The sequence below is a fragment of the Anopheles arabiensis genome, chromosome 2 (genome assembly GCF_016920715.1).
Source record: "Anopheles arabiensis isolate DONGOLA chromosome 2, AaraD3, whole genome shotgun sequence".
Lineage (NCBI taxonomy): Eukaryota > Metazoa > Arthropoda > Insecta > Diptera > Culicidae > Anopheles > Anopheles arabiensis.
The window spans coordinates 52,330,810-52,452,705 of NC_053517.1; the positions used below are offsets into that span (position 1 = coordinate 52,330,810).

Here is a 121,896-nt window from a genome sequence, read left to right on the forward strand (position 1 = left end):
CTAATGGGTACAGGCAGGCCTTGACCGACAGCGGTTGTTGTGCCAAAGAAGAAGAAGAATCATATACACCTATACATCGACACAAGATGTACATACACAACCAACACACACAAATAATTCAAAAATATAAACCAGGCTTTTCGTGAAATAAACATAGATTGAATTAGACAGTACATGAGACTACACGTCTTTATTCATGAGCTGGGAGTGTCTCCCTACCCAAGGTAACGCCTGTTAGCTCCAACGATTCCAGTAATGGAAATTTCCAAGATTGCCTAGACGATCACAAGTCTGAAGAGAGAAGTCAAATTATGAAAATAATATATATTACACTATGTTGAAAAATAAACCTTTCCTTCGTACTGTTTCATCTCTACCGACCAAAATCACGGCCATCTTTCCACAAAACCAGAAAGCACTCTGCAGTTTCGTGCCTAAATCATACGAGAACCCATCCAGCAATCAACGTTGAATGTCAGCTTAATGCTTCTTATCGCAACAACGAGTGGAAATAAAACACTGCAATTGCTCCAGCATGCTAAACTTCAGAAGATTTTGTTGAAATTGTGTTACATTTCTTTCATGTCGTCAAGATCCATTTCCCTCCAGAGAAAAAAAACATTCCTCATACAATAGAACCACACATAAAGACTTCAATTTACTACTCCAAAATAACAGCAAAGCAGCCACCCTCACAGAATGCGAATCCTTTTGGCAAAAAGGACAGATTTTCCGACCTTACTTTACCGTTTGACTGCAGAGAGAAGGGCAGGAAATGCTTGGTGTGATGTACTTTTATTTTAGCTTGTCTTAGTAAACCACACAGAGCACAGTGTTTTCGTCCATAAACGGGTCCTTGTCATTAATCATTTGGCATGGTTTTAGCTTGTCCTGCGAGTTTCGCTCATTTATCATCGACTTGTTGTATGTAGTCGGTTTAGGATGGGCGGATAAACGGATACTTTTTTGTTGTTGTTGCTTCTCGCTCCTCATTAAGAGTACTAATCTCCATTAAAACACACTCACTCGCACGAAAGAGCCGGTGAGCTTTAGTGTTGTAAGTGAACGTTGTTATGAAGCGTGTTTGAATGTGCCATATGACTGCTTCATCTATCGGTTATGCGAAATCGAACATGTTCTTTCTTATACCAGCTTTACCACAAACTTGCAGATTTTTTACTGCTTTCACAATAATCACTTATATGGTTATTCTTGGCTCTCTCCAATCCATTGTTACGCTTCGACCTATCGATCATGAATAATTCAACACACAAATTTGTAACGCCCACAACCATCATTCCATCGGATAAAAATCAACAAACGCTTGATCCTTCTACGAACACGAGCTAAAAATGTTTACCCTTCGGATTCTTCGCCCTGTGCTAATCATGTTTCTTTGTGTAAACAGCTTCCCAACCTTATTTGAGAACACGATTCCTCTTCATAACCATGGGACGAGATGACTTCACAAAAGAAAAAAGAAAAAAAAACAAGTTTACCACGAAGGAAACTTTACTATGACTACTAATAAGACGTTACTTAGAATTTTACACAGTATGTACAAAATCAGTCAGTGGTAAGATAAGCACACACACACTTGAAAACACGTGTAAGCTTTAACGTTATGTATGAAATTGTTTTTATTGGTCAATTATTTGCTGCAAATTGATACATAAATAATGAATTTTTAATTATATTGCAAGAATCTTGTACCAGTTTTTCAACTTTTTTCAACTCAATTTCCAAATAAGCTAATCTACTCTACGAAACGTTTAAATTAGATAACTGCCGCTGTCTTTGTTTCTGCCAATTATATATGCAGTATTTAAAACAGATAAACGGTGGAAGCAAAGTACCATCGAAATGGGATGCATTTTTGATTTTCATATCGATATTTTATATATTCAATTTGTGTCTAAAGTTCTACAAGTTTTTTAACAAGTAAGTCTTTGATGCAAATTTGTGGTTTGTACTGTTATCCAAGTTTTAGCCACCGCAGTAAACCCTCCAACACCAAGCCCCTAAGGTCATTAGGCCACGGCAAATTCTCCGTGGCTAATTCCACGAAGGCTCTCTCATGGGGATGTTTTAACTTGTTGTTTTGTTTACACACCGTGCTGTCCGCCAGTATGAGCAAATCAGGCCATGTAACCGCATAACTATGTGTGAGTATACTCATTGAGGATAGGATATATAATTAGTTTATGATTGTAAAATGTGGTCTTTTCCAAACGTTGGTATTTTTTTTCATAATAACCAATTCTTAGGATCGAATACTACTTATAAATCGTATAAAATACCTTCTTTTCTTTATCGTAGCGACCTACGTGATAGCACTGCACATTTAAAAAGCCATATTTTTACGTTTTGTTCATGAACCTGAAAAGGATTTTTCCCTTGCAACATAAATTATTTTTGAATGAATCATTATCTTTCAATGATTTTATAAGCAAATCTCCTATTTCGAATGGCGAAAAATAGCCTTTGTTGTTTTTTTTTTCATTTTGACAATCTTTCGTATAACGACGTTAGGTGTTTTTGTAAGCATATGTGTTGTTCCCTATACACAATATTTGTTTTAGCTTGATGCCATGAACTTTTTCATCTTTAGATTGAGCGGTTATGGCATCTTAAAATATTGCCGTGTAATTTATTCACTTTTTTATTTATTTGTTTAATTTACTTTATTATTCTTGACCTTTGCTATATTTATCGTAAATATCAGACTAATGTAACAACGTCTTCGAAAGTTTTGAAAAAAATGTTGATGCTAATTACAGATTTCTGCGCAAATATGATTTTTAATGGTAAGTTATCTGTCCCTTTAGACACCTTTGTTTAATTAGGTGCTTTCAATCGTGATAAGGGTAAAGTTAGTTGCTTTTTTGTGTTTTTATACGAGTAAAACATAGTACTACTGTAAAACAATAACACAATCTTTCGTGTATATTTCCACTAGGTGGTCTGCTACTCAGGAATTGAAAAATGATTTGCGCTTCATCTCACCTAACTTCCGACTATTTAGAAATAAAGTTCATTATTCATTTAAGGAAGCTAGAGTTAAGTTCAACGTACCTGCTTGTACTTTCGTATAGGCTATTGAAAGTTTACCAAACTAGACGTGCATATAAAGTTATGACTGCGCTGGCTATCACATTCAATGCACACTATCGGCCTCAGCCCCATTTTTCGATAGAAAAAAAAGATAGTCGCTCTAGCTAATCTGTCAGTATAACTATTTCTTTCATACCGTTACAAAAAAGTCGATTCCCGTCGAGTTCAGTGTTTAATGTAGACAAACCATTTTTTAAATAGTTAATAAATGATTTTTCATCAACCAAAACATTTAAAAAGAACCATAACTATTTTAATTTGCTTTTACATTACGTTTTTAAAAACCACAGCCTTGCTTTAAAGCATTTTTCGAATATTCGATAATTACGCGTTGCGGATTTTTTCCCATACAAATCGGAACAATCGAAATAGTTCACTTTGCCCTTGAGTGTCATGGAATACCAGTTTTGATGACTCTTTTGACTGGAACTATTAATTTTACCCAGTATGTCTTGCTGTGATACTATTTGTTATTTATTTTATGCTGATGTTACAATGCACCGTGATGCTTTCTGTTATTTATTGCTACCTTAGATATCTGAGATGGTTTATAAGATCAGCGATAAGGATGCATTGATGGCCAATCACTTAAACAAAAGAACAAATTTAAATTGAAAAATTTAATAACTTTCGTAATATCCGCACATGATATTTAATGTCAGGTATTCAATCTCTAGAACATCTTAAAATCCTAACACATAATATTGAATATCCAGATCTGTTGTCAAGATAAAGTATAAATACTCACTAGGACACTAAGAAGCTATGAACGCTTAAATAATGGACAGGATTGTACCAAAACAATACTCGTTCAATTTAGAAAAAAATCACGTAATAAATCCTTTTTTTTTTTGGTAAACTGGGTTTTTAATGGCGCAATAGCTAATGAGGTCTTTTAAGAAATCAGCCAGCTGTTTTCTATGAAGTTTAATATTTGGCAGCTGAATTCATCTCAACACTCCATACAAACACCCCCCACATGCAAAATTACACGAAAATTATTGATATTTTGGCTGGAAATCACGAGATTGCACTTACGCGGAAATCGAGATACGCGATATTTTGGGGCCGTTTACGGTCCCCTTTAACCGTGTATCTTGGGGACCGCCTGTGTGTTCATCCTAGATTATTTCACCCGGAAAAATATTTAAACAAATGCCAATTCGTTGCAGGTTTGATCAGGTTAGCTCATGAAGGATTGATTTTTTTTCACTGATGAACCGACTTGACACTTCGAACAAAATGAGCTTCAAAAGTTGTCTCCTTATTTTGAATGAAAATACGTTAAACACTATCGCCATCTCTATAATGATTCGCTTACTATTTTGAAACTAGCACTGCTGGACCTTCTTTCTGTTTCCTCCTCAAATTCCAACGTGCAATGTTTTATCCACTTCTCACCTCTTTTGTTGTTATTTGAAAACCTATAAAAATATTTTTCGACGTGTTTTGTCCAAAAATCTTGCCCTACACTTCCTTTTCAATTTGTTTTTGGAAAAGTTGTTTACATCTAACAAGCCGGGAACAGAGCTCATTTTGATAGCAGCGATCGCCTCAATAGCAAATGACAGTGCTTTCGTGTGAGACACTTTTGCAACTCAAATGTCACCTCGGTTTCTCGGTGCTTTCGTTCCCATTAGCTGCACACTCCGCTAATTTCTAAAACCTGCCACAGACTAGATCAGTGTCACAATCGGAAAACATTTGAAAGTATATATGCTTGTATATTTCATTGTTTCTCTTAAGGTTTATGGCATGTTTAACTTATATTCTAAGTACTTAAATAAGCCTAGGCCAAGAATTGTGTAACAATATCAAGAAAGGAGAAAAATGAGAAGGAAAGAAGCGGAAAAGAGTCAAGAAATGGGGGACAAACAAGATCGGAAAGAGCACGGGGCCATGTCGTATAGTCAGTCCTTTCTACGGGAGACGGTTCATACGAGGCTTGAACTCATCATGAGCATGGTGCAGAGCTGCGCGAGTTGACATTACTTGTAACTAATCAGTATACCCATGGCAGAATAGCCAACCATGGAAGGCTCGGAACATAAGGGGCTTGAACCCACGATGGGCATGTTATTGGGTTGTGCAGCATCCCGACGACGAGCGACCCGAAACCGCCATGCAATACGTAGAATGTGGGAACCCAGTGGGGTGGTCTCCACTACCAATTCCAGCCGGGGATGGAAGCCGTCTCCAACGACGTTGTACACGTGGTGGCGCTTACACATGCTGCGTCAATGGCGAGCGCAGCGATAGGCCGGCACATAACCCTCTTTTCCACCCTGCAGACAGCGACATGGTTACGATGCACCATTCGCCGACGGAGCTGGTGCCGCATCACCTGCATAGCAGCAAACTCGACATAGAGAAGCGAGCGCCAGGCGGGGCTCTCCTAGCATTCACCATCGAGTGAGAGGCTGGGGAGCACAATGATGCGATGTTCCATTCCATTGATGTGCATTGATAATCATATTTTTATTATTATTATTTGCACCCACGCAACTAACTCCACTATCAAACAACATAAAATCTGTATCGATCTGGCAAACAGCTCCATTGGTAAATCGATTAATCTACGACAACTAGAACATTGACCAAATCCGGATTCGTCAAACGTCGTCATGTGAGAATGTGAGGGAAGAGTAAGGAGGAGAGAGAATATCGGCATTTTGGAACCACCTATATATTTTATGGTCATTGTTCTAGACCAGGGGTCTCCAAACTAGCCCTCAAGAGCTTATAATGCGGCCCACGATGACTTTGCCAGAGTTAAAATAAATATTACGTTATTTTGACTTTTTCAAATAAAATTGTAGTTTTTACTTTTCTTAGACAAAAATCAAGCTTTAGTAACACGAAGCTGTACAAGTATAGCTAGTATTTTGTTATAAAAACGAGATTTGAACGTTCACTCATCAGTTAAAGGTAGCGTCAAATGGCCCTCAACATGGTTAGTTTTTAAGCAATGCAGCCCGCGAGCTGAAAAGTTTGGAGGCCCCTGTTCTAGACAAAAAACATGAGCAAGAACTCCAGAAAATATGCAATAATTATGGTATTTTTCGTTTTAATTTTTTTCGCTTTACAACATTTTCTTAACTGCGACGACCACCCGACGACGGGTGAACGTTCACGCGACGTACACACGACGTCGTTTGAAATTGTCGGTTGGGTTGTCGGTTGGGTAGTCGTTGTAGCGCCATCTGTTTATTAATAGTCGAACCACTTAAAGGCACAGTGGGCGACTACTAGTACAACATCATTTAATATTAAAAATATCATAATCATTTTAGCATAATATCATTATTTTTCTTTTTTTAATATTATTTATGTAAAACGCATGAAAATTACTTACTTATGAAACTTACTTTACCTGCTCGTAATTTAAGAAGCTATAGTCTACTAAGACTTGACCAAACTAGACAAGAATGAACCTTTGACTGCGATGGCTATCAGATTTAATGCACACTATGACTCTTTTGACTGGAATTCCCTGTGTTAACCTGTATTTCTTTTTGTGATACTCTTTGTTATTTATTTTGTGCTGATGGTACATTGTACCGTGATGCTTTATGTTATTTATTGCTACCCTAGGATACTTAGATAGTTTATAAAATCAGTGATAAGGCCAATAATGGCCAATCACTTAACCCATACAAATAAACAATAAACAATCATAATAACTTACTTACTTCACATAACACAGTATTCGATACAGCAAAGAAGCATATTTTCTGCCTTCAACTTTAATATCACAACACTTTTGATAAACATCATTCCAATAATAACTATCGTAAGAAGACAAACCGCGCGACCGATGTACAATTTAGAATCGGCTTATCGGTTTTCAAATTACACAATTTTAATAACTATTTCTATGCATCTTCTTCTTCTTATATTTGGCGTAACATCCTACGCGGACATGCCGGCCTATGAAGGCTTTCGAGACTTTATTAATTACCATGCAGCCGGATAGTCAATCCTTGCTACGGGGGACGGTCCATTCTAGGCTTGAACCCTTGACGGGCATATTATTGAGTAGTTCGAGTTGACGATTGTACCACGGGACCGCCCCTTTATTCTATTTATCTTATTACCTTCCAAATGTTAAAACGATGTTTCATTTGTATTCTTTGCCAATCAAAAATTAAAAATTTTAAATACAGTTGTTGGAAAACTATACTGTTTCATAGGTTGTGTTAGGTACGTTTTATTTAGTCTCCTTGTTTTGAACTTCAGAGAGATAATTATGTTGGAATTTTTAACATATTTTTTACCCAAAATATTGCAAGAAATATTTAGTGCAAGAGTAATTTCTTCTCAGTTCTGAGAATATATGTTGCATCAAACACCTCTCATATACATTATACTCTTATGAGTTTATATCATTGAAGCATGTGTCTTGGCATGTTTTATGCCATATGTTTATTTGTTGATTTGCATGTTTTGCTTTATAAAAATCCAGCTAACAACAGATAGTAGCAAACAATGAGACAATTCAATCAATCACAAGCACTTCCGGTTGTTTATTCATGTTGTTTGTTTCTCCACAATTCCGATGCTCAACGATACCAGCGCCCCATTTTCATGCAAACCATGTCCCTGACCATTACCATCTTTGCTTCACGGACATATACACTAAGACCTTGATCTAGCGAACTCTGCTCGTGCTGTCAACTAAAGCGATAGAAAGAGTGCTGTAAAAAATACATTATCGAACGTGTTAACATGTTTAGGAAATTGTCGCTTTTCATGCGGAACTCATAAGCAATGATCGAATAATTTTTGAAAGTTTGCACGAAACAAGAAATCACATGGATTGTGCTAGTCCGTTTTATTTCGTGTTCTTTGCGTCATTCAATTTAATTTTAGTAACAATTAAGGCTTATAAACAAACAAAAATCCGTAAAATTAAACATTCTCCTCGATTATCCATTTACAACCAAAAAAAACCGTTCATCCTTCACCGACTCTCAAACCGGTCGGCAGACCCATCGAGTACTCGCCCATCGCAATATTCATAAACCTCCTTATAAACCTCACTGGGTGACAATCTGGCGCCTTGTTGCGAGACCTTTAAGGAAGCGCCCCCTTTTCATCCCTCGCGCAACATAGTTCCGCGAATCGTCAACACTGACAGCGTCGGAGGTCATGTCAGCTGCAAGCAAAGAAACGCATGGCCCCTTCCATCGCGGCAGGTACGATTCATTGCCTTTTAGGGCATTACGAATGACGGTGAGTTTTTTATTTTATTTTTGTGTTTTCTGCACGAAGGCTTACTGCCCTATCCTACGGCGCCCTGGTAATTGCGACCTAAAACCGACTCAATCGGATACACGAGAGAAGCCTTCATCTCCAGCTCGCTGCTTTAGCTTACTAGCCAACCGTCGGTGGTTTATTCCCAAGCGATGAATCCATTAGCACACGGTGCCAAATGAAACACGATTGCGCTTATGGAATAGCCTTTTTTGGCAGAAAATCAGACACATGCACATGTATCCGAATTTTTATGACCGACCAAACAGCCAGTGACGCAGGGCGACCGAGGTTGCGATCGAGATTAGAGACGATCGGCGCCCCCATTCCGCCATATGGATGATCATCGTCTGAAAAACAGGCCCTGAAGGAAGGGGTGAAATTGTGGCTGGTGCTAGAATGATCGGGCAAGCACAAAACTCAACATCGTCTGTAAACAAAATTTCCCGAACGCTTTCCCATCGGCGGCAAGGAACGTTTAAACGAGAGGACGGTAAACAAATGTACCTTCCACTATTGTAAGGGAAAGCGTACCGGTTTGCTGGTGTTGGTGGAATGAGCATTAAAATGAAAAGTTATCCTTGTTGCGCAGACGCCAATCCCTGCGCATGTCTTTCAGCTCAGCGCGTTATGAATAACGCTCAGTATCTAAAACACAGTGAGACATGGTGAATCACACACTGTGTCAAATTAAAATAACAAGTAAGAAAATTTATACAACTTAACTATTTATTAGTTTCAATGAAAACAAGTATTTTTTTTCATAATCTAACATAGATTATAGTTTTTTTATGTAGATTATATATTTAGGAAACATTTTTTCCTAAATGATGCAATTAAATAAACCTGTGGATTCAACTCAAATGGGACCGTCTAGATGGCGTTTTCATGATGCTATTGGAAAATGCAAAAGTAAATGTGAACTCAGAAAATTTAAATTATTATTATTTACACATATTTTTTTTTTATAAAACTCTTTTCCGCTCTCTCTTATGTGCATTTTTTGTAGACCGCGACTTTTTTGAAAAATTGTAAATGTTTTTATAGTGCATTAATATAATAAAATAACAAACTATATATAATTGACCTCAATAAACCGTATGATTGTGCTAAAATGCGTTAAACGAGAAATACTTTCAAAAATATCAATGCGTAATACTTATTATACCATCACAATAAAAAAAGGAAAAAATACTCATGGGAAAACTAAAACTTTGCCGAATTGTCTAATTTGTTCGAGACTGATCAAAACACAAATTTTGACCAAACCGAACTACGATCACTGTGCGAACGTACAACCCAAGACCGCTTACTAGCCGGCAGGGAAGAAACGTTACAGGTACTATCCACCACCGATGCAGCAGATCGTAGTTAACGTTGTCGGTTCGATCGGTAAGCACGCGCTCAAGATCTTTAGTACAATACCGTGCAGAACGGTCATTTTTCAATGCGCAGCGCATCGTTTCTTCTACCCAGGTGGACTAATCGTAATAGTGCGCTAATCGTAGCAGAACAAATCCAAAAACAATTAATGGGCGTAATCCGTGTGAAAGTAAAGTGATTTGAAGGATAATATTGTGTATGGGAAAATGATACCCGTAGTGCGTGTGTGATGTGATTCGATGGCGCACCGGAAATACACAGCACACCTGAAAACGTGCATCGCATCAAGAGACAGATGACGCAAGTGTTATGAAAGCAGAGAAAATTTACGAAACGAACAATCCACAGCCTAACAAAAAGGGTTACCTTATCACTCCCAGAGTTCATTAGAACCAAACATTTTCCATTTACCGTACGAACACGGTGTCGTCGCCAAAACCCCACATCCAACTGGTCAGTTACAAGGCCGAGCTGAGGCCGGGCATACGACAACGTGAATCACAGCGTGCAGTGTGAAAATCGTTTTTCCACGCAGCTAGCGATCGCGAAGATCTCAGTTTCTATTCGCGTCCTACCATACGCGTACGCGTTGCCCTGCTTCAAATTTCCGCACGGGAAAATGTCGGTGGAAAACGGCGGTGAAACAGAGTATTCAACACAAGTGCAACTGCCACACGCACACATGCCTGCTCGTTCGTTAAAATGTCTGTGTACGATCGCTCCGTAAACCGTCCCTGCTCGAGTTTGTTTGTTTTCCCGTTCTGCCATTTGCGTGAGCGTGAGCACCACTGTCAAGCGCACATCTACGACAATCTGAGCACGGAAAACAAGGGCAAAAATGGGAGATGTTTAGGTGAAACTGGGAGAACTGTTCATCTTCTGAACACTACGGCATTGTGCAGGAGAGAAGAAGGAAGCCGAGGTGCTTACTGGTCGACAGCTGAGGGCAGAGGCAGAATCCAAGACACTAGACTCTGACAGACGTTAGTTCGCCCATCGTTCGGCAGGGAAGGTTGATCCAATTTGGCACCCGAAAAACGCTTAGCATTGACATATTTTCTGGCATTCGACGCCCGTTAGCAGGCAGCTGCCGTTTGGCAACGGTACGTTCCCACCACCGATTGGCCAGTAATAAACTAGCGAACAAGTTATGATCGATGAAACGAAGCATGGAGGGAAAATTTAAATCCTTGGAGCAATATCGCTACCAGTCAAATGAATCATTTAGATCGTGAAAGAACACTGTCTTATAAATAGCTCAACAGTGTACTTTAATGATTTTTAAAGTTTTACAATTGTAATATGCAATTGAATGATGCGCAAAAGCATTATACTAATTTGAAGAAGCTGCAGTGTCATTAAAAGTCAAGCCGGAAATAAACAGTCTCCCATGTGCAACAGACACCCAGGCACTTCTTCCGAATGTCCCACAACATGGCGAAAAAAAAATCCTAACAGCTATATAAACAATGTCTACCGAGGCAGCGAAAGCTAACGACCGCCAGTGACACTTGTGAACGAATTAAAGTGAGAAAAAGAAAAGGGAAAAACAAAAACACTTCGAACGTATTTGTTCTGGCTGCACAACAACCGTTTGCCGAAAATAGAAGCGCTTCCGTAGGCCGTGCAATGCACCTTTTCTTGCCATCGGATGCAGTTTGCACTGTGGCTCACCTGTTTCATGGTGTGATGGCGCAGTCGTCAGTCGAACGGCACAGCTGTGTCTGCGGATGTGTTGATGTGATTGTATCTACTCTATTGATCTGTTACAAGGGAGGGTTCATCGTTAATCAAACTTTTAATTTATATCAGATTGAAGTGGTTTGGGTTGCATAAATTATATTTAATAAATTGTTTTTCTTATGATTCATTCACCATTTTGGGAAGTGCATATCCGTTTTTCACCGGCGCGAGATCAACCAGTAGGAAGTAGTAGCAGAAGCAGTGCGGATGAGTTGAGTGGTTGAGTTATTTTTAAACCTTGCGCCGTCACAGACATTGGACCATCGTGTCTCACCCCTGCACTTTCGCTGGCGGTAATGGAAATGGGAGTGTAGTGTCGATCGTAGTCGGCTGCCGGTTTTGTGTTACAGTGAATCGCGTCCACTTTCATTCACCTGACTTAGGGGAGTGTGTAGTGCGTAGCTTGTTGTGGTGCTAGCAGAAGCAGATAGGAAGAACAAAAAGTGTCTTCAAGTGTGCTACATTTGTGATACTTACGGCACACAGTGCTCTACGCGCTCAATTAAGGAAACGATCTGGTAAATGACTTGACGATTGTTTGACGAGCAGCTGAAGATCAGTGCACAGTGTTATCCAGAACACTTCACCGCCTAACGCAGAACCACTCCCTCAGCACGGTACAAAGGAAAGGTTGTAAATTATCCTTCTGCAACCTTTCATCCTCCTTCCTTCCCCTGAAACTTTTCACATCCACTTCCTGGTGCTCCTTGTTGGTGATGTGCGTAATCAAAATGTGCTATGTGTACGTGTGAGAGCGTTTCTAACAGCATCAAACAGTTTCGCGAACCGTTTCACTGACTAAATATACCGACTCCGGTCTTCTAGGGCGGTTATTAACACGGTAGCGAGTACGGGAATGTTCCGGAACAGATCAAGCTACACAGACACATTCGCGTGGGTGCAGGAAAAACCAGAGACTATACTACTATGTAACAGGTCGTGCTAAAACCTTTCCTTGTGTTAAACGTCTATGTACCATTTCTACGCGGCAGACCCAATAATGGATGTGTGAAACAAAACGTGACATGTGTGCCATGTGTAGTATCTGTATGTCGTTTCGTTTATCTTCCTCAGGTTGATTGCTGTTTATTTTTATCCAACCGTGTGATTAATTGTGAATAGAGCGCATCCTGCAGAGACTTTCATGTAAACAAAAGAATAACACGACTATTTTCGGGTTCTGCATCATACGCCTCCCTTCTACCACCGTGAAAACACGTGCCAGCAAACGACCTTGCTGTGGCGTGACTCATACAAAACAACAGTGTAATTAGTGTAATGTTTAGTGTAGAGCACAGAGTCTAGCGAGTGCACGCAGCAGGACGTGAAAGTAAACCACTGACCCACCACATATAACACTCTTTGGGGGAGACACCCACAACGCACATCTCATCACACAGCAGCTAGCTACAGCAGTGAAGCGATCCTCAGAGCAGAGTAGAACGTGGAATACTATCACCATCACCACTACCCGACTTCCCTCTACTACAGTCACTCTACACCACTCCGATTAGCGGCAAACGTACCATTTACTCCGATAAAATGGATATTCAAGTACAGGTATTTTCCGATATTCCTCTCCCCCCTCCCCTCCCCTGTTGTTAGTGAAAGGCTTCGCTTGGGTAATACACTACTTGGTTTTCCTAAAAAGGAGGCAAGGGCACAGACGCATACTTATGAACATGGTATTAATTTTCACATATTACTATTTCGGTACAGTGTGTTCAATTCACATAAATCATAAAGTCTCGAAAGAGAGAATGTTCAATTTACATGGTGATGAATATTTTATGCACAAACAATAAGTTATCATTACTTTTTGCTGTGCGTTTAAATCATAGCAGAATATACATACAAAGCATAGAATAATTAGCTAATAATTGCACACTTAAGGGAACAGTGAATGTCACATATACATGTGCAATGTCTAAGATGAATAAAATCAAATTTTGCATGATATGTGTGGTATAATTTCTGTTTAATAAATAGTATTTATATTATATTTTATGCTGAAACAATGGATAAGGAAATAAGGATGAATACAATGACGGAAATTCTATTTTGAAAATCCTTAATCCAATTATTGCACTTTATTGGACGCTGTTACATAATATTTTAATCAAAATATACCATTTAAATGGTAAACCTTATGTTATGTTGCACAATTCATAACGGTTATCCTTCCGACTTCCATTACAAATCCATTCGTTTGGATGACATTCGGTCACAATATCGTCATTAGTATTTTAAAATTCGAAAAAGTATTAACAAAATAAATCAATAGAATATGAAGCAATGTTCATCTACGTTTTATAAATAATTGAAATTACGGTACAGTACAACATAGTGTACAATAATTGGTTGGTGTGCTACACTAGGCAAATTGTCTCATCTGTATTAAGGAAAAGATCTTCTGAATCGTTCATATTTTATCTTCCACAATCTAATTACTGCAAATTGCCAACCTAAATAGAAACAGTTTGTTTAGATATCACATCATGCTTGTTTGATAGCGAATTCAAGCTATGACATCCTTAAAATGTACATATAATACATCAAAGCTGAAAACACGAAATACGATTAAACTAATGTGCCACAGCATTGGAGAAATTGTAAGTAATCCATTAGTTTTGCCATACTAAATTACGTTGATTGTTTACCCGGAACTCATCTGTTTCCGGATGGCTTTCATCAAGCAGAAAACACAAACAGTAGGGTTGCCTATTCACTCAGGAAATCATCGAAATTTCGCTGCCTAACATATGCAAATTTTGCACCACTATCTGCTTCCCTGCCGGGTGTATATTCTTTCTTCAATCTTTGCCGATCTAAACATATTTGCAGGATGTGAATCAGCTGCTCGTAGTATGTTATACAGAACCAAAACACGCTTCTGCGAACCACTGTCTGTTCGCTTTCCGTTGAACCATGATCGTCGTGAGTAATGCGCGAAATGTTTAGTCGGAAAAATATTGACCACCATCTGCGTTCTGGTTGATGGTAGCGGAAAGAGCATCTTCAATTTGAAAACGCGTTTAGCTTTGAAAACCATCCTATATGACCTGACAGCAAAGGACAGGCGTAGGTGTTCGAAAGAATAACAGGTTGTACTGTTTCTCGGACAAACAACAAGCCTGTTGCACATCATACGATCATATGAAGTAAATACGACGATTGAAGTTTGCCATTTTCAGTTGAAGTTTCAGTTTCAGTTTGTTTGGTTGAACACTCTTTCTCGTAACGTTTATGACGCCGCAATCCTAGGCCCTGATTAATCGTTTTTATTAATTCAGATTATATAGATAGATAGATTTTAAATTTTAGAACTAAATCTTTCTAAAATTTAAAATCTATCAAAAATCTAAAATCTATTTAAAATCATAAAATAAGCCAATGTTGAACTATTCGATCACAAATATTTTTTTAGTTTAGTATCTATAAACTTATTAATTTACTACAAAACACTCAGAAAAAAAATTATGGTTCAAATATTCTAAATTCTATTTCTAGATTTCTCAAAATTCTATCAAAATGGATTGGTTTAAAATCTTAATCAATTTTTCTGAACATCATTGTGGAGGAACAAGATTTCGCATTTTTTAATAGATGATTTTTTAAATATTCAGTAGCTCATTTTGGATGCTGTTGGTTCGCTCATTGAGGTATAGTTTTCATAAAGGTTCCCAAAAATTACTCCACGAAATACATGGTTAGAGTACGTATGATAAGTGCTGTATTTGGCTTTAAATTATGTCTTCTCCTTCTTCTAATCTGGCGCAATGCCTACCTGTACCACTAGGGAGCTCGGCTATAAGTGACTTATTGAAAACCCATAGCAGAATGATCAATCCTATGTATGGCAGGCGTGGTCCATACTTGGATTGAACAAACGATATGCATGTTGTTAAGTCGTGCGGTTTTATAACTGTACCGCTGGACCTGTTCATATTAAACACATCACATTAAATTACTTCAAAGCCATAATATTACATGATGAAATATCAAATATAAAGAAAATTATACTTCAGAGCTAAATGATTAAATCAATATGGGTCCTTTTATAAAACTAAATAGTAAAAAAAATCGAAAATCATATCTGATAGCTCCCGAACAAGTCGCGTAACGATATAGAAATTACTTTCTCATAGGAGTCAAAAAATGTTTAATCGCTTTGTTTACGACTCGCAGCAACAATATCATATACAATTTTTGACCAGATTTACTTTTATTTCCACACTGTGTCTAGCAGGTGGTGATTACAACACAGTGGTTTCATTATGGTCATGATTGTCCATGCTTACTCTAATTTAAATTAATCTAATTTCTGTTTAAAATCTTTTTTTCTTTCGGCTATGTTGTATCGGCACTAGCCTGTGGTTGAAAAATACACAAACAAATTGTTGATAATTTGATAGAAATATAAAAGAATATATAAATATTTAACAAAGAGTGTAATGAAAAGGCAATACGAAATTGTACGACCACGATCGAGTGTATCACCTACTAAAGCATTTCTACACTTAACACAGTGGAAACAAATGTAGGACATAAAATCGTTCAAATAAATTTACAGCGATCAATAATTTGGAAGTTAAGTCAATTTGTGTTTGAATTGTATAGATCTAGTCGAATAAAAAAAAAGATCCATCTGATGAATAGTCATAGCTGGCATGGCTCATATCATTTTTTGTAAATCAATTCATGTACAGGTTGCTATCAATATTATGCATGATAATTATTGTTCAAAATATGATGCATAACTTGTGCAACAATCAATTGCTGTACGTTATACATAATAACCAGTTCCGCTTATGGAAGAATCCATTACTACGAAAATGAGCCCATGACGTGCATGTGTTAGCATGTGCAGCTGTTCCTCAGGACTGTCCTCAAGTCTACATAAAAAAAAATTGATGCAAACTCTGCAATAAACAGAATTTATTCTGTTTTTATGATGGTTATAAATGTCGCGTTATTGCTTTTGCAATGGTCATGGTAATTTGAAATGAGATTTTTACAGAAAATATTGAATTATTAAAATAAAATATTTCTACAAATGCGATCAATTTATTCACATACTGAGAGGCTGTTAACTATGTAGTTAACATGTAAAACTTTGTATTTTAACAAATGAACTTGTGTGAAAACAGCCCAATTTCGAACTTTGTTTCCATTTGATTAGTAAATGTTTACAGAGATTAGGTCTTAAGTAGTAGCATCATGTTAAGTCGAGTAAATTTGATTTTTTAACCCACCAACAGTACGACCATTGCCCATTGTGTGACGCTATCTTGCAGCCTGCTGGCAGGCTCTGCCATGCTCTCTTTGCTCTCTCTTCTTCATTCAAAACGAACCGCGCAGCGCGAATCGACGCACTTGCCTAGACGTACGCCCGCATTCCGAGCCCGCGAGCGTTTCTTTCTGTGTTTGTGCTTTGTGCGTTTGTGGCTCAATCTTGGTCATTGTTGTCCAATCAATATTGCTCGATTGGGTAGTGATTGCTACTAGTGCTGTTCGTCTCTCGCTGGTGCGTTTGTGTGTGGTGTGTGGTGGTGGGGAAGAGTATCTCTAGCAGTGCGCAGAAGTAGGCGAATCGCTTCTTTTATCTGCCACCGAAAACAATAACAACCCGCGTGGCGACAGCTGTCTAAAAGGTAAACAACCACACACCACTTGCCGGTTCACCAAGGAATCTAGCAGTGGCACAGAGACATGTTTAGCCATCATCATCAAGCCCTCAGCAAAAGTACATACAGATTTTGTCAGTACAAACAGCAACACTGCCAATGAAAATGTGCACAAATGTGAGATAAAATAACACCGCAGTGTTTGCCGGTAGTGCAATAGAAGAACGTGACGATTGCCGTGACGAGAGCACAAGGGGGGTGAATTTATTTCAGTGATGTGCAACAGTACGCGTATGTGGCTCTGGATGGTGTAGCAGCACGGTTGGATCTCGCGCATAGGAAGTTTAATGCCACGGAATGGGATCGATGTAAAAAGGTTCGAGAAAGTGAAAGATAAAGAACTGGCCGCGTGTGGTTCGGTTCTGTTCTCTCTTTTTCTCGCGGTGCTCCGCGGGCTTACCGTGTGTGGTGGGCTCACATACACTGGCAGCGCCCAGACCGGTCACAGTTGGTTCTGTCCGGTCTTGGATTCTGTTTTCATCCGCTGAGAGAGAGCCGGATGATCTCAAAAGGCTGATGGGGAGGACAATAAAAATGTATATTCCCTCACACGTACGCACCCCTAGAATGAAGCGGTAAAGAAAAGGTGCCCGGAATCTGTGTGAGCTTTGGGAAGAAGACCGATGGGCTTACAGAGTTTGTGTGTGTGTCTGTGAGGGTGAAAGAAGGCGTACCACATTCGACATTGTGTATTCGCTTCTGCCACGGTGGCTTCAGCACAGAACGGGCAGTTGCTGTGGTTTCGGGGTGGTGGTTTAATTAGCGTTTTTGTGCTCTAGCCTAACGCCAAATTGTGGGGCTAGATCACAACTCTAGCTCTCTCACCATTCGGGCTCACGGTGATCGGTGTTTTTGCTTCGACGCCAATTTTTCGTTGTTTAAATGCGGAACCACACCACCACCCGACCGGGCTTGGCCTTATGCCTCCCTTTAAAGCGTCAGGAATTCTGGAACCAAATAAATTATACTCAAAATACCATGGGAACACTTCCCATGAAAGTCGACGACAGACAAAGAGCAGCATACACAGAACAAAGACAGCAGTTGAGCCTCAAGAGCTCGTGAAGTGATTGGTCTTTTTTGTTTATCGCAAAAATATGCATCGCTTCAATGAATTCAACACAAATACAAATACTTCCAACCACTCAAACCCCACCAGTAAGAGGGCAGTCGTTTAAACGGTGCAAAAGTTGAGACGATAAACCCCAATCAAACTGATAGCACGCCCAGTACCCCCACCCCTCACCCAACAAAAAAAAAACAATTATTTATAAATAGGCCCATATAGGCCCGATTATTCATTGGAGGTGGCTTTACTGATCGTTACAATAAACTCGAAAAAAGTCCAAATGAAAACGTGGATCTCTTCGTCCTTTGACTCATTAATTTCTATGAATATTTTGTGTGAATCAACATGCATTCGTGGGCTGATTTTGAATGGATTTAGTGAATCAACATACTCTGCCGTATAGTCCCCATACCTGTGTGAACCTCTTGCACCTGTGTTGAGTCATTCGCTTGAACTCGTCATTGATGTATTCCTTGAATCCGCCAACCTGGACGTATGCGAGATATAAAAAGAATCTCTTTTTGCATGAGTAATTTAAGTACTTATATCATAATTTTGTGTCATGATTGAGGAATTCAGGCTTTCGAGGTATTACATACTTTTTTATTATATAGGAACCGCTTTCCCTGCACAGTTTATTACCCTAAAAGAGACTCGAACAATATTCACAAACTGTTTATCTACATTGCAATAACCTGGCTTACCCAAAAGCTTGCCTAAAAGCAGACTATAAATTACTATCCCCTTCGCGTACGACTCGAACAACCGACGCCGTCCAACATACAGGATCATATAAAAACACCGCCCATGCACATCCTTACATGTCCCCCCCAACCCCTTTAATACCTATATGTATTGTATGCATTTATGTTCCCCGCAGTGCAGCTTTTCTTCTCTTTTCTCTTTTGCCTCAACATACGAACCAGAGCTGTAATAGTTATGTTTCTGTTTCACTCTTACCTTCTCTTTTCACTGCTCGGCGATTGTTGTTATCATGTTGCGACGTTGCGACTTGCTGGCTGATATATTTGGCTACGTTCCAAAAAAAAAACATTGGCCGCCGGACAGGGCGCCCCGCAGTACTACCAGGAACTGCAGCAGCAGCAGCAGCCCCGCGACTACGACGACCCGGACGCGGACGAAGAGGCGGAGATGGAGGCGGAGCGAGATTTGGCCGAGGACGCGCAGTGGAAGCGAATACAGCAAAACACGTTCACGCGCTGGGCCAATGAGCACCTGAAGATCATCAACCAGACAATTGCCAATCTCGAGAGCGATCTCTCCGACGGGCTGAGGCTGATCGCGCTCATCGAGGTCCTGTCACAGAAGCGCATGAGCAAACACAACAAGCGACCAACCTTCCGCAGCCAGAAGCTGGAGAATGTGTCCGTCGCGCTCAAGTTCCTCGAAGTTGAGGGTATCAAAATTGTCAACATCGGTAAGTACCAGTCGAAAGGAATTAATTTCAAATTGTTACCAATGTAAAGAGTTGTCAAACATCACACGTTGCGAATTATTTAGTCCCACTTTTGTTAATAAGTACTCCCACTACATCGTTTACAAACACATGTATTCGCTTCATCTTCCCAGCGTTTAAAAATTTGAGGATGAAAATTTGTTCATTTTACAATTGACCAAAGCTTCACTGCCACTCGCATACATACGAGCAGCTGCTATGGGGCAGAGAAGCACACCAAAGCTTTACCAAACATTGCAATAAAACGAACCCCACTCGACATTGTTATGCTCGATGCGTCTGTTTTTTCGGGTGCGTGTTGTTTCATTTTTGACGAGCCAGTAGTTGTGGCCACTCAATTTGGATGAAACTGGCCACGAAGGGAAGCATCGCTTCATTTTGCAAACTGTGCCTGCAGTCGGTCTAACCTGTTTGTGCGCATCTTCCACGTGCCTTCGCCACTCTCCCGAACTTGGACTGAAATTTCATTATTGAGTGGTCGGATCGGTCCGGTCGAACGAAACCAAACGATTCTGCCGTAAAGATGGCAGCGTGAGAATGCGAAGATGAGATAACGAAGAACAAAATAAGCTTGGCATAAAGAAGAACGTCATCCCGAAGTGGCCATGCGACATACAATGCCATGCAAACGGGTGATTTCTCTCGCTTTGCCATTATGAAGGCGAGTAGGAAGTTACCATGGCAAGGCTAAGTAAGGGTGATCCCAAAGGCTTCGTTTCGAGGCAACACACTATATAGCAGTGGCAGAGCACAGCGATTCACCCAAGTTGGTGCTACAAACAAGTTGTTTTTTTTTTTCGTTGGCACGCAACCCCAACATCCGTCAGGGGCATGGCAGTTTAGCGAAACGACAAAAAAATGAACGAGGAACGGAATGGCAATTCACAAGTTTTTGGAAACAGCGATAGAGAGGAAGCGTTTTGCAAGCTTTTCTTTCCGTCAGTGTTTTTATGGCGTTTTGTGTTCTTTTGCCCGTTCGTCCCAAACTCTGGATACCTCTTTGTTAGCTGTGTGTGCACTTTGCGTAGTTTATTTTTAAAGCACGCGAGCACACGACGCTGCGTCAAACGTTTTTCGTTAACGTTAGACTTCAACGATTCGGCGACAACGAACTTAGTGTGTGTAGTAGTAGGTACGGGCTGAATGTGCACTCTCTCGCATTCGGAATGCAATATGTGGTGCGATACGCCGTACGATATGGTGCAATATGTACGGGAAGGAGAGCAAGCGCACAGCAGCAAGTAAGCAAGCGATCGTTTTGGCTTTAGCGTTTATGGAATTGTCTTACCAAAACCACACACGCGCGACTTGTGGCGAAGATGGCGTGACGGTGGCAAGTTGTTTTACAAATCGCTCGGTTAATTAGTTGTGCGTTTTATCGCTTCACTAGGTGCCGAATCGAGCGCAACTAAGCACTTTGCGGACACTCACATATACGGTGATTGCGGCCGACTTTGGAACAGTGGCGTCGTAAATATGTCCTCCCGCGTTACCAACGCATCCGTCCGTCCCGGGTCACACCTGAGCAGAGAAAGCCCCGCAACGCAAGATGCGGCACGGAATTCAATCAAAGCTGAAGAATAACAATAACCTCCCTGTCGAAGAAGAAGAAGAGCGAAATATTTGCACACCTTTGACAACCGGTTGTTCGGCTCATTGACTGACACTGGATCTGCCTGCGTATCTGTGGCTTCGTTGCAATTAGGGAAAAGTCGGTCGAATGCTTCCAACTTGTTGGAATGCAATTCATCGTCATATTCAACCCAGTCTCAAATGGCAAGTCTGGCTGTATCTGTCAGAGATGAGTCAAAAGTTGATCTTTGCTGATAGTGGTGTAAATGTAGTTTGTCGCAGAAATACAACCCGTTTCAGTGGGCCGGGGGTTTAGTTATTTCTAATTTACGATCCACCTTTTAACAACGTCCCATATATTACCGGTTGTTTAGTTTAGGTTTTACTAGTCCTTGAAAAGTTTTGTTCACTTCACTCGATTATCTACTAGGGGTAGGAGTCATGGCAATTCATGAAGGAGCTGTTTCGAATCATTTAATATGTAAATGATGACGCTTCTACTTCATGGAACTCTTTGTGTTCATTTTATACCCGTGCTACTTTCGTGCCTTTCCTTTCAGTTGTATTTTTTAAACTACTATTTGTCCTCAACCAACAAGTCTGCAATTATTTATTTAACGTTATTTCCTTTGGGTCATATATCAACAGTATCTTATCAGTCACCGATCGTCAGTGAACACTACTCGCAAATCACACCCCAAATAATCAATAGCTAGACTTGCATGTAACTCCACGCCGATCACCACAAAGATTATTATTTATTTGAACAGCTGCTTTTTTGTTGCCATTGCCGGGTGCGGCGGCGTCTGATGCATTCTGCACACAAAAATGCACTTTTACTGTCCTTCACCGACCGCCACCCAGTGCAAGTGCTTAGACTCGCTGGGTGTGGAGACACGTTTCGATCGTGTTATTTATTTGCCAGACAGTGACATACACACTCAGATTGGTTCAGCATACATACAAGCTTTTAAAAAAGATTAACGAACTCCTCGAGCATGTCGGGGGCTGTGTGTGACCGAATTTGACCGACACCGTGTTACAGTCGGCAGTAACGCATGCAAACATTCACACTCAACTGCGATAATGCGAGACGTCGCGATTCGCTCGGACGAAACAGACATTAGGTCACTTAGCGTACTTTTTAGCGCGGTGGGTCATCAGAACAGTTGTTGCGGTTGATGGCGTCACGCGTTGGCATTTAATCGAATGCAGCAAATGAAACGCGCTGTGGCTTCGTCTGCATGACGTAATCGAGTTCCAATCTAGGGGCAGGATGTGATCATGGTGGTTTTTGTTTTTAACTTTTTACACTTTTGCCCCATTTTGCATCCAAACACAGCCATAAACACATGCTGAGTGATTTGCACAAACCCCAAGCAAACCAATGATGAGTATGTGTGTTCGAAAATTATTGATTGACAATCAATCATTATCAACCTCGAGCCTGAAGTAAACCCGCACGAAATTGATCGATTGATTCATTCCCTCGAAATGCGAGTAGAGTAAAAATTGCTCTGCATGAGTGCAACAGTTTTGGTTTTATTTTTGAGGACTTGTCGATGACATTGCTCAGCAACTACTCAGCAACAATGTTACAGGCCAACACCCGTTCCATTCCCGAGCGGCGCGCATATCGAAAAATAAAACTCGGTCGCCCAACTTTCCTAGATTTGGTTCAAAAACTGTCATGAAAACCGGCAACAGCCCCATTCGTCGGTGGGCATATGCGTGAAATTTATGCGCAACATTCTCCGATGCTACGGCCCGCCTCTACCCTCATCATCGTCTCAACTACCTTGCACTTATTTCCATTGAATTGATCTCACCCAAACAAACGAGAAATGACGGGAAACCCGACCGAAACGTGCCGGGGTGCTGAATATAATATGGACAACCTAACCCAATAAAATAAAGCTTCTTTGCTTTTTTGGGATTCTCGCGCGCGCACCCGATCGACAACGGCAACCATCGTTTTGTGTTGGCCTTGCCGCTTATGGTCTAGTCGCCAGCGCCAACGCGGGAGTGGGATCGGTGTATGTATATACATTTCGTTCATATTTGGATGCAGACACGATCGACGATCGAGGCGAAACCCATGCGCTGAAACAGGTTCTTAGCTAGAGCATCGCGCGAGCGGGACGAGGTGATGAATGCCGGCATGTGACGCTTACTACTGCGGTATGCTTCGGTTCTTCAAGCTCTGCTCGTGGCACTTGAGAGGCTGTTGCTTCTATCTTGTGCTTAGCACGAGCCGGCGCTCAGCCACACTTGATCTTGAACCGTTTGCCGGCGCCCGATGACGCAATCAGTGAGATTTTCCCCCAGCTCTGATCACGTACGAACGACGTGCCTGAAATCTGATGCGCCAGAAATATGGGGGAGCCCGACGAAGACGACGACGCGATAAATGCAGGAAACTTACGTGGCAAATTTGCATCCTTTTTGCAACATTGAAGATGAGCCGGTAAAGTGGGCAAGCAACATCAGCACCACCCGTGTATCGCGGGAAGCACGCCAGCCGAAGCGAAACACTCCTATGGCGATGGCGTAAGTGTGTGAAAGCATACCATCGGAGAGCGGTGCAGCAGACCGTAAACGTACATCCCGGACACGTCCAATCATGGATGTCCGATGAAGGATGAGGGGTTTTCGGTGTGAGCCTCTGAATAACATTCACTGAACAACTCTTTTAAGCTTCCCTCTTGTGATGAGTTCACACCCGTTAGCTCTAGCAGCTCTAACTGATTGTTCTGCTGGTGTGGGAATGTCTTATCAAATTTATTTACGATGTATTCTATTGCCTCGACAAAATAGAGAATATTGCGTAACATGCATTTTGTAATTTCCCAGCCCAAAGAATAACATTATTTTGTAGAACTTTTATTTTAACTGACGTCTTTTCTAGACTTTAGTGGATTGATTTGGGATCCCGTGGTAAAGGTGTTCAATGCACGGTTCATGAGAAACATGTTTTCACCATATGGGTTGTAAAATTAACTATTTTGTTATCGGTTGATCTATGGATATAAAAAGATCCAATTTGGCTTCGAGTTTGCAGCCCATAGGGTGCAAACCAGCAGTGCAATTATGTTTCAATTTTTCGATAATTTAATTATAATGTAATGTTTTGATAATGAATTTAAAATATTGAAACTCGCCGTTCCAAAAACGCACACAAATGTAACTCGTTCAGAGGCTTCTCCACCCCAAACCGAGCCCATCTCGATCACTTTCCCTTTCGATCGCACCAACCACAACGACCACGGTGTGTTGGAGTAGGCTTACTGTGCGATTACGATTGTTTATGGGGCTATGTGGCTTCAAATGGGCCAGAGTGTAAGTATGCAAGTAAAAAACAGGCGGACTGTGGTAGCCCCATGATCATGTTGCTGGATACGCACATACGCATAATAACCAGTGCATGGCAAGCGGAACGTATTGTGGGTAGTTTTGGTTTTTTTGTTTTTTTACATTGCATTATTCGCCCTTCTGTTGCTACTGACAACGTCCAGTTTGTCTACCAGTGGCCATAGCAGGCGCAAGAAACAACCCTGACTTGATGACTCAAATGCTAAATATAGGCAAAGCAAGCTTCCAAGGAAATTCGGTGCCTTTTATGCTCTCTGCCTCTGTGTCCATCCGCGTGCGTGTATTCGTGTGCCCAGTGTGCTTCTACATCACGTGCCCTCGTAGGCTGATTCCAGTTTGCTCCCTTCCACCACGTCCGTAAACACCCCATAAGAGGAGTTGGGCTTTTTTTCTGCTGGGGAGCCTCTCGCCAACAGCCACATTACCCATGATTGCATTCGGCAGAACGGCGATACAGAAGAGTAAGCCAAACCGCTCAGGCTGTCTGTGGAATTCGCGATGAAGTTTGCAGCTGCCGATACGAGAGGATGATGTGTGCGTTTATGCACGTACGGGTAGACTGTTTTAAGTTTAGCGATTGCCATTGCCAGCCGGCCCAGCATCGACTGCAAGAGTAGGCGCCGTTTTGAGCGCCCGTTTTGTGAATCTCGTAATAGGGAAAAAACGGAATAGGGAAAAAATATATGCGATATGCGAAAAATATATGCCCAGACAACAGAGTTGGGGAAGTATGGGTTGGTTCGACACTGTGGGTAAGATCAACACCTTGCTGTTTTAGTATTTATAGAACATTTTGAAGAAAAACAATTAGAACATATTAATTATACTAACTGTTTCGCATATTTGAGTCACATTTCCCTTATCAGAAATCTGTCAATTGTCCAAAAACAACAAAATAAACACAATTGTTTTTTCTTGCTGACAGCCGATGTAAATTTTTAATTCTGGGACTTAAGGAATTGTGGCGTTTTTTTCAACAAAATTATAGTTTTCGTGTTAATAGTATTGTTTTATAAACACTATTGATTAGTTCTGTATCAAAGTGCGTAATTTTTATATTAAACTATATAGTACAAAATGTCACCAAAACTTGTGTGGCCAATGGGGGTAAAATCGACACACTTTGTAGTAGTGTAATGCTTATTTGTAGCATGTTAACTTATTTTTTATATCGTAATTTGAAAGTGCCTATATTTACTACAAATGTCCCGTAATTATGTACGACGGTAATGATCAAGCTGAGAAAATACTCAATTAAAAATACCTTAAAAGATTTAAAACTCGCGATGTCAACAAACCAAGGAGTTTATAATTTTGAAATTTAGCTATCATTCTCTCATAGAACGTTTGTCACACTCGGACTCAAAATATGTACTTACTATATGGTTTAAGCCTATTAAAATTAATATTGTTATGGCTTCGACCGTATGTTAGGCTTACTTTAGGCCGGTTTAGGCTTAACTGAAGAAAAAATAGTCGGTATGGAATCACATTGACCGATGTTCGACTTTTGGCTTTCGAGTTGCCAGATAAAAATATAATTAAATACCCTATCGACTTTATTAAAAAAAAGAAGATTGCTGGAAGATACTGGCAACAAGGTTTTTTTTTAAAGGTATCTTAACCATTCGTTCCGTAAACCAGATCCTATCTCCGCAGCTTCTACTATATGGATCCCATGCTATTTGTAACGATTTTTTTGTTCTTGCTTGAAGTTGAAATGAAGTTATTTCTTTCGCATATTTCAATACTGTTTTGTGTTAATTTTTCTAAAAATTGGTACGAAATACTTTGTTGAACTTCAATGAAATACCACCGTCAAACTGGCCATCTGAGTTTGTTATTTTAAAAGTTATGACCAATGTGTCGAAATCATCCAACAAGGTGTCGATTTTACCCCATCATGGTGTCAGTCTCTATCAAGACTGCAGTCTTGATTAGTAGTGGGAGCTCGGAATCGGACCTACCCGATTCCGATTCCGTGTTCGGATTCAATTCCGGAGCCGATTCCTATGCTGGAATCGATTCCGATTCCGGAGTCGATTCCGGAGCCGATTCCGGAGCCGATTTCGGAACCGATTCCGGAGCTGATTCCGGAGTTGATTCCGGAGCCGATTCCGGAGCCGATTCCGGAGCCAATTCCGAAGAAGATTCTGGAGCCGATTTCGGAGCCGATTCCGGAGCCGACTCCGGAGTTGGCTCCGGAGCTGATTCCGGTGTTGACTCCGGAGCGAAATTATTCCGGGAATCTCCATGAGAATGGATCTTTTACAAGTAAATTTGGATTTTTGCGGTTATCAAAACGTAGTATGATTGGACCCAAACGCCTTTTTTTATGGCGATGCCGAAACTGACTCCGTTTGTTGGCCGATTCAAATTTATGAGCCATTTCCGATTCGAGAGCCGACTTCGATTTCGGAGTCGATTTCGCAGTCGATTCCGGAACCGATTCCGATTCCGGAGCCGATTCCGATTCCGGAGCCGATTCCAGAGTCGATTCCGCAACCAATTCCTATTCCTGAACCGATTCCGGAGTCGATTCCGATTCCGAAGCCGATTCCGGAATCGATTCCGGAAACTGATTCCGGACCTACTATCCGGAATCGATTCCAGAAAACTGCGGAGCTAGCCGGAATCGATTCCGACAAAAACTTCATTTTTCCCATCACTAGTCTTGATGCAACAAAAACACACTTTTTATTTTTATCAAAATGTTATAAAAATTAATCCAGGAAGCGTAGTTTTTCGTAAGATGGTACATAATGAATCAAACAAGCTTTTTCGATGTCTATTAGTGAGTTTACATTGGCAAAAGTATTGAAATCGGGGGAAAACCTTAAGGTGTCGAAACTACCCCCAGTTCCCTTAGATGCTGAAAAGATAAGTTTGCGAGTTTGGGAAAGTGGCTGATCATAAAAACCATTCTGTAGTATCATTATAAGTAAACCTTCATCCTTTTAACAACTGAAATCTACAGTGGCTCACTAAAATTAAGGTACAGCTGTATATGATCTGTACTATAAGATAACTTTTACTGTCCGTAAATTAGTTTATCCCAAAACCTTGTCCCTTTTGCGACAGTTGTGTTGGCATTACCTTTGTTAATTGATTAGTGATTCAATCAATTAAAATAAGACTTTTAAGCATGTTGAAGCCATTTTCTAGGCCAAGTATAATGTTGGAATAAAATAGGATGTTAAATGGTTTGACTGGCTGACTTAAACCTGAAAGGTGACACATTCGTAGATGTAATCATATATTGTATCTTATAGAGGTTGTTCTATTGTATGACTTCAAATTCTGGGGTTTTTGTAAATTTTATCTTAAATATAACATACAAAGTATGATAACATTACATTTTCAATCAAATGGTTATCAATACAAGATTATCAATCAAATGGTTCAACATCAATTAGAAAACCATCAATTAGATTAGAATACCATCTGTCAATTAGAATAGAGTGTACCATTATTCACTGTATGCTTTCGACTCACAACATAGTACAAAAAAGTATATAAATGATTTAACATTGGCTGTTTTCTAATGTATAAAAAATAAATTTTATAATTTCGTTTATACTTTCCATTCATGCTCCTTGCAGATTCTTCCGACATTGTAGACTGTAAGCTGAAGCTTATTATGGGTCTGATTTGGACGTTGATTTTGCACTATTCCATCTCGTTGCCGATGTGGGAGGGCGACGAGAATGGCGACAACCTGGCCAACGGCAACGGGGCCTCGCCGAAGCAACGGCTGATGAACTGGATACACCGGCTGGTGCCGGATCTCCCCATCAACAACTTCACCTCGGACTGGACCAACGGTAAAGCGGTCGGAGCTTTGGTGGATGCCGTTGCCCCTGGTCTCTGCCCGGACTGGCCAATGTGGGACCCGAAGGACGCGGTACAGAATGCGGCCGAAGCCATGGGTTTGGCAGATGACTGGTTGAACGTTCGCCAGCTGATACGACCGGAGGAGATGGTGAATCCCAATATTGACGAACAGTCCATGATGACCTATTTGTCCCAGTATCCGAACGCGAAGTTGAAGCCAGGAGCTCCGCTACGTCCCCGCACTAACCATAGCAGGTGAGTCGCGCTAAAGTAACAATGCCAAATCAGGTAAAGATCGACTGAAAAAGGATCTGAACCAAGGGTAGGGGATCCAAATAGTTGATCACCCTAGAACAAATATCGTAGATATCATGTTGCTCTCGCATCCGTCCCACCCTTTGCTCATTTGGAATGGATTTTGGATAACTACTACCGTGATTAGTTGCATCTTTGTACTTCCCATTATTTCATTTTCATTTCCATTTTTACGTAAATTGGTAGCCGTAGATTTATTAATACAATCCCACACCATCAATCAAAGACTTGCCAATACACACACACATTCTTCCACCTTAAATGCACAACCAGTTCGTTCGATTGCGGTTCTACGATCACAGCTGTGTGGTATCTATCTTTCTGTATCTTTTCTTCTTTTCTTTTTTTTCTTTTTACCCTTCTTTTGCTCGACATTGACCTTACAATTCCGATGTATGCACACTTACCCTTTTACATTGCAGTGTTCCACCGCCGCGGTAAGTTGCTGCTGCAAAGGAAATGTACCAACTAGCGACTAGCGATTATAATTTGTTGATTTCAAGCAATGTTACCATTTGTTTTACGCTGCCCGTTTACCCACGTTGCTATAGATTCTTATGTATACTGTCGCGTCTGCTCACGATCTGCTCTCTCAGAACTCACGATTTCGGACAACAGTAACGATTAAAATATGGAAAAAGCAAATTTGTTCCCTTCAAAAGACGACCAAAACGCACACCTGCAACATAGCGCCTGAATTAACCCATCAGATAGTGTGCTAATGTTGTGTTTTGTTATTTCTATAACGGTTGATTTTCTTGCTGAATAGCTGCCATACATTTAAACAATAATATTTCTACATGCTTTAGTGTTTCTAGGTCTTAGATGGCATCTTTTAGAACTCTCTTTGCTTGAATGGGAAACGTGGAAGAAACACGACTTAACGTGAATAGGAAAAGTTTTGGAAAAGAGTTTGGAATTGGAGGTCAGAAATTCAAAAGAAAATGCATCAAAAAAGCAACGAAAGTTGTCTACATTTACATGGTTTTCTTCTTTGTTTCTCCTTTACTGGCTATATGTGTGATCCTTTACGTGCTGGCTATTTGTGTGAATATGTTTTGCGTGAATGTGTGATGTTCCTGTAAATAGTTAAAGCTTTAATAGCAAACTGATTTACCTCATGACATGTGTGCAACCGGCATCCTCAAAGTGATTGGATAAGAATTAAAAAAAAGTAATTTTAGCCGTCATATCATACCGCCTTACTTATTTGCATTTTGTGCGTTCCCTTTATCATCCGTCCAACAGGGTGCGCGCTTATGGGCCAGGAATCGAACCGACCGGTCCGACAGTCGGAGCTCCAGCTAATTTTACCGTCGAAACGTTCTCCGCTGGAAAGGGCAACGTCGATGTAGCTGTACACAATCCCAACGGTAACCCGGAAAAGGTGGACTGCCGCTTTAACAACGATAAAAACCTGACCTACTCCGTTTCGTACATTCCGAAACTGGAGGGACCGCACAAGGTGTACGTAAAGTTCAACGGCCGCGATATCCCCAAGAGTCCCTACGAGGTGCAGGTAGAAAGCCAAGCCGGTGATGCATCCAAGGTGACGGCGACTGGTCCAGGCCTGCTTCCGGATGGCGTTGTAGTCGGCAAGCAAACGTATTTCGACATCACAACGAAGGACGCCGGCAAGGGTACACCCGAGGTGATCATTCTCGATCCAGCAAACCACAAGACATCGGTAGCAGCCAAGCTGCGTCAGGTCGGCACGGACCAATGGCGATGCGAGTACACGGCCAAGCAGGTGGGACTGCACTCAGTGAACGTGTTCTTCTGCGGCCAACAGATCCGGGGAAGTCCTTACGGGGTGCGCGTCGCCCCTGTGTGTGATCCGCGAAAGGTCCGTGCAAGCGGACGGGGTCTACAGCCCGTCGGTGTGCGGGTAAACGACGACGATGTCACGTTCCGCATCTTTACCGAGGGCGCTGGCGAAGGCATCCCAGAGGTGAAGATTTTTGGCCCGGGAGGGGTGGTACCGGAGCACAGCATTCGCAAGCTCGATGCTACCACGTACGAGGCACAATACATTCCACTGAAGGAGGGTCGCTACAAGATCCTGGTACTGTACGGTAGCCAGGAAATCCCAAAGTCCCCGTTCGAGGTGACGGTGGGGCCACAGAAACACACCTCAATTGTGGCGTACGGCCCAGGGCTGAAGTCCGGCATGGTCGGTCAGCCGGCCTGTTTTGTTGTTGAGACGAATGGGGAAACTGGCAACCTGGGATTCAGCATTGCCGGACCCTCGCAGGCCGAAATCGAGTGTCACGACAATGGGGACGGGTCAGCACTAGTCAAATATCATCCGACCGCGCCTGGCGAGTACGCCGTGCACATACTATGCGATAACGAGGACATTCCGAAGAGCCCTCACATCGCCCAGGTGCTCCCGAAGGCGGACGATTTCCATCCGGAGCTGGTGAAGGTGAGCGGCCCGGGTGTGGAGAAGAATGGAGGCGTGATCGTGGGTAAACCAACGGAATTCACCGTGGACGCGACGCGAGCCGGTTCGGCACCGCTGGAGGTGAAAATTAACGACGTTTTCTCCAACACCATTGCGCACAAGATCGCCCAAACTGAGAGCGGTATGAAGAAGATCACCTACACCGCCCCCTCGGCCGAACCGGTCACGGTAGAGGTGAACTACGGTGGCGTTGCCGTGCCCCAGTCACCCTTCCGTGTGAACGTTTCCACTCCACTGGACGCGTCGAAGGTGCAGTTCTTCGGGCCTTGGTTGGAGCCCGGCGTCAAGCCGAACGCGGCCACTCACTTCAACGTGGATGCCAGGTAACGGAAGTCACACTTACGGTACGAGCGAGAAGTCCAACCATTAACTTTTATGTCTCTCTTTTTATGTTGTTGCGCTGATTGAATTCGAAAGGGCTGCCGGTAATGGACTGCTGGAGGTGAATCTGGTGCACGAGGAATCGAAGCAGAAGGTACCGGTACGCATCATCGACAACAACGATAATACGTACGCGGTGGAGGTAATTCCACCGCTACCCGGCACCTACTCGACCAACCTGCTGTACGGCGGGCTGAAGGTACCGATGTCACCGAAAGTCACCGTCGCACCACCGGTCGATGTGTCAAAGATAAAGGTGGATGGGCTGGAGCCGAGTAAGTATTGTCCGGTGGAGTTTCGCACTCATGTTCACATGAGCATTTCCATCTCGATTCGATCTGTTAGCTGCACCGCTGAACAGCCTGCAACAGTTCCGCGTCATCACAAATGGCATCGGCAAGGCAGATCTGGCCGTCACTATCACAAGCCCTTCGGGGAATCGGGTGAAAGCGCACGTCATACCGACTGCGGAAGGTTTTCTGGTGAACTTTACCCCGACCCAGCTGGGCGAATACCTGCTAAGTGTGAGTTTCGGTGGCACTCCTATTACTCCGCAACCGTTCCGATTGCAATGCCTGGTGGGGTCCGATTCGCGCAAGGTTCAGGCCAGCGGGCCAGGGCTGGTGCGGGGAATCATTAACCGGCCGGCCGAGTTCATGATTGACACGCGCGGTGCTGGCCAGGGTGGGCTGGGCGTAACGGTCGAAGGTCCCTGCGAAGCGGCAATCAACTGCCGCGATAACGGCGATGGAACGTGCAACGTGGCCTATCTGCCGACGGAGATCGGCGACTACACGATAAACATCACGTTCAACGATGACCATATCGCCGGTTCGCCATACCAGGCTATCATTGTGCCGGAACCGAACCTCAACAAGATACGCGTCTCTGGAATGGGCATACAGCCACACGGTATTGTGTGCATGTAGTGGGTTTTCTGTGTTTTGCTGGCTTTTTTTTTTTATTCAGCTAATCCCGAATCGCATCATTAGGACGAAATTCGTTTTGCTCCCTTTGCATCACAAGTTGTTTTGATTTCTTTAGCTTAATTTGTTGCATTTTTGTTCGCATGTTTTGCAGTGTTTTGTAGCGTACACATAGTTGATACTACGCATGTACTAAATAAGCTATAAATGCATACTTTTAGGTGTGGTGATGAACGCTCCCACGGATTTCCTCGTCGATATGAGCAAGGTTGGCAATGACGTAGACAGGTCCAAGCTATCGTGCAACATCTTCGACCCGAGGGGTAACGAAATACCCAGCAAGCTGGTGCCAAGTGATTCCGCCGATGACGTGTTCCGCATCATGTACACACCTTTCGAGGCCGGGCGGCACACGATCGATCTGCTGTACGATAACGTGCCCGTGCCAGGATCACCGTTCGTTGTGAATGTAAAATCTGGTTGCGATCCGAGCCGATGCCGCGCGTACGGCCCAGGCCTGGAAAGTGCAATGACCGATAAGATGGCCACATTTACGGTCGAAACACGTGGTGCCGGTGCTGGCGGCCTATCGCTAGCGATCGAAGGGCCATCCGAGGCCAAAATGAGCTGCACCGACAATCGGGACGGCTCCTGCGACGTGGAGTACATGCCCACCGAACCGGGCGAGTACGACGTTACGATTCGCTATGCAGACAAGCACATCCCTGGGTCACCATTCAGAGTCGTCGTAAACGAATCGACGCGCCCGGAGAAGGTAAAGGTGTACGGACCGGGCATAGAGCATGGCCAGGTATACGACGGACTGCCGGCACAGTTCTTTATCGATTGCAGTGGAGCCGGTCCGGGCAAGATCGCGGTAAAGCTGAGCTCATCGGAAGGCAAACCGATCGCAACGCAAGTGCAGGATAAGGGCGATGGTGTGTACGGTGTCACGTACGTTCCACCCAAGGAGGGTTCTGTAATCACGGCGAACGTTTGTTTTGCGGACCAGGACGTCAGCTGCAGTCCGTTCGTAATGACCGTTGCTCCAGCGCCGAACGACGTCCCGGTGAAAGTGTATGGTGATGCGACGACAAAAAAAGCTCTGCCCGCGTCTTTACCGGCCAAGTTCCAGATCGATGCGCCGAAAACCAAAGCCAAAGAGGACATCAACGTCAGTATCAAGGGCCCGGACGGGAAACCTCTGGTACCGAAAATGGAACAGGAAGCGGACGGAACCTACGGTGTTTCGTTCGTGCCGGATGAGTGCGGCCCATACAATGTCAGTATTAAGTGCGGTGGAAAGGACGTACTTGGTTCGCCCTTCTTATTGCAAGCCATCCCTACTGGAGAGGTGAGTTGGTGTGTTGCAAAAGGCAGCCCATTTCGTCAGCATACAAAAAAAAAACAATTTGTTAGAACAATTTCCAAACGTGTTATTCATGTTTATTTACGCAGGCTGACAAGTGCAAAATGGTTCAAGCCGTCCCAGTCAACCAAGAGTACGGGAAGAAGAATCACTTTGCCGTTGATGCCCGGGAAGCGGGAACTGGTGCAGTGACGTGCAAGATTGTTTCTCACTCTGAGGCGAGGTTAGTATAGCTTGTGTTAAGAAATGAAGGAAAAACGAACAACAATAGCAATATTTACGATCTTCACATCCATTGCTTTCTGTCAACAGTGACGTGGACATTGATATTATCGAGAAAGACGGGTTCTTTGATATTTTCTATGTGCTCAAGGACCCCGGAGACTACGATCTGGATATCAAGTTTGGCGGTCAAAACATCCCGAACGGAACGTTCACAATCAAGGTATATTAACCCATTCTTTATTTACTATATTCCTTTTTCTCATATCCCTGCGTCTCTTTGTTCAAGGCATCTGCCGTAGTCACAACGTTTAAAGTGATTGCTAGTCACATTGTTTGAAACGTGACTAACTGGATTAGAATGAGTGATTTGATGTTTATTGTTGAGTGATTTTTAGTCGTGTGATTGTTATTATTGTTTGGATCTGGTTTTTTCATCTCTCAAGCAGGGTGAAATCAATAATGCAATTGCTGTTGATGCTGCTTTTGAGATCTCTATTGTTTAGGTAAGAGGATCGTCTATCTGACAACATTACCTCACAGCAACCGTTCACATGTGGTTTTGAAATTCAATTTTTCGTGGTTATTTATGAAACAGAAAAGTGTGCAGAGTGTGCAGGATAAGGGAATCATACTGTTTTTTCATGATATGCTCATGAACAATCTTTGTTGTGGGAGCTTTACTCGCGGCTCGTTATGAGAACACAGTATTCTTTGTGTGTTGAAGGTATCCAATCAAAAACAAGCGTATGGCTGTCATATGCATTTAACATCATGTATAAACAAAACAATATATATATCTTCCGGATTAATGGAACCTATTAATACACAAAAATACGATAACTCGTTCGGCTGTTTGTTACATTGTGAAATAAGCGGTGGTAATAAATAAACAAAATTCAAAAACTAAACTTAAGTGAGACACATGATGCAAACACTTACACACTTTTGCTTATTGTTGACAGCGTTTGTGCTACAGATCGTCTACACTTGTTCAAAACTGAACTGGAAAGAAATCATTCATTACGGCATAATGCCTAGATTTTGCTTGCCAATGCCACCGCTGCCATTTAACGAGTTGCATGCAGTTTTGGAACGCTTTTCAAATTGACTTCTAAACAAAAAACGAATTGCCAATGCTTTTTCACAAACCTTTCTCATTCGTGAGGTAGTAACGCATGTGCAAATGAAACATTCCGTTTCCTAGCTATTTAACATTCCATCTCACATGAGACGAAACGAATCATCTGTAGTTTTGAGCGAATCTTCTTCCCTTTCGTAAAATTTCGCTTTCTCCCAGCACAACACTGCCACTGCGATTACCAACGCCATGTGACACTCGCTTTCGTCAAGCATCACACGCTACTCACCGTTCATCCTTTGCCCCGATCCTTTGCGTCGCAATACTAACAATTTGTCCCACCGTTGGCTGGGCCTTCCGTCGGCTCGGTCGGTCGGTGATTCGCGTGCGTCAAGAAGAAATATCTTCTGAATGGAAATAAATCATGAAATGTATAATTTTTTATACATACCCACCTCCACATCATCATCATGCGCCACCCACTCTCGAGCACTCTGCTCCGTTGCACGGGAAGCACCAGTTGGTGTGCCATTCTTCTACAAATTCGCTCCGCTCCATCCACATCAGCATGTTAGCATGATTCCCTAAATACGGAGGGTTCAAAAATAGCATTTCTCTCGCGTGGAAATTTTGCCCATCTCTTGCAACCTGTAAGCAGCCGACATGCCGCACCGTGGTAGATGACCGACAAGTGGCAAGTGTCTCTTTTCATTCATGTTGCATCTGCTTGGGAGCGAAGATTATCAGACATGTGAATAAGTTGTAAATGAATAATTTTCTATTCTAATACCACTATACGCACCATTCAAATGTGCATTTCTTCTTCAAGAAGCACACACAGCTAGCTCACACTTATTCATACAATAGATAATGTCAAACGCTGAACTGGCAACGTGATGTGTTTGTTTGTTTATTTACTCTTCTGTCCAAACCGTGTGAGGGTTGCAATTTATTCAGCCTGTCCAACCAAACGGAAAAGTTCAACTTAAATCCATCTAAATGGTTTCTCTCATGGTAAAAATGAAGTTGATACACCCTCACACACTCACACACACAATCCCGCATTATGAAGTGGTGATCAACAGTTCACCATCCTATACACTGGCTGATTGGTTCACACTCGAACGCACGCACCTTTGCACGAACGCTTTTCTGTTTCATAAATGACTTTGAACTCTCCCTGCTCAACCACGCGTGTGCCATTATGTTGCTGCCCTAACGCTGCCCGAATGAAGCTGCACAGAATATAATGTTTTGGCTAATCATGTAAGAATGCTGCAACGCTAACCGCTAAGCATTATCTAGTTGCAAGCGGCTTAAGCAAACATGCGCCGCCGTGTTATTCTAGAAAGAAACATGATCAGCGCCGATCATTTGAATTAATCTTCTGTGTTTACTGGTGCAAGTTGTTTGCATCCCTTCGGGTAAGCGTCACGGGCAGGTAGGTTTTTCTCTGTTTTTGATTGAGAAAATTTATTGGGAAGCTAAATTTACGCATCATTCACCATTATATTGGTCTAACCTAAAAAAAACAAACAAACAAAAACACTTCGATGAAAGTAGATTACAAGTTAGTGTTACTATTATTAGTTGAATTTTAGTTTTAAAAAATGACAATATCGTAATTAAATCGGCTATACTACCCAGCCTCTACGAAAGTTCCTTAATAGGAACGTTCAAAGTGCTTAAAACTAGCTCAGAACGTTATAATGTAACCAATTCGTGCGTGAAGAAAAAATGAGCTGATAAATTGATGTGAGAGCTGTCAGTACTAAAGCCGTAAATCTTTAAGGCAGTTATTTTAATGCATTCATTGGACCTGCTGTCGACGAAACGACAGGCTCTTAAAGTGAACAATTAACCTGACAATATGGGTTTACCAAGGGTCTTCCTTTACGGTGAAAGGACCCTCGCATGTTGTACAACATAATTTGAGGCAAAAGTTAATGATTACTTCCCAGATGGTCAGGTGGAGGTGGTGCCTCTCGGTTTGGTGCATACGGTGAGAGCGATCGTAACGCTAGTCTGTGAACATATGCAAGTATTGCGACAATTAGTGCAGAGTGCCTGTTTGTCGGTGGCGTGCTGCCACTAGACGGGAACGAAAATGCGCCAACTATGCTTCGCCTCGCGTAATTAATGTGCTGGCTGGGCGTACACTTCCTAGAGACGATGGTACGCAAAATAGTGTATGGAACGCTTTTAGTTAAGATGTCGGTGTGTCAAAAGCAACAGTTCTTGAGCATCATTCGTAGTGGTTGGATGTTTTATAGATACACGCTTACCACTCGCCTTCTACTTAAGGGTAGAAATTTGTTGCCAGCTCTAATCTCCCATTTTGTCCACATCAGTTTACCCAGATCGGCCAAGAGATCTGAGCGATAATGTTAATCGTCCTGTTCAAGGCTATAGACAAGCACTTACAGTTTAATAATTAGTACGCCTCTTCGGCTTTGTTGGATTGTTTGATCACTACATTTCTTTATCATTTTTCTGTGTTTGAATGTGAGCGCTGAATTTGTTGTTATAGTTTCATTTATTTATTTAGTTTTTAATCATTCATTCATTCATTTATTTAGTTATTTTTTATTTATTTATTTATTTATTTATTTATTTATTTATTTATTTATTTGCGTGAATTCAATTGAGCTTGAATATTTGATCACAACATTTCTATGCCATTTTTCTGTACTTGAATGTGAATCATGAATTTGTTGTTATAGTTTTAACTGTTTTTTCATTTATTATATATTTATTTATTTATTTATAAAAACTGTATTCTCATAAATTTTGACACAAAATCATTTACAAAATGTGTAACTAAATACCAGAAAATAGGAAAATGTTTATATCCTAAACCAAAAAAGTAAATGGTCAATTCTCATTACTTATCATTTCTCTCGTTATATATAGCAAGCAATAAAAGCGGGAGACTTTTTTTTTTGCACGAATATTTTTTTTATTCAGGAGGAATTTTGCACAAATATATTATATCTAAATATACCAAAAGTAACCCGTTATGCGAGCCAATCTCGCATAAAGTGATACAATAAAACTGCATTTTAGATACATTTTTAATACGAGGTTGTAATGAAAAGAAAAGTGGAAAAATCTCCAAGAGCAAAAGAGATTTTTTTTATATGTGCCACTCGCTCAAAGGTAGAAATTTTAATGTGACGAACAAGTCACTGGAACGTATTTGATTTAAGTAAAGTTACGCACAACAAATTAGATTGTGGGAGCTATGACGGCAGTTCAATTCCGGAAATGATGTGTTCTTTCTTTGGTCATATAAGTTGATCGCTGAAAGCAGCTCAAGAGAGTCAATGTGGGCAGATCGGATGTCAATGATCAGATTCAGCAGAATGGAAATGAAAGCTCTTTCCAGGTATAACTACAACAAGAAGCATGATCCATTACGATCGAGCAATGGAAGATGTAGTAGTATTTCTACTATCCTCTTGAAGTTGCTTGATTACCAAAATAACACAACAAATAAAGTAGTTTTCTTTCATATGCTGCCAACTGTTTTCGTACGCATTGAAATATCGTAAAATAGCACTGGAAACAGAACAAATTTATTTTGTATCCTCCCTTTCCACACAATAAAAAAAAAACATGCGCCTCCATCGACAAATGCAACCGTTACGGTCGACAAAAATCAACAATTGTTTATTGATTTTACTGTATGCGCAGAGAGCCTGACAAAACAATGTTGAATTTTGAATGCAGAGCTCGTTTTATAGTTGCTACTCGATCATGCACAAAACACATACGTGTTTATTTTAGTAGTGGCAAAAGCAGTGGAATTGCATCATTTGCACCAACCTACGTATTATTGCAGTTTCACCATCGTGTTCGGCCTGTACTATGTGTTTTGTATAAAATGTGTTGCTTAATGCATTGATAAGCACCAAAAAGTACGCTTTTATAATGGTTCGTACAATTGTTGAACAAAATCATGCATTGCTGCTTGCTCGTACAAATTCACTCTTTGGCAAAATTACAGTTTATTCGTTAAAAGACTACATGGTATTAGTTCCTTTCGAGCTTCCCTTGAATATTCAGCTCAAGGTCTCGCATACCAGCAACATCGTTTTGTACATTTTGATTGGATTTTGTGTCTCCCCTTACAATCTTACAATTTGGATGACCTAGTAATGTGGGTGACCAACCACGCAAAAACACACATATCCGCACACATACCGATTGCAATCATACGTTTTTTCCGAATGTCTGCTCAAAGTGATGCCGTCGGCCAACACTATGCTAGAGTATTGCCAGTGAGATCTTTCAACTAAGTGCTTTAGATGTACGGCAAAAAATACAGCTCGATATCCATCTTAATGAATTTGTGTCACCATAAAGCAGACTCCTACACACTTACACAACCACACGGTATACATGTCCACTATCCCGTGACGATCTCCAATTGCCTGATCGGTACGGGGCACGCGCTCTCCGGCGGTGGTAGACATATGTCTCGTATGCGGGGGTTTTATACGATGGGCGTTAAGAGTACGGTTTGTGGTGGTTGGTAGGGAAAACGCGTGGAAAAGGTGTCCGTCCCTCTGCTGAGCCGGAACCCGAACGAATCCGAACCTTCCGAAGTGTGCACCAAACGCGAACGATCGTGTGCGTCGGGCTTCGGGCGAGGTGTTTATTTTTCCACCCTCCGAATGGTCACGATCGCTGCGACCGCTCGAGGCAACTATTTCGACCGCATGTATATTTCCCCGCCAGCGGCAGCCCGAAAAGAGATTTTGCCTTGGCCCATCGAACTCCCCCACCCGCTCCCTCAGCCCCTCCTGCCAAACAATAGCGATCTACATCGTCCAGCAGAGCAAGAGCGGCTTGTTGTTGTTGGCGAAGATACGCCGCTGCGATCAAGAGCTAAAACATCGCCCGCACTTCTGTTTGGACGTTTCAGAGGAAAAGTCACACAGCCAGTTTGTGGTTAGCAAAGTAGTAGCGCGTTAGTTCTTATCGTTAATTACAACGTATTTGTGCTTGTGTCTGTGTGTATTGAAGTACATTGGTGTGCTCTAAGAAGTCGCGGTACGTGCGAAAATAATCCCAGATATTAGGTGAAAGGTGAATAGTTTTCCCCCAATCAGGTGATCGTGCGATTAATTATTTAAACCGAACATTAGTCTTACGTGGTGTATTTAGCTTTTTTAATCAGAGGATTTATTGTACGTTACATAAACATTCAAAACGTAATATTTGTCCAAACTTTTGCTTTATTTTAATGGCGTAATGGTGTTTTTTTTTGCAAAAGCGATAAAAAATTTCAACATATTACGACGACCTGCCCAGCCGAGCGGGAAGATACTTGTACGATGACTAAAAACAAACATTCCTTCTGGTTTGCATCGTGTTTGCGTGCAACCAAAAGTCCACCGAATAAAATACATAGCAGCTGTTGTTAGTCTCTCGACTCTGGTGACCGGTTTGTGCTACCTAAGCGTGGCCGGCCCTTCCAGCAAGTGAGTGGAGTGAACGTGAACATCATCACGGTCCAATTTAGCCGGTCGCGGTCACGTTAAGAGTCCTCTGGCTTAAGATGGCGATGAAAAACGAACCGTTGCGAATGGACATTTCTTTTCCGCTCAAACGAGCCGAATGGATTGAAGTATTTTCAGGGACCGTAAAACCGCACTGTTCTTACGAAATGTTTACGCCTTGACATGTCAAAAACTTGTAGCAGTAGGTAGGGAGCAGCAGGACAAGCGGTATTTTGGATTCGAATGGAATTCCAGATTATTCCAAACCATGACGAATCGTTCAAGTTTGTCTTTCATGATGTAAACGCAATTGTAACATAGTATTGGTTTTTTTAAATCATTTTTGCACGAAAGGAATGTAGTAGTGTAAAATGTCTTAAGTTGAGCATTGCCAAAATCAGAAAAAATATGTATGATATTCTTCGTACTTTTATTCTCCTCGCTACGCGTTGTACAATGATGATCTAAAAAAATATAGGACCACCTTGACTTTGAACGTAATCTGAATGTTTAAGACGGTGGTTGGCCGATATGTGATTTGATTTTGAGCGTAATTTTCTTAGTCACCGCAGAACGTAGTCATAAATAATTGTTGCAGGTTTGATATTTCCTTATTGTAGCTTGATAATACCGCTAATATCTCAACACGGTTTAGCAACATTCAAGCAGGTTCACATCTCCATACGGATTCAGTTTTATATACACACTCTAGACATGTTTAAGCCGGTCTCGTGATACAGTCGTCAACTCGTACGACTTAACAACATGCCCGTCATGGGTTCATGCTCCGAATGGACCGTGCTCCCATATGTAGGACTGACTAGACTGCTATAGGGGGGTTATCCAAAAAGTCACTGAAAGCCAACCCCACAAGTGGTACAGGCAGGCCTTGACCGACAACGGTTGTTGAGCTAAAAGAAGAAGAAGAAGAAGACATATGCCACAAGCTGGAAACTAGGCACTAAGCTGAACTAGGTGCAACCTATGAAATCTGAAGAAATCTAATAATTAAATTACTTTTTCCTGTAATATCAAGAACAAGAAATAAAAGACGTATGTAATGGTCTGCTAGACTTACGTATCAGATCGATATGCCATAGCATTGCTTCCATACTATACATAGCTTCATATGTTTCAATCTACCCTTTCGCTTGATACTTCTTCATGCTTATCCTATACGTTTCATTTAACGTGGCCAATATGCTGCGCCAAGGATAATGCCCTGAAAGCGAAATCTTCAACAGTCGATTAGACTCACAAATCCACAATGAGGAATGACTGAAAAAGTTGTCGGCAATTTGTTCTGCGCTTTCACCACTGTTACAATGTTCTCTGCCGCCTCTGCAGTCTTCGTCAATACAAACCCAAACCCACCGGTGTATTACGAAACGATGCAGCATGTCTAATCCGGCTCTACGAATAATTAATCGCAAGTCGGCACGGTATGCTTGCTTAATTGCTTGTGTTTCGCTTTGCAGCACTCCCCCCGGGCGCCCCGCTTTACCAATTGTCCCATTCTTTGCCTGTCAACCGTCGAACGGCGTAAATGAGCTATCGCTGAACCGGTGCCATTTTGTTGCTCATTCTGTTGCCCGCTGCAAGTCCGGCCGATGAAAAAAAGATTGCTGAATGAAAAATAAGAACACTCATGCTGCCGGTCTGTTGCTGCTTCTGCTGCTAGACTGTCGACGGTAGAGCACAGTGTATCTTTACGGGTATACTAGTATATTCTACGGTAGAGCGCAGCTGCAGGGAATTGTGATCGGACCGTCAGCGTTGATTATATCCTCACGCCACGCTCACACACAGGTGGCACCATTTGGTTGCGGCCAGCACATTTTGCGCATTTTGCCTGGGTGTCAATGGGCGAAGAAAATTCTGGCATGCCGATCATATGTCCTTGCAAACTGTTCGCGAGCTCGTGAAGGTATCTCAAGCATGATGTTTACGGAATGATAACTGGCTGCTGGTTGATTGAATGCGCTTGGACTTTGTTGTTTAGATGATTCGTCGTTTTCATTAATTCATATTTTCGACAGCAGGGCCAACAAACGAAGTTCGCTCGGATTGTGTCTTAATTGTAGTTTTATTTCTGGTCCCAACAATATTGAAGCTGATATTTTGATCGGTTCTAACATCACAAGAAAAACATCCATCTTTACGGATTTCGTTGCATTACGAAACTTAAGCAAAGACAAAACAACCTCCCTTAAACTAATATCAAGTATCGCGGTTTCATCAAGGAAAAATCGTCTAGCTGCGTCTTCTGAAACCGACCCTGCTACATTCAAAAGGACTCTTCCCTCACCTCGCATCGCTTCGCGTGGAGGCGTTTGGAAGCAACTGACATTAATTTTATATGCCACAGCAGCGTGCGCCTTGCGCCAGTTCGTTAGTGCCGGCTGTAAGGGGTCATGCGTGAAAAGATTTAGAATCCGACTCTTGACTCGACGTCGACGTCCGAATACAAACTTGTGTTGCCGGAGAAAAATAGAACTTTGAGCTAAATATATAAAATACGTTCCATTCTCGCATCGTAAGAATGAATATAATGATCATTTCGAGACCGTAAAGCGGATTCGCTTGACAAACGAATCAGAGGAAAGTTTCACGAGTGTTTATCAACTTGCTGATTGATGTGAGTAGGTGCATTCGACTTAAAAAATGTGGCGTCAACAGCGCATACTGTCACTTGAAATCAAGAATATCCAATCGTGATTTGTGTTCACGGGCTATTACTTTTGCTTGTTTCCTGCCTCTTATTGAAAAAAAGCTTTCTTTGTGTGGAAATCATTTTCATTTTGTAGCAAAAGCAAAATAGATAAAGGACGACCATGAGATTAAACGATGTATGTATTGGTCGTCTGTAACAGAAGCCTCAACGCAATTATTATTGATTTGTTTTTCATTGCTGTTTTCATTAGAGCAATCTCCAAGGTTGTGTGAATGATTTAAAATATAGAAAAATATTATTAGACAACATTGTTCAATCTAATATAAGTGTTCGAATAAACGCGGTAAGCTGAGTAAAATAGTCCACGATGAACTCTAATCCCACGGTCATGGAAATAGCTGTGTGACCTTGACCTAGTTCTATTCAGGACATGGCATGGACAGGTGTCATAGATCAAGAAGTGCCAAAGTTTTACGAAACGCCACCAAAATGGAGCCAATTAAATTAATTGCATTGTTCGTACAGCTTCCAAGCCAGAGCCTCTCACTACATACAATTAGTGACGCACAATTTAATCCCTGCAGCCGCAAATGTGCAGCGTTTCCCAAATGCACTGCAGCTTGCCTACCTTTAGGCGCTTTTCTCTAGTTCGAGCACGCTACTACCAGCAGCTTCTCATTTGCAACATTCCGCTTTCCATCGCTTTCTACTTGTTGTTTGTGTGTAAGACAGCAATGCCGCAAAGCGTGGGTGAGCTCCGTCTTTTAATCTTTTTTGATGAGAAAAATTCGTTGCCCGTTATTCATCGTTTCCAAGGGTTCTTAAATTAGCCCAGCGGCCCGAGCTAACAGGCTAGCGATCGGGGACATCTGTGCAGGTCCGTAACAAGCGGGTAACGTGCGCGAGCATAGCGACTAGCGTCGTGCACTTTTCTCCATCGCACAACGACGCGGAGCGGAGAATGTCCCGCGAACCGACTGACCCCGGTGTGACACCTGTCTCCGATACGTCTTATTAATATGTGCCGAGTATGCGCGCCCGGCAGCCGAACGTGTCTACGTACGGGCACGCAAACAGGCGACACAGCACCCGCAGCGTTGCCTTTGAAATCGCTTTTCGTTGTTAATCGTGCTGTTCAACAGCGCGTTATTTCAAAGCTAATCCATCCGAACCGGACCGGGTGGGGTTACAGGTTTTTAGAGACACCCAACCGGCGGGGAGGGAGAATCCAACGGAAACGGGAGGACTCCGTTGTGGGCGACGTGCCAAAGCGCTCCGTGCTGAGTTCACCGGGGCTCGCGTGTCTGCACACGTCTAATGTCGGTGCGCTTCAACGACGCAGTGGTCGTGGAACTAGCGTACTAAAATATAGAACGACAGATGCTATGCATTCCCCTGGACCGTGTCCCTTTTTATATCTGGGAACTATGTCAATGCGTAGTGAGACACATGAGACACTGCGCGAGAATGGGTCCCTTCCCGTTCAACGGAATTCTTGCTGTATTGTCATTTCCGTTTCTTTGCTTCATTTGCAGGCTGTTGACAACGTAGAGGAGGAGCAGGTGACCAAAAGTGCTACCAGCTCCAGCAAGACTACTTCATCAGCTATCTCCGAAAACCATAGCTATCAGCACCAGGAGTCCTACATCGAGCAGGTCTCTTCGGTGTCCAAATCTAAACAGTACATCCAGCAAACCGCTAGTGAAGAATTCCTTGTAAGTTCGAAGCATCCGATGTACGCCTTACCGTTCGATCGCTAATTGTGTGTCTTGTCCTTTCGACAGGTCCGCGAACGTCTCGTCAACGGCAAACACGACAGCGTTTCAACGCTCAACAGTGTGCAGCAGTTGTCCGCATCCACCACCACCACTTCCAACAGCAGCGCAACAAACGGTAACGGAACAACCGAACACGATAACCACTTGAACGGGACAACACAGTCGTCGAGCCGCTTCCACGTCTTCAAACTCGACCGCCTAAACACTCCCCAGACCGGTGGCACAGTAACAGGTAGGTGATAATGGAGCTGCTCTCAAACACTGAAGATAATCTTTCACTTCATATTACCTCTCGTGCCGGTTGTACAATGAAGCCAACGATCCATTGGCTCGTTTGTCAACTATTACGATTTCATCGATGTCTGCCCATCAGCGGCATTTATTTACAATCCCGTCAATACAAGCTATGAGACAAGTTAACGCCACGTCAATCAAAGCACGACGCTTTGGTTTCGTTTCCATGATGGCGGTAGCATGTCATCTTTCGGACGGTCGGGTGACACATTGTAAACCACCACTTAATGATGCTGCGATACACGCTTGGCACACACACCATTCCTGTCGATCATTCATCTAACTGCCCGAAACCGGGAAGTGGAACAGTACCCCGAGCACGAACGTTGTAGTGCATGGGCGCTGTATGCGCACTGTCTCGCGTAACGTGCGATCAACCGAGCACAGATGGTGCCGATCAAGCGAGCACGTGCCTCCCAGATCGCCTACTAGGACGGTGTGACACGATCCAACCACCGGACGGAAAGCGACCATCTTGCGCACATTGAGTAACGATGAGAATTTAAGGAATGTAAATGGTTTCCTTCGTTAAGCACGGACGGGTGAAACAGAAGTCACCCACTCTCCCCAGGGGTGGGAGACTCTCCCCAGGGGTGGGAGGGTTAGATTGGATGCTTACTTCTCTCGCTTGTGATGAGTTAGCGAAAGATTTATGCAGTCTTTTGATTGACGTGTGGTAGGATGGTTCCAATGTTCAACGGTAGCTCTAACTTTAATTGCTTTGTTTTACCGTATCAGACGACCCCGAGATGCGATTCAGTTCTTACTAATTGCACGAATGCAATGAATGTGATTTTAATTGTGTTGCGGTATTTTACCCATTACGTGCCATGTACGCTATGTTTCGTACAAGCTTAAGCACCCGATACACTGTACATGCTACAGGAGCGAGATAACTTCTGCTCTCGTTCGTTATTTATCGTATCATGCGAGATGAAACAACGCGTCCCAATAAACAACGAAGCCTGCCAACATACTAATGGGAACACTCATCACAATCCATGTGGTGTTGCCAACGTGTGGCGCGTTCCGGTAGAAACCGCTCCGGAAACAAACATGTCACATTCCATTACTCAGACCATCCGGGGTCCGACGGTTGCAGATTGGGGACGAACGAAAAAAATGTCCACCCACGACGCTGCGCATCTTTATGATTGTTCGCTTCTTTACGTAAACAACACGAGCAAAGGAACATCAATTCGCATAACTGTCGCCATTTGTCGTTGCACCCGTTGCTGGTGGTTTGGTTGGACCGACCGGCGCTTGTTCGGGCCTTGTGGAGTGGATGATATACGCCGACGGATCAGGAAACGGTTGAACAGTCATCTTTGGCGCTACGGTACTATCGTTGCGGTGGGGAGGATCAACAGACGCAACGCAACGGCTACCGATCCGCTAGGAGTACAATTTTGTATTTTTCGTTTATTTTCTCCCTCTCTTTCTTTCTTTCGTCCTTTCTCTCTCTCTCTCTTTCTCTCTCTCGAAATGACATTTGCTTCTATTGGAGCGCTTACGTAATGGCACGTCGTTTCTCTTACCTTTTTTATCGTGTCCTGGCCCGATCAAGGCAAAGCGGAAGAACACACAAAATAATCCCTTGCCTTGTTCTGTTGGCATTGCAGTAGGCTATGCGAACACTGGTCTAGTAGACGCGGTTCACGCGCAAGGTTGCCACCGGACACAGATGGCGCGTCTGCTCATATATTTAACAACGGTCGGTGGATCGTTCGTTGCCCACATAATACGGCCGATAAAGATGATTTCTGTCTTCGCGCTACACATCCGCTCCAGCGAATTTTTGGCTTGTTTTCGTTCGCCGATTATTTATCTAACTGGCCAACTGGCCTCACGTTCCGGTCATCATGCTACATCAAAGATTTTAATCTAGTATTAAAAAGAAAAGTCGGACATTCGGAAAATTATACCGTGGTAGCCGTATAGTGGCTAACCTAGCCGCCGGGTTTAGGATGGATTCTTTTATCGTGCCAGTTGGATCATCGTTTCCGTTCGGTTCTGACTTGCCATTGATGCGGCAGAATGCTTGCTTATTTGCTCTCGATCTCGGTCGCAAAAAAGATAAAGCGCGCACACACACCGGGTGTTCGATGGCGTTGTGCTGGGGGGTTAGGCAAACATTCATCCTGGCGATCTGGCCAACGGCTGAAAGTTATTTTAAACGCGTTCGGGCCGTACACTTGCATGCCTGATTGCAGAAGATGATCTTGCGTATGCCATATCATTTATCACGTCTACCTTTATCACAAAAGCCACAGTCCACGCAAAATGATTGAAGTAGTTAAATAGTTGAATGTTTGATGAACAAAATTTAGCTAGTACAAGCAATATTAGGTTAACATTATATTGCCTTTAAACACGTTTACGTACTAAATGTACACGTGGTTGAGGTTTGTATATTCAAAAAACTACACCTTGAATCGCGTTCAGTGTGTTGGAATTCCTTTTCCACTAATGCCGGCATGTCAGCCAAAATAAGGTCTTTCGTCTGTTTTCCTCCCTAAGAAACATCCGTAACACGTCCCACTACATTCAAAGATGAGCGAATATAACGAATGAAAGTATCATTCAATCGGCAACTCATCAGGAATCTGTTGCAACATCTTCTGAAGGCGACACCAGCCGTTCTACCATCAGACGGAAAAGGATTGACACGACACGAGCAGGAGGCAACCCCATAGAGGCAGGCAACGGAAGCGTGAATCGGGGATTTATCACGAGTTGGGGACAAACCGTCGCACGGAACGGTCGAGATCACCTCGATGCCGGCGGCGATCGGTGATATAAATATCCGCTCCGGATACAGTCCAGCAACGTTTCGGTGGACGTTACGTTGCCCCGGGGGCTATAAAAGTTTTCGTCTGCAGCTGCTGCGAAAAGAGTTAGCACTGCTTTCTGCTCTGGTCGGCACCCGCAAACGACGCGCGCTGGTCGGCAGCATATCAACGCGGCATCGTCACTTGGGTACGGCTTTGGGCACAATACACTCCTTCCCCACCCACCCACTTCCTTTCTCGCCCACGACGAAGCTAGCGACAACGCCGAGGAACGTTGATGTTGCGCCGGACATCTCTCGACTCGCACAAATTATGACACGCACTGATGGTAGATGATGGAAGATCGTAGATGATACTTGCCACGGATGAGGTAAAATATATGTGGAAATGGCTTCTTTCGGTAGCTGATAGATTTGCCTGCTCGTGCGAGCAACTGAATGCTGTGGCGAGACAGTGTATTTTGTAGTCGTTTTCAAACTTTAAGCTGCATTTCAACCTTTACTTACAAGCTTTGCCACGATCGCCATCGCCGGGGTTTTGTTGAATCGATTGACGTAAAAGACACATTTAAATCATGCTCAAATGTCTCATTCATCACGAGAGAGACAGATTTGTTTTGTGTTGAAAACCGCCCATATTTTCTGGTGTCTCGCCCAATCCCTGCTGCAACGCGACGGCCAAAATAACGGCTATGATAACCACCGAGCTGTCTTGTCATCCCAAAAACAAAACCCATTAAATCAACACATTTTATTATTACTCACATGAGTGGCACGGGTGAAGCAGCCAGCTGTAGCAAAACCAAACTCCGACAGATCATTCTTTTTGCCGAGCAGACTATTATATCACGGAATGTGGAATAATCCGCCGAGAATGGTATGTGCTTGTGTGATAAATAACAACCAGTAATGATCACCGGTTGCGTAAGCAGTGAACGCAAAACTACACGCTTACACTCGAACGCATCCCATCGAAACGGAAAACGTTTGACGAAAATAATCGCAATTCTGCAGCAATGGTACAGGTTGACCTTGCAAAACTTCCACGCCACTATTACACGGCCACATGGACACGCGGAGGATCAACCATTCGAGATCCTTTTAACTATCATCGCTCTATGGACAGCTACAGCGCGCGCTGTGTAGCGTTAATGGAGACGCCTGGCCACTGTCAATGTTGTTGATGATTCCGTCCGTAGCTTTCGCTCAGTCTGTCACCAACGATGGATACAGTGATGCATCGTGGCAGCTGTGAAGGTTACCGGTTTGGTAATAAATCATTGCAGGTGGTGCTGTACGCTTCGAAACAGGTTAGGGCCTCCGCCGTGCACTACTTGGAAGCTTTAGTTTAACCTGATGAAACCATGTGTTGGATGATTTTGGTACCTTTTTGTTTTTAACGTTCATTAGCATCGGGTGTGAATTAAAGATGTATTTTTTATATATTTTACCTTACTTTCAATCAGTGCTATACATTCAGACTTCACAGTACAATTCATGCATGTACTAAAATCCAAAAGAGAGCACGCAATCTATAGACCGTTGCTGGACGGACATATCTATTCACAAAAAATCTATTCAGAAATCTTTGTGATTGCTATTAAACATGATTGCAATTAAATTATGCATAAAAATAAGCATCAAAAATTGTGATTAATCGCAAGAACTATGCTTAAGAGCTCCATGGCAAACATCAGCGAATTGGTGCTGTTTCTTTCTAGTAAAACTAACTCCCCGATCGTAATACAATGCATGTAAACCAAGCCCCAGTCCGATTGAAATTTTGTAGTGGTGAAACAACGGAAATTTCATATTTAGATCAAATAGCAAATTACTCAACAGGTAGCTGTACCAGAAGGGGAGAACTGAGACCAGGTAGAATAGAAAGGACATTCAACGTTCCTAACACATTAATATAATTATAAGGGCCTTCTCCACGATGCAACCTATTCATGTTCATCCGTCAAATAGGACATAGGTAATGCTATCTTGCCCTTTCCGCAAGTAACTGTTTTAATATCATACACCTATTCGAAAACGCCTTCACACAATCACATAAAACACCTTTACTTACACTCGTACACAGTGTATGCCTTCCTTTAGCGAAACGCTCTCCATCAACATTCTACCATTTTAAAAAGAGTTGTAAAAAATACCGTGCAAAACACGCTACGAAATACAATCCAATTTTAGCTGAGCTTACGTCACGTCAACAAATTGCTCAAAATCATCCATTGCAACCCGATGCACTGTTGATAAAGATGTTACTTTAACGAATTACTACTGCTCACTCTGCACACAAACAGTGGTGCCACCCCCCCACGCGACGGAAGCAAACGCTCATCCTTTCCCAGATCACTATCGGGCAGGCAGGGGTTTTGCTATCCTGCCTTCCTACCTTCCTTCCTAACGCGATTGCATTTATTATCGCAACGGGCGGGATCCAAGCCGAATGACGTTCACCACCATCGAATGACGCGTGGTGTGGTGGAAGTTGCCACCGATCGCCACGCACGGGCAAACGGAAAATGTTAATTAAATCACCAGCAAATAGTATTTTAATTAAAGCTACTAATTTGTGCCGAGCGCCGCCGATGCAGCAGCATCCAAATGGTTTTTTTTTTCTTGTTTTTTTTTTCGTCTATTCGCTGGAATCGCAATGGCTGTCGCCATCGTCGTTTGCATTTATTTATGCCACTCCGGTGCGTAACAAAATACCTCCACACCATATGCGCATGGCTGAAGAGGAATACAAAATGGATGCGATGAGGCAATTGTGGAGAAACGGGCTGTGCTAAAACGGCTGACAAACGGGATGCTACTTATTTTAAACTCACGTACCATTTGCTTTAATTTTCTACATATTTGTGAGAAATAATTAGCGTACTGAGCAAGTAAAATTGCTGCAAGCCATATTTGTGTCTCTTTTTATGTTCTTCCCGAATGTTTAAATCTCATGCGTGTCCCCCATGCCTGCTGCATACGGCAACAATATGTCCCTGCTACATATACCTAGTCCCTGTTTGTGTTAGTGGCACATTTTTCCACGGCAACATCCCCATTTTACCACTCGCATTCTTTCGGAAGTTCGCTCCCTCCCTCTTCCCCCAAAATGGCCACCGCCAGCCCCGCCCTGTTCGGACAGAATGATTGAGCAGCATAGGCATGAACGACTCGAACGCCCAACAGTAGCAAGTGAGTCCGAATGGGGTGGGGGGGAGGCGAATATGTCTCCATACACTGTGGCAAACGGAGGATTGCGCAGTTGTCACCCGTTTCATCGGCTCCAAAAATATACTGTCAACCACCGGCGTGTCGTGGCGTTCGCGGCACGATGGCACGATCTTGCGGCCGACTGTCGGAACCTGCTCGTTTTACCTGCTGCCTACATGCTTCCTGGGAAAGGGACGGTGGATGTCGGCAGTGCCGGGCGTTGTGAGCGGTCAATATATGAACGAATAGCCGGAGCAGCACACACAGTGTGAAGCTGCCGTCACACACACCTAACACTCTTTGGTCGGGACGATCCGTACGCACCCGTCTTGTTATAAAAATGCATAAATTTATGATACACCAGCGCTCCCGCTACTACCGACGGCACAGCAAATCCCCGACCGTCGTCCCGATCGTAGGGAAATGTAAAGTGGCGAAATAAAAATTTCCTGCCATAAGTTTACCTCCATTCCGCAGAATGCCGATCGTGCGACCGTGTTGGTAGGCAAAGAAGTGTGATGGGTAGGGAAGGTGAGACATGGCACACGCAATACAGGCGCCAACGAATGTTTCTTGTTTTTTTTTTTGGCTCCCTGAACATCTTGAAGGTGTGAGAAGCGAATGTGAAATATCTCGGCGCAAATGTACCCTTCATGGTTTGATACCCGATTAACGATATGCCTAAATCGAGGTGACTTGACAAATTTTGTACACGTGCCACCGTACACGTGGTAAAATATATGTGAATCACCCTCAAATGCCATTGCAACGCTCGCAACCAACAGCTAACCGTATCTTCATCCAATGCTACTGAAAGTTGCTGCCGCACACGTTGACCATTACCAAAAGCGTCCATTCCCAGCCGGAGACTCATACTTGGCGGCGGTTTCCGATCGATGGCGTCATAAACATGGTGACTGAACAGCCCGGAAGAATCTTCCAATTTATTCCGGTGTTTGAAATAGATACCATCATCACCATCATCACCATCATCATCATCAGACGGAAGCCGTTGTCACATACACTTAAACCTTCATCCAAATCTCCTGCGTTCCTTGCCATTGCTGCATGGAAAACAGTTTGCAGTGCGCGTAGAGCTCGAAAACCGCGGTTGTTTGGTGGCAAACTTGGCGCGACCGGCCAACGGCGCCGTCCCAATTTCGGACGGATCTTGTTCTTGCCTTTTTTTGCCTCGTTCCGCCGGAAACACCGAAAAATCCGCTCTAAAACAGCCATCTAATAGCATGGACGAACATTGCTGGCCGCACAGGAAACGAATTTGCAGCTGTGAGTGTGCGTTACCGTCACTGCGGACACACAGTTATGGAAAATGGTGCTATTTTGTGTGTTAGTTGTATCGGCTCTTCACCACACCGATTCAACGATGATTCGATCTCCTTCCCCACATGTTGATCTTCCAACGCCAGTATAGAAACGATCATTTTTGTATATATCTCACTCTCTCCTCTTCCCTCTCTTTCTTCATCTCCTCTCTCTCTCTCTCTCTCTCTCTCTCTCTCTCTCACACACACACACTCCCTATTGCACTGCACTATGCTGTGTAGCTATCCCGTTTTTCGTCTGCTCCGTTGCTCCATGATTCATTTTCCTTCGCTTTCTGTTACACTGCGTATTTTCCATGTGTGTGTGTGTGTGGTAGGAGAGAATTTACACACTTTTCTTTTTGACGGGGACACTCGGAACGGATTTGCTTCTTCTTCTTTTTTTCACGATTGGCTCACCCGTGGTAAGGGGAAAGATTCAAACGCCTTTGCTTGTTGCTTTTAAAATGTGAGGAAAATGGGGAGAATTTGGAGAAAAAAATGAGCAAATCATAGCCGATTGCGCTCACGAAAATACCATAACCAAAGCGAGCGCTCGCAACGAGCATGAACGAGGCGGGTTGTGGGGGGGGGGCTGGTGGCCAACGTTTCGGGTCCGGTTCGGTGCGCGCGCTCTCCACACTGGAAGCTGCGAAGACCTCCATCGGTCGGTCGGGCTGGCTGGCTGTGCTATGCCAAATGCTTCAGAATCGCGTGTCCGGCCGCCCGTTTATCAGTTGACGTTCAGTATTCAGCTCAGTAGCACGCTTACGGCGGAAGGCTCAGGTTGATTTGACTTTTTTTTTATTCGACTGGTGCGGCGAATGCTACACACTCCATACACGACGACCGTCGATCGATCCGAATTTAGTAACGATCCCGCGCCTCAGCCACCAGCATTTAAGCTTGAGTGAGTGTGTGATCTGTCACGCCTAATACCCACCTACACCCCCCCTCTGTGTGTGTATGTGTGTGTTTGAGGTCATGTGAATGTGTTTCGGTGTGGGTGGGTGTGTGTGTGCGCATCCTTGGTAATTGGGAAAGGAAAGCTTAAAGGAATAGCATTGCAAGTGTGCGAACCTCGATCGATTGTGCATTTCTCAACTTGTTCGGGTGTGAATGTGATCATATAAGGGAAAACATAACTCCAGATGCAGATACAACTGCGAGTGATCGATGCATGTGAAACAAAATGATCGGAAGTGTCGTTAAAAAATGCTGGTGATTGAGGGTTTTCAATTGATGCGATTCAAATCGATTTCGATCCAAAAATCGATCACTTGTTATTCCTGTGTCGCAAGGACCTTGTTAACGGATATCAGTGGTCAGGGTTTTTTGCGTTTTTTACGTTGCGATGACTCATCACAGGTGGACCGCATCCCTGCCGTTGGATGCTCAGAAGCAAGTGTTAATAGTGCCCCGACTCCGTGCTCTTCAAGCGCTTTCCGTTCTTTCCTTGGTCGTCCACCAAAGCTGCCCGATCATGCTGCCCAGGATACTGTTGCCGCCGTGTGGTTGCAGCTGTTCGTTTTAATTACGCTGCAGCACTGTCCGAGTTACATAATTTCGAGCCAGAATAAGGGTCTCATGCCCGATGCTTCCATGCGTTGGAATTAGGTTTGCGACAATTTGCGAAAGCTTTTGTACAGCTTGCTCAGCAGCCCGTTCCATGATACCCGCTAGTGTCTCTGAACTTAGATTGTAGCGGTAGCGTAAAGACGTGCAGAAGTGGAAGAAAAAAGGGCCTCCACGCACGCCATTTTTACCCGTCTTTCAAAAGATATTTTAAGAACGTTGTGCATCATTTGTTTGTCCATTTGAAATTTCGCATTCAATTCGGTTCGGGTCTCGATGATTCAGAGTCGTAATAAATTCGACAGCTGCTCCCGCACTCCACATGAAATCGCTGCTCCCCTTATACTCTTCCACCTACAACACGCACAGACACACATTCACATTCACATTACACATACATCATCTTTCATACATTACACATACACATGCACACATACTCCTAGGGGTCGATGCGAAGGTGCTCCTTAGGTGACAGCATCCTGGACGCATTCTGGCGGTTCTGGTGGCGCGTAATAAACGTACTTTGAACGAACTTTGTTTGTTTCCCCTCAATCCCCCCTCCACCCCCCTACCCCTCTTCCCACCGGCCAAATGCTTCCCAAACGCAATGTCCTGTGCTAATCGTAGCGGAAAGTGGAAAATGAACGTATCCTTTTTACTAGCCTGACGAGTGTGTACGCGTAAAGTCGTCTAGGTTCGGTGAGCGCGCGGTCCGACGAAACGGCGAACGAAGTATCTACTAAGCAGCACCTCACGGCCACGAGGAGATAACTAGTGTCCTTTCCATCGTCCGATCCGATTCTTAACCCTCGCCACCTTCCCTACCCTTTAGTCAGCTCTTTCGCCCCGACCGCCTCGGCCGTCCCGATAGCGATCAAACCCGCGAGCAATCATGTGGAGTGACGACGAGGAGCAGGGCACTGAACCGGTTGAGGCGACATGGGAAGAGCACAGTCAGTTCTATCGAAGCTTTTCGCGCTTCATGTCCGTGTCCGAGCACGATCGGCGCGAGATGGTGCGGGTGTTCTTCATCGAGCAGGACGTGCCGGTGTTGGAATCCTCGGATATCGACTTCGTCCCGACCAACATGCTGAGCGGATTCTTTCTCCACACGCATAAAGGTAATGGCAGCAGCAGCAGCAGCAGCAGTAGTTGGGCAGACAAGAAAGTTGTGTCCGGACCGCCGACTAGCGTTGGCGTAGAGTGCGTTGAATGTCGCTTGCCTTACATTTCAGCCGATCGTACAAACGATCGACAGAGGGGTACGCCTGACAATAGTTCTTACAAAATCACAACGCTCTAGTGCATGTTGAAATTTAAACACAGAGAGGAAATGTCAAAAATCAAGTTTTACTAACTCTTTGCAATCTCAACAACGAGCATGATCGTACGACGACCAAGTGGGTGGTGCTAATCGTAACACACGCACCACTTCGAAACAAACACCCTTTAAGCGTGCGGGAAATTTATTACGATTACGGCGCACCCGACGGGAATCCCTCTCGATCGACGATTAAATTTCATTCGAGCAATAAAACACATTCTACAACGATTCATTCACCGTCGATGGAGCATACGATCTCTTCCCACAAAACCACTTGGCCAGTTGGCCAACAGTGGCAAGCTGCTCGGGTGCAGCAATTTGTAGTGTGCCACGGGCACGCGCGCTCACGAGCTCCCCCTCCCTAAAATACATTTAAAAAAAACCCGTTCGTTCGCAAGAAGGTACCAAATGTCAGCAGTTGGCGCGAGCACTTGTGCCAGAGGACTCACTGGTACAAGCGTCGCGTGCCGTGGGGATTTTAAACGACTTGTTGATTGCCCACTGCGAACACACTCGAAACTAATCCATCCGAACCACTCTCGTGGTGCCGACCGTGTTCAGTTCGGACAGATATCGGACCGATGAAGCTAACGAAAGTGGCTTTAAGGCCTGTTTATCGTTTTCGATCATTTTTTCAGCACTTCACGTGAGCGCCAGACTTGTGGTCTCACTAATCGTCTCGCGTTTCCGACGGTTGCGGGCGAACGAAAACGAAGGGATCCAAGGCATGACGGGTGTCGGAAGAATCGCACACACATTAGGTACTAAAATAAACAACACTTGCTCTCGGCGTGTTAACACCTGAGGGCTTGGGTGGTTTTTTAATGAGGCCAGAAATGCGTAACAAATACAACGCACCAGGGATTCCAATGCGCTTAGTGTGATTCTGTGGGAGTGGAAAACTATTATGGAAAAATGAAATCCATAATTTAAATGTTTGCGAGAGAAACTCTTAAACATAGCCAACATTTCAGCAAAATTCACCTTTGATATGATACAACGTCATACAGTGCTTTGTCACCTTATATTTCATGTTTAGCTCTGTTAACCGCTCGGCATTCACAATTATAATTTATGTGCAGCTCGCAGACACACACACACACACACACACATTTAAACAAACCGTACAAGATCACACCACAGCGCTTCACACGTTTTGCCCCATCGCGCCAACTAAATGATCGAAACGCACATACACACTCACACAAATGAAATGGCCTGCTGCGTGACCTTTCGAACATTTGAAATAATAAATTTTACTTTCCCTCCATCAGGGATGCTGTTGGAGGTCATATCTATTTTCACTTACTCCAACACGTGAGTTTGGGGTTTTTTCCGATAAATTCAAAACACTGTGCTGAGGGGATGGTGTTTAAAGATAAATGTAAATAAGCGGATTTATTTTATTAAATAAATTTTAAATAGATAGAATTTCAAAAGGGTGCGCCTGGTACTTTGTACATTTACGCTTTGTGTAGGTGAAATGATCAGTAAAAATGAATAATGTATTCCTGATTTAAACGTTTTCATACGCTGAAGAAAATTGTAAAATGTATTGTAAAATTGTTGCTTTCAAAACAAATTACAAAAATTAAATATACGTACCGCGCTCGAAAAACGAAACCGATTTCCACATGCGGTAAAACGATCTTGAAATATTCCTCATTCTTCTTCAGCGCGGAATCCGATCAAACCGATACGGGTTTTTTCCCCCTCCCCAATCGAACCTAAACAAGCCAATAAAACCTCATCGGAAGCGCAAACTAGCGTAAACAACGGGCGTGTTTACTCGGTTCGCTTCATCTTTATACAATCGGGTTATGATTGCTGGCGGAGCAGCCAGTCGGAGGAAGTAGCAAACAGGTGGAATGCTCTGCCTCTAAGTAGAATGTACATAAACGCTTGCCTCTGCGCCCACACACCGATCCTCGAAGTCGATGCCGACAGGGACGGGAAATGGTTTAAAGTGAATAAACATTCGAACTGTTTTTACACAAGCTCTCGCACAAAGTTATGCTATCGCATGATCGCCTACAAAAGCAACAGTGTGTAGCATTAGCGTTTTGTTGCAGTAGTTCACACACACGTTTCGTTCCGATCGCAGACTGTCCCGAAGCTGTGTTGTTTTCGTTCATCATTTCTGCTCAGTTTCATTGTAAAAAGCTACCACCACCCACGCAGAACACGAATTACCAGTGTCGCTAACAACCGATTCTTTCGATTGTTTGCCCCGAAATGAGTAACGACACGACATGCGACTACACGACACACGGGTATCATCGTTTCCGGGTGTGGGAATGGGAAAAAGAAAACGGGACCAAACTGAAAAATCATCCCCCGACCCCCAGCGCGCGCGTCACACGTCGGTCCCGCGACGATGGGCAACCAATCTTCTACAAATAAACAAACACCCATGCTGGCAACCAAAACAATGCTGGCAAGTGTGTACTGCCGTTGGGTTTGGTGGGTCGGTGTATATGTGTGTGTGTGCAAACGCATTCACGCTGGCCTATACTTTTCTGGTAGAATCAATCCTCCAAATTCCCTAACGCTGATGGAGAATCAAAAATGCTCGGTGACGATGGGGCTTTATGCGTTGTCTTTCACTTTTTGACTCGCTAATGCAATGCGCAGAGAATATCGAATCGAGCAAATGGAGCAAACGATTTTCTAAAAAAACACAAAAATAAACTATGATGGCGCGAGATCACCAGCCACATGATGCCATGTGCGGTGAGGTTGTGTGAGTGTCTTTTTATTTCCTTTAGTCACCCTTCGCTAGTTCTCTGGAGGACAGACCGGGACCCCACGGCTGGTGCAAAACGTACGAAGGCCAGTCCAATTTTGTCGCTCGAAACGGCACGCGCTTAGAGTGAAACCAACTCACTCAAGAGCGGAACCAGTATCGGTGTGTATCACGCACAACCTCACGCGGGGCCCAGATGATGCGGGTGCCTAGTTGCTAGCGATGGGGGAGCGCGCAGGGTCCAACATTTCTACGGATCCATCCAAATAAATTGTGCCAAAAAAACAACAGGTGTACCCAATATGTATCCCAATGTTCAGTGCTGAACCCCACCCCTTAGGGCGGTTGAGAGGGGGAGCAGAAGGGGAAGAGGGGGAGAGGGGGGTCCGAAAGTCAAAGAACGGCCGAGAAAGCACACGGTTTTTTGATTGCATGCATGCGGGGGAACGACGAACCGAACCGAACCGAGAAGCGCGCTGAGCACATGACGTCGTCAGCTCAGCTCAACGCGACTAAGCGCGCAGGAATTTTTATAAAAATATCCCTGGAATGGATCACACTTTTTTCAACATTCATTATGAGCTGTGATGGCTAGCGGTGATGATGATGATGATGATAATGATGACGATGAGGAAGAAGAGACGAAAAGGCATGAAAAAGACTTAGTAGTGGATTTAGCACTAAAGAGACGAAGATCGGGGTCGAAGCTATGGGTAACACATGGTTGCGGACGGTTGTGTAACGTGTTGTTGTTGTTGTTTTTCCTTAAGCCCTCCACAAACCCAAATGGGGGTGGTGATTGTGGCGACATCCTTTTGATACGTGTAGGATGATAAATGTTCCCCTCCGGTGGCGCGCGAGAGAGATCGTCAGCTCTACCCTGAACGCGGTGGTGCGTGTTGTTTTTCTTTTAATTGGAATTTAACATTCCTTCTGTGTTTCCTTGTCGTCGCTTGGCACTACAAATCAGAAGCATATTTTTGGACTCTTTTCGGCTTGTTCAACATTGTTTCTGTCGATGAAATGTGTAGCACTTTGCTGAAAAAAAATAAAAGCGTATTGTTTGACACATCTATTAGATGAACAGTAGATTCAACAATCTTTCGCTTTCGTCCATTTGATTTTGCAGTTTTCCACTACAATTTCGTAATACCTCGATCATTGCTTCTACAACCTATAGAATAGAATAGTTACAGTCATACAGGATGGTGTAACTATAATGTATACAAATATGTGCGGTCTGAGAGAGTGGACATACTTATGCGGATTTTTCACTTATGTTCACTCATTAGTCTACTATTTAGTATATTTTAACATTAATTAGTTGTGTTATAATTAGTTCGGGGCCGGTCTGGTGGTACAGTCGTCAACTCGTACGACTATCCTGCTAAGGTAACAATAAGTCACTGAAAGCCAAGCTCACTTCACTAGTGGGTTTAGGCAGGCCTTGACCGACAATGGTTGTTGTGCGAATGAAGAAGAAGAAGATAATTAGTTCGAATGTATTATTGTCAGATTATTTTACAATATTCAGATTTATTTTGGCTCTGTTATATCCTATTAAACCCTTCAGATTTACCTAAATTCGTTTGGTGGTATTACATTTAAAATAATTAAAAAAGAGCATTAATGGTACAGAAATTAATAAAAAAATGTTTCATTTTATTCTAATTTATTTTAGTCTTACTGATTACTCTTAAAGTCGGTATAATTTAGTTCAGCGATCGGCATGGTATGGCTTAACCGTTCATATATTTCATAGAACTTTCACACATGTTTGCTCTTGGTTTAAAAATTTGGCTCTTCACGTGAAGCTCTGCGGACATTTTTGTAGATTTTGGCTCTTTCGGTCGCAAAGTTTGTCGACCGCTGATTTAGTTGTATCTTGGCCTTCAAGTTTAGATTGTAAATGTTGAAAATTGCTTGGAAAATTCATTATTCTGTTCTAGTTAATATTGGTATTGGTATTTTTTCAACGGACTTGTCTAATTGAACTCAAAATTCTGATATGTATCAAACATTTCAAATTTGTCTTAGTTCGCCAGATTAATGCATGCCAAATGGTATTGGTATTTTTTTCAACCGACTTATCTAATTGAACATAAAAATCTTATATCAAACATTTTAAATTACTCTTAGTTCGCCAGATTAGTCCATGCCAATTGAAATGTTGTCTCTAAATTTTACAATGCTAAAATTATAATCGTTAAAGGAACTGAACTTTTTAAACATTTATTTTCTATTGATATTATGTCTATATAACATTATAAAAACATTATTACCGTATTTTTTTAATTTAACTATAAGTCTCTTTTCTCTAATGTCTCCGATGCTATATGCGTTACCATCTCGGTATCATCTCAATGACTTATATATTTTGATGTTTCGCCTATTGGGGTCGAAGCTATGGGTAACACATGGTTGCGGACGGTTGTGTAACGTGTTGTTGTTGTTGTTTTTCCTTAAGCCCTCCACAAACCCAAATGGGGGTGGTGATTGTGGCGACATCCTTTTGATACGTGTAGGATGATAAATGTTCCCCTCCGGTGGCGCGCGAGAGAGATCGTCAGCTCTACCCTGAACGCGGTGGTGCGTGTTGTTTTTCTTTTAATTGGAATTTAACATTCCTTCTGTGTTTCCTTGTCGTCGCTTGGCACTACAAATCAGAAGCATATTTTTGGACTCTTTTCGGCTTGTTCAACATTGTTTCTGTCGATGAAATGTGTAGCACTTTGCTGAAAAAAAATAAAAGCGTATTGTTTGACACATCTATTAGATGAACAGTAGATTCAACAATCTTTCGCTTTCGTCCATTTAATTTTGCAGTTTTCCACTACAATTTCGTAATACCTCGATCATTGCTTCTACAACCTATAGAATAGAATAGTTACAGTCATACAGGATGGTGTAACTATAATGTATACAAATATGTGCGGTCTGAGAGAGTGGACATACTTATGCGGATTTTTCACTTATGTTCACTCATTAGTCTACTATTTAGTATATTTTAACATTAATTAGTTGTGTTATAATTAGTTCGGGGCCGGTCTGGTGGTACAGTCGTCAACTCGTACGACTATCCTGCTATGGTAACAATAAGTCACTGAAAGCCAAGCTCACTTCACTAGTTGATATAAGCAGGCCTTGACCGACAATGGTTGTTGTGCGAATGAAGAAGAAGAAGATAATTAGTTCGAATGTATTATTGTCAGATTATTTTACAATATTCAGATTTATTTTGGCTCTGTTATATCCTATTAAACCCTTCAGATTTACCTAAATTCGTTTGGTGGTATTACATTTAAAATAATTAAAAAAGAGCATTAATGGTACAGAAATTAATAAAAAAATGTTTCATTTTATTCTAATTTATTTTAGTCTTACTGATTACTCTTAAAGTCTGGTATAATTTAGTTCAGCGATCGGCATGGTATGGCTTAACCGTTCATATATTTCATAGAACTTTCACACATGTTTGCTCTTGGTTTAAAAATTTGGCTCTTCACGTGAAGCTCTGCGGACATTTTTGTAGATTTTGGCTCTTTCGGTCGCAAAGTTTGTCGACCGCTGATTTAGTTGTATCTTGGCCTTCAAGTTTAGATTGTAAATGTTGAAAATTGCTTGGAAAATTCATTATTCTGTTCTAGTTAATATTGGTATTGGTATTTTTTCAACGGACTTGTCTAATTGAACTCAAAATTCTGATATGTATCAAACATTTCAAATTTGTCTTAGTTCGCCAGATTAATGCATGCCAAATGGTATTGGTATTTTTTTCAACCGACTTATCTAATTGAACATAAAAATCTTATATCAAACATTTTAAATTACTCTTAGTTCGCCAGATTAGTCCATGCCAATTGAAATGTTGTCTCTAAATTTTACAATGCTAAAATTATAATCGTTAAAGGAACTGAACTTTTTAAACATTTCTTTTCTATTGATATTATGTCTATATAACATTATAAAAACATTATTACCGTATTTTTTTAATTTAACTATAAGTCTCTTTTCTCTAATGTCTCCGATGCTATATGCGTTACCATCTCGGTATCATCTCAATGACTTATATATTTTGATGTTTCGCCTAGGATGTTTAGACATCAGTCCTTCAAGAACTCCTTTCCATGAGTACCGATGAAACTAAACGGCTTTGGAAGCGACGTTGTTTTATAATCATTCAGACAGATATTTTATGTCTTTATAATTTCCAACGATACCATTTAAGCTTTATAATTATTGTTAAATAGAGAAATAATTGCAATCTCGTGGGCACCTGTTAATCAACGTACTTGTCCTTTCCTTCTGTCATCCACAGCCGAAGTCAAGATGCCGAGCGGAGAAGTCGATAAGCCGGTGATCGATGACAACCACGACGGTACCGTCTCGATCCGCTACGAGCCGAAGGAGGAAGGCATCCACGAGCTCGCGGTCAAGTACAACGGCGAGCACGTGCAGGGCTCCCCGTTCAAATTCCACGTCGACTCCATCTCCTCCGGGTACGTGACGGCGTACGGGCCCGGTCTGGTGCATGGCGTCACCGGTGAGCCAGCGCAGTTCATCATCTCCACCAAGGGTGCCGGCGCTGGTGGCCTGCAAATGGCCGTCGAAGGTCCTAGCAAAGCCGACGTGAGTATTTTCGGCCACTCCTTTCATTCACTTCCCTTCCATCGAATCATCCTTTGCTCATCTGCTCATCTTCTTTCCTTCGATTTCCGTTCCGCCCTGCGCAGATTACCTACCATGACAACAAGGATGGTACGGTTTCGGTGTCGTACTTGCCGACCGCCCCCGGCGAGTACAAAATCTCCGTCCGCTTTGGTGACAAGCATATCAAGGGATCGCCCTACTTCGCGAAGATCACTGGCGAGGGCCGCAAGCGTAACCAGATTTCGGTCGGCTCCTGCTCGGAGGTGACGCTGCCCGGTGTGATCAGCGATAACGATCTGCGCTCGCTGAACGCCTCGATCCAGGCTCCGTCCGGGCTGGAGGAGCCGTGCTTCCTGAAGCGCATGCCAACCGGCAACATCGGCATCTCGTTCACGCCACGCGAGATTGGCGAGCACACCGTATCGGTGAAGCGTTTGGGTAAGCACATCGCCAACTCACCGTTCAAGGTGAACGTGTGCGAGCGCGAGGTGGGTGACGCGAAAAAGGTCATCGTGACGGGCAACGCGCTGAAGGAGGGCAAAACGCACCAGGATAACGTGTTCTCGATCGATACGCGCAACGCCGGCTACGGTGGGCTGTCACTCTCGATCGAGGGCCCGAGTAAGGCGGAGATCCAGTGCACGGACAAGGACGACGGCACGCTCAACATCGCGTACAAACCGACCGAGCCGGGCTACTACATCGTGAACCTCAAGTTCGCCGACCATCACGTCACCGGATCGCCGTTCACGGTGAAGGTTTCCGGCGAGGGCACCAACCGGCAGCGCGAGAAGATCCAGCGCCAACGGGAGGCCGTGCCGATCACCGAGGTGGGCAGTCAGTGCAAGCTGACGTTCAAGATGCCCGGCATTACGTCGTTCGATCTGTCCGCCACGGTCACGTCGCCGGGTGGCGTGAGCGAGGATGCCGAGATCCAGGAGATTGAGGATGGCCTGTACGCGGTGCACTTCATCCCGAAGGAGCTGGGCGTGCACACGGTTTCGGTCAAGTACAAGCAGATCCATATTCCTGGTACGTTGTTGGCTGTTGCTGTTGTACCCCTACCCCACGTCCAGTGGCCATTTTGTAACTGTTTTCCTTTCCTCCCGATCGATAGGATCGCCATTCCAGTTTACCGTTGGTCCGCTGAAGGATACCGGCGCGCATCTGGTTAAGGCCGGCGGTCCGGGTCTGGAGCACGGCGAACAGGGTGTACCGGCCGAGTTTAACGTATGGACGCGCGAAGCTGGCGGTGGCACTTTGGCCATCTCCGTGGAGGGCCCCAGCAAGGCAGAGATCGAGTTCAAGGATCGCAAGGACGGCTCCTGCGATGTTTCGTACGTCGTCAGTGAACCAGGTACCAGGCTGTGTGCTGTCTTGCCCGTTGGCATTCCACTAACAATGTTCTTGCTCTTCCTCATAAGGCGACTACCGTATCGGCTTGAAGTTCAACGATCGCCATATTCCGGACTCTCCGTTCAAGGTTTACATCTCGCCGGCCATGGGCGAGGCCCACAAGCTAGAGGTGGCTCAGTTCCCGACTGGCTGCGTGCAAGCTGACAAGCCGGCCCAGTTTATGGTCCGTAAGAACGGTGCCAAGGGAGAGCTTGACGCGAAGGTAAGCGTACGACCGGCCTGGGTAGCAGAGGAGCAGCAGCAAACCACAAACTTTCATCCCATTAACCTACTATTCCCTCCATCCGCTCTTTTTTCTTCTGTAGGTCGTTGCTCCCTCGAACAACGAGGACGATTGTTTCATCCAGCTGATCGACCAGGATCAGTACTCGGTGCGGTTCTATCCGCGCGAGAACGGCATCCACGCGATCCACGTCAAGTTCAACGGTGTGCACATACCCGGCTCGCCGTACCGCATCAAGGTGGGCAAGGACGACGTCGATCCGGCGGCCGTGCACGCCTCCGGCAAGGGTCTCGGCGACGTCAAGACGGGCGAGAAGACCGATCTGATCATTGACACGTGCAATGCCGGCGCCGGCACGCTGGCCGTCACCGTCGACGGTCCGGCCAAGGTGGCGATGGACTGCACGGAGGTGGAGGAGGGCTACAAGGTGCGGTACACGCCGCTGCTACCGGGTCACTACTACATGACGATCAAGTACAACCAGATGCACATCGTTGGGTCACCGTTCAAGATCAACTGTACCGGCGAGAGTCTCGCCGAGGCAGGCGGACAGGAAACGTCCTCGGTCATTGTGGAAACCGTGGCGAAGGTATCGAAGGGTGGCAACCGGACCGGTGTCATTTTGCCCATCTTCAAATCGGACGCCAGCAAAATCCAGTCCAAGGGCATGGGTCTCAAGAAGGCGTACATGGGCAAGCAGAACCAGTTTACGATCAATGCCGGCGATGCGGGTAAGTGAAGCGTAACACGCACGACCGGCTTGCGGATTAACATGCTGCCATTGTTCTTTGTTTTCGGTTCGCAGGCAACAACATCCTTTTCGTGGGCATTTACGGACCGAAAGGACCGTGCGATGAGGTGTTCATCAAGCACACCGGGCGCAACCAGTACACGGTCAACTACCTGGTTCGCGAGCGCGGCGATTACATTCTGCTTGTGAAATGGGGCGATGACCACATCCCCGGCTCACCGTTTAAGGTTGAAGTTTAAAGACCGTACAACCGTACAACCTCACAGACGCGCCATATCCAACACCACCACTACCACCCCCTCTGCCAAGCGACATCTGACATCGGAAGCACTCGCACACGAGGCAACGGTTTCTTTTTCCCCTTTTGCTCCCATTTTTATCCACCACCATGTGCGCGAACAGCATGGTCACTTGACGTTCTCCTTCACCATCCCTCCATCCACCAATCCCGATCGTAGCGGCGCCTCACAGACGCACGCAAGCCATAGGATGGATGCCTCTGTCCCCGTAAGTGTCGCGGAGAATCGCGAGCCCGAAAGCAGTCCTTGCCCCGTGTATGCTTTTAAAGTAGTGTGGTTAAGTTAAAGAAGCCGCCCTTTTGATCCAACATGTTATCGTTTTATCGCGTTCTTCTATCCTCAACACTGTTATACTGCATCCATTCGGTTAGGAAGGTCGGTATTAAGACATGCATGAGCGCTTCGATCGTAAAATGAAAGCAGATCGTTGTTTTACGTCCATTTTAATTACTACGCTCCCCCCTCTTTCGCCTCTTATTCTACACTTACAATTGTTCAACTGATTGTTTTTTATAAGTTTTCCATCGCACGCTGATGCGTACCGTTTTTATGTTACTTGCTATAAGTAAGATCCGTTACTTTCAAACATCAAACATGCAAGTACGGTCGAAACCGCCAATCATCAGGTTAAGTGTTTATGTTTGTATTCATGTTTTTTTTTATATACTATTCGTATGCGGTAGCGCATTCACTCAATCCTTTCCACTATGCAGCGCTTTGGATTTTAATTTATTACGGTTATTTTTTCGTGTATTTTGTTTTTAGTCCCCATTCGTACCCCATAAAGCCCACACTCCCTGTGGAAACTATGATCACAGTCTAAATAAGGTTTAAGTAAAAGTTGTCAAATCGAAACATTAAAAAGAGACAAAAAAATAAATAAAGCGATTGTGTAAACGAATTTCTTCTGTTGTTTCATAATGCCCTTCCTCTTTCCCCATCTAATTTGCATTCCACGTGGTTTTAAAAAATTTGTATTCGTCTTCGAATAGTCATTGAAATGTCTGATGCGGGCTTTTATGTACAGGAGAAAGGACATTTTTCCCAAAACCGCGGGATATTTTACAATATTTGAATTCACCACTGCGTATAAAACAAACCCTGTAAATGGGTTCCGGTCTAGGCTATGTTACATGTAATGCGGATTGCATAGCTCTAAGGCGTAATATATTCATCCGAATTACTCACGTCGTACTGATTGCATATCTAATAGGCGCCTTAATTCTCATCATTAATCTTTTATCCTTTATGCTCAGATAATTTAAAACCAAGCTAGCTCTTAATTATTTTCTTTAATTTCATTCATTCATTCAATTCTCGTAATCTGGAGTCAATATTTACGCCTATTTAAAATCATAAACATACTACCGGGGCATCCAAAACGTTTGATGATTCACATCCCCCACAGGCGTTACGCGTTACACCACCATAACGCGCAGAGCTGTGCCAAAACGAGCACAAAGAAGAAGCAGAGTCCTGAATTTGACGTTTGTTCCAATTGTCAAGCGACCGACCACCAGTGTGGCCAGATTATTATTAATAATTATTATTATTATATCGGGAATGCAGAAACCGCGTAACTCTGGAACAGACTGTAAATCGGTATTTCTGGTCACTCCGCCGACCACCAGCAGCTCTCAACACGCGTTCATTGTTTACGTGCATTCCCGGTGAAGTCGACGAAATATTCGCAACTCTGTTGTATCTTTTGCACCGTGTATAAAACCGTCCGCCACCATGTCCAGCTGGAAGAAGGCGGCCAAAACGAACCAGAAGGTGCACCGCGAACGGGCGCAACCTTCCGCCCGGCAGCATCTCGGGCTGCTGGAAAAGAAGAAAGACTACAAGCTACGCGCCCGGGACCGCAATCAAAAGGAAGCCACACTAAAGTTGCTACGCAAACGGGCCCTGAACAAGAATCCGGATGAGTTTTATCACCACATGATCAACTCCAAGATCCAGGAGGGCGAACATCATGAGCTGGAAAAGGGCGACGAGTTTACCAAGGATCAGATCAAGCTAATGCAAACGCAGGATTACAAGTATGTTGCGATGAAGCGAACGGTAGAGGCAAACAAAATCCGTCGACTGCAGGGCCAGCTCCACATGACCGACGTGGTAAACGAGACGCCCAACAAGCACATCTTCTTCGTGGAGGACGAGCAGGAGGCGACGGAATTTAATCTGGCCGAACGACTGGACACACACCCAGATCTGGTGGGCCGTCGGTCCAATCGTCCCCGGCTGAAGGATCTGAGCAAGCTGAAGCTAGCCGTTGGCCCGGAGGACATCGCGCGCATAAACCAGGAGCGTGACCTATCGTACAGGGAGCTGATGCGACGCATTGACCGCGAGAAGGAGCTAACCGTGGTGCAGAAAACGCTCGAGATCAAGCGTGCGCTGAAGCAGAAGCGTGCCCTGAAGCCTAAATTGGTGGCAAAGGGAACGCCCCACCAGGCGCCACAGTTTAAGTTTAAGTTTGAACGAAAGCGGTAAGGTTTGTTTCCGGTTTTTTTTTTTGTATATTTAACTTATGTACAAAATGCATTCGAAATACGCAACGTTAAATAAAGGAAATGTAATTGGAAGCAACCCGATCCATCCGTATCGTTAATTGTAACTATCGCACTTTTGATCGCTTAATATTTGTACAAAATGAATCGCTGCAGCTCAACTCTGTGGTGCAGGACAGAGCAGCATGTGTTCTAAAACCATCCAAGAAAGGGACGCACAAAAGCCCCACTGCCTACATCAATCGAAATCAACGTCATAATTCTTCGTCCCGTACTGATTATCGGGATTCCCTTCGTTGACCAGGGAGGCCAATTCCGAAGCATCGTACCCGAGCAGCTCGCGCAGATCGCACACGAACTTGTACACGAACCGTTTGCCGTGCACCTTCGAAATCATGTCCCCGTCGTAGTAGTAGCGTAAGGCGCGGGACAGCTTCTCATAGTTCATCGTCGGCTTGTTCTTGCGCTCGCCCCACAGCTGAGCGACCTGTTCCGGATTGCACAGCTTGAACTCTCCTTCGGTACCTGTGGGAGGGTGAACCGACAGTATGAAGACAGTTGTGGGGCTGTTTGGGCCACTGTTCGCTGCTATCTTACCTATCCACTGAATAATGGTGCGGTGTTCCCGGTCGGTGAGAATTTCCAGCAGAAACTGCCACAGCTGGATCTGTCCATTGTTTCCCGTGCGGTTGCCACAGTAGCTGAACTCATCTGCAAAAGCGACCAAATGGATAGATTGCTGTATCTATTCTATCGCTATTCCCATGCCCATTGCTACCTACCGTTCTTGCTGCTGCCAATGTTTGGCTTGGGGAGCTTCCGCCGGATGGTCATCTCAACTAGATCTTCCCCATCGACGGGCTTCTGCAGGGTGGCCACGATCTTGTGCCGTCGCAGCAGCTCCAAATGCATCCAAAACAGGCCGCCCGGATCGTTCGGTGCTTTCAGTTTGAAATCGTCCAGATCCAGCTCGCACAGCTCCTTGCCACTGATGCTCCAGTCCTGCAGCTTGATCCCGTTCAGGTTGAACGTCCGGACCGCCCACTGGATCCAGTGTTTTACCTGCGCCACCGTCCACTCATTCGGATCGTCCGGAATGTTCAGGCGCTGCTGGTCGCGCTTGAACGCACTGTCGTACACCCAGGGCAGGCAAGCCGCCGGTTCGTCGCCCATCTCCCCATCCGACTCGTCGCACTCGTCCAGCGAATTCTCCCCAAAGCCCAACACCTCCTCCTTGATCGCCGGGATCAGCTTAAGGCCGCCCTTGTCGCCCTGGACCTGCCGTTCCTTCTTGCGCTCCTTCTCGCGCTCTTCCACACTGACCGAGTTGATGATGGCCGCCACGGCATTGGCCGTCTCCTGTGCTTCCTTCGTCAGGCCGGCTGGTGCCTTCGCGCCGGACCCGTCTCGCTCGCCCGTCCCGCTCGCGGGTTCCGCCGCATTCTCTTTCGCGCTGGCCGCTTCCGCCTCGGCCACCGCTGCGGCAATCGCTTCGGCTGCGGCCGCTTCCTCTTCCGCGGCCCGCTTGGCGGCGGCGGCCGCTTCCGCCTCCTTTGCGGCTTGCTCGATTTCGCGCTGGTAGGATTCGAGCACCTCATCGGTGGGTTTCAGCACGTCCGCGATGTTGATGCGTCGCTTGGTCGGCTGGACCTGTACGTTGATCTGCACCAGCCCCTCGCCCTGCACGCACTGGTCGACGAGGTTCTTGTGCGACTCGAGCATGGTCGAGCCCTGGAGCCAGAACTCGTAGTGCTTGAGCGAAAGCCCAATCCGCCGCTCGACCAACCCCCGCAGGGTTGACAAATTCTCGCGCAAATCCATATGCACCACAATCACGTCGTCGTCATCATCGCCCAGGAACAGGTCGTTTCCGGTCGGCAGGAAATCGGCGGTCGACATCATCAAACCATCCTCCCCGAGGGGCAGCGGTAAGTCCGGCACCTCCAGCTTTATATTAAGCGGATCCATCGCTTACAAATCGTACACGAACCCGCGTCCTGCCAGTAGTATCCACTGCTTGCTGTGCGATTTTTCACTCACAATGTGGCACCCCGCACACGCCGAATGTTGCTGGTACTGCTTGTTGTGTGTGGCACCACATCAAAACAAAAACCTGTTCTGGGCGACCTGTCAGTGCGGTCGCTAGCTGTCAAACGGGCCAAGCGCGATCATATCAACAAAATGTAGGATCGTGTTTCGTTTCGGTTTTATTGTTAGTTTGTGTCTTTTGGTTTTCGTTTACTGTTTCGTTTCCGTAATTATTGTTAGGGAAAAAGGGGCTAAATTTTGAAAGCGAATTTTGCGATGAAAATTCCGAACCGTAGTGCTGGCGCAAAATGTCCACCGGTGTCCCAAAGACTACCAACGTCGAGGAAGTGTTGCCGAACGATGAAGATTTAGGGCGACGAAACTGCAACTGGCGTGAGCTGCTCCGGGTACGCGTTTGTTTATATTCTACCTTACGTTGTGGTTGCAAAACATGTAATATTGTTAATAACTATCCTTCCGTTCTCTTTTGCATGGTAGAAGTATGAAGAGCCCATCGGCTCGACGGAAAACCCATCGGATCAGAGCATGGACATCGACACGGCCATGGTGATGCTCGACCAGGAGATGAGCGACGAAAGCTCGGTCAGCGATGTCGTCGAGGCCTCGACCGAGGAACAGAGCGCCGAAGAGAACCCGGAAGAGATCAAGCAACAGCTGCGGCGGGCGGTGCCGTTGCGCCAGCGCGAATGGGAGGCGAACGGGCTGAAGGAGATACTGGACGACAACGAGTTCCGGATGGTGAGCCACGAAAAGGTTGAGAATTGGTTGCGAAACCACATGCACACCATCACCGGCAACTACAATGTGCACTACCAGACGCAGCAAGTAACCACGGTAACGGAAACCCGCATGGACGCTGACGCAGACTCGCTCTACTCGGTCGACACGGCGCAGTACATTCGCTCGAACAAGCAGATTAGCAACAAGCTCAAAGTGACCACCATGATCAAACAGTACTCGGTAACGAGCTCCGTCCGGCGTCTCACCTCGCTCGGCATCGGCTTCGAGGAGCAACAGAAGGCGGATGCGCAAGCCGCACGTTTATCGCTGGAGCAGCGTGTCCACAGAAAATCGGACAGTGCGTGTGATACAAATAATCCTCCCAGACCGCGGTACAACTATCACCCGGGGCAGAAGATACCGCCCGCACAGCACCATCGGCCGTCGGGGCTGGCGGCGCTTGAGCCACCGAAGGATAGGCCAAATAGGCGTAAAGTGTTTAAGAAAACTGTTCCCCGCAAGCGACCAGGAGCGAGTGGGGTGAACCGTTCATTCGATCGCGCTTCACCAAGCAGCAAGAAGCAGCAGCAACCGTACGATCAGGATCAAGTGTACGCCAAAGCACTGGAACAGTGCGCGCGGATAAAGAAAAACAAAGCATTTTGTCGGCGCAAGGTCTCGAAACGGGCTGCCGCTGCTAGCCGAATGCAGAACACTTCCACCTCATCCTCGTCCGACAGTGACAGTGATGAAGTATTTTTTGCTCCCGTAGCGTCCTCGCGTGGGCATCGGGCACCCAACGCCGCATCGATCCGTCCGACGAAATCGGCGCAACACACCGTCCAACCGCAACCACCATTGGTGGTAACGCCGGAAAAGTCCGTCACGCCTAGGAAAACGTCACCGACCGAGCGGGAGATACTGGAACCGTTTCAATCGATCACGCTAAGCGCTTCCAAGCGGCCGCGACCACATCACCCCGAATCGTCGGCCATTGGTCCGCCCAAACCCGTCCGATTGAACGAGCAGGAAAGGAAACGGGTCGGCATCCAGCGGGACGGTTGCTATCACGACGAGGGACTGGTCATCTACCGACCGAAGGCAATCCGTCCAAACTGTCCAACCACCACGCGGATCAACCTGCGCGCGAAAGATCTCACGCTGACGGGCGTCACCAAGCAGCGTCATTTGGACAAATTTCAACACTTCAACTACAACATCCACCCGAACTCGACCGTGTGCTTCTATCCGAGCGAATCGTCCGACAGCGCGGACGATCGGGACAATGGTGGTGGTGATGGTGCGCCGGAAGCAAAGCTGAACGGTACCGCAAACGACACTTCGTACGATGATGATGATCCAATCCTCACATTCCATCCACGCAATACCAAGCTGCTGAACGTGGTGGAAATTCCCCACCGGCGGCGTGTTACCTGAAGCCTGAAGCCCGTGTCTTGCCAAAATGTCCCGAAACAAAAAAAAATATACACACGAATCTCTTTGTCCAAACTTTAGCTTAACTGCGTTTGCTCTTTCTTTAGCTTGAACGAATGAAAAGGGTTTAGTTTAAAACAAAATATCAATTAACTTCGAATACCATCAGTGGATCAGGGGGAAAGCTTGGTGCAATGGTAAGAACATGCCCCACGGTGCCCCTTTTTCGTCTGAACTTGCATGGCCAAGAAGAGGGTAAGGGTGCTAAAATGTGTAGGAATTTTAACTTTCGTAACTTTATTATTTGCAAACACAAAAAAAAACACACACATACACACAGTAGCAAATACAAATCCTACACAAAGTATATAGAAAAAAACGACTTGATACACGGGACCAGTGTGAAACTACCTTAATTCTTAAACACATCCTACATACTACGAATCATTCCTTCCGGACGTTCCCAAAACCTTTGCCATGCTTCAACGCGCGTTCAAACTGCAATCAGTGATCAATCCACCTCCAGCTTCCGGAAGCTACCGGCCAACCCGTACGTCGAGTTATCGCTAGCGCCCGTGCACCCGTTCAGCGGCTCCTTCAGTGCACCGACCGAGCCCTCCTTGGCCGCGTCCGAGTACATGCCCAAATTGACCGACATCTCGTCGTCCGCGAGCAGCCGCCCGCGGTACGCTTCCAGCTCCAGCTTCCACAGCCGTATCATCTCCGCCATCGGCATCTCGCCGCCGTACTCTTTCGGCAGCAGCCGCTTCTCCAGCTCGATGTCCTTAATGTCGGTGTACAGCCGGATGCGCTCGCGCAGCTTCTGCGATATCAGCGACATGCCAAAGTCGACCGCCACCTTCATCGCCGGATTGATGTTGCACCCGTACATCTCGCGATGGCGCATCGGCAGTATCTTTTCGCCATTTTTCGCAATCCTTACCGCTTCCTTGATCGTGAACAGCGTTAGATACGGCAGCCCAATGCCGGTGCCGACGCCGGCATGAATGAAACCCCGGATCTGGTTCTCCTCGTCCGCCATCAGCGTTTCGTAGCAGATGCCGTGAATTTTCAGCATATCGGCGTTGGTGTACTCCCGCAGATCGAACACGCCCGGTCGGTAGAAGATCACCCGTCGACCTTCACGATCGCGCTCCGGCAAGGCAAACATATAGCTGAAACGCACGCGGCACGCATGAAAATGAGCACATTCTTACAGGAAGCTTGAATAGCTCACTTACCCCTGGTCGATCAGCTTGGCCATCTTGGGCAGTCGGCAGTCGAGATTTTTAAACGCGCCCTCAAACGCATTCTTCAGCAGTACGTACCGCTCGATGTTTTCCTGTACGACCGGAATTTGGAACTTTTTCGCGCGCAGAAACTTAAGGAAAAAGTTTGCATCTGCAACAGGTGCAACGGGGAGGGGGGGGGGGGGGGTAAGTAAGTTGCATTTGAGACGGGAGACTCTCACAAACCGAACTCACCCATACGAATCTTGACGATGCGAGGATTCTTTTCAGCCCATTCGCGCAGCATCTGAAGCGCATGGTCGCGTGTGGCTTGCGTTTCACGCAGCTCCTCTTTGGCGATTAGGCGCAACTCGTCCGAGAGCGTGAAGCGGTACGCGTCCGCTTTCGTGATGGCTTTCGTACCTTTCTTCATTGTGTGTGGTGTTTTCGTCCTGTGGAAAAAGGAATGTCCTTAACATTAGTGAACAATTGTACACCTTTTCTAAACCACAACAAGGAGAAGTTATATCAAAATAAATAATAATACAATAGCGACAAACTTCAACCATACAATGTCTATTATACTATTGAGATACAATCTTGCAATATCTTAGCCACGCAATATTCGACGGTACACTTTTAGACCGTCACTAAACGAGATCTAGTTTCGTTTTGCCCGTGGGCGACCTATTAGCTCAATATTTAGCCGACACTGGTGTTGTATAATCGTTCACCATTGCCTCCACAACAATCCGATTGTCCCGTGATTGAAACTGTACCGCAGAAACTCGACACGGCTTTACTTTTACCACAAAACTTTCCTTTCATTTTTTTTCAGTGGTATGCGTTATAATCTCGGCATAACACACCACCTAACGTCTAACATCAATCGACTAGATATGTCCACGTGTTCCGACTTGTACAAGAGCCCTAAGAAATTGTAGCTTATATTTAGCTGCTTTTAGCACATTTTCATCTTAACATAATCAACAAAAAGCCTCAAAACTAATTCAACATAATCTCGCCATAAGAAATTACGCACATTTTAGGCCAATCCATCTGATTCGATCCCAAATAGCCGACTGATGCGAATTTCTACACCAAAAAGCAATCCCAGTTCCCGACGACTCCACGACTCCACCACCACCACCACCACCAACAGTTCAATGTCACCGGGAGACCAGTTTGCGCGGCTTGACCAAACCCTGCTTTCCTTTCCCCTCACCGGGGAGCGAAGCAGTCCGGCGCAACAATTCGGCTTTTTCGCTCTCCACTTCCCAAATTCCCAAACGAAAGCGAATGTGCGCCGACGCTAAGAGCGTGTCGATGGCACACGTACACGTGTAGACTAAAGGACACTTGCGCACTGCGAACAGGTTTTTGGCGCAAGTTCAAAAGGATCTTCAGCGAGTGACGCGGCAATACGGGCGCAATATTACACTGTTGCACAGGCGACGGTCACGATCACTTTGCGACGGAATCCTTCTTTTTTATGTTCAGTCCACCCTTAATGTAGGTCACTGGGCGACGGCAGTGATCATGGTTTCAAGATTAATTGGTACCGCTGTTAAAATAGGTCCCTTCCCCACATCCAGACATCATTCCACCACCACACCACCACACCACCGTACACATACAACCACCGTTGCGCAAGCTTTAACCACTGGCGTCACAAATCAATCTGTCCGACGATCAACGTGTGTTCAACAACGCGTGGTCGTCGCATGGACCAAGAAGTGGCCAGGATGATGATGAGGATGTGGGGAATACATATTGTTTCTTGTTTTTGCTGAAATCTGCACACACCAACACATAACCAATCATAACCGCGGCAGTCGGGCACTCTCTTGGCGGGGTGATGATTCAACCATTTTTCAATCAGCAATGTGGTAATATGTCAATGTGTACCACACCACCGGAGACTGTCCGTTTTGCACGTGTTGCAACAACAATTCGATCTGGCGACCAGAAGAACTCTTCTCAATCTGCCGTACACTGCACAAACACAACACACACCGGGGTGTTGTTTGCTCAACCATCGAACAAACAAAAGCCGCACACCGCGGGTATTGCAACAGACATTGGAGATTTGCCGTTTGGTTGGTTGCTAAATTCGATGGGGGGAGCAGGGACTTTGTTCGATAGTTGTTAGGCATTCCCTATAGGGCATGGTACTAATTGAATATTGTTCGCATTCAAACTAAGCCAAAGCGGAATGAGAAAAGCCTTTCTGTCGTACAATGATCGATTGCAGCAGTACGAATCTTTTATGAGAACTTTCACTATAGTTGCATTTGCATTAGATTAATTGCATTAGATTAATAAGCTCCTTGAAACAGTACATTCCCATATACTCAAGCCAAATATGTTAGCTTACTTCCCGTGCGTTTTGTTAGAACAGTTGGATTTTTGTCGCCATTTGGTTGTATCCTTTGAGTCGGGTGATTCCATATTTTTACAGCAAAAAAAGGCTTTAATCAAGAAAACTAGATATGAACAAGATCGCGATCGTTTTATGTAAAAGGAAAATCATTGAAGAAGATTGGAAGTCCTAGCCAAGAAGTTTAGAAAAAGTGTAGAAAAAAGCTATGCATACAAAACCTAATCACACGGATCTCCTCATTTTTCCGTTACTTCTTAGCTGATCAGAAAAAACAGTTTTAAACGTTTTGTAATTTATGTGTTTTTTTTTCTGTATAACAATGAACCTATCATCTCTTTGGAGTTTAGTAGTAGTAGTACTTGAATTGTGTACATGCAATAAGAGTCATTGAGAATGTAACAACTGGAACTGAAAATATGGTCAACGAGCAAAATATGATTTAATATTGATTTTACTCTTGTTAAGCGATAATTTATTTAGGTAATGTTCGCGAAGCAAAATCACGACACACGTCCTTATATTATAATTCTTATTGATATTATTATTCCTAATCTTACAAGAATCAATCTAACCCCAACATGCGCTACACACTTCGGAGCACTATAAAAGGATCACTATCCTTGTTCACGGTACGATCACCCAAACAGATGATCAATGTTTTTCTTCTTAATCTAACTCTAACCTTAAAAAAAATGGAAAATAGCACAAAAAATACGACTGGTCAGTTCGTATTGGCAGACGAATTGTGTAGAATCAAACCACTTCCGGGGTGAATGATTGTGTTCAGGTTATAAGTATTTCGTGACCCCCAATCGCACGCGGCTCACGCGGTGGGATGTTCTTATGAAATTTGAATATTCAAATGTATGTAATCTTCGGGGGTGCACACACACACACACACACACACACACACACACACACACACACACACACACACACACATACGTTCGCGGTATTCTGCTTTTGTATTCATAAAACTCTGCTACATTTCATGAACCGGTTTCCAAAAACAATTCTCATCTGGCATGTTGTAGTATCCCCGTGTCACCGTAACCGTTCAAGGAAAGTTCCGGCATCTTTTGACGATAAACCTTGTCTTGGAATAATCAAACTGAATACTTGATAGCACAGTTCAGTGACATAAAAAATGCTTCATCAACATTAGTTATGTGGGGTGTGACGAAGATTACAAAGATGGTTTTAGATACAATGCCATTACTTTCTCACACGCGAGTAGAGTAGAAGCATGCGGATGCGACTATTGGCAATTTTGATCTGAAACGGAGCAGCATAATGATTGTGGCAGTGGCACGTTTCTTCCATTGATATTACATTTTTTTCAACACGCTGCGAACAATTGACACAGCTTCAATGGATGCTTTATAGGTAAAGCTTTGAACGGTACTGAAAATAATACACCACAAGAAATGCAACTCGTGAAACTACCTTCGGCTCATGGTCAAGCGGTGCATCGATCAACCCTAGCCAGGTGCATCCCTGCAACCATGTGCAGATTGCGGTGGAAAGGCAGGTGGGACGGACCACATTGCTCAACAACAGCGCAAAACAGCGCCTCACATCCAAGAGATGCATCACGCTCTTTGTCTATGTGTATCTTTCACCGGAGACACCCGGTAGGTCGAACAAACAGACACACACACACACACCTCCTCGATCCCTGGAGGGATTCGCTCTCGTTTCAAGGTTGCGTAGCGTTCAAAGGGCAAATAACCGTTGTTGGTCCCATGCTTGCGCAATCCGTCCCAGTGCGTATGCAAACTGTACATGAAAGCGCAAGTTTCGCTTGGCCTGCATTTTCGATGCACTTGAAGCCAACACACACACACACAAACGCACATTCCCGTTCACATCATCATAATCATCATCAGCATCATTACCATCATCCTGAGCAGCACGATCAAGCGGGTGGCAATTTGCCTTCTTGTGCAGGGTGTAATCAACGCGCCACACCACCCGACATGCATTAGAATGAAATGTGTTCCGGGGGAGAGAAACCAGTCCTTGAAGGTTTCTCGATACAGGCGCTGTAATCGATAGACCTGTGCGGTGGGGCCACAGCAACCACTGCCCGTCCCAAATGCACCCCTAATCGGGCGGATAACGCCGAAAGGGTAGGGGTGCAGTGTGTCCGCGTCAACGATCATAACCGCAAATGATCATACTGTTTTGTCCGTAGCCTTCTTTGATGGATTGACAGAAGGTGTACAAAAAGGTTGAACTTTTTCTCTTCCCTTCTCTCTATCTCACGATCCCTCTTAATGTCTCTCTACTGCACCATAAAGGTGCGTTGATGTATATGCTTCGAAGAAATGCAATAAAAACAAGAATTAATTGGAGATCTCTAAGTCTTTCTTTGATACTCCTCGTAAGAACTAATTAACCGAAGGGGCAATTAGACACAAAATGGAGATGTAGGAAGAATTTTCCATTTCAACGAAATGTTGATTTGATTATTACATCAGCCTAAAGGCAAATGGGATAAGGAAACGTTACTTATTTTTCCTTTTAGCGTAGGTGTACAATACACTACAGAGATACAATTATATGGCAATTGATAGAGGGTGAGCGATCTTATACCTTATACTACATCATCGAACCTCAACTGTGTTTGCCTGTATCCAGGGATCAAAGGGCATACAGTTTTATTGCGCACACAGGTAACGCACTGCTCATAAAGATCCATCACCAGCAGTTAAGAAATGGCAAGGACCTTGACGAGAAAAAGTGGTATGTGATCAACGTGTGTTTAAATAATAGTTATTATCATTCACCATCACACACACCTTCCTGTTCCCTTTTGATCGTACGGCTTAGGGGCAGTTCAAGAGCTGTGATCACGGACACGGCTGTGTACTTCTTCCCCTCTCTTATACACATTAGAACTATATTAGCATTAAAAACTACAAACTTACCTTTGGTTGAAGAGGATGAGTTAATATTCCAGCGAGCTTGGTACACTATAGAATACTCAAGACGATTCAAGAGGTAGCACAAAAATAAGTAGTAAACAAACTCAAACGCATCAATGACTAAGCGTTCATCTCATCTTCACGCGTTCAAGTCACTAAAACCACGCTTCCGTTCGACGCCGCAATATGGGCTGGGCTGAGCAGGGCTGGGCCGGGCAGGTGGTACTAGGCGAACTCTGTTCCAAGATAAGCCAACTTCGCGCAACAATACGATCACCTCCGCGCAGTGAGCCGGTTAAACAACGAGTGAGCGCGATCGAGCGCGATCTAGCACCACCGGTTTTCGCGCGGCTTCTTCGATGGGAGGGGGAGAAGGAGCTTTTTTTTCATTTGCGAGTTGGGGTAAGCGCTGTATTTAAAAAAAAACGCGCTTTGCAAAACACCCCGGAACCGGTGGTTTACGTTCTACGCTACGGGTCTGCTGAGCCGGCAGCTTTGTTTCGTGCCAGTGACGCAATGTGTTTTGGTTATTTTTTCTTATGTTAGCTTGTACGATGTCTCAGCCATAGTGTGCTGTTCTAGTGACATTTTTCGTTTGCAAACGATTGTGTTTCGTTGTTTGCAGCAGCATCAGCATTTAACCATAGAAAGTACCACATAACGGTGAAAGCACAACACGCTTACAAAAGAGTTGTTTTTTTTTAGTATTCGGGACAAACCGCTGACAAACCTCACTTGATGGTGTTTACATTCATATACTACTTCATGAAAAGAGAAAATAGTTACGGCATTCCTTACCATCCCGATTTAGTGTCGTTCTTTTGTGTCCGGGACCGAATATGTTGAATTCAGAAGCGAAACAACTGCAGCACAGCACAAACAAACGCCTTTTCGCCAAAAAGGTATCTTAAGGCAAGGTGTGTGCATTTTCTTGAGAAACTGGCAACACTGCGCAGGGCAAACGTCAGTGTCACCAACCGCAACACAAAACATTGACAGATAGCGCGATAATCGGGCGAAAGAAAACGTGCCGCATGTTGTGGAATTTTGCACCATGGCTTCGGTAGCTGCTAAAAAGCGTAAAAGCGGAGTAGATATTAAAATTGGTAAGAAACCATCCGTAAAAAGCATGGCCCTTTCTCCATCTATCAAGTGGCTAATAAGTTAAATTCTTGAGAATTCAGAAGAAAACTGGGAACCCGATGTCACCGTACCGCCCAGGGAGCCAGACGGCGACGACAACGACGATGAGCCGGATAACGTTGCAGAAGGCTCTACCCAAACGAAGGAAGTTGTAGCAGCACTGTGCAAGCAACGGCTCATACCGAGCGATCTGGAACTGCAACTGCAACAGTACTTCAAGGAGCGTCCGCGTATTAAGCCTCTCCCACTGTCACAATCGTGTGTAGACATCGATCTAACCGATCCGGATGAAGAAACGTGGATCATTCAATGCCCTGCCAGCGTTGACGTCAAAGCCGAACTGATGAACAAGAAACTCAACCTGACCGCTCCGCGTTCCACCATCAAAAACTGTTCCGTTCCGCTCGAGGCACACGTACAGTACAACAGGAACGAGCGGGTAGTGGGCCTGCAGTCTGGGACACGCGTTAAATCCTTCGTACCAGTCGGGTTTGTGCGCATCCATGAAGCGCTGCCTCCGCTGGCCGAACCAGTGCTGCAAGACGCGAGTAATGTCAGCGATGTTACTGTACCCTATCCGGAAGAGCTTCGCGAGCGGCATCCTCTGCTCGGCTACGATTTTAAAGAGTATTTAGCATTACCTAAACGCGTACGCAAGCGGCTCGCGTTAGCTCAGCAGAAGGCCGAACTATTGTACAAAAACACGCCCCTAGTGGCCAGCAAGCAATCTCCGCAAACAGCAGACAATGCTCGGACAGCAGGTACTGGCGAACAGACTGTATCGGTGAAACCGGTGCCAGCTGTCGGAACTCCCTCCAAGTCCAGGAAGCGAAAAGAGCCCCCGCCCGTGGAGGAAAATGCTTTGGAAATAATACCAATCAAACAAGAACCACCTTCACCGAAACGGAAGAAGCAACAGAACGACGAAGAGGTGCAAACAGTTAGCGTTAAGCAGGAGGTAACGATGGAAGACGACATTTCCTGGTTGCTCAACATTTAGAGCTTTCAATAAATGGTACCTCAAACTGATGTGGAACTGATAACTGTGGCTTTATTTTCTAAACTTTATCTCCCTCGCATCTCTCTGGCACCTTGCGTTAGATTGTGCGTCAGTTCTGATTTTAACTCCGTGGAATGCTGGCAAAAAAGGTAAGGTAAAGTCTTTTGGTGCATTTAGCGAGAAGAGATATGGAACTTCCTTTCATCTACTCCCACCACCACCTCCCGCGCGCCTACACTCGATTAATATGTATAGTTTGATTCTGTGCTGTGGCCATCGCATAATTAGCCTCACGACATGTTCTCGAGCCCGTTTTGCCAAGAAATCCGTAAATGAATCATAGGAAAAGTCGCTCGAACCGGGGACGAGCGATTCGGAACACACCGTATGCCGCGAGCCCGAGCAAACCATACTTGACGGTGTACTTCACCATACGATGCCCAAAGCTGGCCGGTGGAATCGTTATGATCGACTCGATGTTGCTGATCTCAACCTTGCCCCAGTGCTTGGCGATGCCGGCAGCGTGGCCAATACCCACTACTCCCACCACTCGTATCGGCTCGGAACGCCCGTCGACCGGGTTGATCTGCGGCCGAGCGGCCAGCTGCAGCGAATGGCACAGGTAGAGATCACGCTCGTGGATGAACACTCGCCCGAAGGCGGGATACTCGCCGGCCATTTCGAGCATTATCTCCTCGAGCAGGTCCTTCCGCTTGCATTGCTCCACCTCCTCGATACTAATGTCGTCATCGATGAACAGCAGCTTCGGAAGCAGCTTGATCGTTTGCCAGAGGGACAGGCCGCGCAGGGCACGGTGCAGCGTCACTTTGATCTCGCGGTCGCCAAGCTGTATGACGCAGTTCGGGATCTGCTGAGCCTCCTTGACCGCGCACCGAAACTCTCCTCCCGGCGCCATGCCTAGCTTCTTGGTGAACTTAGCGTTCATGTTTAACAGCAGAATGTAGAATATGCCATTGACCATACCATTCGTCCGGATGATCTGACGCATTTTGGCCACGTTCATATCTTTCGCTTCCTCCAGCAGCGTTTTCTCGTCGTACTTTAAAATATGCACACGGGACGGGCACAGCTCTAGCATTAATACGTGTGGACGTACGTTTCGCATCACCAGCGAAACGTCCCGCTGCGAGCTTTCGCTAAAATGAGCCGTTCCAACCAAGTACACCTTCGTACCGTCCGGCTTCGTTAGCAGTGTAACCGTCTCTGGAAGATTTCGGTCAAACTCCTCCAGTGTCGCGTACAGTGGAATCGCCGAATCGCTTCCACTTTCTACTGGCAGCTGCGATACGTTAGCCGTTGTGTCGCGAGAATCCTTCTCGCCCTGGGTCGTCGTGGTGGACGTGTCGGACTGCGACATGTTAACACTGACATCGGGAGCTCGGGGCGTGCTAGCCGTCAGCACCTCGCCATCCTCCTCCGAGGAGCTCACGAACGATAACGTCACATTGTTGATCGTATCAGACAGCTCACCGGCAGCGCTCAGATCCAGGCTGAGCGTGCTGGCGGTGCTGTTCAGTGCGGTTGTGTCTCCTATCGTGTCGCCCGTCTGGTCAAGATTGTTGTTGCGCAAACTGTCCAGTAACTGCAGTGTAGAATCTTTTGCATTTTTCTTCTGTTTGGCTCGAAGTGCCTCATTCCAGTCACCAGTCAGATTCACGTTTTCGATATCTGCGGTCATAGGGGAAAGATTTAGTTTGGAAATTATATGAGATCACCAGATAAACCATTTACCACCTACCACTATTGCTCAGGTCGGAATTATTTAACTTGTCCGAATCAAGCGTAGAGTTGAACGTCTGATCCAGCGCACTGTTGTATTCCGAGGACGAGCTGATCGGAGAAGACATTGCGCCCCGTAATCACAGATGGCAAGCAGGCACAAACACCACGTTATCACTACCTCAAGGAATCGTGATAAACTTTTGCACGAATATCGCTGGACGCTGGACGTAACGATGTGAACAGAAAAAACTCTTCCTGAATGAGCCACGCACTCAAACGCGTTAATGTTATTCACCTGGAATTTTGTTTCTGAACGTCAGCAAAGTGACACCCGATGGTTGCTTGATAACGAAAATGTAAACATGAAACGAGTGGGAGTTGCGTGTTAACGATAGGCGAGGATCGATCGATCGAAGATAAGCCGTTTGTCCTTTAACTGATAACGAACGGACTGACCAGCGTAACGTAGAGTTTTATTTGTAGAAATATTTACAATCTCTCACGAGCACTTTACGGGCCAACAATTTGTTTTGCATGATGTGTCGCCCGTATAACATAGTTCGAGTTTTTGACGTACAGAAATCGTTGCTTCTCGCTCATTTTCTCTACCCATCCTTTACAGACAAAGGTGGAAGGAGGCAGCCATGGACCAAGCCAACTGGAGAACGGTTGACAGCCTTCTTTCCCGTGTGAACACGGCGTGCTCAACGGTGAATGAGCCACCAAAGAATTGGAAAATAGAAGAAGATTTCTCTATGATCTTTACTCTTGATTCTTTCCTGTATCTCGTTTGAAGAGGGAAATCGTGCTTATAGTTTAAATATTAAATAAACTAAAACAATTATTTAAAAAATCCCCCAAATCTGTGTCACTTTAGAAAATTATAAATTTGAGAAAATTGCAATTAACTTGATGACATTAGGTAGTGTTTGTCTGATAACTGTATGGCTCAAAAAATAGTGTTGCCATCAGTCGTCCATAGCATGGCAATGTTTAGCTTTGTACGGGTAGAACAAGAAGAGTAGCATGGTGACATAGGAAAATCTTCCGGAACCTATTTTATGTATTGAAATATCACATATTTCTTTCATACATGATGGAGTTGAGAATGTTGATGATGCATGAAACATGTTCATTTTTTTACTTATTTGAAGTGCACCTACATCTACGCTTATTTGATATAGCTTAGTAACCATGAACCGGCAAGGCACGAGAATGGGCCCATCAAAAACCGGCACGGAATAATTACATTAATAAAAGCACTGTTAATAGTTTATTATTTTATTACCGGCTTTATCAGATGCCCTCAGCAACACAAGGCCCCCAGGGAATGCAGGCAGTACATAAAACGCCACCACCGGATCAGCTGATGCAATAGCAGAACACGTGTATGAGTAAGTGAGATGACGAAGCGAAGATGCTAATATGGCAATATATGAAATGAAGGAGCCCGTGGGGACAATGAGGGAGAGGTGGAGGGAGTGGCGGAGTGTATTTATTATTTTGGTCATTTAATTTTGTCCACCAACACAGTCGTAGCCAGCGCTAGCTTTTTGGCGGCCATCTTGAACTCTCAAAACCCCTCACAACACCTTTAAAAAACGCTCGCCAGAGAAAAAATCGCACCGATTTGGAGCGTTCGCGGGCTCACAAACTGCAATATAGGTAGTCCCGCAGATACACGGTACCTCTTATACGCGGATTCGGAGATACGCGTTTTTCTCAATTTGGCAATTATTTGAGCAAATATACTAATTTGACACATCAATTGTAAGATGCCAAATAATTACCCTTTTGTTAAAAACCATTGCAAAAGGTTTAAAACTGTTACATTAAGTCAGAACTATATTGAATAATTTACTATGTGACTAAAACCACCTTTTACTTCCAAAAGTATCCTAAAATAAATGATGTTTTGGTGGGAAATTACGAGATTCGACTTACGCGGAAATTCGATATATACGGTATTTTGCGATCGTTTTTGATCCCCATTAACCATGTATCTCGGGGACCGCCTGTAATTTGTTGCCCGAATTGGATTGATTTACAATTATTCGTTCATTACTTTGCCACATTGTCAACGAGCCCAAGGTTGGTACAGCTTTTTGAAATGCATTCAAATGTTGTAGCCGTTGCGCGCGCTTCGATTCCCATTCTAGGTGATGGTACTGGTGGGAAGAAGGATGAAGGGAATGGAAAGCTTTATTTAATTTTCAACCCCCGAAAAGGAATTTAACAGATGTGGCATTTTTTGCAATCAAAATTTCATACCTCTTTCGTCACTGGTAAAAAACATTGGTGATTTTGAGCAAACGGGGAACAGCACTGGTGAATTTGAACAAATGCGGAAATACCACTTTCTCAATGATGTATTTCAAAGCACAACGGAAGTAATTGCATTTTATATGTCTTTTTATCATGTAGGGAAAATGTTTTCTTATGCACCTTTAAACCATTCGACAATCGACAGTTAATTCCCACGCGGGTCGTGCAGCAGATCCCACCAGGGAGCCACTGAACCGTTGCTGTGCTGTGTTTGCCCTTCGCACATAGCTTTCACTGCCTTCAATGTTACAACTGCACACTTTATATCTCTCTTCCGTTTTCTTTTCTGTTCCACGGCATAGGAACAGGCAGTCATTTGCATGCCCTTCTGCCTAATGCGATACGCACTTTCTATTACTTACACTCTTTTTCTTTCTATCTGGCCACGCATTCGATCCAGCATCTTCAAATAACACAAAACAGCCTCCTCGACCTACTAGTCATCCTCTTACAAGCTGTTAGTATTTTATCATTTTTACAAGAAAAATCTATTTTAAGGATTGGTACTTTGATTTACTAAATTACTTGCTCAACGCAATAAACTTCTCTGTTATTCGGCATGTTATTTACTGCACATCACACCCTTCACTCTACACGAAACATGTGTGACCATCGCAAAAGTGTTGTGTATTATCAATTGATGTAGTAAAACAATATAAAAGTGAAAGTAGAACATATAGCCACCGCTTCGGTAAACATTTACAACGAGCATTGTCTATGTCGTATAAATTGTATAAATTGAATGAACTGTAGATGGAAAGTTTTCTTACTTGCGGGACGATATTTCGATGAACCACATGGCGAAGGAAAACAAACTAAAGAAGATAAAGGATGATACTGTTAGGTTAAATAATTCGAAACAAATTGCGAAGCATGAAAATAACGTACATAGCACATCGAAGCATATTTCATTCCATTCCTCATCTACCAGGCATACGGCAGCATCCACCTTATTATGCGCTTCCCCTACATTCTATTCTTTTATCATTTCGTTTTGCTACTCAGTCTTTATTCGGCATGGTAGTTCTAAATTCTGAAAATAAAAGGGTGAGTAGTAAAGAATGAATTATGATCTTTAATTTAACTCAACTTAATTTAAGGACTCAAATTCAACCTTAGAAAGGGAAAGAAAGAGGGAAAAAGATAAAAACAATATTGCAATGCCTCGCAAACTATGAGTTAGTTACCTGCCTTTACAATATTATATTTCTTTACTTTTTATTGTTAATTGGATGCTACCGTTGTTTCCTTATAGCTTCAATCTTTTAACTAAAAAAAAGCATCCATGTGGTTTGTTGTTTCGTGTTCTCCCATTCAGTTTCCATTCCCGAACAAACTGCTGCCTGTTTGGATTGTAGGCTATATTTTAGAAAGGTTTCAAATAAAAGCTTTGGATGTATAGTCATTTCCTTCCTTTCCTTTGCCATCATCTTATGGAATGGGAAAAGACACCCTAGCATAGAGCGTTGTTTGCCTTTCTGTACCCTTCGTACTAATTAGACAGATATGGATAATGATTCCCACACTTTTGGCCATCGCTGCAATTGTTCATTTGGTTGGTGTTTCAACACATTATACGTTAATTATAACGGAATTTTAAAATGAATGCTCTTTATACCACCCTCCTAATGCTCCTCTAATCGCTGATCGTCCATCATGCATGGCTAAAATTTGGGTTGGGTGTTTCTCCTCGGTTGGAAACTCAGAAGGAAGAAGCTCTAGCTGCATGTTTAATAACGCATGCATGTGTAGCAATCTTTGAGCGCGCTATTATCAACCGTTCGAATGGTATCATTCTACCATTTTGACAATACGCGGTGTCTCACTCACTTGTTTTTGAGTTATTCTTTCCATATACACATTCTTCCCTCCTTAACGAAGATCGGTCATATGTAGCTCAGCTCTTGACTATTTCTTTCATCATACCATACCACCGATCGGCCATAAGATAGTCTGCTACTACTGTGCAAATGTATGTAAATGTGTGTATTTCGAGACATTAACCGAACTGTTTGTTTACGTACTTTCACTTTACGGTCATATTCGTCACTAGTTGTAATATTATTTTTTTGTTTTATATTTTGTTGCAGCTTTGTCTCCGTTCCGATCATGCATTTGTGCATGAGTACGCCAGTACGCTGTTTATCTCCATCGCTTCATTGCCCTTTTCCGTGGCTCCTAGCCCTAGCCTGCATGCTACACGCATCTACTAGAAACTGTAGATGGATCAGTATGGGGGGGAGGGGAGTGGACCTGCGGACCCTTTCCCGGGTGTCCGGTGGGTGGTCCGTGTTAATTCATTCCCTCTGTCTAGTTCTTCGTAATGCTTCTATTAACTGATTTATTTACTTCTAAGTCGTCCATCTAATTTAGATCATTTCATTATCAACTAAAATTAAGAGCAACCTCCTCCTGCTGTACCATCGTCACTTAACTGCTTTCTCTCTTCCCTTCCAAAGACCCCATTATTTTCCTTTTAGCGTCATTTTTATGTGTGTGTGTGTGTGTGTTTTTTTCATTCTAACTAATTCTTACTTTTCTGCTGTGGCTTCTATTTGCTTTGCTTCCTAACGCTTACGTGTATGATCTCTTCCATTTCGTTTGTTGTGTATGTTGCTAGATGTCGCTAGTTTGTAGCTGTCAGTATCCCCTTAGTCTTTTCCGGTTTTAAAAACTAAACCTACTCAAAAGATAGATTTTACACACGAACCAATTGAAACAAAATGGTACGTCCTTCTCTGTCACCAGCGCCACACACACTAGCCAGTGAGTGTGATTAGCTTCTGTTTGTACAACACAACGATTCTTGCAAAACATGCAGAGCCATATCTGACAAAATCTGACAATCTGATCTCTTTGAAATTTTCAATCACATGCCAAGGAATTGCAAACATTCCAAAGCTGAGCTTGCTTCCCTGTTAACAGCATTCATTGCCATCGTCATATTCATTTCTGTTTTTAGCTTATTAATTGAGCAGTGCTTCCATCGTGTAAGGATGTGGCGGTTGTTGTTGAGATTGGTTCTGTTGTCGTTGTAAAAGATGACTATGTTGATGATAGTTGCTGTGGTGTGATATCGGTGGCGCCAGTTGCGAAGAATGCTGTTGATGATGCTGTTGATATTGCTGATGCTGAAGCAGCAGTTGCTGTTGCTGCTGTTGATGTAATTGATGTTGCTGTAGTTGGGAACTATTGTAGTGGCGCAAATTTGGCTCATGTAGATGCTGTTGCTGTTGCTGCTGCATTCCTTGCTGAGTGGTCTGGGGATGTGGTAGGTGAAGGTGGGAATGATACTGCTGATGCGAGTGCCGTTGTGAATTGGACTGTTGCTGACGGTGGTGCTGTTGCTGTAGTTGTGGCTGTTGTTGCTGTTGCTGTTGCTGTTGGTGATGATGCTGATGAAGATGGTGGTGATGCTGTTGCTGGGAAAAGTGCATGTTCTTCGGCGGTTCGGGTCAGTCTAAGATTACAACCTGCAGATCACTTTTATTGCTGTCGGTAGCGACCACACCACTAGCACCACTACCTCCACCTCCGCTACTGCTGCTATTACCACTATTGTTGTTACTACTGCTACTGTTCGTTAGACCAGTCGCGCCGGAAGACACTAGCGACGTTCCGGTGGATCCTCCAGACAGTGAAGGTACGCCTCCCACTGGCGATATAACAGTGCCTCCCGCTGCTCCCAGCGTTCCGCTGAGAGCGAGAGTCGAGGCCGCTGACAGTGGATGAACTCCTGCCAGGGCTGCTGCCGCTGCTAGGTTGAGATTTAGATTCGCTGAGGTGGGATGTTGCACAGCATTCGCCGCAGCTAGTTGTGCCGCGTGACCCAGCTGGGCCGTGAGCTGCGCCGGCAGACTAGGTGTCACAGACGCCACTGGCAAGAGGGCTGCCACGATCGCTGAGTACTTGGGATGCAAATTTCGCCAAGGTTTTCGTGCTGCACGACGCAACTCTACTATTGGAATTTCCCGCCGTAGTTTACTGTCGAAAATGAATTAAATATATAGTTAGTGAAACATGTCCGATCGGATTGTGCTTAGAAAGATGTAAGGGGTTTTGTTCTACGAAAAAAACAACACATACCGGCCAGCTTTGGTGGAACGGTAGAACACATCATCCGGAGCATCGTTCCAGCTGATCACCTGTTTTCGTCCCGAACCAGTTCGAGCCATTTGGGCAATTTTTGGTTTTCCATTCATCTGTAAAGGATCATGATCATAAAACCAATTTAAATGCTGTTCTCATTTCACTCTCACGAGTTTGTTTGGTTTTTCGACTTACATGATGTCGAGGAAGAGGTTGTCCAGCGGATTGAGCAGCTGCAATCATAGCCGCATATTGTTCGGGAGTGGGCCGATGTGACGGTCTGGGATCTTTATTAGGCCGCTTAGCCGGCGGTGCCACAGTAGCTGAAGTAATAGATTATTTTACGTTTTAGAGTAAGGTTAATACTTGAAAATAAAGCAACAACAAAAAACACATTCTTACCATCGATACCATTTGCATCTTCGTATGGACGTCGTTTCAATGACGTCGCCCCAGATGAACTCCCTGTTGGGGTCGGCCCGCGCGGTGGACTGCTTGTCGACATAGCGCTTGCATGTAGATTAATCGCTGGCATACCACTATTAGCGATTGTCCCGGTAGTCACGCCTGTACTACCCGTGCTTCCGCTTCCAGCCACAGCAGAGCAAGCAGTCCCAACGGAGTTGCTGTTTGTACCACTGACTACAATCGGCGTTACCGCTAGTCCCCCGGACCCGACTAACGGAGCTAATTTACTGCCCAACGCACCACCCACCGTTCCCGGAAGTGTTGCTGCGCCACCCAGAATACCCGCCGCCGGCGAGGTGACCGCATTCGGTGGTTTGCCAGCCTCTTCACCCTTATTTGGTATCCGGTCGTACAACAGTGTGCCGTCCGGAGCTTTCGGTGGTTTCGGAAAAGCTACCACATCTGGCTTGGGCATGTTTTCCTTCGGTGTCAATACCAACCATTCGTTAACACTAACGCCCGGGTTTCCAAGTCTGTTTGCAATCTGTGTCACGCTGCCGCGATCCTTCTTGCGGAACGTAAGCAACCGACGGATGTCCGATGCACTTTTCCCAGCTTCGGCGTTAGCAACTGCAAGTGTGATTTACATGTTACACAGTTACCGATGGTACCTGTTTTTTTTTCGGGATGGATTGTATTACTTACACTCTTGCTTCACGCTGGCAATGTTGATCGCATAAGACGGTTGACGGGCCGCCTTCTTCGAACGTATTATGTGACGACATAACCGCCGTGACAACCGCGTCGTTAGAGTCGTGTGCAAATAGAATGCAGTTCGAGTTTTCATTATAGGCCGAGGTGAACCAGATCGTATCTGTATGCCGTGCGCTTGTGCGTAGTGCCTAGCGAGGTGGGCCTTCAGTTTAAACTCCTTACCACAGTTCACAATCGAACATTTAAAGGAAGGGCTGAAATGATGACGAAGCACAAATGGAACGGGTTAAAATGTCGTATTTCTTCTTCTTATTCTTCTTCGGCACACATACCTGTGCGGTCGATGGTTACTTAAACCGCCCGGGGATGCTGTGGCCACGGTCGCACCTCCAAGTCCTCCAATAGGACCGGAACTAGCCACTATTGTTAGATCGTCGTCAATATCGCTCCCGGGGTTACGCTTCTTCAGCGAAACTGGTGAAGCATTGCTGCTACTGGTGTTGATCGTGGCCACCGGATCGACCTCCCCGTTGTCCGCTAGCCTAGATGCAACCTTAAGGCCTCCGTAACGCTTCCAATAGGTCCAACAGTTCTGACACAGCCGATTGTTGAGGTGCACTGGACCCCAGGAGTACCACTAGTAGGGAAACAAAATGCCGGTTAATGCAGTGGGTTACAGCACCCCGCTCATACACATTTTCCATTTAATTCGTACCTGCGGCGAAGCCATAGTAGCACAAGATTCACATGCCTTGGTACTGCTATAAATCATCATGTCCACGCTGCCCCCATTAGAATTTCCATTCAATATGCCCTTGTTGTTGTTTGTTATCAATGCCGGGCTCGGTTTGGTGTAGTTCGGAATGTAGACCTGCTTCAATTTGGATTCCGCTTCGACCGCCTTCACACGTTTCTGCTGCACGTAGCGATCCGTCGTTTTCCACATGTAGTAGTATTCCACTATGCTTTTTAACGTCTTCCACGGCAGCTGAAATAACAATCAAAGAAAAGGATCGTTACTATTTTTTCAACAATCATTTGCAGCATGCCCACACACTCGGTACACTATTCTTCAGCCAATTGTGACCATTGTCTACCAGATACTGGTCACTAGCTCGCTACATAACTCACAGATACAGAGACAGGGGGGGGGGGGGGGGGGGGGAATGATAGAAAATCCTCAAAAGGTACTTTACTGCCATTTACTCACAAAGTCGTTTCTGATATCATTGAAGTCCTTGCCGTACTTATCGAGCGCATCTTCGAACAGGTTCGCCTCAGAGGCGCTCCATTCCTCCATCTCGTCCCGGCAAAGAACAGGCCCACTCGATGGAACCAGCGAACACATTGCAGTCTCTATCGAATAGTTGTGTTTGTGGAGTGTGTCCATAGCATGAAACTGCGGATTATAAAACGTCGAATACGGTAAGCGACTAGGGTGATATTTCGCAAGCTAACACAGGAGGATGTTCATCGCTCCCCACTCACCAAGGTAATATCACGGCTTGCAGCTGCAGCGGACATATGCAGGGACGGTTGCTTGACAGAGCTGGTACAGTCGAGCGCCCTCGCAAAGGTGCCTACCGAACGCGAAACTACCAGAAACTGATCGATCTTCTTGTCGGTAAGCGAATGCTGCGGCGTCCAAACAAGCGTCTCCAATTCCTCTAGGTTGCGTTCATCCTTTTCGCCTGGTTTCAGCATTTGCTGCAGATCTGTCTGATAACGAGCACCGACACGAATTTCGCCCTTATCCGCTAGCAACGTTTTCTGAGTCGGATCGAATACGAGGCAGTAAAAAAACGTGTCCTGCAAGAGCGAGATAAAGGAAATTAAACAGTAGGTAAACCGCACTAAGTTCAGCCTAACATTGACCAACAACACGTCGGATTTGCTCGATCACCAGTTTCATAATGTCGCCGGTTTGGAAATCGATCCTTTACTACTACTCACGTCTTTGTTCAAGTAACTGAGCAATGATTCCTCTTCGTTCAGCAGCGTTACGGAACACCTTCCCCGTATCTGGGTGGCGGGAAGTGTTTCGACTTGGCGCGACAGGAACAGTTCTCGCTGCTTCATCTGATGTCGTTGTTTTGGGTTAAGATGTTCCCCCCGTTCACTGCCGCCTCCACCATTGTTGGGACTGTTGTTTCGTTCCTCCTCCAATGCGACTGTAAATGGAATGTTAAAACAAGGAACTACAGTTAAAGATTGCACATAAAAATATGAAAAATATAATTTAAGTAACATAAACACCGAGAATCATTGCATCAAATAAATGGTATCGGCAGAAACGATTAATAGCTATTCGCGTGAAACCCTCGACTCAATTACTGCCGATATTGTTAGAAAGATTAAAAAAAAGCCCTAATATTTATGTATGTGCCAGGCGAAATTCAAATTAATTAACCCTGCACATAACGTGCATTTGCCGGTTTTTAGTATAGATGCTAGGAAAGCAAGCAAGCTATCCAACTACGGACAGCGTAACGAGCTACGCACATACACAGTAAGGAGGAAAATATATCATCCTCCTTTTGCTTCCTTCCCCAATGTATTCCAAACCCGCGTCGCCACGGAGAAATCGTCGCTTGACTCTTTCGCTGCTTGCCATCATCAGCAGCATCGTGCGAAACAACAACCGGAAGGCGACCGTATTAATTAAGCATGCATGCAATCAATTTCATGCATGTTCGCGTCATCGTCGTTTTAGCGTTTGGTCAGTATGGGCAGCATCATCGTATACGCATTTGATGCACCGCACCATGCTAAGCCCGTTGCATTGCCACCTACACATGCAATCATGAATCCGGAGCCTAAGCATCTATGTGCTTTTAGAGTTAGCGAAAACGTAAAATTTTCTCTCTGATATCACAAATTAAGCAAGCAATATGTAAGTTAAGAGCGAGGTAAAAGTGAACTGATTTAGAGTCACTTTGTGTGTGTTTTTCTTTGTTTTACCGAGGCTTTGAGCTTAAAGAGCGAACAATCGGGTTTATATAATGACAATCAAGGAATCAATTACAAACTATCTTCTTTTAATTAAAATTGGAAAATTGTAGTATTTTTGTGACAGTTTTTTTTTGTTGTTGTTTCCGTTCAAACCCTACAAGCGTATTTTTCGTCCACATTTGCCTTAAAATCTCTCAAATGTCTGCTGCTCCGTTGCACTACGTGATATCGCGGCCATTGCTTGCGACCGAAACGTGCGCTGGTCGAATTTGCAACGCCGCATTGTGAAGGATTTTCTATCAAATACACGTCCAACCACCATCCCCACCCACCGTCCATATCCGCACAAACATTCGAACGATTTCGATTTTCCCACAGCATTCTATATAAAGCATCACGAGCTGCAGGGTGTTATGGTAAGGACCACACTGCCGCCTTCACTCAACAACCCAGCCCCCCTCTCCTTCGCCACCACTCACCCATTCCTTCCATTTCACTCCCTCATCACGCACATAATGACGCTGTATTTGCGCTTTGTTTACGCACACCATTACGCATGCAAGTCCGTTTGCTGCTGTTTGCCTGATTTCGGATTCCAGCACAACACACAAATCAATGGTGTCCTTTTCTGTTCTTCCGACCTGATCCCCGCCGCCGCCGCCGCCACCGCCGACACCACCAGCTGCCATTTCCGTCCCGTACCGACGATGCTTTGGGTTCCGATATCCCTTCTTGCTTGGGTGGAAACTGGTTGGCTTTTCCCTTCTATTTTGCGAGTGCAATTTAAACGCAACCCGGGCGCAATGTGTACGCAAGCAAATAGGCCTCACACTCACGAACACATACAAATACATAAGCAGCCAGGGCACACCGACCGGTGCGGTGTGTGAGCGTGGAAAACCTTTGCCGCAGTTTCTACAAAGCTCGCGCGCCTTGTCTGCTCGGGTTAGAAGAGTGAGCCAAAAAACGGTAGGGAAAGGGTGTAGTGCTTCGCAGGTCCACTGCCTGTCTCAGTGTAAAGGACTTTGAAGCAGAAATTTAATATACGCGGGTATATTCGTATTCTAGCGCGTCCGTACGTGTATCTGGGTTTCGGTTTTAGTTTATTTTCTTCTTTTTTTACGTAAGGGAAAGGTTGTTAGCTTGAGAGGTGGACCGGACCAGGGCGGTTCGAGGTGGTGGTTGAGGTTAGAATTGATGAGGCTTTTTTTTAGCATGCATCCCATTGCGCCAGTCACACCGAGCAGAATGAGAAGGTGATGGTGCTGGTGGAGTGGTTGAGTGTGAGTGCCCACTTCAGTTTTTGGCGAAATTCGATTTTCGGTTCACCGTCGCACCTCTCCCTCCTTACATCAATTACCTTCCAGCTCCCCGGGGGCCGACCGAGCGCTTCATCCTGTCCCATATTGCGGGAAAGCTGCCGAAACGTGGAAAAGTTTGACAGACTTCCATGGCAACATGACGACCAGTATTAGTTATTGGGCTTAGGCCTGCAATGGGGTTGTGCGTTAATCGACCACGATCACTATGGAACCAATTCTGGCTGACTTTCTCATCTTTCACGAATATTACACATAATGTGGAAGTTGATGATGTATTTGAATATCCATAGTACATACTTTGTTTTTCTTTTTTCAACGTTATCTGAATGTTGGTACTTAATATGAGCTATTTATATTATTCTAAATAATCCATTAAAATGTAGTTAAACTAAAACGTAGGACACCAAACGTTAAATAACCTTTTTTTCTTTTTCTGTCTTTCGTTGAACATATACATTTGACACACAAGTGCAGGATTTCTTTAGTATATTCAAAATTAAGTAAATTAAGAATCAACTAAAACAAGCAAGTTCAACACAAATATATAATTGCCACCCCCGATGGTAACAACAGGGTTGCTAAGGATACCGCACAACCGCACGTCAGTGCCTATGGTAAAAAAAAACATAGAACATGGAACATGGAAGCACTTTCATCTTTCATTTCGGGGCGAAAAGTGTCGCTGCTATCGCATATCGACGGCAGAAAACCACCTTTTTCATCCGCCCCTGGAGACGACTTTTTTTATCCAAGTAAACGGAGCGTAACTGACGCGGGAAGGATAATGCAGGCCCCGCGCATGGTGAGATATATTTTCCACAGTTGCGTTTGCGTTTTGCAAGTACCCAAAACTCGATGACGGCGGCATTGACGTTGGCGATAGGTATTGCCGAATAAAAGGCAGAAACGGCAAGGGACAGGGTGCCAAATTTAGGAGTTTGGATGGCACGGCGGGGAGATTGAACCAAAGTTTCACCAATGAAGGAGAAAGGTGCGTGGAGCGGTGCGAGAGTGTATGAGAGAAAGAGCGAATGAAACTGAGTGCTCAATATTTAATGAAATTTCTCCCACTTTTCTAATTGCGCAGGAGAACAAACCATCTACCCCGATGACGGACTCTTCTGCTATTACCCGATCCAATATAGACGCTGGGCCCCGGGAAAACCACGCTACATCGCAACCTTCCACTAGATGGAAGCGTTTCCAGGGCGGAAAATGAAAGCAGCAACGTGTACGAGGAGCGCACCGTGACGGTTTTTGTGTATCGAAAATTTTCGTATAATCTTCTCCCTTCTGCATTTCCACCCTTGTGGTGGTGCCCTTTCTTCACAGAAAAAACGGCATCAAAAACACAACCGATTCCGGCATGCCGGGCACTAGTGTAGTGTTTGGGCAGAGGAAATGTGTGGCTGGAAAAAAGGGGAATGTGGTGACGGGAAACCCATTTTCGCGAATGGAGATGAAAAAAGGATCTGAGCCCGGCGCTGCTGCTCTGCAATGTTTGCGGCGGTATCCGGTCGCTCTTTTGGTTAGAGGATTTACATATCAGTTACGCACACACATACACACAAATATCGTGTACGCAGCAGTACATCCCACACACATGCATAACGAGCGAAATGACTTGTGGTGAGGTATCCATCCAAGTAAACGGAGCATAAACGGCACACGCACCCGATCAAGCGTACATCCAACACGGAAACAGTGCCACCAACTGGCTACAGATGGCGCTGTATAATCCCACGAGAGCAGTGTCGAAGTGTTTTGAGAAATGCTACGAATTTTCACCTTTAAACGGGAAAAGGATTGAAATAGAATATAAGATAATTTATTTCTTTGTGCAGAGCTTTTAACGAAGTCTACCAATCTTTCGAATTTGATATGTCACTAAAGTCCTTTAAAGACCGCATATGCGCCAGAACATAGTCGACAAGTTAGGTTAAGTAACCTAAGTTACACCGTTTTCCAGCCCAATTAAACAATGGTAAGCTGTTTTTGAACATTGTTCAACTATAAGTAATCATTTGTCGGTCAACTGAAATGCTGATGCTTTTCCGAACTTCGTTCAATCGTAAGGAAACCGCGTTAGCGATGGGTAGACGCGAACAAGCCGACACGAAACAAACTGTATCGATTTAGGCCAGAAACTCCTGCCAGTGCTTTACGCGAATACGGGAAATATGTTGGCGTTTTTACTAAATTTGACCATTTCAGGAATGACGTAAACGCGAAACTGCACTGATCGCACTGTGAAACGTAAAAAAAGTTTTATGAAAAAAAATCAGAACCACGGAAAAAAACAAATTATCCCTTCTTATCTGGTGGTACAATCGTCAACTCGAACGACTTAACAACATGCCCGTCATGGCTTCAAGTCCCGAATGGACCGTGCCGCCATACGTAGAACTGACCCCATATGCTATGGGGGGAATCAATAAAGTCACTGAAAGCCAAGCCCACAAGTACATGCGTTCCCCGAGTTACGACCCCCTCGAGTTACGACGATTCGCAGATACGACGATTTTGATTTTGACAGTGAAAAGTTGTCAGTGACAAGAAATTGTTTTATTTTTTGAATTTCTGTGCTGATAACCGTTACACACACATTTTCAAAGATTCTATAACTACCCGATCTTCAATATTTGCGTTGTGCAAACGACTTTTGCTGTAAAATTAATACATTATCAAACATTGGTGCAAATAAAAATCACAATAGCATAGATTTCGTCTTTTCAACTTCGGTTATAAACTTAACATTGACAGATATTCGACATACGACTTTTTCGACTTACGCCTTGCTTTGGGACATTTTTTTCGGTCCCAAATACAGTCGTATCTCGGGGGACACCTGTATAAAAAAATCTTTGTTTTGACTCAAAAGTCACGGAAGCAAATAAAACCCCAATTAACCTGTTACGTTTAATGCGACAAAGTTTCGGCTGTAAAACAAATTAAACATCAAACAGTGTAAGTTGGAGAAATTCGCAGCTGTATATGATTTAATTGCATTGAAACATAAAATTAACCAATGCATTTCTACGTTATACTTAAATAACTCAGCCATTTAACCCCCTCCTTCGAAACATTGTCCCTTCTCGATGGTATTTTGTAACATTTTAAAGTACCATTTAAATCCGATAAAGTGCAAAATCAATAATCAAACTCATTTGCACCTGCCCACCGGACCCCGATGTGCGACAGACAGTGGAACAACAGTTGTTCCCGGGAAAAAAGCTGACCGCTCTCAGCGGTCAACCACAAAACCACAATTACCAGTCGCGTGCGTTTCTCGATGGCGCCAGTTCAACAAGTGATGATAAAAGCGATTTTAAAAAGATGAAATAAAAATACCATGCCCGCGTTGCACCGCAGCACACCAAAACATAATTATTATGCTCCAGTTCCATATCCACACAATTCCGGCCACTGTCGCTCCGGGACCTTCTCTGCCTAGTTAGCGTGATTTATTCATCACGAGGCGCGCTCTTGTTTTTCAATTGAATCATTTCATTCGCTTTCAGTGCAACATTGAAATGTGAATTGATACGTGGGGCAGAATTTTATCGTAAAAATGGAGCATCTGATTTCCGACACTGGCGACATGGCGGCCGCATATGCAAGCGCATAACTCCCGCCCCACACGCACCTCATATTATTTATTATATCCCAACTTACCTTTCAGCAATATTCACAGTGAACTTTCAACAATCGATAAAATGGCCAAGGGCATAATGCAAAGGCTATCTCGGAAAATTGAAAAACATGTCAATTATTGGTTCCTCTTTAAATATGTTTAACAGCAAGGGTTTGACTGTGGTAATTGAAGAAGGTTGAGGTATTCAATTCAGAATATATGGCCAACAGCAAATTAATTCACATACAAAATTTCTGTGATGGATAGTCACTATGACTAGAAATAAAACAAAAATACTTTGCAATCGTTAGAGAAATTATTACTATCGGAAGAATGGCGATAAACGGCCAATCAGAAACGATTGTAAAAGATTTCTTACCAAAGGAGGAGGCTCCTAATAAGGCTAGTGAGTAAGTAAGTGCAACGTTCCGTTTAACGGTAAACGCGCCACCTTCCATAAGGGAGGTTATATTCCACACAAGGTTCCACGCAGATCCCAAATGCGTGTGTGTGTCCTATAATTACGTGATACAAATTTAAATAGATACCCTGTTTCTGCAAAAGGGACCTGCCTGTAACTATACGCGAACAAATCTCAACAATATATACTAAAGCAATAACGATGCCTCAAGCTAGAGTACAAAGTTTTTCAAGCTTCTGCTAGTCGAACATTTTCCAACAAATGGTCTCTCTAAAACATTTCACTCGGTTTATTTCATTGCGAATCAACGATTCATATTCCCTTTTTCATAAAAAAAATGACTGATGATGTATACATTATATACTACGCGTTGATGATTTTATAAACCACGATAATCTGCTGGAATTTAATTTGAGGAATTAACCTGTCTTACAAATGTGTCCAAATACGATAAGTAATGCTGCTAACACAAACTCATAACTTTAACAATTTCTAGATATCAGGAATAGTGTTTTTCAACCACAAAAGAAAAATCTGCACAGTAAGAGTGAAGACGAGTAACAATGTGAGCGCGTAAATTCATTTTACTTTCCTCTTTACCAACGGTGTATTTTTTTTTCTCTCTGATTTATATGTGTCTGTGTGTGTGTGAGCATTTTCATTTTTGTTGCTTTTCCTTCGGAGCTGTTTTTCATTTTGAGTACATAGCGCTCCAACAAAACACACACACGCGTCCAAACTTTGTTCACCCAACCAACCAACGGAGGACAACGGAGGGCGCACCGAAAAAAAACGCGCGATACGGAAGCATTTCCACCACCGAAAGCCACCGAGAGCATCAGCATTCGAGAGAAAGCGCTTTTAGCTTCTGGAAAGGTCCTCGAGCAGGGGCAGGGGCAGGGAAGGGAAGAACGAAAGAATTATTGGGTGTACACTGGTGTAGGGGGTAACCAGTAAGCAGTAACGGACGCGTTGGTTACACGATGGGAGTAAGAGAGTGCCCCACTGATGCCACCCTTCGACACCGTGTACACGACGACGACGACCACCGACCAAACCTCCCCCCCCCCTGCTGCTCTCCAGATTCACCTCGAATGTATAGAACCAAGTTTTGGAGTCGACCGGGGAGAAGTGCAGAATAAAGTTTGCTGATGGAGTTTCGGTCGGTGGATGCGATGGATCAACGAGGGGTGACTACGGGGTCGGAAAATTCATTGCCGTTGCTCTTGCGTTCTTTCGCGGAGTGGGAGCGAAGCTGGGGCCAAAAGCGGAGGGAGGGGGGGGGCGAAAAAAGGGATCAAGAATGGAGGCTGCGAGACCGAATCAAAATGGAATGAAAGTACGCAGTGGTGATGGAGGTGGGTGTTGCTGGCACAAAAGTGAGATTGTTAAAGCCGAACTTCTCCAATGAGCCCACCAAGTGCGAGTGGACGATGGGTTTGGAACGAGTTTAAATGGGAGACTGGGAGAGACAGCACGACTACTATACCCGACTACTACCACTACTACTACTACACAGCAAGGCATGGGCAAGGGAATGGGAAAATTGAACAAGATAGAAAGAACGACAAAACGAGAGAAAAGAACGCGGGTTTACATTATTTTCCGCATACATCGAACACAAACCCCGAAATCCAACGCTGAAAGAACGCCCAACTCCCCTTGTCGTACGCTCAAAAGAAGTGGGAAATGTGCGAGCGGTCTTGAAAAAACGGAACTGCACCCCCAACTAACCCATACACTTTTACACGGTGGTCACACACCGGGTCATGGACAGGGAAATTGGTAAAATTTGTATTCGATGCTACACCGACAGGACGAGGAGAAAGAAATTTGACCCATAAGAAAACACTAGCTGATGATGATGATGATGATGATGTGGTTGGCGGGTGGTTGGTTGATAGGAAAATATCCCCCCCCCACCCTCGCCCTCGGAAGATGCAAAATAAGAACCGACGTAGTCGGCTGAGCAAATCCGACACAACACACAACATGGCAACGACACGAATACCCCGAAATGTTGTTGCAACCGTACCGGTTTGCTGTATTGCACTTTACTTGTACTTGTATGTGTGAATCTGCGTGCGTGTGCTTGTGAGCTGTATGTGAGCTGCGAGAGGACACAATCGCCGTCCCCGGTGAGGAAACGCAAACCATCATATGATGGCGTCGAGTCGATCGCGCCAAAGAAGGAAGCCACACAGCGTGCAAAAGAGAAGGGCACACCGAAAGATCCACCTAAAACAGACCATAGGTCCTGGGGACCTAAACCTGCAACAGGAAGATGGAGTGGAAGTCCACCGACCAGGAAAAGCCATCGGTGGCGATATATATTTCGTCGCATTTCCTCTTCCTTGTCCATGGCCAGGCCATAGGCGTCCTTCGACTATGGGTTTCTTCTCGTCCGGGACACACTAAACAGACACATACACACACACATACTTGCACACTCAGACGCGATACTGTAGAAGGACATGGTGCACAGATGGGGGGATGGGGTTTGAGGTCGTTTTGGAAGGGTTAAAACGGAAACGAAGGATGGGGTCAACGTTTGTACCACCAAGCCATCAACCGACAATGCGAATCGATGCCGCGGCCGGTGTATGTATAATACTTGTGCCTGAGTTAGTGTTTGTGTGTTGAGGCGCGATCGGTGCGTTATCCTGTGTATATATATAACACTACGCGCGCGACAAACTTTAGAATGGATTGACAAGTTTCGGGAACACTAACAGTGGAAAAAGGAACAGATCGAAAACAGGTGTAGTATGCAACAGAACTACGAAATGTGCTGTCGGCTTTTTTTTTCTTGTTTGGTCTGGGCATTTGACAATTATTTATTTCCAAATCTTATCAACTGTCAAACTCATGTAGCTGGGCCATGTTTGTTGCAAGAGATTTCTGTCGATTTGTTAAATGTTTATTGCAGAAATATTTTCGATTTAGTTTTATGTCATCTTTAGGAGCAAACACGTACACAGTTTATTTTTTGTAAATAAATAGAAACACCTCAATATATTGCTCTTGAACAAATGTTGTCGTTCATAGACCAAGGCGTTAATATCACAGAAGGATGCTTAGTTCTTACTTGATATCACAATTGCATAGTGCGTGATATTTGACTCAATTTGTAATAGTTGACTTAATTTGTGAATCAATTATTATGATTTCAATGAAGATTAATATGAATAGTCCTTAATAAGAAAATACAAATAGTTAACGTATGAACGTAACTAGTAAGCGAAGAAGAGCAAAATACTCTTTCACGAACAAAAACCTTCAAACTTGACGTAAACGAAAAGCTCAATTCGTGCATGCATTACTATAAACACGTTCATATGCTCTGGTCAAATGATTCACTCAAGTCACAACATATTGTGATTGAGATATCACATGAAATCGTTGAAACGTGACAACATAGTGTCAACATTTTCATACGACACCATTTTGTCATTGGAACAAGTTAACCACCTTTCCATCCCTGTTCACGGTTTATTTCTATGGCCTTTGTTCTTGAAACTTATCAATGTAGGTGTCACGATTGTGAGCGCCTAAAGGAAGGACTCGGAACCACCATCGTCGTGCTTTTGGGCATTCATGATGTTGTTGATGATGATGATGATGATGATGACGATGGTGGTGACGTTCGTCGATTGGTATTTGTGCTGCAGTTGCTGCTTGCTTTCCAAAATCATAGGAAACGTTCAACAGCAGTAACCTGGCGTCAACCATAGCGTTTCACTTGGGCCCTTAACAAGATTGTGAACCATGTTTGGTGATTGTAAGCCGAAACAGGGTTTACGTCAACAATGACAACAACACGAATGTAAGAGACGTGAAAAAACGTCTAGAGCAGGAATAATTGAGAAAATCGCTCAACTCGCTGCGCTTTCTGAAAAATTCCATTCGTAGCAAACCTATTGGTCGTCAACCTCGTATTGAGATCGTCGCATCTTAGGAAGCATACTTGCCAAACGTAAATGTAAAAAGAAAACGGTACAACAAAAGACCAACAGAGAGAAAGGGAGCATCGCCATCCAGCGAGATTGGCGATTAGTTTGGCAACGTCATTGACGACACATGGCGACATTTACCTTTTCCCATAGCCACAACATTTCATTCTTCTTTGCAGCTCCACGGTCTCCACTGTTACCACTTTCTACTGTTTCCACATTTCTTCTCGACCTGTTATCCTGTTGCCAACGTAAATGCAAATAAACTACACACCGTCACTATCCCTCTGCAAACCCAGCCCTGCGATCCCATGATGCGAGTGTACCAAAGGTGGAAAAGAAGCCAGACAAAGGGAAGCTGCTTTCATGCGCTAACCAACCTGCAATCACCCACCGCAGGTGGCTTGGGTGCGCATGTGTGTATCTTTAATTTTGAATCTCCCGTGAAAGGAATGAAAGCCTCACCTCTATTTCAAACGGGGATTTCGTCACCGCAGATTGATTATATACATACAACCCCACACGCTGCCATCGACGCTCATCGGAAACGCATCACAATTTCCGGTTCTTGAGAATGCAACTGGAAGGATGCTATCAGCACATTGGTCATCTGTCGGCTGCCTGCCTATGCTGTACCAACCATCCTGCTGGTTAATATCTTCCAATCAGATGCGGGTTTCAAAACGCATGCTCATTTTAATATTGAAACGTTTAAATTTTAGAAAACATTCATATGCCCGCATTTTATGCACTTGTTTATCTTATGCCTAGATTATAAAGCGTAGGATAGTGAAAAAAGTATATGATGAAGCATAATATGTGCAGTGGACTGAACAACAACAACGACACAATTCGTTGAACACATTTAACACATTTTTTCACCGCCGCCCAGACCATTGAAAGTTTGTTAAAATTCAAACAAACAAACGAAACAAAACACTCACCCAGATGCACTGAGTATGATTTATAAAAAAAATAGTTAAGCGAAATAAATAAGCCGTCGCATGTAAACAGATAGCAACATCCTTCGAATACAACTGATCATGATAATCATTGCTTTATCATTTAAACATATTACCAAAAAACGCAAAGCACGATAATTCCCTAATTACTAACTCGCGATGAATTTCAACGGTTCTTGCATGCAAATTAACTTGGCCAGAAAAAGGAGTAACCACACACATACACGCAGTCACTCACACACATAAATGAACATTCCAACCACGCCCAAACTGAACCCCCAGAATACATTCCAGCCGATGAAAAAGAAGCACGGGGAAAGAAAATGTGTGTAGCGAACACTATCGTAGAGTCGGAGGAAAACGCTACTGCTGGTATGTGATGGACCCGGCGGATACTCCCGAGAAGATGGCAAATTATTGCTGTAGTGGCATCTTCACAGCGGAACTCGCGCGTAAAGAAGATTCGATGTACAGAGCACAGCACACAAAAACTCGTTCCGCGACTATAGCCTTTCTAACTGCAATTATCTTCTCGGCTCTGGAACAATTTGGAGCTGAGGGACGAGCGGGTGGCGATGGCGCACGGAACGAGCTTGGAAAGGTTTCAATCAAATAAAAACTTTCCTGTTCCGCACTCGATTTGGGTGGACCTAACTAAAGGCTGCTGATCATCATCATCAGGGTCGAGGGTTCACCCGTTTTCGTCATCGGTGCTTGGTTAACGAAAGTAGCCTTAAAATAACGAGACTATCTGCCACCAAGCGCTGGCGATACCAGCGATAAGGAGTTTCGAAGCGTCTTAAAACTTTCAATATCCTCCAGCAAAAGCACCAAGCTCGCACACACACACACAAACAAAGAAGACGTTATCGCGCTTTCCGTGTGGCTCGACTCATCCTCCACAGTTTTCTTTTCGTCTTGAACATCAAGACATGATCTTGAAACTCGAAATGAGGACTCAAACGGCCAAGTGGCTGGCTGCTGCATCGCGGGGGATTCAGAGCTCATTCTATTCCACGTTTAAAATTTGAAATTGAAAATTTAGCATGCCATACTTTGGTGGCAACTCTAACGAAAGCGAGGGTAGAAAAGGAAAATAAAAAGTAGCATGAAAAAAACAACACAAAAACGGGAACACTAACCTAGGGCAGGATCTAGCACCGCTTGAGCAGCCTGCTCCTCGCTGACGGGTGTCTTGAGCCACATCTTCTTTAACTTCATCGCCGCCGGGGAGTCCTCGGATGTGGCCACTGGAAAGAGAAGGGAGGCAAAGTAAAACATGAAACAACGCCATGATTAAGGATTCGTTCGTTCGTTCCGTCGCTCGTTTTACGAATATGTTGATGTGCCTGTGGTTGTTAAAGGAACGTGCATACTGTCAGTGCTAGCGTTTGCTTCTTGTAGTGTGTTTAGCTTATCTGTGGGAAGCTATCAGTCAGTCAACCATTTTCATGTCGCAGCGCTTTCTCAAAAGTTTCAAACGGTAGCTAACTTCTTTTCTATTTAACTTTTGGCATTTTGCTTCATTGTGGCAGCAGCGTTAAATTAACTGTAGGAGTTTAGTTAATCGATGCAAGTAGAGTTTGAATAACTTAAGCTTTTACTGAACTATACTCCGTTTCATCTTTTTGTCTACAATTCAGGTGCTTTAGCTGGCGCTAGTAGTTCTTCAATTTTATTCTACAAACAAATGAAAATTTAAATGTAAATGTATAATTTATTATTTGTGGTAAATTGTCTAATACATGAAATAAGCTTCAATTATAATATTAAGAATTACAATAACACTTATGATTCAACTAAACTTAAATCAGAAAAATATCAACTTCTTAAAATTACATTCAAATAATTTTCAGTTGTTTTCTTATGGAGAGTTTTTTTGGACAATAAATTACGCAATCATAATTTGTAACACAAATTTGAACAAGTTTTCCAATCTTTTAAATCAAAAACTTGCTTTTCTCGTGTTCTTTTCTGGTTCATATTTAAAATCATTCCACGATATCATTATTTTAAAAAAAATCATTTCATTAGGGTTTAGCGCGTTGAAGGTTGCCTGTCATAAATAATCTTTGAAAACTACCCATAGATGAGCTACCCGCATTGCACATTAGAGGTTAAAATAATGCCCACACTTTAGCACGACCAAACTCCAGTGCCGTAACCGGAATTTGTGTTGCTGTAGTTTAGACCCTTTCGTACATTCGCTATGTACTACTGGTCTTGCTTTCCTACCTCCCATAGCCGGAAAATCAATAATCTCAACGCTCACCGGCTAGAATAATAGTTTCTACCAACACTACCACCACACTAAGCGGCAAGGGACGTATGAGCATAACGAAACTAACCGAAATTCGCTCATCTGATCAGAGGACCTTCCTGTGCGTGTCTGTACGTGTACAAGATTGCCCCAATGCAACGGAGGGGACATTTTCCGCAGGTACATGCGGTTGGACCACTATTGCTATCGCTCCTAGAACATTATCTCTGCCAACTCGTGGAATAGGAATGGGGAAATAAATGCACCTCCAATATCCGCCTGTACACACTCTGCCGCAGTAGCGATTATTCGCTTCAAAAGAAAAGCTCGTCGTGTAGCACCACACATGGGAACGATGCACCTACTATCATGTACAGGTGTGTGCATGTGGCCACGAATGTTGGACTTTAACGGGAAGCTTGTGCCCTTGGTTACAGGTATACGTATACGAGCGCGGGCTTTCGTATCATACGCACAATGGGATTTAATCTTCTCCCTGAGTCAACGTATCGCAACTAGTCTCTCCACCTTTCAATAATGTTCGAGCAGCTCGGTACAGACAGCTTGCTCTCTGAATTTTGAGACGCACCACCAGCAAAGCTCCGCAAATTTCGACTTTCTCTATGTCAGACCAACACCATCATCAATGACTGCACCTTCCGCGAAATCAATTCAAAATCAAACCCAGGCAGGCTTCCGCTAACGGGAGCTGAAACAGTGTGGCTTCTTCCACCTGCTCTAGTCGGTACGGTGGCGGCAGCACCAAACCGATGTGTGCGTCCAGACCAGAGAGACCATGTGAGACCAGAGTTTATGTGCATCGCATCTCACTCAACGCAGCAGCATCCCAGCAGCATCCTCATACTTTTAGCGATTTTCTATATATATATATGTACACGTGCGTATCTTTATTGCACACTGGTGCATTTGCGATGCAAGCCTGGGTGATGATGCACCCGCAACACCATGGTTCAGTGGAACGAGTGTTCTATCCGAGCGCTCCCTCAATCCCAAACCTTGATGCGCCACACGACGGGTCCAAACACCCACCACCATCGAGGAAAGTTTAGTTAGTTTCACCAAACCTCCACCCGTCCAAACCCAACGCAAGCAGAGCCAGACGGGCGGCGGAAGATTGCGCTTTTATATAAACATATTTTGTGTGGAAAACTTCCGAATTATATGTACACACACACACACAGTTCGCATGAGTCTGGTGCAGCGCGGGAGTTGCAGTAAAGGACGAGAAGAATGTGAGGATGATGCATATATGACTGCCGCGAGAACGCTCTTGCATACGTGTGCAGCGAGCAGCAGCAGCCCGGTTCAGCCCGGTGGCTGGTGTGCCTCTCCGAAAAGGTTGTTGAGGATCCCATCCTTATGGCCCTAGTAGCACGAGGTGTATCGCTATAGCCACCACAGGCCGGCAGGCCCCGTTGTGACGATGACGATGACTATGAACGCGAGCCCCGGGAAAACTCGGAGAAAGAGGTTCCATCACTTGGCGCACATATGTACGGACACAGTAGCAGTACCAACGGGCCTGGGTGGGGAAAGTTCGGCGCACATCACCTACCGGCCGGATGCAATTCAAGCACCATAAAAATCGCGCAACGTTTGCATGAACGGGGCGGTAAAGGCTAACGCAAAAGCAAGGATATTTTAACTTCTCGAGTGTTCCAGCAGCAAAATTAACCAAACTAAAGCAAACTCACTAACCGACAGATGCATTGTACGACTGTGCAGGTGGAGCAAGAGAGAAAATAACAGTTCAATTTGTTACATCCTTTCCTCCAAATAGAGAGAACAAATTCGCTAGTGTTTTTGTGCTTCCTGTAAAGGATTGGAAAGTTCCGATGATACAATGAAAAACCTCACAATACAGAGGATATATTTGTTTTTTTATTACAAATCTTACCGACACACACAATACATGTGTGAATGCATATGTTAATACATTGACGTATCAGTAGTCATAGCAATTTGACGTTTTCGTCAAATGTCTACGTCTTTTAGTTAAAACAACTGAGCGAAGTAAAATAAATATGGATGATGTACCGAGCATATGTTAGAAGTACAACATTTAATAATGTAAATAAATATTATCCCACGTTCAGAAATGGTTGCCTTAAATGTCAATTCACATTTAATATATCTTCTAGATTAAGGAATTTGAATTCCTCTACCGTTACAGAACTTAAATACAACATTCAAACCAAAACAATGGATTTACACCTGTTGAGGAACGTGGAAAATAACCAAGGCAAAATATTTTTTCCCCGAAAAGATGTATTTACTGTTTGCCCAAAAGTTTGTCTTGATTCCGCGAGGATGGTTTGAAAAAGGACGCAAATCTTCTTCTGCGCTTTTTTATATCTTTTTCCCTCGTCATTTAGGAATCTACTCGGTTTGCGCTTCGTGTACCTTAAGCATTCCAGTATAGTACTGGTCGTTGGATACCTCGTTGCGCTATGTGACAACAACACCCAACATTTGATGTCTTGCAAACGAAACATGATGACTGAGTGGCAATGTTTGCAATGTGGCTAAATGATCATATGAAAAGAATTGATCAATTCATATTTTTGAATATTTTGGTAGTCGCATATGATTGATTATCTGTACATTGCTACGATCTTCTTTTGATTTAAAGAAACATTCAAACATTTTGTGTTGTTTCTTATTATGATTCCAAAGACTTTTCAACTCAGTGTAAAGCGTTTAACTCCTGTACGAATACTGCCAACGGTAGAACGACCGACGAGACTAGCTCGTGAACGCGAAATTGCAATCCAGCAGCGGGGACGCGATCGATCAAAGGGCGTTGGGATGCCACGCCACGTAATGCCTGGACCGGGGGACGAGAGTTAACGAGAATTTTCGACCGTTTGCGGTTATCGAAGCCGTTAAGGCGACACACAAAAGGGCTGACGACTAGTTGGCTGCCTTTGACAACCGTACACTGAAGCCCAGCGACGAAAACTGCGCCCAGAGCTACGCGAGACGAACCCCGAACGGTGGTGGCTGTACAGGAAGTAATATTTGAAACACATATTTGCACTAAATCTCGTATAATATAACTCGTCGCCCGCCTTCTATCCTATCGCCTCAATTCGCCTTACTTTCTCCTTCTTCTACATGGTTGCATTTGCGAAGCTTTCTTTACGAATCTGTGGGGACAACTCGCGATAGCCCGCACGGTCTAGTGTTCGAAATTCACCTGTGTAGCTGTATTGGTGCATTCGGCAATCCCCACCAAATGAGACTCCGGAATCTAGGGAAAACCACGAGCCCACATACACATATTAACAGCCCCCAATGCAAATAGCCGCCAAGTCCGTCGCTGGAGCAGCAACTGAACCAGGCACGCACTTTTCAATGCAAATTCAATCCAGGGTTTACAACTATAGCTATTATATACGCTGCCGGTTTCTACAGCACCTCTTCTGCATCCATACCACCCCCCTCAACAACGCACCCTAGCTCACAAGCACACAAGATACCCCGAAAATCCTCAGATCTACGCTTAAAATATAGTCCTTGTCGTGCGAACAAGACGGCCAATTGGACGGGAGAATCGGTGTGTAAGTGAGTGGGCACTGCAGATTCCGGGATGTTGCATACATTACCACCCTCACGCACTTACGTGCGTGCACGCACACACACACACAGACGCACGCGGGGATGCTTTTTCCCGGGGAGAAATCAACCGCAGCAAATGCACAAGATAGGATGCACCTGGGCCACCACTCGCTAGTGTCTGCACTGAGAAAGGCATTTCTGATTAAACGCAACAGCGAGTAGTTTTTGTACCGTCATCGTTAGAAACGGAGGTGATGCAGAGAGTGATTGTGTGTGTGGACATGTGTGTGTATACCATACACCACGACGAACGCCATCCCGTCCTCTCATTAAAGATACGATTTTGAACGGTAGTGTACATGGGAGCAAGCAGTGCAAGAAATATGTTACACTGCCGAGGAAGCCGTCGTCTGGAAAGATGGACATCCACAGGACGGACAGAAACATGGAACAAGGCTAATAATTAATTAAAACAAACCAGCGGAAGCAGCAGTAACGCTCACAACAATGCCGCACACCAGGTTGTAGGGTGCTTAGGGCAATAGGAAATGCACATTTTGCCAGGATACCAGCAGGCGTATACGCACGTGTACATACGCCATATAAACCCGTTGCTTTTCACATCTGCATAGAGTTGCTGCAACGAGCCCGGCAACGGTGACCGGGCGAACATTTACGCGCATCCTCATGGCAACAACTAGTTCAAGTGTGAACTTTCGGTAAAAGCTGCCTTTTTTGAGTATTCGTCATTCATTGTTGTTGAACTATTTAAATGTATGACAGTTTTTGAATAAATTGTTCTAGAATGTTCTCCTAATTGCTTTTTTTAATACATTTACTTTATATCTTTGCAAGCTTTCATGGTTTTCAAACCATGGAGTCATCTGCACTTTGAACTTTGTGTACTCATATATTTTACAGGGTTTCTCACTTTATATCAAGACCGCGGGACACTGTCGTTAAGGCATTTCGAGAACACTGATGTACACATGGGTTATACGTGTAAACAAATTAGATCGCATATCCTGGCGATGGAACAGTGTGTTCGAGAAATGTGCTGCAGATTCAGCATTGCTGCATACGAATTCAGGTATCATCAACGTTTTCAAGTATTATTCCGTAGTTTTGGCATTGTTTAAGAATGGTTCGGAATAGTGTTCCACGGTCTATTTAACAACCCCGATTTAGCAACGACATTACACATAGTCATTAAATAAATCGAGTAAGTGGCAGTTTCCAACTCCTAAGAAGCTTGATCTACCCGGACTACGTGCATGTGTGTGAATATATTGTAAGGAATTCTGAACATGTCTCAAGCATCATTAAAAAATCCATTTGTGACCAGTTACTACTAATGCCGACGTGGTTCAATAATTACCTGTGCCATCCTCTATTCCTAAGATTAACTACTCTACTATAGACAAAATATGTTTCATGGAACCAGTTCTTGAAAAAAGGATCAAGATCAGACAGGCTACACATATACCGGACAGCCTACATGTGGGTAGAAATATGATGGTGTGCAAATGGAATGGATGTGGTTGGTTAATAGCGCCATAACATACATGTGATTCAGAAATATCGCAGCATTAAAGTTGAAATGCTGCGTTTCGCACTGCTCATTATCGTTCTTTGTCCATGGAAAAGGGCGATAAACGTGAAACATATTTTGAATCTAACTATTTGCTCTATGTACTTTTCTAAACGCATCATACCTTAGATAGCCTTGCTAAGGGCACGTAGTCTAAAGTACAATTAAATTATGCATAATGTGGTGCCATTTAAACTGGTATGAGGTTGGTTTACAAATGTTCCCAATTCTACCACAATTCTGGAATGCGAATCGATAAAAAAGAACCCCAGTCTATTTACTTTTACATTTTCAATAGATCCGTTTAAAATACAGCTCTGTTTCTTGAAACAACCACTTGTCTTGCGACAGTCACATGTCACACATTTATGGCAAGGCTTTATTTAATTAAACAAGAGACATCCTATGGATTGTGCAACTTGAAACATACATTTTTAAATATCATCATTAATATTAGTGACGTTTTGGGGGAACGGAAACCAGACCTCAAATAGCTAAACAAACATACAAAAAAGCATAAAACCATCATACCAACTGTGGCAACAGGCCAAAAGGTTATCAACAGCATAACTACTATTACTTACTCTGGTGCTTATCGGCTAACTGCACAAGCGGCGTCGGAAGATCCCTTCGCCTGTAGAAGCACATCACTTTGGCTTCAACATTGCCGCTCGGTGTTTTGTTGAGTTCATCGATACGCCGAATCTGGTACGGTGTCGTCGGCGATGTCTCCACGTAGACATAGTCTGTAAGTAAGTATAATATATATGTATGATTAGAACACATTTAACATTTCTAAATTCTGCTATGGGTATACACATAAGTTACAGAGGATCAAATCCATCACAGGCTTAAGACAAACCTGCACCGCCCACGATTGTTAAGTCAAATAACATAGCGATAGCGATGGCGTGTAATAAATTAGTTATTTCAACTCTCATTTGACACATTGTAAAAGGGCGAGCATAATTACTGAAAAGATAAATTAACACAATTCCACTACAAGAAGGCCACACACGGATGTCCGGTGAATTGTAAAATATAAAATAACAAATAACCAACATAAATATATCAAAATTAATCTATTTCATTTGAAGAGAACATTTCTTTTTGTATTTCTTGCTATGCTGGGTGTCTCCTAACTTTTCAGTGCGCGTGCCGAATTGGTTCAAAAGAATGTCAATGCCTGCCGTTTTAACGATTACTTTCAATTCATGAGTGACCATTAATAGTTTAGTATGAATGGAACAAAAAAGCAGCAAATGTTAAATATTTAGCGTACAGTGTAGTCAAATTGGAACGCGGACATTCCGGCCAATACAGGCTTTCGAGACTTATTGAATACCACACAACCAGATAATCAGTCCGTGCTACAGGAGGACTGTTCATATAAAGCTTGAGACCATGACAGACTATGGCTCAATAACTTTGACAACTTTACTATGGCTCAATAGGTTGAAGACTGCACCATGCGACGAGTTTATACCAGTGCTGCAAAGTGTCACTGTCAATGTCATAAAAAAATCTGACTGAAACAAAATCCATATCAGCGTTACGTACTCAATTGTGATAACCAGAGGTGATACTCAAAACGGTTGATGTGACCAATACATGCTTCATGACATTTTTACGACCATCGCTTGGTCAGTCACTATGTCATGACTTTTTTTTTACTGTGATCAGCTTTGCAAAATGTCACTGACATAGTCATGACAAATTCTGGCTGAAACAAAATCATATCAGAGTCACGAGCTGTACTGTGATGATCAGAGGCGAGCCTCAAACAGTTGGCAGCATTGTTCACAGCCAGAAAAAATCATGATTATGCTTGCGCCGGCATTAAGCTAAGCTTGTCAGTCAGAGTACCGCGTTGGACTCAAGAATTCGCATGTCGCGTTCGGCATGTCAAGGCGCACTTTTATTGAGTATCAGCAATGAGCATCAAGCTACCATGTTCACTGTTTTCGTTGGTGAAAATCACGTGATGCTCATGACATTTTGCAGCACTGGTTTATACATCACAGTTGCAACTCGAATATTTTTTCTTTTTATTTCGCCAAACTGATTTCTACTTTGGCGCATAAATATTATACCACTATTCGATGTTTAATACCAAACATTTTGATACGACGATCTGTGAATGGAAGTCAGATGCACCGTATTGCATGCACAGCAAATAAATTAATCAAGTTGTATGACTGATATCAACTTGATTTTTTAAATCTATACACATTGTAGTGGAAATCTATACATTTATCTTTCCATTCTTAGGCATTTGCCGTGTTTGGCTGAATAGCAGAGTGATACTACCAATAGTCAAACAATTGGAATTATTAAACGCATCGTCATAATAGCGCATCGTGTGTTTGTATTGATTGAAAAGGTATAAAATATTGTACAAGCAAAACACAGCAAAGCTCAAACGTTTTTCGCATAGCCAGCATAACTGACTGGCGACAAGCGGAAAGTAGAACATCGAACTCAGCAACACAACGAGGCCACCGGCATAAAGCAACCACACCGATCACACTGTTTTGCGGCCTTTCATTGCGTTGCCTTTCATGTTCTGCGCTCCGTATGCCAGCTTTCTATGTTTCCTCCTACTCTATTGTGTTGATGGCCCAAGCCCAAGAAAAGAACAACAATCCGCCGATACATACACGATGGTCACAACAGACGATAGTATGGGAGAATTAAGCTAAGTTTTGCAACAACAAAAAAATAATCAAACGATAAGCAACGTGTAAGAAAATTTGCTTGCGTAACAAGCAACCAGCAAACACCCAGTCGATGCCTATTGGGTCTGCAATATGCGGTCACTTTGCTATGTGAATGTTTTACTTTGTTTGCTGCCAGACCAGCCACCCATCCGTATTATTTTTAAATTCATCATGTCCGTGCGATGGCTAACTACAACGTTATGAAAGTGTGTTAAATGCTCCACAATTTGCATCTGGCCCGCGCTAATATTTATTAAGTATTTTCTTAAAAACTTTAATTCGTCGCTATTAAACCTTGGGAGTCTGAAACCATAGCTGAGAGGTCCGTGTAACTAGCTGCCAAAATGATGTTCTTCACACTGCTTCCGAATTGCTGTTCAGCCAAGAAGTTGAGAGATTCGAGAACTCAATCACGGATGCGTTACGAAGATGATAAAACAAGCACACACACACACACACACACACACACACACACACACACACACACACACAAAACGAATCATTTCTCAGTCCAGCGGGACGATGAACTCAGTCGATTGATGCTCTACGTTAGTGATTACTGTTCACTTACTGTTCACTCGCCGCTGCATTCTATCTATCTATCTCATCTGAGAACGATTCGCCAGCCCCACTAAACTGCGGTTCGTTTCAGTCGATACTGATTATAACAAAACAATTCTAATCTTATGCTTTGGAAGTCTAATGGAGAAATAGAACCACTTTAAATTTAGTTAAGTTCAAACAATATGGTGTTATCGTACTCATGTAGTTTCGCTTTGTATTTATAAACAAGTTGTAAATATCATATTTTGATGAAAAACTATAACTAAATAAAATAATAATACATTAATGGTTCACAGCATACCCTGGCCAGTGAGGGAGTTTATTTATTAATGAGCCGTTGGTTCTGTCCAAAATAAAACGTTCCATTCGATATTTTTACCGTACGCTAACGATCGCATCTATACAAGTTACAATTAATTGCTGCGTCTAGCAGTATACTACTGTTACGTATCACATAAATTTCCGTAAGCTTTCATATTAACTGCTTTTAACATGCAAAACGGTACTTCCACTATATCAATTCTCATTAAAAATATATTTCATTCCCAAATCCCCACAGTATATTAGCATTTCCCGACACCTAGATTCTTTCGGTTCCAATCGTCACATTGCTTTCATGCTCCTTTTTTTTCTTTTTTCTTCTTCCCCTGTCCCGCTTTACTGTTCCCCCCCGTTCCCAGTGGTACACCCGTAATCTCCCCCTATTTTATCCATATCACAAACCTATGTTGGAAAGTTGTTGACCCTGAACCGAATGAGAAGCGCAGTAAGCAAGTCACGCAGGAAAAGAACATGCGGTAGTCCCAAAAAATCGAAAGAGGCAAAGAAGTGCAAAAACCAAACGCAGAGCGAATGGAAACGTAAAGACGGAAAGGCAAACACGAAATGAAGCCGGGACGCCACCTCGCTTATTCTTCTTTCCGTCATCGGCGGTTATGGCGGCGCATAAAACGAAGCCCTTGCCGTGTACAGCATTGTCCAGTCCCGAGCATTACTGACCATCTTACGGTGGAGGTCTTAGCATTAGCACAAGGAAGAGAGTACCCTAACACAACGTGGATCAATTTCCCTGCCCTGGGTGAGTGGTAGAGCGTGCATGTATCGAATACCAACCGACCTACCGTTAAAGTTTGTTAGTTTATCGTGTAGTTGTAATACGAGCAAGGTACGAAGAACTATCCATAGTCAATATAACATGACTGACCTCTACCATATTTTGAAAATCTTAGAAAAAAAAACATTTTTGGTTTGCTATTTTTCAATAACACCGAAAATTGTCTTCTGATTTGGTGTACTTTCGACAATACAATACGAAGGAACGCAGAAGGAAATTATTTCCTAAATCAGCATTAACTTTCAGTTTTTTTTTGCTCAACAAAGATTATTAAAGAATCGACACATGGATGGCCAACGAAAAGATCAATTTATGTTTGTAATACTAATGACTAATGAGTACTTGAACGAACAAAACAAACACATAGTTCAATTTGTAAAGTTGTAAACGATATGAGATAAATTATTTAAAACTCTTTTCAATAATTATAACATATCCTGTTTATAGCATGAAGCTTTAAGAATCGTAGATAATCTCAACAAATCCTTTAGCACCTGCTTTCGTTAGTTGTATATCTGCGTTTTTTCCATTACTTTTGCTTTTTTTGTTGAAAAAAGAAAACAAAACACAATGACAAATGCTGCATTCCCAACAAACCGTTGAAGCAATTTTTAGACAAATCGGAGAAGGGGTCGCAGAATGTTTAACAGCAGTTACATACGAGTATACGAGATTGGTTCTATTTTTAATACCATCTCTTTTGGTCTGCACGCAATTCACGTCGACAATTGATGCGTTCGATCGAATTTGGGAAGAATCTGCTTTATCGAACTACCTAGGCACACCGTTTTGTAAAATAAAAGCCTTATGAATACAATTAATTCTGATGTTTTTCAACCTTTTTTTACATTCCCCATTTCTAAATATTCAAAAGACACATGTTTAAGCTTGTTTACTTAAAAGAAATTTTTAATAACTTTATCTTTATTTTAATATTTGACTAGTTTAACAACTTTGTACATTCATTTCGTATCTTATTCCACAATCTTCTTGTTGATTGTGTATGGCATTTTTAAATATTGATAGTTTGGATTAATGTTCTTTTAATCATTTCCAAATTAAAAAACACCTATTTGGAGTTTACAGATACATCGGACACCAAGATGTAGAATAAATCCTGTAGTAGTATCCTGTTGTATGCTTCACGATTGGAAAATGCCATAATTGAACAGTTCAGAACCCAAGGATGGTCACCAATGACAATATGACATTATTTATGATAAAGTAAAGCAAACATTGATGATTTCAATTCAATATGTAATCCATCAAATCCGAGGACCGCCAGTCAAGCAAGCTGTTAATTCCTAAGACAAATATTACAGTACTTCATTGCGAAATCAATATTGCTCGAATCTTTCACGTATAATTGGCGTCTTGTGGACGAGCAAACATTAAATGTAATTTTTTGATTGTCTCCTTATCAATTCGATTCATCGAAGCAAGAGCAGCTATAATTATTGTAGGTGTGCATACGCCACAATGACTAAAACATTCGTCACTCGTCAAAAACGTTTGAGTAAAACTATGACTGTGCCGGTCTAGTGGTACAGTCGTAAACTCGAACGACTTAACAACATGCCCGTCATGGGTTCAAGCCCCGAATAAACCGTGCCCCCATACGTAGGACTGACTATCCTGCTATGGTAACAATAAGTCACTGAAAGCCAAGCTCACTTCACCTCACCAGTGGGTACAGGCAGGCCTTGACCAACAGCGGTTGTTGTGCCAAAGAAGAAGAAAACTATGACTAACGCATTAGGATTTTCTATGCATGTACGTCTACGTATGGTATATGACGACACAAAACAAAGATGAAAATGTAAAGTGGCAGTGCCTATCAAAACAAAACCAATTTACCAATATTTATCTCGCCCAATAATTGGATGAAATTTTGTGTTTGACAATTTCAACATTGCACTAAAAAATGACAGTATTTTCCTCAGCGAAATCCTTCGCGGCTAAAATTAAATTAGTATTGCATAGTTCCAGGGTACTCCAGGGGCCTTCAAACATTTCAGTTCAGGCCAAATTGTCTGATATTCAAATAAATTTATAATCTTAGGTTGAAAAACGATATTTTACGTTTTTACGTTTTTTTATAGTACGTAAAAATAGTTAAAAAAAAAAAACTATCACCTCTAAGGTATTAGTAGACTATTACACCGAAAATTCCCTACTTATTATAGTTTGGAGATCCCTGGTGTTGTACCCCATATCCTTTTCTGATTTTCCTGCAAAAAAAAAGATCGAACCCCTTACTTACCTCCGACACGGTACATGTTGGTTGTCATAGTTGTTGTTTATTTAGCCGTTTTTTCGTAAAAAATGTAAAAATTTCTCCAACACACTGAAGCGCCTTAAAAAGGCGCTTAGCAACTAAAATCCTACTGGAGCACCGTGGATCCAAATTTTCCGCCGAAAATATAGCAAGTTCACTTTTTAACGGTTTCTCGTCTCTTTTGCACAATTTTTTCGGCAATTGCAATTGCGGATGCTCTTCCGGTTCTGCGTCCTTTCTAAACACACCTTTGCAGGAAGAGAAAAAATAACACTCACTAGAGCGCGAAGATTTTGAGGGAATCAAACCAACACACACACATACACAGCGGGGCCAAACTTTCCACCTCCAATTTCCCTCCTTTTCACTGTTGATTTCACGAACATAAACAATGCACCTTCCTACTCGGCCTCTTCACCGTGCGGTGAAAATCGCACACAACACTCTCACTAGCGCACAGGCACGCACGCGGGACGAACACTTTGCAACGACACACTCCCGCCCACAACGATAAGCCCTTTGGTAGCGCGCCCCTTCTATCTGATCGCTCTCCTTTTGGCCGTACTTAATTTACACTGCAAGTGAACCCCGAAAATGGCGCCTCCTGGCGATTCCTTCTTCAACACAGCGCCAACAGCAAACCAAGCGTTACCTCAAACGAGACGAGACACACAAAAAACCCTCACACATACACACGCACGCGCACGTATCGGTAGCTCAACGTAGAGACACACTCACAAACACTTCCTACGCGTCCGTCGTGCTTTTTGCTTCTCTACTTTTTCTTTTCGCTTTCGCTGCTGCTTGTTGACAATTGGTGACGTTTTTTTTTTCTTTCTGCCAGCATAGGTGTATGAGGAAAGCTTTTATGCTGCACAAAGCATCCGCAGACACCTGTGTTCGAGCAATTCCGTAGCAATCGGAAGCTTTGCAGCAGCAGCTGCAGCAGTTTGATGAACGTTTGATTTTCACAACCCAAAGTTAACTCACTGTAGTGACGTCAATAACTGTTTCCCGCAGCACGCAGCGAACAGTTGATCGTCTGGGTGCGTTTTTATCCCGATTACTGTGCACTCAAACGGGACCTGTCCCAAACAAATTCCCAGCCGTGTCCCGTTTCAATGTCCTTCATGAGCACTGCTGCTTTCTGAAATAAAAGGAATGATATAAGTTAATTTTTTCTTTTTTTTTTTCTTTTCACGAGCATTCGTGAATTGTCCCACTCCTCCTTAATCAATCATAATCTTTGATGAATACACAGATTAAGCTGCACACAGCACACCGTTACCAAAAGTCTGAAGTTAATCAAACCCCATATAAGCCATTTCCAATCGCCAGTTCAGGTGTACCCAACCCACGTAATATTAGTCATTTTTATAATCACCTTAAAAATGCAAATATTTTTTCATGTAACTGTGGTGAAGAATATTAACCAAAATCTGCGAGGACCGAAAGTGGTGATAACATTTCTTTTCCGTCAAACTTTGCGTGTACATTCCCTTAAGACGCATCCTCTTTCCTGCTTAGTTCCACTCAGGATACTTTTTCTACCCGTACCTTTGGGTAACATTTTCTTGCCTTTCTTTCTTTTGCTCTGCTCCCCACACGTCCATAAACCCTAGTAGGCATCGCGCGACCGGTGGACGCGTATCGAGAATGACATACACATTCATGCAAACACGCGCGCGCACACATCCACACACAACATGCATAGCAAACCAGCGCGGCGAGTGCAAAAATGAAACACCAAAGGGCAAAACCGGATAACGGTGATAACTGGAATAGTCTTCGAGATGACATTCTTCGTATTCTTTGCCCCGCACACAACCACACATACGCTTTTGCGTGTTCTCTAGGGGCTGTAGCGAAATCTTCAAGTTAGCCGAGACACATTGTACACATTTTAGCACACATCCACCAACCAACTTGCATAAAAAAAAGGTTGCGCTTATCATCAAGCTTCTTTTTCGCTTCTTGTTTTCTTGTTTTCATCCCCATAAGCACATAACCTATGCACGCTCGTATCGTCACCGCCCGCACTGGACCAACACTGGACTGCCCCGATCGCCCGATTAATTTCTCGCGACATATTCCGCACACATCACATCCAGAGCGCATTGCACTATTATTGAACCTTGCTCTTCATGCGTGCATAACTGTCGCGCGTCTGTGTGTATTTGTGTATGGGTACAGCGTGTGCTCGAATTGGAGCCCTCGCTCTGGTTTCAAGAAAGTTAAAAAGAGCCCATGTATACTGCACAAACCCCACACACCCAACCGAAGAAGACCGGCCGACAGTTGCGCGATAAGGGATTTTTAAGGTTACGTTTTGCTGCTCGCTTTGCTGCCCTTGTCTAGTCTTCGCATCTGCTAATCATCCGTTTCCTCGCTTCCTGCTTTCTCGCTGATCGTTGGCTTGTGTGTGGCTTTTTTTCTTTTCCGTCGACTTTTCTTCCTCGCACTCTGTTTCGCTTTCACACGCTGCTCCGCTATTATATCCATTGCCATACCGACTACACAGGATTGGAAGGGGGCGATCACTAAAAAAGCCATAGCTACACTTGAAACAACGCGTACGCACGCACTTGCCTGCTATGTCGCGCGCTGCTCTCTTTTGAAGAGCGCACACCATCGTCTTCTCATTACCGCCGCTGACGATGGCGGCTTACTGAGAGCACAAAATTGCACAGAACCTGACTAAAAAAAACAACAACTATCGACGATCCCGCCGTCAATGTGTTGAGAATCAGCCAACCGAAACGCGACACAGAACCTTCGACTTTCCTCTTTGCGTATCCGACTGCACTCGATGCTCGCCCCTTTCCCCGCAACACGGGACACATTTCTTCACGTCCCGTCTTCTGGCACATTTCCGTCTCCGTCTCCACGCTACGCGAATTTGCGGTGAATTGATTATGCTAAGAAAATCCGTAGCATTTCCTTCAAAACCCATTATTGCGCTATCGCGATTCGCGCACACACAGATACACACACACACATACCAGACACATTAACGTTATTGGGCGACCAGCAACGGGGTTTGGGACGGTTGATGCTATTTTACACGGTTGGTGGAAAGCACCAGAAATTTCATCGGATGCCCTAATGCTTTTCACACGTTATTCCTTTGTCGGACTCACTCACATCTCACCCACCGCTACGCGAAAACCAAATTCAACAAGGTAGAACAAGCCTCCAACGCGACAGTCCCCCATCCTTCGTCTTCTTTCACCTCTGCTCCTAACCCTACTCTACCGTTCATTATGATAATGCGAACCATTTGGACCGTGGCGAAAGCGTCCACTGTACCCTTCCGATTTCTCCCCCATCTCAACACCAACCACGCTTACTTTCTTCGGCGAGGAATTCCGGACACACACTTCCGGCTAACGCACACCGATACATACCGTATCAACGTAGCCGGTTGATTCGCACGGTACGTAACGTCACTACCAATCGAGGAAGTCACAATAATACATATAGGCACAAGAATGAACCACGAAACGGCCGAATGAAGAAAGTTGCGGCAGAGAGGAAAAAAAAGTACCGGGTACCGTTATTTCACGCGTCCAGTCTGTCCCCCCGTCGATCGCCCGACGCACACGGTACAGTACTCGGGATATTTTACCGCTCACACTTGCCCAACAGAATCCCCGCGTACTTTTTTCTAATTGTTTTTCTGCAGCACGCACGGCAGGACGCGTCGTTCGCTTTTTCCAAGCTCCGCCATTTTGATTCACGGGTAAGGTGAAACTGGCCCAAGCAGCGGATTGCTCTGCACATGACGTTTCGGACAGAATATTCAGTTGTTCGAACTGATTCCCAAATAACAAAACACAAATGTTCCGACAGTTTCGAACAAAAGCATTCAAATGTTCGATATTGGCCGTTTATTTTTATTACTGTCCGACGTGCCGTCTGTGTCATTAATTTTGCACACGGAATTCAAGGTTATTTTAAAAACTGCCATTAAAAAAAACTATCATACCAGACAAGTGAAAGAAAAAGTTCTTTCATTATCAGATTAAACGT

At 44.0% G+C, this 121,896-nt stretch overlaps 8 protein-coding genes and 1 long non-coding RNA gene across 28 annotated transcripts; 5 read left to right on the forward strand and 4 right to left on the reverse strand.

Moving 5' to 3' along the window:
- The first annotated feature begins 9,742 nt into the window (after nt 1-9,742).
- LOC120898254 (filamin-A) lies at nt 9,743-66,732 on the forward strand. 11 transcript variants are annotated; one of them, XM_040303820.1, is made up of 20 exons: nt 9,772-9,846; nt 11,641-12,014; nt 12,571-13,056; nt 19,321-19,690; nt 28,276-28,762; nt 29,245-29,259; nt 30,071-31,612; nt 31,707-31,945; nt 32,016-32,582; nt 32,818-33,950; nt 34,055-34,188; nt 34,278-34,410; nt 44,985-45,164; nt 45,234-45,459; nt 62,811-63,121; nt 63,226-64,174; nt 64,260-64,499; nt 64,567-64,760; nt 64,864-65,512; nt 65,587-66,732. In XM_040303820.1, exons 3-20 carry the CDS (start codon nt 13,039-13,041, stop codon nt 65,769-65,771), a joined length of 7,572 nt encoding a protein of 2,523 aa, XP_040159754.1. In that variant the 5' UTR covers nt 9,772-9,846; nt 11,641-12,014; nt 12,571-13,038; the 3' UTR covers nt 65,772-66,732. The 11 variants fall into 11 exon arrangements, with proteins under 11 accessions (XP_040159756.1, XP_040159754.1, XP_040159759.1 ...); XM_040303822.1 differs by lacking the exons at nt 9,772-9,846; nt 11,641-12,014 and adding an exon at nt 9,743-9,762; XM_040303825.1 differs by lacking the exon at nt 12,571-13,056 and having other exon boundaries at nt 11,641-12,126.
- Nucleotides 66,733-67,464: 732 nt separating this feature from the next.
- LOC120901893 (probable U3 small nucleolar RNA-associated protein 11) lies at nt 67,465-68,428 on the forward strand. The gene has a single exon (XM_040310250.1). The coding sequence runs from the start codon at nt 67,569-67,571 to the stop codon at nt 68,325-68,327; it is 759 nt and encodes a 252-aa protein (XP_040166184.1). The 5' UTR covers nt 67,465-67,568; the 3' UTR covers nt 68,328-68,428.
- Nucleotides 68,330-70,459, reverse strand: LOC120901861 (DNA-binding protein Ets97D). The gene is made up of 3 exons (XM_040310199.1): nt 69,127-70,459; nt 68,942-69,055; nt 68,330-68,869 (listed from the first exon to the last, which is right to left on the reverse strand). Exons 1-3 carry the CDS (start codon nt 70,310-70,312, stop codon nt 68,583-68,585), a joined length of 1,587 nt encoding a protein of 528 aa, XP_040166133.1. The 5' UTR covers nt 70,313-70,459; the 3' UTR covers nt 68,330-68,582.
- Nucleotides 70,460-70,475: 16 nt separating this feature from the next.
- Nucleotides 70,476-72,627, forward strand: LOC120901854. The gene is made up of 2 exons (XM_040310186.1): nt 70,476-70,779; nt 70,871-72,627. Exons 1-2 carry the CDS (start codon nt 70,681-70,683, stop codon nt 72,548-72,550), a joined length of 1,779 nt encoding a protein of 592 aa, XP_040166120.1. The 5' UTR covers nt 70,476-70,680; the 3' UTR covers nt 72,551-72,627.
- Nucleotides 72,628-72,812: 185 nt separating this feature from the next.
- Nucleotides 72,813-79,407, reverse strand: LOC120901887 (alpha-tocopherol transfer protein-like). The gene is made up of 4 exons (XM_040310235.1): nt 79,093-79,407; nt 74,032-74,228; nt 73,789-73,948; nt 72,813-73,722 (listed from the first exon to the last, which is right to left on the reverse strand). Exons 2-4 carry the CDS (start codon nt 74,207-74,209, stop codon nt 73,059-73,061), a joined length of 1,002 nt encoding a protein of 333 aa, XP_040166169.1. The 5' UTR covers nt 74,210-74,228; nt 79,093-79,407; the 3' UTR covers nt 72,813-73,058.
- Nucleotides 79,408-80,063: 656 nt separating this feature from the next.
- Nucleotides 80,064-81,275, forward strand: LOC120901879. Its single transcript, XM_040310223.1, has 2 exons — nt 80,064-80,195; nt 80,274-81,275. The coding sequence occupies exons 1-2, from the start codon at nt 80,144-80,146 to the stop codon at nt 81,230-81,232; spliced, it is 1,011 nt and encodes a 336-aa protein (XP_040166157.1). The 5' UTR covers nt 80,064-80,143; the 3' UTR covers nt 81,233-81,275.
- Nucleotides 81,259-83,524, reverse strand: LOC120901870 (traB domain-containing protein). The gene is made up of 3 exons (XM_040310212.1): nt 83,271-83,524; nt 82,992-83,196; nt 81,259-82,921 (listed from the first exon to the last, which is right to left on the reverse strand). The coding sequence occupies exons 2-3, from the start codon at nt 83,098-83,100 to the stop codon at nt 81,570-81,572; spliced, it is 1,461 nt and encodes a 486-aa protein (XP_040166146.1). The 5' UTR covers nt 83,101-83,196; nt 83,271-83,524; the 3' UTR covers nt 81,259-81,569.
- Nucleotides 83,525-88,729: 5,205 nt separating this feature from the next.
- Nucleotides 88,730-121,624, reverse strand: LOC120908518 (metastasis-associated protein MTA1). 10 transcript variants are annotated; one of them, XM_040319597.1, is made up of 15 exons: nt 121,419-121,604; nt 118,855-119,011; nt 117,850-118,102; nt 111,773-111,934; nt 104,898-105,005; nt 92,465-92,682; nt 92,000-92,320; nt 91,722-91,910; nt 91,227-91,499; nt 90,844-91,148; nt 90,503-90,765; nt 89,792-90,427; nt 89,585-89,712; nt 89,387-89,502; nt 88,730-89,284 (listed from the first exon to the last, which is right to left on the reverse strand). In XM_040319597.1, the coding sequence occupies exons 3-15, from the start codon at nt 117,875-117,877 to the stop codon at nt 88,756-88,758; spliced, it is 3,276 nt and encodes a 1,091-aa protein (XP_040175531.1). In that variant the 5' UTR covers nt 117,878-118,102; nt 118,855-119,011; nt 121,419-121,604; the 3' UTR covers nt 88,730-88,755. The 10 variants fall into 10 exon arrangements, with proteins under 10 accessions (XP_040175531.1, XP_040175530.1, XP_040175523.1 ...); XM_040319596.1 differs by having other exon boundaries at nt 117,850-118,112; XM_040319589.1 differs by having other exon boundaries at nt 117,850-119,011; nt 121,526-121,624.
- Nucleotides 95,534-96,638, forward strand: LOC120908519. Its single transcript, XR_005741147.1, has 2 exons — nt 95,534-95,776; nt 95,873-96,638. It is a non-coding gene; the product is annotated as an uncharacterized LOC120908519 (long non-coding RNA).
- Nucleotides 121,625-121,896: the final 272 nt, after the last annotated feature.

Coding starts and splice junctions, on each gene's coding strand:
- LOC120898254 (XM_040303822.1), top strand. Junction 45,165..45,233: donor CCGCTAGTGAAGAATTCCTT/GTAAGTTCGAAG, acceptor TCCTTTCGACAG/GTCCGCGAACGTCTCGTCAA. Junction 64,761..64,863: donor AGGGAGAGCTTGACGCGAAG/GTAAGCGTACGA, acceptor TTTCTTCTGTAG/GTCGTTGCTCCCTCGAACAA.
- LOC120901893 (XM_040310250.1), top strand. CDS start 67,569: ATGTCCAGCTGGAAGAAGGCGGCCAAAACGAACCAGAAGGTGCACCGC.
- LOC120901861 (XM_040310199.1), bottom strand. CDS start 70,312: ATGGATCCGCTTAATATAAAGCTGGAGGTGCCGGACTTACCGCTGCCC. Junction 69,056..69,126: donor CATTGGCAGCAGCAAGAACG/GTAGGTAGCAAT, acceptor TCGCTTTTGCAG/ATGAGTTCAGCTACTGTGGC. Junction 68,870..68,941: donor CACCATTATTCAGTGGATAG/GTAAGATAGCAG, acceptor ACCCTCCCACAG/GTACCGAAGGAGAGTTCAAG.
- LOC120901854 (XM_040310186.1), top strand. CDS start 70,681: ATGTCCACCGGTGTCCCAAAGACTACCAACGTCGAGGAAGTGTTGCCG. Junction 70,780..70,870: donor ACTGGCGTGAGCTGCTCCGG/GTACGCGTTTGT, acceptor TTTGCATGGTAG/AAGTATGAAGAGCCCATCGG.
- LOC120901887 (XM_040310235.1), bottom strand. CDS start 74,209: ATGAAGAAAGGTACGAAAGCCATCACGAAAGCGGACGCGTACCGCTTC. Junction 73,949..74,031: donor CATCGTCAAGATTCGTATGG/GTGAGTTCGGTT, acceptor CACCTGTTGCAG/ATGCAAACTTTTTCCTTAAG. Junction 73,723..73,788: donor GCCAAGCTGATCGACCAGGG/GTAAGTGAGCTA, acceptor CGTGCGTTTCAG/CTATATGTTTGCCTTGCCGG.
- LOC120901879 (XM_040310223.1), top strand. CDS start 80,144: ATGGCTTCGGTAGCTGCTAAAAAGCGTAAAAGCGGAGTAGATATTAAA. Junction 80,196..80,273: donor CGGAGTAGATATTAAAATTG/GTAAGAAACCAT, acceptor TTGAGAATTCAG/AAGAAAACTGGGAACCCGAT.
- LOC120901870 (XM_040310212.1), bottom strand. CDS start 83,100: ATGTCTTCTCCGATCAGCTCGTCCTCGGAATACAACAGTGCGCTGGAT. Junction 82,922..82,991: donor TTCCGACCTGAGCAATAGTG/GTAGGTGGTAAA, acceptor CTATGACCGCAG/ATATCGAAAACGTGAATCTG.
- LOC120908518 (XM_040319589.1), bottom strand. CDS start 117,877: ATGACAACCAACATGTACCGTGTCGGAG. Junction 91,149..91,226: donor CTACTATGGCTTCGCCGCAG/GTACGAATTAAA, acceptor TTTCCCTACTAG/TGGTACTCCTGGGGTCCAGT. Junction 90,766..90,843: donor AGTAACCATCGACCGCACAG/GTATGTGTGCCG, acceptor TCATCATTTCAG/CCCTTCCTTTAAATGTTCGA.